At 42.5% G+C, this 144,179-nt stretch overlaps 1 protein-coding gene across 1 annotated transcript; it reads left to right on the top strand.

Moving 5' to 3' along the window:
* The first annotated feature begins 84,239 nt into the window (after window positions 1-84,239).
* RAD50 (RAD50 double strand break repair protein) lies at window positions 84,240-141,215 on the top strand. The gene is made up of 27 exons (XM_063120696.1): window positions 84,240-84,473; window positions 86,095-86,177; window positions 91,400-91,578; window positions 92,325-92,408; window positions 94,656-94,807; window positions 96,334-96,519; window positions 97,475-97,679; window positions 99,174-99,302; window positions 100,925-101,090; window positions 103,224-103,417; window positions 105,018-105,224; window positions 107,311-107,493; window positions 107,778-107,935; window positions 110,250-110,425; window positions 111,484-111,721; window positions 113,906-114,095; window positions 114,441-114,567; window positions 116,031-116,224; window positions 116,395-116,505; window positions 118,499-118,591; window positions 118,670-118,783; window positions 121,359-121,486; window positions 123,508-123,732; window positions 128,513-128,598; window positions 129,367-129,509; window positions 132,762-132,895; window positions 140,701-141,215. The coding sequence occupies exons 3-27, from the start codon at window positions 91,450-91,452 to the stop codon at window positions 140,885-140,887; spliced, it is 3,939 nt and encodes a 1,312-aa protein (XP_062976766.1). The 5' UTR covers window positions 84,240-84,473; window positions 86,095-86,177; window positions 91,400-91,449; the 3' UTR covers window positions 140,888-141,215.
* Window positions 141,216-144,179: the final 2,964 nt, after the last annotated feature.

The raw sequence follows: 144,179 nt of genomic DNA, 5'->3' as shown, positions 1-144,179 counted from the left end.
CATTCGATATTTCCTGCTGCATGCCCAATCACTTCTTTTAAAAAGCCACTACACCCCACTAGAGAGCCAGTGTGGTGTAGTGGCGAAAGTGTTGGACTGGGAGTCAGGAGATCTGGGTTCCAGGCCCCACTCAGAGAGGTCCGCCTGGCATCTACACTGTACTGCTTTCGTCACCAGCTGAAGACCTTTTTATTCTCTCAGTATTTTAACACTTAATTTTAACTTAATTTAAATTTTACTGTTTTAACTCTGTATTTTAATCTTATATCAATTTTGCTGCGTGGTTTTATCCTGGTTGTGCTTTTTATACTGTATTTTGTAATTGTGCTTTTAACATGTTGGTTGTTTTATTATGGTTTTAATTTTTGTGAACCGCCCAGAGAGCTTCAGCTATTGGACGGTATAAAAATGTAATAAATAAATAAATAAATAAATATGGAAACCCACTGAGTGACTTTGGGCCAGTCACAGACTCTCAACACAGCCCACTTCACAGGGTTGTTGTTGTTGTGAGGATAAAATGGAGGGGAGGAGGATTATGCATGCTGCCTTGGGTTCCTAGGAGGGAAAAAAAGGTGGGATATAAATGCAAATAATAATGATGATGATGATGATGCACACTTATTTCTGAGTTAAAATTGGAAACATGCCCCATTCTTATACCTAATCCTGATGTCTCCAGCTAAGACTGAGAAAGACTTCTGCTGAAACCCTGGAGAGCCTGCCACACAGTGTAGGCAGTACTGACTTAGATGGGCCAGTGGGTGAGAGGGGCCATAGCTCATTGTGATAGAGGGCATGCTTTGCATGCAGAAGGTCCCAGGTTCAATCCCCAGCTTTTCCAGGTAGGGCAAGAAAAGGAATTCTGCCTGAAGCCCTGGAGAGCAGCTGACAGTCAGTGTCAACAATACTGGTTTAGATGGACCAAGGGTCTCACTTCATTATAAGGCAGATTCCTATGTTATAATAATACCATGAAAATATATATAACATGCTTTGAAGGCTCCAATGCTGGTGAATCCACTCCAGGTTTCAGTCAGAACCAGACACAACTCCAAAGGAGCTTTCCAAGTGCTTAGATAGCTCCTTTAGAGTTCTGACTGAAACCCGGAGCGGATTTACCATTCCCCTGGCATTGGAGCCACCAGCTCCACTACTTCAAATTTGCTTATTATTCTTGTAAGGACAATGGCAACAACAAAGGGGCCTACTCTGACACCATTCCCACACACTCTGTGCCTCTTTACTTCCATCAGCTCTACTTTGCTGTGGGTCCTGGAGCAGGCTCTAAACCGTAAACATAAAATAGCACACTGGGTAAGTCATCTCTTTTCAGCAGTACTCAAAGCTAAGACTCTCTTATTAAGCTGCCTGTTATTTAAGGCCCAGGCATCCTCTTCATAGCAGAAACACTGGGCCAAAGGTTTAGAATGAGACTGAGAGTGCCCCCAAGGGAGCAAGACCTCACCAGAAGAGCCAACGCACGATCCAAATCCATTCTATCCATTTCTCTTCTAAGCCCCACCATCACCAAATATTGCAAGTTTTGCAACGCCACACAGACTTCAAAGTGTATATGCCCATTCACCGCAGAGCCACCAAACCACTTTACCAAAATGCCATGAAGTTGAACAGTGGAAAATGGAGATCATTTCTGGTGACAATAGGAATCTGGATTGATCCAATCTCCATTTCATCACTCACAGAAAGGAAAACAACCGCATTCCTTAAGGAGGGGGAATTTAAAAAGACATTACAAAAGGTTTCCTGAAGCATCTTCAATTAAAGAAACAAAAATAGGATACTGGATGGATGGGGCAGGGCAGGAATGCAATGTTTGATAGGGCTGGACATCATTTAATAAATATTTCCAAGACTCTACTTGACATGGCCCAGTACAAAACTCACACATGCAGCTTTCCATAATTAGTATTAAACACCACCCCTTCCACAATAAAAAGTTCCAAATATACGAGAACGTAGGACTATGGATTCCTCATTAACCATAGCTCTATGATGGTTTCCTTTTCAGTATCACGTGCTCACACGGTAGAGAATACGTAGATGAAAGCAAACAAACCTTTAGATTTCAAATGAATTTCATGTAGCAGTTTTCTTTTTCTTTTTTTTAATGATGTGATTGTTTCAGTAAACACTGGTCTCTCTCCTTTCTCTCTCTCTGCCCCTACAGGAACATGTAGAACACCTTTCAAAAACAGAACTTGAGAATACGAATTTATAACTACTGGATTTGTGATGCGTGAATTGTTGTAACCTGACTACATACAGGAGGGAACTGCAATTTTAAAGTGTATTTGGTAAAGCATTTATAGTAAAAGAAAGATCAGTCTTTATCCCCAGCCTTGGAAGTGGTAAGACTTTATTTCGAAGACTACGTCAACGTACCATTTGGCCAGATATAACTTTTAAGGTACTTGCACCCACCTATGCACAAAGTACTCCCATATAGCTCAAACAAGCTGTGTTTCCCTCTTTTCCACCTACAGGTATTTACAGGAAGCACACACAAAGGCATCTGTTCCCCCTAATTTGCCATCTGCTTGCCTGTATGCATGTGGGGGAAATGCCTGTGGATACTATAACTGTGAAAGAACTTCATGTGATGTATGATTTGCAGTTAGTGATCTCTGTGTGTGTTTGTTTGATTGTTATTGTCTTTGAATTCCATAGCACTTATACAACTTTAACAAAAACCCATTTTAAGAGAAACACTACTCTGAGGCCTTAGCTAGACCTAAGGTTTATCCCGGGATCATCCCAGGGTCATCCCTGTTCGTGTAAATGACACACAAGGGATCCTGGGAGCAGGCAGGGACAACCCAGGGACAATCCTGGGACAAACCTTAGGTCTAGCTAAGGCCTGCGAGGGAGAGAGAAGGGACTTAATGATGTTACAGGAAGTCAACCTATCAACACTATACGTAACCATCTCTGGCTGTAAATGGGAAGAATGGGTGCCTTGAATGAGATCCTTAGGAGAAGATAACAAGTCTGAACAAAACATAATCCATGCAGTTCCACAGCAGACTTGTAGCTCGAATTATGTAAGACTATACATACACTTATATTTCCAGGGAAAAGCATGAAAGCAGAAAGCATAATCCCTATTACTCTGTTCTGAGCATGGCAGGACATTGAAGGTATGTTCACAAATCCATCAGATTGCCAGGAGCACAAAACAGGAGAGGACCTTTTTAGTGAGAGTCTGCATCTATGGAACTCCCTCCCTAGAGAGATATGTTTGGCCCCCTTTTTATTTTGTTTTGGGCAGGCTTTATTGGCATTTTTATTTCAATCCACTTTTGTTAGGAAGTAGGATCGGTGTAATTATTGTTGTTCCTGCTCCAATTGTTCCTGCTCCTAAGGATCTCATTCAATAGTCTAAATAGTTTTTAGACTATTTTGTCATCTGCTTATATTGTGCTGGTGTACCTTATGCTGTCTTTCAATTTGTAGGGGGGAAACCCCGTTGTTATTTGAAGCTTTAGCAACTAGATACTGATGCTGCTGTTTTGTTGCATTTTTGTTTGTGAGCCATTTGGGGATGACTTTTAGTCTTGAAGAGCAGCATAAAAATCTCTTATATGAATTAATTCTGAAAGGACATAAAGCAGCATAAAATCTCAGGGCAGAATTAAGCACTTCCTCAATACCCCTGCATTAATGTGACCTCAGAAAGCAGGACTAGCACTATGTTTAAGATGGCAGTTTTGCTGGGCAGACAGCAGCGGTGGAGATTTGCAGTGGTGGCACATCCAAGAGCAGTGGCCATTTCTCCCCACACCACCCAGCACTGAGAGGAGTAGCAGCGAATGGGTTTCTAGAGTTCAGCAACTCCTCTTTTTTACATTTTGCACATTTTTTAACAATCTTTTGGTTGGCTTAATAAAGATATTACACTAATATGGATGTGGGACCCTTTTTTATGTGCACACCAAACTCTTTGCCCCTCCTTATTTTTATTTATTTCTTAAAATGTATTATTACTATTACTATTTAATTGGGAGTCTGGCACATTGAAAACTGAAAGGCTGCCCTCCAGCGCATCTTTATATGGATTCAAAAGAGTGCTTTTTACTTAGCTTCTTGGGCAAATTACTTTTCTTTTAGTCTCACGAGTTTGCCTTCTGGAAAATGAGTGTTTTGTAACCAGTCATGCCCATCATGGAACCCCTTTTATGAATGGGCAGCCACCCGCCATGGCAACCATAACATTCCCATAATACACACAATTCCAAATATGCCCATCGATCTTGAGGGACTGAACATGATTGTACCTAATCTATGCAACTAGTACCATGAACCGCCCAGAGAGCTCCGGCTATTGAGCGGTATAGAAATGTAATAAGTAAATAAATAAATAAATAAATAAATGTTTACGTCCAAGCTTCTATATTACTTTTCCAAATCCATGCCCTTTGATATTTGTTATGTTCACAAGTGTTCTTTTTGTCCCTTCTATACTCTCTGTTTTCTTTCACCCACTGTATATGGACCTTAAATCCGGTTATCCCCATCTGCCTAAACCTAATAATCATGGATCTCTATTCTGCTGTACAGTGGGAAGCAGAGAATATGCCTAAAAGGGGGAGGCAGATTCATGAGCTTCTACAGAAGTGGCTTTCTAGATGTTTTGGCCTACAACTCCCACGATACCTCACCCTTATGTGCTGGCTATTAAGACTGACATCAAGAATAGGCATGATTGGACACCGGCCAAAGGCCAACACACTAGCAGGGGCCCACTGACAAGAGATCCCTGGACTTGCTCCTCCTCTTCTCAACTGCTAGATTACTTGCCTTTTGCACTGGTCCAGACAATGGCGGTGAGAGAAGGAGGAGCAGGAGATGCCACGGCCTGCTTGCTCATTGGCTCTCTGCCTGTCAAGCAAGCAAGCTGCAGCAATGATGAGAAAGAGGAGGAAGAGCAATAGCAGGTTGGCACAGAAGGTAGGCTCACTGAAGGAGGGGGCCTTGGAGGGTGGGTGTCTTGCCCAAAGGCCCACAAAAACTTGGTGTTGCTGGCTAATGGGAATCGTAGGCCAAATCCGTTCTTATTCTCCTTGATCTAACTGCTGCCTTTGACACGGTTGATCATGATCTTCTCTTAGATTCCCTTCATGACCTTGGATTTTGTGGCTCTGTCTATAACTGGTTTGCCTCCTATCTAGCGGGTCGCTCTTTCAGCGTGTTGACTAATGGCAGCTCGTCTTCCTCCTTTCCCCTTTCAGTAGGGGTTCCGCAAGGCTCGGTGCTTGGCCTGTTGTTGTTTTCCTTATACATGTTGCCCTTGGGCAAGCTTATTCAATCTCATGGCCTCCAATATCATCTGTACGCCGATGATACACAACTATATCTGTCATCTCCGGAACTTTCTCCTGATGTTCACGATCGTATCTCGGCATGTCTTTCAGATATCTCAGCTTGGCTGCTTCATCGTCGCTTGAAGCTTAACATGGCAAAGACTGAATTGCTTGTTTTTCCTCCTAAACCTTCTCATCTCTCATTCTCTCTTACTGTCAATGATGTTACGCTTACTCCGGTCAAGGAAGCTCGTAGCCTTGGCTTTATCTTCGACTCCTCGCTCTCCTTTATTCCTCATATTGAGGCAGTAGCTAAATCTTGTCGATTTTTCCTGTATAATATTGCCAGGATTCGATCATTTTTGTCTGTCTCTTCTGCCAAGACGCTTGTTCATGCACTGGTTATTTCACGGTTGGACTACTGCAACCTTCTTCTCTCTGGCCTTCCTTCTTCTCACATCAGTCCGTTGGTTTCTGTTCACCACTCTGCCGCAAAGATCATCTTCTTGGCTCGCCGCTCCGACCATGTTACTTCGCTTCTGAAATCTCTTCATTGGCTTCCAATTCACTTCAGAATCCAATATAAACTTCTCCTGTTAACCTTCAAAGCTTTTCACGGTCTAGCTCCTTCCTATCTCTCCTCTCTCATCTCACACTATTGCCCCGCTCGTGCTCTTCGCTCCTCTGATGCCATGTTTCTCGCCTGCCCAAGGGCCTCTACTTCCCTTGCTCGACTTCGTCCATTTTCGTCTGCTGCCCCTTATGCCTGGAACGCTCTTCCAGAACATTTGAGAACTACAAGTTCAACCACAGCTTTTAAAGCTCAACTAAAAACTTTTCTTTTTCCTAAAGCTTTTAAAACTTGATGTTGTGCAGACTTCTACTGTTACTTTCTACTGTTAGTTTTTCCCTACCCTGTGCCTGCTTACCCTACCCTGTACCTGTTTGCATTCTCTTCCCCTCCTTATTGTTTTACTATGATATTATTAGATTGTAAGCCTATGCGGCAGAGTCTTGCTATTTACTGTTTTACTCTGTACAGCACCATGTACATTGATGGTGCTATATAAATAAATAAATAATAATAATAATAATAATAAATAACCAGGAGGGCCACAAGTTGCCCAACCCTGCGACAGGCAAATGATTTCCATCAGTTTAGTCAGTCCAATAACCAGGGCTGGTGCTACCATTAGGCCAACTAGGCAGCCACCTAGGGCACAGACCTCAGAGCAGTGCAGTACTGTTCTTTAAGGGTCACAATTTTCTACAAATTAGCTCTTTTAAGTAAAAACATAGTAAGTTCATGTTTTGTGCTTTTTATTTTTTCTACAAAACATCTGTCCTTAAAAATCGAAGTTGGCAATTTTATGTGTGTGTGTGTGTGTGTGTGTGCAAGTAGCTCGCCTTGCCTAGGGCACAAAATAGTCTGGCATTGGCCCTGCCAATAACGACCTGTGAAACAGGAGGATGAGAGACACAGGCTGGAGAAGAGGAGGCAGAGCCACTGCAGCCGCAGCCTGTGAATGTGAGTGTTGCAATTGACTTTCCTCTGCCTCTTCTGGTAGATCAGTTTCCCGCCAGTTAATGTTGGAAGGCTTGAGATCAGGCGTGTGTGTGTGTGTGTGTGTCCTCCGCTAGAATCCCAAGGCCCGCCTACGCATGAGTCAGCATAAAATGTATCCAGCAGCTCCAGCAACCAGAGGCTACCAAAAGAGTTATTTATATTCTATCCTCCCTCCTCTCCCCTCAGCCTAGTCAGCTCTAAGCTGTTTCCATTTCTTATAAATGGCCTTGCTACAAGGAAGCTATGAGGAAGGAGCTGGGCTCCAGGCTTCAAAGGAAATAAATTCAGCTCTGCCCAGCTGGTACCAGATAATACTGTTGACTGCTAGAGATACTCAGGCTGAAGTAAATATGCCATGGGATGGGCTGATAGTTTCCCAGAATCTAAACCAGGGGCTGATCTGCATAGGTTGATTTTAATAAGGTTCTGTTTGTTTGTTTGTTTGTTTGTTTGCTTTGAAAAGAAAAGCAAAAAGCAAAAGGAACTTTGCCAATTAACATTTTGATCAGGGCGGGGTGGGGGTGGGGGTGGGGGTGGGGGAGACGTTCACTGGGGAATTTCAATACGTATTCTATCAAAACAGAACAGCCCTGCTTTATTGACATGCAAAAGCCAGTGGCAAACTGGTGGAGTCCTTGCCAGGTGGTCTAGGCACCGGAAGTAAACACCGTTGTGAGGCATTTTCACCTTTTTTAGACCAGGTTCTTGAACCTGTAGTGGTAAGCCAACTCCAGATTTTCTTGGGTGAAAGAAATTTGGATCCATTCCAATCTGGCTTCAGGCCTGAATGGGACCAAAGCTGCCTTGACTTGCTCTGGTGGATGACTTGCACCAGGCAGGGCCGGCCCTACTATTAGGCAGAATGAAGTAGTTGCTTCAGGTAGCACACGGTGGGAAGCCGCAGCAAGGTGTTGCAGGAGAGATCTGTGTGCCACGTATCCTGCTATGTGTCCCCTAAGTTAGGCTGCTGCTTTCAGGTGCAGTGAAGGATAATGTCCCATCATCAGTATTGCAGACAGTTCAATCTGCCAGGCTTCTGATGACATCCCAGCCCTCTTGTTCTTCACCTCAGGCAGCCAAATGTGTTGTGCTGGCCCTAGCGCCAGGAAATAGACCGAGGGAGTGTGACCCTGTTCCTTGCCCTGGCCCTTTTAGGGCTTTGGTCATGGCCATCCCCAGTGGCTCCATTCTTCCCTAGAAGAAAGGGGTCCAAAAAGGCGGCACTGAGTCTCCTGGGGGACTGCTGCTTTGTCCCATGGTCTTTGGCCTGCAAAGTATCACAGAGTTCGATCTTGTTCCTGATACTCTAGTGTGACCAAATGAAAAGGAGGACAGGGCTCCTGTATCTTTAACAGTTGTATAGAAAAGGGAATTTCAGCAGGTGTCATTTGTATGCATGCAGCACCTGGTGAAATTCCCTCTTCATTACAACAGTTAAAGCTGCGGGAGCCCTGCCCTAGCTATACTAGCGTGACCAGATACAAAAGAGGGCAGGGCTCATTCTTTGGGCTAGAAACTTTAGTTAAGATTACTTACCAGGTGATTACTTACACCAGAGGGGAGTAGAGTTCACCAGTGCATTTCTCCTTGAGTTGTAGACATTCACTCCAGTCCAATGACTTTTTACATGATGCTGTCAGGGATGATGTTGTTGCATCCTGCACTGCAGTTCCTGCATGGAGCAGGAGTTGGGCTGGATGACCTCCAAGATCACTTCCGTGATTCTAAGAAATTTCCAATGTAAGAGTGCAACTCCATGTTCAGACTGTCCCATCCATTTCAATAGCAAGAGGAGTTCCACATGCACATTCCTTTGCGCACAGAGATCTACCTTTCTTTACCAAAATCAGTGGGGTGGCCAGTGTGTTCAAGGGCAGAAGAATGCATTTTGGAACTCGGGTAGGGTGAAGGATTACTTTTTCTACTCTTTGCATAAACTGCAGTGATAGCTTCTGTTTCCTTTTATTGTTGTGAAGAGGCCCCTTAGTATCTTTCAAAAGAATGTCAAGGTAGTCATGTTAGCCTGTGCCACCAGATACCTATTTTGGACTTGGGGTGGGGGTGTAGTCATACCAAATGTCTGTAGTATATCATGTGTTTTTTCTTGTGGCATTTTAAAGACTAATTTATTGAGCAAGGGAGGATCTGACAAACCACATGCTATAACAATAAATTAATTTGCCTTTTGGGTACCACAAGGCTCTGCAGTTTTTATCTTTATTGTGATTTATAGCCTATTATTCTAACAAAGTCTCAATGACGGTGAACAAGCTTTAAAAATAATAATATTATTTTAAAGAAATAATCTAGCAAAGGCTAGTTGTGATAGATGTGCAGTCCAATTCTATGCATGCATACCTGGAAAGAAGTCCAACTTTGTTCTATAATTGGACTTAATTCCAAATATAACTGCATAGAATTGCAACCTTGTGATTAACTAAGTCCATTTGAATTCAGTGGGACATTGAGCACAATCTTAAGCATGTTTACTCAGAAGGAGGTCCCACTCTGTTCATTGGGGCTTACTCTCAGTTGGATACTCATAGGACTGAACCAGCCTAAGTCATGACTTACTTTTGCTGAAGTGCTTATTGATTTTAAAACTAACACTGGATTAAACCATAATAAAATATATCTTCTTCTTTTTTTAAAAAAAAGGAAGTTAAATAATACGTTACTAAAATAATACCTTCATTATCCCTGACCATTAAATGTTTGCCAAGAGTCTTCTTCTGTTACCTCTCGATGATGGCCAAGTATTGTACTTGGTGAAGCTCGAGAGGAAAGAAAGTTTCTAGACTGGGGAATGAGAACACTCTGATGTGTTTTTAATGGTCAAGTTTGTATATCACTTCAAGCCAGGGGTAGGGAAGTCTGGCCCTGTTGTTGGACTGCAGCTCCTATCAGCCCTAGCCAACCAATGGTGAGAGATGATGGGAGTTGCAGTCCAACATCTGGAGCACCACACCTTCCCCATCCCTGCTTTAAGACAAATCTCTACCAGGCTCCTAAAATCATGATATTGGTTTAGAAATGGGAATAATGATATGGACTATTTTAACAATACGTAAGAACACAAACACACACATACAGCTTAAATTTTGTAGATGGTCTAATCGACCACCACTTTGAGAATATAGCTTCATCTTTGTTCCCTTAATCCACATTAACAGAAATTGAGTTGCCATTTCATGTGACCCATAGATGCTGAGTCTTGTTCTTGCCCTATTCAGTGATTAATCCAAGAAAAGGAGTTTTCTCCAACCATTCAAATGTGCAGTATGAAAACTGAACTCTAACCCTCCACAATCTGCTTTTTATCGTTCCTAACCTCTTGATTGTGGAAGGTTAGAGTTCAGATGTAGAAGGTTTGAAGGGAAATCCATATATCTTCACTGAGTTACCAGTTTATTCGGTGATTCTTAAACTGTGAGAAAGAGCCTGTGTACTGCTGCTGACTGATGTAATCAGACTACTGAGGGTTTATTTATTTATTCATTGTTCTGAGCCACCCTCCTTGAAAAGCCTCCCCCTCTGTGTATATCTATAGGGTAACTAACCAATTAAAATGTGTGATGAGTTAACAATCTTGTTAGTAAATAAAGAATATATTAAAATTTGGGGATGGTATGAGAAAATATGAGAAGTGATGCTGATGGATAAGACTTCTTTCCAACTAGACGGTATGGCCAACCCATGCTACAGCTATTTTATTTTATTTTTTATAATTTTTAAAATTATTTGTTCTGTCTTTAATCTGCCCAATTACAGATGTTCAGACTTCACTTTCTGATGTTCTCAGATTCCTTAAAATCAGTCTATTTAAAGGAGCCTAAAATCAGTATATCTAAAGGAACCATCCCAATACTGCAAAGAACCCAAAAGCAAAAATCACAAGGCTTACCATGTTGTATCTCTTTTAAAATATATACGTGTCTGCTGTGTCAAATAGAACCCAGCTAAATTAGGATTAATTGTTTGCTAGAGTGAAGTGGAAGTGTTTGTGAGAGAGGGGGTAATTTACACTTGCAAATATTTTGGCATGGAAGGATGCTTCCGAATGTTCCCCGGCACTGATGTGTACCGCAATTTCAGGAGCGCTGTTGCGGGAGCATGTGTGCCCCATTACGCCGCTTGCACATGTGGATTGGCAGAAGTGGGCGGTGCTGGACAGATGACAAGGTTACAGCGCAGAGATTTTTTTAAAACGACTCGTGAGGCATGCACATGAGCACAGATATGCAGCAACACATTTGGGGATATGTCAAATATGCACTCCTGCGCAGAGTTATGTTTGTATTAAAAACACACACACGCACACTTGGTGGTAAAACACGCTAGTACCCATTCAAAACATGTGGCAATGGTGGACAGGTCCACTCCCACACACTTCTGATACCCATGCACATGCCCATCACAACTGATTGGCTGTTCTCTGAGCCCGGAAGTCACAGAGAACAGCAATGACCTAACAAAGGGGGAGGGCCACACTGCAAACGTTATTTGGAATGGAAGTGAGAGAGCTGGAAAAACCATGACAAAAGCAGTCAGAGATATTCCGGGACAACTGAGAGGTGGAGCCAACATCACCGTGGGACCAGGTGAACGTCATGTGACATGTTAGTGATGACTGTGATACAATCATGCAATAAATGGCTGGTGTAGACTCTCCCAGAGAGAGAGAAAGGAGACTGAATTTATATAAGGGAAGAGCAGACAGTTAGAGCTTCATTCCACGTACCTGTTTCCTTCAAATTATCCCTACAGTGCTAAGCTGTTGACGTTGTTGTTGTTGCTACCGGGCGGCAAGATCCTTTGAATATCAGGAAGTGGGTTTAAGGGGGGGGAAATGTAAAAAAATCATTAAAAAATCAACGGATGACCCAATCTGATTCAAATTTGGTATGTTTAGAGCTCTCCTTAGTATCTATCACTGTGCCAATTTTGATGTCTTTATCTTTAAAGCTTACACATATGTAAGCATTTGTTTAAATTTTCTTCAAATCCTGCTCTTGCACCCCAGTCGCCACTTTTGCTTTTATAGCACAATTAAAGCAGGATGCATGGGAGTACTTCATAGTCAGAGCAGATTATAAACTGGAAAACTTCAGAGTACTACACAATAAAAGCAGATTATAAGATGGAAAACTTCGGAGTCCTTTGCATGCAATTCGCAGTGATTGCACAGTATAACGCTAGTGTGATAAAGCTCTTAGATAAGGAGCGATATATATAAGTATTTAATAGCAGTAAGTAAATATGATACTCATAGTTTAAGATGAGATTGGAATAGAGAATTGGAGTGCTCGATCTGGATGGTTGCTGTAGCATCTGTATCTGAAGCTTCTATGGATCTCAGGTTACGTCTTATTCAGCAAAAAAATATGTTTCAGGTCTATTAGACTCCACAACGCATTTTCAATAAGGCTTTGTCTAACTTTAACAATTGTTGTTTTTATGCTCTTCATGGTTTTAATTTTTGTAAACCGCCCAGAGAGCTTCGGCTATTGGGCGGTATAAAAATGTAATAAATAAAATAAAATAAATAATGCATTTAATGCTTGTTTAACTCTTATGTTTTGACAATGCCCTGTAGCGCTTTTTTGGGAGGAGGTTATAATAAGGATAAACTTTGTACTGAAACAATCTATAATATGGAACAATGTGCATCTCCTCCTAAATTACCTACAGGCTTCTTAGAAGTTAACGCATGGTCAGTGCAGATGGATCTTCAGAGCCCTTATGACAGCTAAAAGACTTATACTATCACAATGGAAGGACAAATCCACACCTCCCATAATGCAATGGATCAAGGACCTAACAACATTATCAACTTTTGAATGGGTGTTATATAGACACAATGTGCAAGTAGATAAATACATAGATATCTGGTCTGCTTTTCTTGAAACCTTGTATAACTCCCTGTTTGTTTTTTAATGAACAATATATATGATGGAAAATGACGATAATCTTATATACGTAATGTATGTTTTCCCCCCTTGTTTTCACAATGTATTTTCTGTACTCTTTTGTTGATATTCACAATAAGAAAACAAAATTAAAAGATAGATAAGGAGATGGGGGAAAAGGCCTTAGGGATTGATGAAGCTACATCCAATTAGTGGGAGGTAGAAGAGGTTGAGTAGGCAGGGTAAGACCAAGAACTGAATGATTGATGATATGATATAACATCTTTAGTATTAACTAAATTTTGTCTGTTTTTAAAATATAAAATTCCACGTCTTGTTCATCTTTCTGCGCTACCAATAATGTTCATATTTCCTGGGTGCTTCTCCTGTGTGGGTAAAAATAACTAATTGGACATACTGGGTGTCTCTTATAGAATATAGAGGCTGAAGCTTGTGGATCAGTGAGGACAGCTGACCCAAAGCGGAAGCAGACAGACCTGAGGGCAGGTTGCTCCACAGATGCCTGTGTGGTTGTAGATCAGGGGTGCAGAACCTCAGGCCCAGGGGCCAAATCCAGCTCTCTGGTGTTCCCCAGATGGCCACACTTCCTTCCCCTGCCTCCCCTTTCCTCTGACCACCAATCATATGCTGGTTTCCTAGCTTTTGTTCAGTTTTCTCCCAGTCTTAAAAGGCTGAAATGCTTCTTCTAAGGTTACTGGCAACAAGAGATTTAAGCTATAATACAGTGGTATTTTTGGTATTTTGTCCTTGCCCTCTTTTGCCTTCAGCCCTGCCCACCACTGGAATGCATCCCCTGACAGCTTCTCCAAAATGGAATTTGACCCATGAGTTTAAAGAGGTTCAACACCCCTGTTGTAGATGCTTAACTGTAGGTGTCCTTCTGGCTGCATTTGCTTGGATGATTCTCAGTGATTAACACCCGAGGATGCAGTCAGTCCTTGGAAAGGTCTGGCTGACATCATGTTTGCCTGACCCTTGCCCATTCTACCTGGTTTTATCTAACTGAGAGAAACTGGCCAAGATGGTCTAGAGGGAGGATGTCTTTCTCTAGAGGAGTGGTTCCCATTCCTTTGAAGGGTGTCATCTGGATGTGAGCCTGTATCTAACACTGCTTTGCAGTCGGCAGTGGCATCTGTGACCAGAAGCACCTTTTTTTAATCAGCTTAATCAGTGGATCACTCCAGGACATGGGTAAACTGGCCATTGTTTTACATACCTTGGTAACCTGTAGGCTAGTCTATTGTAATGAGCTCTATGGGCGGCTACCATGATTGTCCAGAAACTTAGGGGTCCTTCACACATGGCTTTTTATCCTGCTACAAGCTGAGGTTTCAGCCTCCCCTATCTTTGTGCGTTCAACACTGGTCTTGTTCACTAGTTCTGAATGTGGTAGCCCTCCTATTGGTGGGAGTCATCTGAAGGGAGCACTTATGTTGAAAGAGCCACTCTTGCTTGTAATTAATTTCCAACCACAAGTCAAAGTACTAGTTTTGCATATGCCTAATGCTGAAGCCCTGACCTGAATACTAGAAATTTTATTTAGCCATCCATCCAGTTTAAGAGATTTCTGCAGGCATTCCCAACATAACAATCTTCACAGCATGAGGACAAGAAAATTGTTTTTAAAATAGCGGCGGGTGGGACATATTTTGAGGAAGCTGAATTCTGTAGTTAATCCCACATTCTGTGTTTTTCTGGTAGAATTGGGGCACACCACCCGAGCTTTATCACACCAGCGTTATACTGTGCAATCACTGCGAATTGCATGCAAAGGACTCAGAAGTTTTCCACCTTATAATCTGCTTTGATTGTGAAATACTCCCATGCATCCTACCTTAATTGTGCAATAAAGCAAAGATTCACCATATCTAGCCCCTACATTTTGAGCGCATCTTCCTAGCCACTGCTGGGGCACAGGAGCAAGATTTTAAAGAAATGCTTACATCTGTGTAAGCTTTAAAGATAAAGAACCAAAATTGGCACAGTAATAGATATTAGGGAGAGCTTTAAGCATACCAAATTTGAATTGAATTGGGTCATCCGTTGATTTTTTATGATTTTTTTACATTTCCCCCCTTAAACTCACTTCCTGGTATGCAAAGGATGGCTGTTGCCCGGTAGCAAAAACAACAACAACCGCAAAAGCTTAGCGCTACGGGGATAATCCGAGGGAAGCAAGTACGTGGGATGAAGCTTTTAGACACAAATAAGAAGCTTCCTGAGAAATGTTAGGCATAAGCCATGTAACAGAAACTAAGCATGTTGTAGTCAGTATCTGTGTCCTTAAGAAGGAACTCCCATAAGGAGAATGAGCCTATTTTTGTATTTTCATTGTTCACCAAAAAATAACCCCTGATAAATTTTAACTCAGGACCACAATGTAATAAGCCTCATGAAACATTTTTAGAGTTCTTTGATTCATGATCCAAAATCTCAGGGGAAAGAAATCGCCACCACTACTCCCTGGTTACTGCCTTGCTGGAGGGTTTACTTATGTGTGTGCAGCAACAGTTAGGAGCTTTTAGGGCAGGGCCTGAAATATTTCCTGCCTAAAACAAACAAAGGCCATCCCAGTTCAACAGAATTCACAGCTAAAACCAGCCTCTTTCTGGAGTTTAAAAAGCATATTTTGAGAAAAGGAGAAATTATCTTAAATGTTGTCAAGCTAATGTAGAAGTTGCTTACAAAGGTCAATCGATGCCTCCTCATTTAATGGTATTACAGGGTCAAACCATATGTTATACTGCAACCTTTGTAACATTAGCCCAGCAGCTCCTTCTCAGTGGGCAAAATGATTTTGGGAGGGTGCTTAACTCTTTCCCTGCCTGTTGGTCTCCCCTCAGAATTCCTATTCACAGCACTGCAGGGAAACGTAAAATCATATCATATTGTGATGGGTTTGGGGTTAGCCTACATTACCTTTGGGGGTCCCTTTTAGCCCCGTGCTTTTGTCCTACTAGGCAAGGGGAGGGGGAACTCTTGATTTGAAAAGGAGGCAGAGAGCCGACTTACTCTCTAAAAGAAATCCTATGGCATTATGGGTTCCCTAGAAAACTATTGGGTAGTGTTCATACTGGAAATGCTCATCTTATGCTCTGCCTGTATATATGTGTAAATAAACCTCATATCACAGAACTGCCACAAGTCTCCAGTGACCACCATCTAAGGCAGGGGTAATAATAATAGCCTACAGAGAACAGGTGGCTTCCAAAGTCTGACAGGTGGCTCCCAGACTTCCAGCATTTGCCACCATCATGAAATTGGGGTGGAGGAAAAGGAAAAGTGCTGTAGGAACAGGCTCTATGGTTCCTGCCATAGAAGCCTCATTCCTAGAGTTTCCCTGAGGCAACCTAGGAAACAGTGCTAGAAGATATTTGCCTACTACCTAGGATACTCTGAGGACACTAGGGATGAAGCTTCTATGGCAGGAACCATAGAGCTTGATTCTAAAGCATTTTTCCTCTTTCTTTTTTTTTAATGCCCATCTGTTTGGAGTGGGGTTGGGGCAGGGGATTCAAGATCTTGATGTTGTGAAATGAAACATTATGTTGCTGCAAAAACAAGATCTATTGCAGCTGGGATGAGTGTGAGTGATATGTGTGTGTTTATGTATATGCGGATGCACACATGGGTAGCCCCCTACATCCCAGCAGACACCTGATGAGGCCTTTGGGGCAAAAAGCGTTGTGTACCCCCTGATCTAAGGTAACTGAACCCTGGGTAAACATTGGAACATCTGGAATTTCTCACCACTCAGAAATGAGACGCACACACATTACAGTGTACAAAAGGCCTATTAGGGCTAAACTTCTATTGGGACAAACTAGATGTTTGGCAGAGCAACACGGTGGGAGCAAGGCATGATGTATTGTGAAAAAACGGCAGGAAGGAAGTCCTTAAACTGTCCCCCTGCTTTAATTAAATCACCTCCCCAAGGTGGTTTCTCCCCCTCCCCCGTATCAAATAAATGTCTGGAGCTCAGGGAGCTGACTTGACGACACACTGGTGCTGCGAGCCCCCAAAACCCCATGCTTTTGCTTCTGTGGGGTGTTCCCATGGTTTTGCATCAATCAGAGCGGGAGCTGCTGCTGCGCTGCCACTCCTCCCTCTTCCCCACCTTGCGGGGCTTTCCGTGACAGCCAAGGGAATGGAGGAGAACGGGGGCATTCCAGTGGCCATTTGGCTTGCTGGCCCCCCTCCCCCCTGCCTGGCAGATGACAACCAATCAGATGTCACCATCCTCCCGGCCATACCTCCGCTGCAGCTCTGGAGCGGTGACAGCGGATGCACCTCGCTCCAGAGGAAAAACTTGCCACTTCGGAGGAAAGCCCGGGATGGCTCTGCAGTGGCTGCTGCGTCATATAAGTGCCACAACGCCACCATGGAGCCACCCCAGGGCTTTTCCCACGTATAGACAGCCCCCAGGTGGGAAGGAAATAACAGTTGGGGGTGTTGCAGGGGGAAAAGTCACTAGAACAGAGATGTTAACCTCTTTCAGCCATGGGCCAAATTCCATTTTGGAGACACTCTGTAGGGCTGCATTCCAGTGGTGGGCAGGGCTGAATGCAAAATGAATGGGCCAAAATGCCAAAAATACCAGTGTATTTTAGCTTAAAGCTTTTACTGCCCAAAACTAAGCCTTGGAAGAGGCATTTCAACAGTTTAGAATGGGAAAAGAACTGTGCAAAAGCTGGGAAGCCACCAAATTATTGGTAGTTGGGGTGAGAAAGAGGAATCCCAGAAAGCCAGATTGTACCTCCAGGAATTGCTGGCCCTGGGATTCTGTGCTCCTGCACTAGAAGGGTTAAGCACTGTCCTTCCTCCACTTAATCCTCCAAATAACCCTCCTTATCATCATTTCATAGCTCTATAGTGGTAAGGAGGGTCCCGAGTCCTAGGTCTGTACCAAACAAATAATTCAGCCCGATGACTTAATCTAGTGGCAAAATGTTCCACTGGGGCCTATTTTATCGGTTGCCAAAGAACATCGCAGTTGCTGTTTGCTTGTGGATGGAACTCATAATATTCTTGTAGCAGATGAAAAGTGGAGATCATGAAGCCAACCTCAGTTGTCTGGAACATGAAGATGCTGGTATGAGTAGTAAATAACCCTGTGACCTTGGCAATGCAATGAGATTCCACCAGCCACATTCCTGTGGCAACACAGGAACCAAACATGCGGAAGCAGTTCCTGCATAACAACACTCGTATGATACGAGCAGGGCCTTGTGCCAGTATTCTGACTTTCCCTCCTTCACAGTTTTTCTGTGGTAGGGAAAAGAAGAAGCGCTGGGAAAACAAATAGTTGACGACTGTTTCTACTCTCACCCACCCCGCTTGTCCTCCCTGAAAATTTCTGTGAATGAGGCAAAGTGATTGCACAATAAAAGTCTCCTCTTGAAGCACTCTAGGTCAGTGGTTTCCAATTAGCTAAGTACTGCAGACCCCTTGTTTTTCAAATGCCAAGCCATGGACCACCTACTTTTGAAAATTTTGTTATCTCTATGGTAGTTACCTATGCGAAGCAATTTTTTGGAGAAAATAAGGGGTAGCCCCTAATAAGCAAAGGATTTTAGATATACTAAAAAAAAGACCATAAAATTTGTGATATTTGTGATATTACCACACAAAAATGACAATGATTTAGTTAGGAATACAAAGACGAATTTAATTTTACTAACGTCTAGTTTACAACTGAACAAATTATGACATGTCTAGCAGCTACTAAACCTAAATGTGATGGGAGAAATCATGCGTCTTTTTGTCCCGAACAATCCCTTCCACATCCGGTTCAATATTTCCTACTTTTAATCTCAAATCTGGATCAACATCGCGCTGTTTTCTATGCTTGTTCTTCATATAACAAAATGTCGAAAATGTTTGTTCACAAAGATATGTGGAACAAAAGGGAACTAGATGTTTCAAAGATTTTTCACCTAACTTCTTATAATCAGGAAAAAACTTCACCCAGAATTGGTCCAGTCTATATTCTTTGAAAAAATGATTTCAATGAACCATCACAAGTCACATCATCAAGTGCATCTTGCTCTTCCACAGATAAGAGTTGTTAGTTGTACGTCACCACATTCAAAAGGATTCCTTATCCATGAGTTTTCAGGATTAGGTGCAGGGAAGTAATCTCTGAAGCTAGTTGCTAAATCACGCAGGTACTTTTGCGCATGACGTCACCGTCGAAGCAAACGGAGCGCGGGAGATGGCGTATTTTCTTTGATTGAAGTGCGGACCTTGCAGAGCTAATATGTGAATGGTGCTATGGACCCCCTGGGTGGGTTATGTGGACCCCCTGGGGTCCGCAGACCACCATTTGGGAACCACTGCTCTAGGTAATTTGATATGGTGGGTTCAAACAATCTAAACCAAAGTGAACCATGGCCTTTTGGTGTCTTGCAGCAATCAGGAGTGTTACTTGGCCTCAGCCTAAGGGAACCCCCTGTATCTATTTCACAGTGCCCTGGATCTATTCCATAGAGTCCTGAGTGCCCATTGATGCCAATGGAAGGGGTTTTTCCTCTGCTTAATTGCCAGATTGCAGCTGAGGAGGGGTTAACTCGCCCCTCCCCACATGCTGCAACACTCCCTCCACAAAACCTTCTGCTACTTGGCAATTATGCTTATAACATTAGCTTTTTCTGCTGGTTTGGGACAAAGCTATGTGCACAGCCTCTCAGAATTCTCCAACCTATTTGTAGGCAGACAAAGCGGGGGGAGGGGGGCAATTCCACCAAATTTCTCCAGGGGAAGGAGAATTTCTTCAACAATTTCTCACAGATTGCGTTCATTATCAGCAAAGGTTGTTGCTTCCTTTTTCTAAGAGTGTTTTTTTTTTTTTTTTGCTCTGTCCGTGCAAGAGGAAACAATATCAACTGTATTGCATCATTCCAGGGCTAAAGTGTGTGTGTGTGTGTGGGGGGGGGAATGCAGCCACCACTAGAAATAACAGTGAAGAAATTTTGGAGAAAATTCTCAATACTGCCTTTTATTCCTGGGAGGCGGGGGTAAGAAAGGAATAATCTCAGGGCTTTTCTGAGGAAAACGTATTGAGAATGTTTTTGCTTGACAATTCTAGTTGTCATTCTTCAGAGTTTGACACCTTGCCCAAGGTCCTCCAAATGTTTAATTCCTGAGGGGTAATTGTGGATGCATCTTGGGGTTGTCTATACAAGAGGAAAGCCCTGGGGTGGCTCCGCAGCGGCGCTGTGTCATTACGGAGCCATTCCAGGGCTTTTCCCCAAAGGTCAGATATAAAAAACATGGGAACTTAACCCAACTATTTTCTGTGGAGCAAGGCGACGTCAGTTCATCTGCGTCTATCGCCTTGCTCTGAAGTTGCAGCGGAGGTGTGGCTGGGCTGATGGCGACCCCTGATTGGTCACCATCAGCCTGGACGGGTGGAGGGGGCAGAGAGAAACTAAGGATTGGGCAAAGTCTCCTTTCCAAAGAAATACTTATCAAAGTAAAGAAGTTTACTCTCACAAGGAAAGGAGGGGGGGAATTCCTGCCTTCAGACAGATGACCCACATTTTTTAAAAGCAAATCGTTTTTACTTGCTTTCATTAGGGCCTCCTTACTACAAATGGGTGGGATTTTGTGCAAGTGAGTGAGTCACTCCCCCCAGCCCTGACGTCAAGTTCCTGCTCAGGACTTGATGCTGTGGAATGAAACACACGTCTCATGCTAGGGAATAGGAGAGTCATTAAAAGATTTGGGGAGAGTTTGGGGCTGTTTTCCCAAGTGCCTCTTTTCCAGCCCCCCATATGTGTGGCAGCTGCTCCCCCAAAAAACTCCCAGCTGAGCCACTTCCAGCTGTGGAAAGTTTCCGGACAGTGCAGTGTGGCTGGGCTGATGGCGACCGCTGATTGGTTGCCATCGGCCTGGACAAGGGGGAGGGGGCAGGCCAGCGAGCCAAATGGTCGCTGGAACACCACCGCGCATTTCCTCTGGTGTTGCTGCAAAGCCCACAGGAGCACAAGTGCGGGGGTTTGAGGAGCCATGGTGCCAACGTGTTGTCATAAAGACACCCCCAGGTCTCAAAAGCAGGTGATAATACCACTCCTTTCCTGCAAGTCCCGTGGCAGGTGTGAAGAAAGGCAGTGTTGTGTCCAGTCCCTGGGAAGAGGTGGGGCTAGTGCTGCGTCAAAAATCTGACCTCGTTTCCTTAAAGTTTTCTTCCTTCCGTGCCCCCCTTGAAAGAGGCTTCCATTTTTCTTCCTCATTCTCAGAGCATTTTGTAATTTATTTTGAATTTATTTTGAGCTTACCTAATCACTGTGAAGTGACTTACCCTGTCTCTCTTTCTGTGTGTTTTCTTTCCCCATTACCCTGCAGTCTCCCAGGCTGCCTGCACTTCCTGATCTGAAATACCGCATGAGGTTTTCCCATGGGCGGGAAACCAAGGAGGCTACAGGCTGTAAAAGAGATGATTGTACAATGAAAGACAGGACATTCACTCCTCAGCCACCCCCTCATTTAAGGAAAGCACAAGAACCCAGAACCAAACCCATGAGAATTTCTCCAAAATTTCTTGTGGGTTCCTGGTCGACCACTATGTGAACAGAATGCTGGACTAGATGGGCCCTTGGTCTGATCCAGCAGGGCTCTTTTTATCTTATAATTTCTTTTTGAAAGCTATTTCTTTTCTATCAAATTGAATGCGAACAGTCGAAAAATATGTGGGAGAAATTTTAGGCGCAGCACTAGTTTGAGATTATTTATTTTGGGATGGTTTGGATGAATCATTAATTGGCTGGCTTTGCGCATCCTGTGAAATTTAAATAAATCCTTATAACAATTTCTGTGAAGGTTTTATGTAGATATATTTCGTATGGTCATGAGCCCCAAACCTTTTATGTGCCTAGCAAGACCCCTAATAGCAATGTATAGAAATTACTATCTTTGCAGTGTAGTTTGCCTTTTTCTTGTGCTCTGGTTCTTAGAAGGCCATTGGCTCCTTTGTTTCCCATCCTGTACATGTCAGACATTCCCCTTGATATTCCCTCTGCAAATAAACAACCCAAGAGTCCTGCAAATAGCACCTTTCTAGTCCAAAGTAAACAATGTGAACACAACTCTTATCTGGCTTGCCTCCCCTTTCACCCATTGGACTCGTCCTGCTTCTTTGTGAAACTAAATGCCCGCTGCTCGACTTGCTGCTGTGCACCTTACAACGTTTTCTGTCTCTGGCTGCAACCTCGTGCACACTTACTCGGGAGTAAGCCCCATTGAATACAGCGGGACTTATTTCTGAGTAAACGCACACAGGCCTGTGCTGGCTCCGGGCCGCTCTCGCTCTCGCTCCCCTTTTCACAGTAGTAAGTCTGCTGACTTACAGAAACTGTGCAACTAGCAACCGCGAGCAGGTTCATATTTAGGTTAAAGGCAAAGCCAGAAACACAACTCGTTTCTGCTACGGAATAGAGGCGTCCCATCCCTCCCTAGGCAGGGTTCCTGCTATGCATGAGACCGAGGACGTTTAAGTTTCGGTTTCTTGCAAAGGGAGAGCTCTGTTAATGAAATCGAGGATAATTCCGGGAATTTGCTAACAACCGCAGCGGGTCAGTAGAGGGCACTCGAGCTGAGCAAGCGTCGAAAACTCCGCAAAAGAACAAACAACCCAAGGAGAGGGAATTTCCTGGGAGGCGAGGCGATAGAAAAGCCGGCGTTCTTTTGTTAGGTGAAAGAGTGTGGGAGAGAACAGTTCGATATTTTGGTGTGGAAGTGAACAGGGGATTGTTTTGAATCGCGTGTCAGACTGCATGACCGTCCGTGTCTGCCAAAAATTGCACAGGTTTATCTAGGGTTTAGCAGAAAGTTTTATTCGAATCATTTAGGACCTGAGAGGAATCGTAGTGTTCTATTCCACGGTGGGTGTTTAATTAGCTTAGCAATGCTAGGTAGATTGCCTTATGATCAATTACTTCTATTATTATCACTTGACTAAATCTTGCATACATTTGAGCTTAGGAGGATATCGCTTGCATTGCGTAGTCTGCTGGCCCCAGTGTTTACATTTCTTCTCTCTTTACTTGTCTCTCTTTTTGTGACATTTGTCTGCTTTAGTATTTGCATAAAGTTTCTTGAAGCCTCTTACAGCAGTTGACATGTTGAAAAATGATGCAGTATCAGTAAAGATTCACACACTGTAACGGAAATAATATCATAGCAGAGTTGCATGTAGAAACCATCATCAAAACCAAACAACCTGAAAAGCCTTGTTGTTGTTTCCTCCCCCCCCTCCAAGTCTTCACTTGCACTGAAGAGATAACAGAGATGGTGCCAGGCAGGCTTCTGTTGGGAGTGTGTTCCAAGAAAGCAACAACAGAAAAGGCCTTGTAGAAGGCTGTGACACAGACTGTGCAAGGTTGGCCTGGCTCAGGACACTTTTCTGCTTGAGGTGAAGGACAAAATGACATGTCCCTATCCCTACCCCTCTTACCACTTCCATGTACATACAGAATCCAACCAGGCAGGCCTTTGAATTTTACTCTGACACAGCAAGGTAGTCCCTGTGCTACACACAGTTCTGCCTAATGGTAGAACTGGCTGTAGTGCAGCAACTTGCAGAAGGGACTTGGATGAGGACCTTAATACCTGGGCTGCTGTTAATGTGGAAAGAGGTGGTCCTTGTGGTATCCTGGCTGTGAGCCATTTAGGACTTAAGAAATTAAAAGCATCACATTCAGTTGGACCCAGAAACAGATTGGGAGCCAGTGAAGCCATCTCAAGATGGGGGAGGGGCTGAATGAATGAACCATTTTTCAGTCCCGATTAGTGACTCAACTGCAATTTACTTCACGCCTTTTATTTATTTATTGCATTTTTATACTGCCCAATAGCCGAAGCTCTCTCTTTTCTGATGGGCACTAGTCCTTGTGACTTATGTCACAATAGAACTTAGGCCTTAGCTAGACCTAAGGTTTATCCCAGGATCGTCCCAGGGTCATCCCTGCCTGCTCCCGGGATCCCCTGTGTGTCATTTACATGAACAGGGATGACCCTGGGACGATCCCGGGATAAACCTTAGGTCTAGCTAAGGCCTTAGTCTTTAAGGTGCCACGGGACTTCTTTTAGGTTTGCTTACATGCTTTTGCTGTAATAGTCTTAACATAGCTACCCCTCTGGAAAGGTTGGGTTGTTCACTCCCTTATTTTGTTAAGAAAGTAGAAAGAGTCATACTGGATCAGACTGAGGGCCCATTTAGTCCAGCACTCCATTCACACAGTGGTCAACCAGGGTCCAACAAAGCAGGACATGGTGCAACAGCACCCTCCCAAATATGTTCCCCAGCAACTGGTGCATATAGGCATAGTGCCTCAGATACTGGAAGTAGTACATAGCAATCAGGGCTAGTATTCATTGATAGCCTTCTCCTCCAACCCCCTTTTAAAGCCATCCAAATTGGTGGCCATCACTATATCTTGTGGTAGTGAATTCCATAGTTTAACTATGTGCTGTGTGAAGTACTTCCTTTTATTTGTCCTGAATCTCCCACCTATCAGCTTCATGGGATGACCCTGGGTTCTAGTATTTTGAGAGAGGGAGAAAAATGTCTCCCTATCCACATTCCCCACACCATGCATAATTTTGTACACCTCTATCATGTCTCCTCTTAGCCTTATTTTTTCCAAGATGAACAATCCCAGCTGTTGTAATCTTTCCTCATAGGGGATATGCTCCAGCCCCTTGATCATTTTAGTTGCCCTTTCTGCACTTTTTCAAGCTCTATGATAGCCTTTTTTTGGTGTGGTGACCAAAAGCTGTATAGTATTCTAAGTGTGGTCGCACCATAGATTCGTATAAAGGCAGTATGATATTGCCAGTTTTATTCTCAATTCCTTTTTTAATAATGCCTAACATGGAGTTTGTCTTCTTTACAGTGGCCGTACACTGAGTTGACATTTTCATAGATCTGTCCACTACAACTCCAAAATCTCTTTCTTGTTCAGTCACCGCCAGCAAGGATCCCATCAAGTTATACTTGAAATATGTTTTGTTTGTTTTTTGCACCAGCGAGCATCACCTTACATTTGCTTACTTTGAACTGTATCTGCCATTTAGATGCCCACTCTCCCAGCTTGGAGAGATCTCTTTGAAGCGCCTCACTATCCTTTTTTGTTTTAACCAATTTAAATAATTTGGTGTCATCTGCAAACTTGGCCATATCACTGCTCACTCCTAATTCCAGATCATTAATGAACAAATTGAAAAGGATTAGTCCCAATACTAATCCCTGTGGGACCCCGCCATTTACTTCCCTCCATCAGGAGAATTGAGCATTTATTCCTACTCTCTGCTTTCTGTACTTTAATCAGTTACTGATCCATAAGAGGACCTCTCCTCTTATTCCATGATTGCTAAGTTTGTTCAGGAGACTTTGGTGAGGGAGTTTATCAAAAGCCTTTTGGAAGTAAACAGTGTCCACCGGAACACCCCTGTCTATATGTTTGTTGACACTCTCAAAGAATTTTAGAAGATTAGTGAGACAGGACTTGCCTTTGCAGAAGCGTGTTGGCTCTTTTTCAGCAGGACATGCCCTTCTATAATGAAAGTAGTGCTAATATTGGCAACTGTCTTTGACGATGCTGCCCTTGTTTTATATGTAGTTACATTAAAAAAATAAGATTCATATTTTTAATTTTTTTAAAAAAATCTGCCCAATTAATTGGGTGCACCTTTTAAACAAATTAGCACTATTTCAATTGCTTAAATGTTGCTTCTTAAATGTATCAATCAATTTGGAGTATGCATCTGTTCTACTAGGCATGCATGTTCTTCTAGATTGCCAGCATTTCAATTTCTACACCACATGGGGGTAGAAGAAGTGGGGGCGATCCCGGAATTACCTTCTTCCTGGATCGTCACCGTGTCCAAATGGCCAGCGTGACATCCGGGATGGGAGGAGGGACATTGCGTGAGTGGAGGCGGCCATTTCTTAAAAATCTGCAGGAGCCGAAGCGCACTCGTGCTCCAGCGAAACTTTAAGGTTGCTTCTTAAATGTATCAATCAATTTGGAGTATGCATCTGTTCTACTAGGCATGCATGTTCTAGATTGCCAGCATTTCAATTTCTACACCACATGGGGGTAGAAGAAGTGGGGGCAATCCCGGAATTAGAAGAAGCCCTGACCCTGCTCCCCACCCCACCCCTGATGGCCCTGGACTCCCCCCATTCCGGATTCTTCCCCCTGATGACCCCTGCTACTCGCAGGGAAGAGGGAAGAAGCGGGGACGGGCGCCCCCACCGCCCGCGGTCCTTGGGATTGTCCTGGGACTGCAGGTAAAACTGGGATAACTGGGGTTTCAGTTATCCCGGGGAAATGGAGGGATCATCCCTCCCTGATCCCGGGATCCCCTGTGCGTCATTTGGACGCACAGGGATAATCCAGGGATGATCCCTGGAAAAATCCTAGGTGTAGAAAGGGCCTTGTAGAATTTGTTTCTGTCTCAATATGCTGTCTCTAACTCTCTCTTGCCCTACCCCCTCCCATTTATGCCTTCTAGCTCCTTCTAGCTTCTGCAGACCGTGGCCATATGTCTAAACAGCCCTGCTGTGGTAGCGAATGTTTGGGTTGAGTCAACCCTGAGCACAGATCCACAGGGACAGGAAGGGGGGAGGGGAGGAGAAAGCAGCTGGAAGTTCCAGATCGAGTAAGTGGGGAAATCCATGGCTTTGGGAAAAGTCCTGCTTGAAAAGCACCTGCTTTTCCTTTCCTTGCTCTTTGCTCGATTTGCTGAATGAGAACTGAGCCAGCAAATAGCTTATGAGATCATCTTTAAAATATGATCCCAACATTAATCATTCTGAGACAAAACAAGGTAAAAAGAAAACAAACAAACAAACCCACACAGGCGTGCGAACATGCTCAGTTGGAAAGCTGACATCCGGAGATCAGAATATAGTTGTGCTGAATAGGCGCGCCACCTAGAGGAGGCTACAGGACTTTATACTTAGCGTAAGTTATTAGCTGTAAAGTTCATTCTCTTGGATTCATTCAGCAGTCCACTCGGCCCTTTCTCTATTTTGCAGTGTTACGCCTCATTCCACTTTCGCAAGGGTAAGCTCATGAGAGGAAGCATCACATCTGATCAGTCTGCATTATTATAACCATTATTATTATATAAGAACAGTGATCATGGACCTGGACTGTGTGGTGTTAGTTTCAATCTCACTTTAGCTCAGTCTTCTATGGAGAAGATGATCTCTTGGGAAAGCCCCTGAGATTACAAAACGACATGGGAACTGGAAACACAGCTGTCAGTATGTGAAGTAGTGACTACAGGGTGTCTCTCCTGACAGTGCAGTTTCTAAAAATGAAACATACCGTTTTAAGGGAAGGTTTCCAGAAGCCTGTGAGTCGGCGCCAAGCCCTGCTTTATGGAAGATGTACAATGAAGAGTATTTGTTTACATAACAATAGTTGGCCACTTTCTTTCTTAGTATGTTTACATTCTTCGTGGGTTCAAAAATAATAATGATAGCGCAATCACCCAATTAAATAAAATAATGTGAATTTTAATTAGTTAATCGAATCAGCCTAAATTGTTGCTTTTACACTGCTTGTACCTACTGTTGTTTTTATACTGTTTTTTATGTTTTTGATGGTTTTTAAATTTTGTATACTTTTAATGTTTACTATTTTTAATTGTTGTAAACCGCCCAGAGAGCGTCGGCTGTGGGGCGGTATATAAATGTAATAAAATAAATAAATAAATAAATAATTTGCATGTGGCTAAAGTAACAGTACTGAAGGGGGGGGAAACTTTTCATTGTTTGCTTTTTTAGATGCTTCATGGAAGTATTGCTGCAGGCCTCATCTTAGAAGGGGAAACTGCACTATCTTAATACATTTATATCTCACATTTCCTTCAAAGGTATAACCTTGTTATAACTTTGAAGGTTATGCTGTGGTATAACCCTAATTCACGTTTTATCCTCACAACAACCCTGTGAGGTAGATTAGGCAGCAATTGCCCCATGGTCACCCAGTGAGCTTTGAAGCTAGGTGAAGAGTTGGTCTTCTTGGTTCTAGTCCAACACTAGCTACTATAGCACACCAGCATTTCAGCTTTTACATACAGGAAGAAGATGGCTACCAGCAGTTTTTGGAAGTATTTGTATAAAGGATTTTAAAAAAGAAAAAAAAAGAGAGCTGCTACTTGAATAAAGAGGAAAAGTTTTCTCAATCAAACTATACTAATTGACTGAGGCTTCAATCCTATACCACAGCCTATAAGCCAGATGTTTTGGACTTCAAATCCCACCAGACCCAGCCAAAATGGACAATGGTCAGGAATGCTGGGAACTGTAATACAAAACATCTGGGAAGGCTGCTGTATCCACTTTAGTACTTGGGCATTTGCCCCATTGAATTGTTATGGGACTAACTTTTGAGTAGATATATATAGAATTGTGCTTTAAAAGTGGCAGCCCTATGAAGAAGAATGAACCCCTTTATCACCCCTTTAACAAGTAATGAATGTGTACATGGCACAGGATCTATTACAGATCATTTAAGGCAGAAAGCTCAATACTTTTCATTGGAAGCCATCCACCCATTCAGCTGGAAATCATCAGGTGTGAGGTACTGATACTGTATATGCATGTTTGACCAGGCCTTAATTCAACCCCAAGCTAATTTAATCTCACCACTCTTACCATCTTGTAGCTGATACTCTGAGAATGAGTAATGATTTCTGTATAATAGGAGCCTGGGATTGTACTGATTGAAGTCAGAAACCTGGTTTGCACATCATGCTAACCTATGGTTGTTTGTTGTCATGCGTCGTTTCAGGATGGCTTAGAGGGACATCAGAACATGGAGTGTTTTTTCTGTTGTGGGTTCCCCCCACCTCCCATACAACCTTTGCAAACAAGCCTCCCTGACAACTCATGGCTTATAATATGGTTGTTTAGGGTGACTTGGGCCAGATCTACACGTCGTTGCGAAGGAGCTTCCATGCGCTGTTTTTAAATATGTACCTAAATGAAGCGCCTCTTTCTTTACTGCCTCATGCGCCTTTTCTTTCGTTTCGTTTCATCGGAGTGGTTCACACTCTTCTAAATTTCTGTCCCTTCCGTCCCTTCCGTCCCAAGTGGGCGTTTCTTAGAGGCTGGCTTTGGTGGATGCTTGTGACATTCTCCCTTGCTCCCCCCCTTTTTTTAAAAAAATCCTCAAATCCCAGAATTCCCTGTTTGGGTCGTTGTGCTCGTTGTGGAGAAGATGGAGTCCATGGATAGTGGTAGGTTATGGATGTTTTTTCTCCCTTTGTCCCGAAGTTCCCTGTCCACGTGCGCATGTGAGACGAACGAACGGGGGTTTTGTATAGCAAGGTTTTTCTCCCTTTGGCCCCAAGTTGCCTGTATACGTGCGCATGTGAGACAATCGAACGCCTGTTATGAATATAAGAAGGTTTTTTTTCCCCTTTGGTCCGTAGGTGGATGCGCACGTGTGCATGTGTGATGAACGAAGTAGTGCTACGTATAGGAATTATGTGTCTCCCTTTGGCCCCGAGTTGCCGGTACACGTGCACATGTGAGACGAACTGCTATGTGTTTCAATTTAAACATTCCTGTTGGTTTAAACATTGTCTTTCAATTTTTAATACAGGTAATGGACGGCTTTGCAGCTTTGGGATTTCGGGGATCCTGCGGAGCCACAGATGGAACGCATAATTGCAATGTTGTTGCTGTATATTCCTTCACTCTCTTCGCGACTTTATGTTTTGTGTTACGTTGTTACATATTGAATAAAAACCTTTTGTATTGGCATCTGTACTTCCCTTTTCAACCAGTAGTCTCCAAAAAATGAAGTTTTGTTTAAAAAATAACTTTATTTAAATTAATAATGTACATAAATAAAAAATAGCACTTCATTAAAAAGAGAACATGCATTCATCACAGACATAAAAACATCAAAATTAAAGGGTAATCTAAGGAGGGGTGGGGTGGGTTTGTGTGTGGAGGGGAGAAACTTAACATTATTTACATTCCAAAATGCAGAATTGAAGTGAGCTTGACTAGGCAGCAAAAGCAGTTCTGCTTAGAAAAATTCTGTGCAAAAGTGCAGGTTTTGAAAAGGGGGGGGACTGATGAAAGTATCTGTTCTTACTTTAAGAACGTATGCCATGAGGCAGGGGGAAGAATACATTAAAAAGAGAACATGCGTTCATCAGCAGACATAAAAACATCGGCATTTTCTTCTAAAGAAAAGTTAATGAGAACACAGCTCCCCTCTCCTCGCTCGCGGGAAGGGTGAAAAGATGGATTTGTGGGTTGGCTATAGGCTTTAAAGCACAATCGACGTCGCTCTGTAAAGAGCAGATTAACCGTAACCGAACATGCACATATGCGCATCCCTATTAAGAGCTAAAAAAAATTACAAATGGGAAAGGCAACAGAGGAAAGGACTGAGGAAAATGGAATCCTCCCACCCCCCCTCTCCTCGCTCACGGGAAAGGTGAAGAGTAAAAATGGATGCTGCTTTTCACACCGGATTTGTGGGTTGGCTATAGGCTTTAAAGCACAATGTAAAGAGCAGATTAACCTAACATGCACATATGCGCATCCCTATTAAGAGCTAAAAAAAAAATACAAATGGGAAAGGCAACAGAGGAAAGGACTGAGGAAAATGGAACCGACCTCACCTGTCCTTGCATGCGGGAAAGGTGATGATTAAAGATGGATGCTGCTGTTCGCACCGAAATGGTATCGGAAATCGAAAGGCAACAAAATAAGGCGGAGCGGAGCGGGGCGGGGAGGAAAGAGCGAATAATTGTTACACACGTTGGAAGAAGGGACGCCTTAAATTCACTTCAGACGGACTAAATAACAGCGCCCCAAAACCAGGAAAATGCGCTTTGAAAGTAAGCCTGTGTGTCTCGATGAGCTTCGGGGCGCACTCCAGACGCACGCAAGCGCCTTCGCAACGACGTGTAGATCTGGCTCTGTTTTCAGGATGGCTTGTTGTGATGTCTGAATATGGCTGTCTAAATAGTGCCTGGGATTTCTTAGCGCAAAATCAAAGAATTACTTGACAGACATGTTTGCACCCCATTCTCTTGACTACAGTGGATTTGTTCATATAAAATGGGTGTTGCTGCTGCTTTGTTCTTCTTCTATTATTATTTATTTCCAATATTTATTTACCACCCCCTATCCGAAGATTTTGGAGCAGTAAACAAATAGAATAAAAGAATAAAAACAGCATTAAAAATTACATTTTTAAAAGGACAAGGTTCAGATAAAACTGTAGCAGGTTATTCAGGGAAAGTTTCCTGGAACAACGTTTTCAGGAGGCACTGAAAGCAATACAACTTTGGCCCCTGCCTGACCACCAAAGGCAGGGAATTGCATAGGAAGGGGACCATCACAGAAGGCTCTTTTCCTGGTGGACTCCTATCAGGCCACAGGTCCACATGGAACCACCAGGACATGACCTCACTGACCAGGCAGGTTGGTAAAGGAGAAGGCACTCTCTCAGGTATACTGATCCCAAGTTGTTTAGAGCTTTGTACACTAGTACTAGAACCTTAAACGTGGCCTGGTAGTAAATAGGCAGCCAGTGCAGTTCCCTCAGCAGAGGAGTTACATGCTGGAAAGGGGCAGCTCCTAACAACAGCCAAGCTGCTGCGTTCTGCACTAGCTCCAGCTTCTGGAGCAGCTTTAAGAGCAGCCCCACATAGAGCACATTGCAGTAATTCAGACTTGAGGTTACTAATGCCAAGATATTCCTGTCCAGGAGACCTTAGCTGGCAAATCTCATAAAAGGCACTCTGAGCTGCTGGAGTGGCCTCCAGCAAATTTTGTATACTTTTTAATGTTTACTGTTTTTAACTTTTGTAAACTGCCCAGAGAGCTTCGGCTATGGGGCAGTATATAAATGCAATTAAATAAATAAATAATGGATCTAAGAGTACCCCCAAACTATAAACCTGATCTTTCAGAGGGAGTGCTATTATGATTATGATTATTATTAATAACAATAATAATAACTCACCCCTATACCTAATAGGCATTCACGGCAATAATAAAAATATCATAAAGCAATAAATTCATACATCATAAAATCACAGGAGCAAAAAATATTCAACACAGTAAAATTAATTCCAATAATAGAAAATAACATTAAAATTAGAAAGTGCCATTAAAGGATCAATGGAACAGAAACATTCTCATCTGAAGCATAATAAAGTGAGGAGGGGGGCATATAACTTCCCTGGGGAAAGAGTTCTATAATCAGCATGCTGTTATAGAAAAAGCCCTGCCTTGAGTCCCCGTGGACCTAGCCTCTCCAGATGGTGGGACATATAGTAGGTTCTTTAATAATGATTGCAAATTATGGGCAGGTTCATATGGGAACTTGATGCATCACAAGGATCATGCATTCTTTTTGTCCCCTCTGTGACAAGAAGAAAGAAAGAAAAAAGAGAAAAAAGTCCAGAATCACTAATCTGTTATGGGGGAGATTCCTTCTAGACATTGAAGGCAAAATACAGAGATGTTTTACTGCTAGACTGCTGCTACTGCTAGACCCACCCTCTTATCCATGGGCTCATCTACACCAAGCAAGATATTCCACTATGAAAGTGGTATATAAAAGGCAGGAGCCACACTACTGCTTTATAGCGGTATTGAAGTGCACTGCAGGATTTACACTACTGCTTTATAGTGGTACTGAAGTGCACTGACAACTGTTGGGGCCCATGACACATCTACACCAAGCAGGACATAACACAATGAAAGTGGTATGAAAGCAGTATATGGTATGTGTCATGGGCTCCAACAGTTGTCAGTGTACTTTAATATCACTATAAAGCAGTAGTGTGGCTCCTGCCTTTTATATACTGCTTTCATAGTGGAATATCTTGCTTGGTGTAGATAAGCCCCAAGTAGTGATTTTATTATTATTTATTTATTTAGCACCAACAATGTACTTGGTGATGTACAGAATATACAAATAAAACAGCAATACCCTGCCTAGAGGCTTACAGTCTAAAATCACATTAAAACATATGAAGGGAGGAAGGGGTTACAGAAAACAGAAATAAAGGAATAATCATAGCAATGAGAACAGTAAATCAGGCTAAAATACCAAAAGCTATGGAAAACAGATGAGTTTTCAAACGCGTTTTAAAATCTAAGATGGAATTCGTTGTTTGTAGATTCTCTGAAAGAGCATTCCAAGCAAACAGGGCAGTCAAAGAGAATGGGCGAAGCCGGGCAAGAGAGAGCAACATAGCATTTGGGCAACATAGCATTTGGGCAGGAGAGCAACTAGCATTTGAAGAACGGAGGATACGAGGGGGATGGTAGAGTGAAATGAGAGAGGAGAGATAAGGCGCAAGACCATGGAACACTTTAAATGTCAACAAAAGAAGCTTATATTGAATTCTATAAGGAATTGGAAGCCAATGGAGAGATTTCAACAAAGGAAAAATATGTTCAAAGCGACGAGCCAAGAAAATAATCTTGGCTGCAGAATGGTGAAGAGAAACCAAAGAGGAAAGATGAACAGAAGGAAGACCAGTCAAGAGAAGATTACAAAAGTCCAAACGGGAGATAACCAAAGTGTGTACAAGAGTCTTAGCAGAAGACATAGATAAGAATGGACGGATCCTAGCAATGTTATATAGGAAAAAGTAGCAGGACTTGGCTACAGCCTTGACATGTGAGGAGAAGAATCCTCACATGTGAAGTGAAGAATCAAATATGAAGCCAAGACTATGAGCTTCTTCCAACAGATAAAGTGTGACATTATTAACAGTAAAAAAGAATGAAGAGCGAGGGGACGGTTTAGGAGAGAAGACAAGCAATACTGTTTTTGCCATGTTTAGTTTTAAGCGACACTGAAGCATCCAGGCTGAGATGTCAGACAAACAGGCTGAGATCCTAGCCTGAACGTCAGAAGAAGGTTCGGGAGAAGAGAGATACAATTGTGTATCATCTGCATACAGATGATATTGGAGGCCATGAGAATGAATAAGATTACCTAAAGATATCATGTATAAAGAGAACAACAAAGGGCCAAGTACTGAGTCCTGTGGCACCCCAACTTGAAGGGGAAAAGAAGAAGAGTGGCCATTAGCACACGCACTAAACGAGAGACCTGCAAGATAGGAGGCAAACCAGTCATAGACAGATTCGCGGAATCCAAGGTCACATAGGGTAGCCAATAGGAGGTCATGATCAACCATATCAAAGGCCACAGTAAGATCCAAAAGAATAAGAACTGAAAACAGGCCTTTAGATTTGGCAATAAGAAGATCATTGGTAATCTTAGTAAATGCTGTCTCAGTAGAATGCAGAGGACGGAAGCCAGACTGAAAAGGATCCAAGGCCGAAGAACTAGAAAGAAAATGAAGACATCGGGAATAAACCACTTGTTCCAAGACTTTTGACATGAATGGCAGCAAAGAAATAGGGTGATAATTAGCAAGAGAAAACATGTCGAGAGAGATTTTTTTTTAGAATGGGAGAGACTGAAGCATGCTTAAAGGCAGAAGGACATGTTCCAGAAGACAGAGAAGTGTTAATAATGTGGAGTAGGGAAGGAAGAACGGTAGACTTAAGATTGATAAAGACGCGAGAAGGAATGGGATCAAAAGGGCAGGTGGAGAGCTTCAAAGAATGCATTATACTAGTAAGTTCATTGGCAGCAATCAGAGGAAATGCAGAGGAAATTACCGGGGGAACTGAAAGTTGAGTAGTGAATGATGGGGAAGAGAGAGCAATAGCAAGCTCAGAGCTAATTGATTGGATTTTGGTGTTGAAGAAAGTAGCAAAATCCGGAGCAGACAAGGGAGGGAGGAAGGGAGGGTGGGCTGGGTTTCAGAAGAGCATCAAATGATGTAAAAAGCTGCCAAGGGCGCTTGGCTTGAGACTGAATTAGGAGAAAAAAATACTGTTGTTTAGCCAACAAAATAGCAGCAGAAAAGGATGAGAGAACACATTTATAATGAGCAAAATATGCCCAATCCTTGGACTTACGCCAAAGGCGTTTCGCTGTCTTGTGATAGGAAGCATGTTTGACACCCTCTGGATGATCAGAATCTATGAATGAAATTTGGTGTCATTAAGCAGTAAGGACTATAGTATTATGGAGCATATGTACTTAGGCACATCTGGAGCATTACAGACAAAAGGATGGACTATCTCATTTTCTCACAACTTGAAAAATAAAAATCTCATGAGTGAAAATGTAAGCATTCTCTTTTCACCACTTCTTTGGTAGAGGCCCTGCAGACGTACAGTCTACAGACTGCCAGTTTGCTACCCCTGAGTTAAGGCATCAGTATATGTGCATGAAACAGAGTTGTATGTGAATGGAGTGTGGGAGAGAGAGTGAATGGGGAATAGACACAGAAAAGGTATGGAAACACACACATCTATGAGAATGATTATTATTTTGGTCTCAACCCAATTCTATTTTTAATACTGGATTGCCATCTGCTGGTTTCAAGATATAGTTGGCCTCCCTGAATCACTGCCCTCTACTGTTGTTTAACGTTGTTACACTTTTGCAGTTGTGCAAAATAATTCAATGACTCTGTAACCCAGCCTTCTCAGCAGGCCCAGCAGGCTGAGGATGATAGGAATTGGAGCCCAACACATCTGCAGGGCACCAGGTTGGAGAAGACTGGCTAGTCTTTTGCTTGGCTTGGTAGGTGCTTGCTTAATGAGCATTTGTGGTTGGCTGATGCTCCTAGAACTTGGCATGCAGGGCACAGCCTCCTGCCTGCATGGAGACTAAAACCAGTGTAGTAAAGCCATCTGAAACTGCGGTCTTGCAGTTTCTTAATCTAGTAAAGAAAGATTTTTCTGAAGCTTGAGAATAGAAGACTGAGGGGAGACATGATAGCACTCTTCAAGTATTTGAAACGTCACACAGAGGAGGGCCAGGATCTCTTCTCGATCATCCCAGAGTGCAGGACACGGAATAATGGGCTCAAGTTACACGAAGCCAGATTCCGGCTGGACATCAGGAAAAACTTCCTGACTGTTAGAGCAGGACAGCAATGGAACCAATGACCCAGGGAGGTTGTGGGCTCTCCTACCCTAGAGACATTCAAGAGGCAGCTGGACAAACATCTGTCAGGTATGTTTTAAGGTGGATTCCTTCATTGAGCAGGGGGTTTGACTCGATGGCCTTCTAGGCCTTTCCCAACTGGACTATTCTATGATTCTACGATAAGCAGCTTTTGCAAACTGCAAAGGTATACTGTGTGTTTTTGGGGTACAGATGCCACTTCAAGACTAATCTAGCACTGCGCCTGCCTGCCCTTCCACTGTTTCAAATTGTACAGTTATAAATAAATAAGTGTCACGCAAACATCACAAGTCTTCAGTATTTTCTTCACAAAGAAACTATAAAAAAAACTCTCTACCAATTAGGAAATGGCGGGGGTGGGCTTTTAACAGCACAAAGCTGCCTGCCATCTTTGAGATAGCTTGTGCCTACACAACGGTTGTGTGTGTTTTTGGATTTCAGGTATGAAGCCTTGGCGCCACTCTGCAGGCAGATCTGGGGCTTCTGTTACATAACAGGATGCTGTAATACAGGGGTGTCAAACATCTTCCAGCTCAAGGGCTGAATTCAATTTTGGAAGAAGCTCTTGGTGGCCACATTCCAGTGGTGAGTGGGGCGGAGGGCAAAAGAGGGTGGGGCGAAAGGGAAAGGGGGCAGAGCAAAAATACCACACAGACACCCCCCCCACACACCAGCATATTGCAGCTTAAAGCTCTTACAGCCGTAGGAGGGGCATTTCAACCTCTTAAAATGGAAGAGGGGGGTGGGATGAAAAAGCCAGGAAATCATCCAACAATCAGCGGTCAGGGAACAGTGGGCGTGACTATCTGGGGTCCTTCGAGGGTGAGGTTAGGACCTCAGGTAGGTGGGATTTGGTCCACAGATCTAATGTTCAACACCCCGGCCGCATTAATGCAGCCTTTACAGAGCAAAATGTCCTGCATGTGGCATTCATTTGCGTCTTCCTCTTCCACTGGCAAAGGGTGAACCCTCTTTTTCCCACACTTCCCCAAGCCAATGCTCACCTGGGATGTGGGGATCTCTTCCAGAAGAGCATTCAAGAAAAGCAGATAGGCAGGAAAGGAAGATAAGGGAAAGTTGGTGATCAGGGGTATTGTTCACACCACTGCATGCCTCGGGGGGGAAAAACAGGGTTTGTTTATGGGGGCATGCAGAAAATCCACAACTCCTCGGTTGAATCACTATGGAAGCCTAGGTTCAAGCTTTCAAATTTCAAACTACCTGATAGAAATTAGGCTGGATCTATGTAGACAATGGAATGAATTGGTAGAATAGGAGGTGAGAGTTAGAGTGGTGTAGTGGTTAGAGTGTTGGACCAGGCCCTCATCTTGATGGCTTCGGGTCAGCAGCGTGGAGGGTAGTGTCAGAGTCCGGGGCGTGGGCAGCAAGGCCTCAGCGCAGGAACCCCAGAGCTACAGCAGCTGTGTAGCAAGAGAGACAGAGGGCAGATGCCATCGTTGCCCCGCTCCAAGCTAAAAAAGTCAGGGTATCAGGGTAAGTGCCCAACTTTTTTAGCATGGAGCTTTGGGGCTTTGCCCCTGGATCGCTTCAGAGTGGCGGCTGCGTCATGTAGATCACCTGCTGCCACTCCAAAGCTACCATGGGAAAACCCGCCCATCTAGAGGTACCCTAGGACTTGGGAGTCCAGGTTCTAGTCCCCTCTGGGTAACCTTGGGCCGGTCACTGACTCAGCCCAGCCTACCTCACAGGGTTCTTGTGGGGATAAAATGGAGGAAAGGAGGATCATGTAACTCACCTTGGATTCCTTGGATGAAAAGGTGAGATATAAATGTAACAAATAAATAATGCTAAGTAAATATTGCTACGCTCCTGGAGGGGTGAACTTGTGGGAGCTTCAGAATTTACTCAGGGTTTAGTTTCCTAGAAGGAGGGCACTGGAGAGACTTGTGGTGTTTCATTTAAGACGAGTTATTTACACTGTGTTCAAGATCAAAGCCGACAACAACTTGATTCGGTCTTCCCAAGGTTCATTTCTGCGATAAGCAAGGTTAATCCAATATATTGGCAGCACCATTTAGTGGTGGTATAATGTTCTATATCTTTTCTATAGAAACATATAGAAAACATATAGAATTTCCTGAGAAATGTTGTCTTCGATTCAAAGCACGGGTCTGCCCATGTAAAGGAGCTGCTGATCTTAAGAACCATCTTATTTTTAAATTCATGACTGTTCCTCCTCCCAGCTGCATGGGAAGAGTAGAAAGAAAAAGAGAGTGCTCAAGCCTAACACTTCAAGTGGGCTCCTTCTGCTTGTGCATGTAGCAGAAAACTAGGGTTTATCATTACATGTGAATGTAGCCTGTGTATATTCATTCCAATCCAGCTTTAGTCATGCTTTAAAAAGAGGATTTACATGTGACTAGTTGCACCAAAATGTGGAAGGCGTTGCAGTGCGGATAGTTGGCATCCACATTTTGACATGTGCATGCATCGGATTCATAGTCATGGTTTCTGATCCAGGAAGCACTACATATCTAGAAGCCTGCTTAAGCATTGGGATGTACCTAGCTGAATCAAGGCATTTGTCTCTTAGCCCTGGGCCTCCAGTCAGTCTGCTTCAACAGGTTTGGCTTCCAGCCCTTTTAGTAGGTTTGACGGAGCAGGATGTAATAAAATGAATAATTACCTTTTCACCCTCTATGAAAATGTGTGTGATTGTCCTACAGATACAAAATAAGTAGAAATCAAAATAAATGCTTTACGATTTAAGGTAGGGCATCTCCCCACCTCCACAAACAAACCATATTCCAGTCCATCATTGGAATAGACGGGAAATGTCCTTAAAAGGTCAATAATCTTTAGAGATATTACTCATGTCCTACCAAATGTTATTCATAGTTAATAATGTGGCTTGCTAGGGTATTATGTAAAAAAAGTAGATATTGATCTATTTTTTTAAAAAAAAATGAGCTAGAAGGGCAAAAGTTCAAACCGTTAGTGTGTTGCCATCTACATCCTGGAATATTTCTTTTAGGTAATCTTTGGGTAACTCATCATTATCTTATAGATAAGTAGAGGCTCTTTTTTTAAAGTGGTTTCCTTCTGCCACCCTTAAAATAGGATTTACTGTGTTACGCATACTCTAATTTAACATTTCCTGGGGAGTATTATTTATGTAAAATGTATCAAATCTTTTGTCCCATATATTTTATATAAACTGAAGGTGGCTTACATTAAAAAGTTAAAAATACAACTTTAAATATCATTTCATTCCCCAAATAATTTTGGAATTTGTAGCATGATTAAGAAGTGAAAATTATCAGAGTTCTGTAGGCCTCTTCACAGAACTATAATTCCTAGGTTTTTCAAATCAGAAGGAATGGCTATAAAACCAATTTAAAAAGTGTAAAGTGTTATTGAGAATCAGTGTGATGTAGTGGTTATTGTTGGACTACTACTGAGGAGACCTGAGTTCTCCTCCTTCTTCTACAATGAAGCTCACTTTGGGCCAATCAATGAGGCTCAGCCTAATCTACTTTACAAGAGTATTGTGAAGATAAATTAGAGAAGGAGAAGAATCATGTACACTGCCTTGGGCTTCTAGAAGGAAAAGTGGGATATAAACATAACAAATAAATAAATAAAATAAAATAAATTAACAAGTTATGCCAAAATATTCTCCAGTTGGCAAGAACTGCAGTCCCCAATATCTTCTTTATGGAGTACCAAGGCTGATGATACAAAATGTAGATTATGTGAAAAACTAAAGCACATGTGCAAACTAAAGCACATTCAGATATAAAATTAATCTAAAGCTAGAAGCACATTCTATGACTTTTCCCCTATCTTAATTTTGACAACCAACATTTTAAATTTGATTGTTTGATCAATTAATCCAAATATTTTGATAGGCCTTCATATAACTCTTACCCCTTCCCTCTCTATATTTGTATCAGTTAGAATCTAAACTGATGCTGTGGTTGGGCTCCTTAACTACAAAGCAGTCACAAGGTGGAGATCAGGATAGTCTCCAATTCTGATTGGATCAGCAGCCTTGGGTGAAGGGATGTTGAATCTCCCCCTGGCCCATGCAGTTTCTTTTCCCCCCTGGTTTGTCTCCGCGATTTCTAGCTCTGTTTCATTAGCGCATCAAGCTAATGGCCCCTTTGTCAGTAAGCTCTCCCTTCAAAGCACACGCCCCCAACAAAGGAAATAGTGAGAAGATGGCACTACACAGGGGCTGAAGGGCATTTTAATTCCATTTGGGGGAATTAATCCAGACTTTCCACGCTCGGAAAACACGAAAAAGGGAGGGGAAGAGATGGGGTATCTGCAGGACCTTAAGATCATCCACAGGGGCCCTTCTCCATGAGCTCCTGCCGAAGGAAGTGAGGCAGGTGGCTACTAGGAGGAGGGCTTTCTCTGCTGTGGCACCCTGGTTGTGGAACGAGCTCCCCAGAGAAGTTTGCTTGGCACCTACATTGTTTTCTTTCCATCGCCAGCTGAAGACCTTTTTATTTTCTCAGTATTTTAACACCTAATTTAACTTAAATTTTAACTTTGCTGTTTTAATCTCATATTTTAACCTATATCAATTTTTGCTGTGTGGTTTTATCCTGGTTGTGGTTTTTATATTGTATTTTGCATTTGTGTTTTTAAATTGTTGCTTGTTTTTATGCTCGTCATGGTTTTAATTTTTGTGAACCGGCCAGAGAGCTTCGGCTATTGGGCGGTATAAAAATGTAATAAATAAATAAATAAACATCATCTGAATACCGTGCTGCAAAACTGCAAACCAGGCATGACATTGGAAGCAATGTTTTTGGCTCCCTGGCCTTAATCAATGCAGAAATTCAGGATTTTAGTGTAGCTGTGACTGGGCAGCTGCAAGTCCACCCAGAAACAAAAGGTGGCTGCAAAGAGAGGTGCTTCTGATCTAACTTAGGGGGAAGTTGGTGTGATTTAAAAAATTATAAATAGTTTTTAAACAATTAAAAAGTTTGTGTAATTTGGAATATTAAAAAGAGTTTTAAAACAATTAAAAAGTTGTCGTGTCAGTGCCCATGTAGCCCATTGCTCCTGTGACTGAGTTGGAGGGGGGCTCATAGATGTAATGGCTAAAGTGTAGGAGAGTTGGGAGATCCAGGTTCTAGTCCCCACTTGGCCATGGAAACCCACTGAGTGCATCTCAGTCCAACCTATCACAGGGTTGTTGTTGTGAGAATAAAATGGAGAGCAGGGTTTCTTGGAGGAAAAAGGCAGGATATAAATGCAATAATAATAAATAAATAATTGGTGACCTAGTCCAACCCCCACTTGATGCAGATGATCCAAAACATCCCCCAACACAGGGCTGCCCAGCCTGTGCTTGAAGATCTCCTATTTTGCAGGACGCAGAGGTTGGGCCAAAGAAAAAGAGAGGGAGAGGCCTGGTTCTCATGATTACCGCAGCACACTGTGGCTTATTTAAGCTATGGTGGGTTGAGGCGCGTAGTTATTCTACATACTGCAACCCACTCTTACTGGGTGCAGACATCACCATAATCCAGAGGACTTGTCTGCCGTGGCATGAATATTCAGAATGGTCATAGATGGCCCTCAACCCGCTGTGGCTAAGAGGGCTGCAATAATAGTTTGGACAGAGGCTTACAGTGCAGCTCATTTCCAGTCGAAAATTTGGGACATACTAAACCGAAGGACACCGAATGGCCATTGAAATGCATTCGTTTATTCCGAATGGCCATAGGAAATCATTGGAGGAGTTTAGGGATCATCTATAAATCAAAATCCCTAAAGGAGTTAAACATTCAGTTTTCATAGAAAACCACACAGAATCAAAATACAAACTAACAGAGCGGTTTTAGGGAACAACTACTATAACCCCCCAACACTGTGGTTCTAGGGATCATCCCCAACTTCAAGAAGAAATCAGAATGCAATAAAAAGAGGGTAATGACAGTTTTATACACTGCTTTATAAGCACCAGTTCTCAAACACCCAAATATGAGAAAGGAATTTTGTCGCAACATGCCAAACATTATTTAGATGTTTCTATATGAGCCCCCTCCCGACGCCCATACCTTACAACAGGCCGGTTTCAAAATGGCCATAGGAAAACATCGGGCTGTCAGGCAGCCCCACAAAAAAGAGGGGGAGCCCCCAAAAAGTTCAGGGAGGTTGGTAATAAGGCTGTAAGCACCATAAGAGCCCCTGTTGAAGGCATGCTCCATTGGAATGGCCCCCACATTGCACACAGGCACCTTAGGTTCCATCAGAACGGCCATAGGAAAGCACTGGGCTGTCAGGCAGCCCCCCCAAAAAGGGGGAGCCCCATAATTGTTGTGGAGGTTTGAACTGAGACCCTAAGCATCCTAAGAGTTTTTGCTGGAGGCGTGCTCCATTGGAATGGTCCCCACATTGTGCATGGTCACGTTAGGTTCCTTCAGAATGGCTATAGGAAAGCATGGACTGCAATATATGTTATTTTATTATGATTAATAAGGACTAAGCTTTATTGTGATTAAGATGTCCACACATTTTTATCTGCTTAAAGTCATTGACTATTAAGTTCTGAAACTGGGTTCTCATTTTAAGGGCTTTTTTTAAAACAAAATATTTTGGTTTAGTTGTACTTTTTTCAAAAGTTATTGAATTCTGCCATTACTGTTTAAGTAGATAAAAACACCTGAGCTTCCTAATTATTACAGCCTCAGAACTACATGCCCCCCCTTTATGAAATCCTGCACAGTATTTTTTTAATGAGGACAGCCTTTGAACTTACCTAAAGGAATAGAATGGAGTGGAGTCAGTAGTAGGGTGACCATATGAAACGGAGGACAGGGCTCCTGTATCTTTAACAGTTGTATTGAAAAGGAAATTTTAGCAGGTGTCATTTGTATATATGGAGAACGTGGTGAAATTTCTTCTTCATCACAACAGTTAAAGCTGCAGGAGCCCTGCCCTCTTTTAAATCTGGTTACTCTAGTATATCTCCTGCAGCTTTAACTGTTGGGATGAAGAGGGAATTTCAGCAGCAGCTGAGTCTGGGTGTGGCTCAGCAACCTTTATTAGGAAAAGCCCAGCAGTCAGCATTTGGTAGCTGCTGGAAACAGCCTCTCCCCAACTTCTCCTGGTTTCTTCGCCCATCTTGAACCCAACTTGGACTCCTGCTTGACCCTGCTATTGGATTGTGTATGTATTGGGCTGCCTAACTCTGTTGGACTACTTCTGCTTTGGCTGACTCTATGGCCCTGTTCAGAAGATACCTTAAACCACAGGTTTAAGCACTGTGGTTAAAGCCATGGTTTAACATGTCTTCTGAACAGGGACATTATCTTGGCTTGCTTGCCTGTGTCTTGACCCTGTGCCTGTTATCTAGACCCCTCCTGCATTTGCCAGAGCTTCTGAAACTTGTCTTCTGGAATTTTGGCCTGTGTTATTACTTGTCCCTTCCATCAGCCCTATAATTAAGATTGCTACCAACACAAGACTGCTAAAATCAAATGTTAAAGAGAGAGCTACTGTGTGTCTCTTGCTGCAGCATGGTTTAGCGTGTTGTCTGAACCAGGCCTCTCTGTGTGTTCTCTCCTCACACACACCCAAAATCTGGGCTCCAGCAGGATCAGGAGAAAATTGCAATGCCCTAGGTCCTTCCTGGCTAAAAAGGATTCAGTAGCACCTTTTCCAGAGGGCTTCCTAAAACAATTCCTATCTGCCCCTGCTTATATTAGGGTGTCTAAAAACCCATTTTTTTCATGCAAAAATAATGCAGTAACCAGCAAACTGTTCTTTTGGTAAACATGGGGTGTGTGTGTGTATATCTTGTGTCACCCTAAAAACAGAGCTGCAGCACAATACTAAATATGTCTACTCAGAAGTAAGCCCCACTAAGATCAGTAGGGTTTACACCTTTCTAGTCTTGAGTCTGTCTACACGGCTTTCTAAACAAAGGAAGGTTATTAAAGCACAAAAATATAACTGTCTCACTGCCTCCTAGGGCGTTGGCATGGGTGAGCATTCTGTCTGCAAACTGATTGGTCTGGATTTGTTTCACCTGTGATGTTGAGAAGCCAAAGGTGCATTTAAAAATAAAAGTACAGTGGTACCAATATTTGGCTTCACACAGGCAGCTTGCGCAGGATTCTGGGCTTCCAATTCTTTGTCTACTCTCTGGTGACTGTAATCCGATATTACTTGCTGGTTTAGAGGCAGAACAGTGTTAATGTTTAAACTTAATTCAGGTCTCAGGTAAACACTTCCTGCAGTTGGAGGCTCTACTTTTGTAGTCCTTTCTCTATCTAAAGGCAGTTGATTAGGAAGCAAGAGCTCGTTAACAAAGGGACGTACTAAAACAAAGGACAGTACTTGCCCATAGGGAAACCATACTTGCCCATAGGGAAACCACACTTGCCCATAGGGAAACCTAGGACAGAATTCTCCATGGAGAAGCCATGCTTGCCCATAGGGATCCATTGAAAAACACTTGCCCATAGGGAAACGTAGGACAGAATTCTCCATAGAGAAGCCATGCTTGCACATAGGGAAACCTAGGACAGAATTCTCCATAGAGAAGCCATGCTTGCCCATAGGGATCCATTGAAAAGCACTTGCCCATAGGGAAACCTAGGACAGAATTCTGCATAGAGAAGCCATGCTTGCCCATAGGGATCCATTGAAAAGCACTTGCCCATAGGGAAACCTATCACAGAATTCTCCATAGAGAAGCCATGCTTGCCCATAGGGATCCATTGAAAAGCACTTGCCCATAGGGAAACCTATCACAGAATTCTGCATAGAGAAGCCATGCTTGCCCATAGGGATCCATTGAAAAGCACTTGCCCATAGGGAAACCTAGGACAGAATTCTGCATAGAGAAGCCATGCTTTCCCATAGGGAAACCTAGGACAGAATTCTCCATAGAGAAGCCATGCTTGCCCATAGGGATCCATTGAAAAGCACTTGCCCATAGGGAAACCTAGGACAGAATTCTGCATAGAGAAGCCATGCTTGCCCATAGGGATCCATTGAAAAGCACTTGCCCATAGGGAAACCTAGGACAGAATTCTGCATAGAGAAGCCATGCTTGCCCATAGGGATCCATTGAAAAGCACTTGCCCATAGGGAAACCTATCACAGAATTCTGCATAGAGAAGCCATGCTCGCCCATAGGGAAACCTAGGACAGAATTCTCCATAGAGAAGCCATGCTTGCCCATAGGGATCCATTGAAAAGCACTTGCCCATAGGGAAACCTATGACAGAATTCTCCATAGAGAAGCCATGCTTGCCCATAGGGATCCATTGAAAAGCACTTGCCCATAGGGAAACCTAGGACAGAATTCTCCATAGAGAAGCCATGCTTGCCCATAGGGATCCATTGAAAAGCACTTGCCCATAGGGAAACCTAGGACAGAATTCTCCATAGAGAAGCCATGCTTGCCCATAGGGATCCATTGAAAAGCACTTGCCCGTAGGGAAACCTATCACAGAATTCTGCATAGAGAAGCCATGCTTGCCCATAGGGATCCATTGAAAAGCACTTGCCCATAGGGAAACCTAGGACAGAATTCTGCATAGGGAAGCCATGCTTGCCCATAGGGATCCATTGAAAAGCACTTGCCCATAGGGAAACCTAGGACAGAATTCTGCATAGAGATGCCATGCTTGCCCATAGGGATCCATTGAAAAGCACTTGCCCATAGGGAAACCTAGGACAGAATTCTGCATAGAGAAGCCATGCTTGCCCATAGGGAAACCTAGGACAGAATTCTCCATAGAGAAGCCATGCTTGCCCATAGGGATCCATTGAAAAGCACTTGCCCATAGGGAAACCTAGGACAGAATTCTGCATAGAGAAGCCATGCTTGCCCATAGGGATCCATTGAAAAGCACTTGCCCATAGGGAAACCTAGGACAGAATTCTGCATAGAGAAGCCATGCTTGCCCATACGGATCCATTGAAAAGCACTTGCCCATAGGGAAACGTAGGACAGAATTCTCCATAGAGAAGCCATGCTTGTGCATAGGGAAACCTAGGACAGAATTCTGCATAGAGAAGCCATGCTTGCCCATAGGGATCCATTGAAAAGCACTTGCCCATAGGGAAACCTAGGACAGAATTCTGCATAGAGAAGCCATGCTTGCCCATAGGGATCCATTGAAGAGCACTTGCCCATAGGGAAACCTAGGACAGAATTCTCCATAGAGAAGCCATGCTTGCCCATAGGGATCCATTGAAAAGCACTTGCCCATAGGGAAACCTATCACAGAATTCTCCATAGAGAAGCCATGCTTGCCCATAGGGAAACCTAGGACAGGATTCTCCATAGAGAAGCCATGCTTGCCCATAGGGATCCATTGAAAAGCACTTGCCCATAGGGAAACCTAGGACAGAATTCTGCATAGAGAAGCCATGCTTGCCCATAGGGATCCATTGAAAAGCACTTGCCCATAGGGAAACCTAGGACAGAATTCTGCATAGAGAAGCCATGCTTGCCCATAGGGATCCATTGAAAAGCACTTGCCCATAGGGAAACGTAGGACAGAATTCTCCATAGAGAAGCCATGCTTGCGCATAGGGAAACCTAGGACAGAATTCTGCATAGAGAAGCCATGCTTGCCCATAGGGATCCATTGAAAAGCACTTGCCCATAGGGAAACCTAGGACAGAATTCTCCATAGAGAAGCCATGCTTGCCCATAGGGATCCATTGAAAAGCACTTGCCCATAGGGAAACCTAGGACAGAATTCTCCATAGAGAAGCCATGCTTGCCCATAGGGATCCATTGAAAAGCACTTGCCCATAGGGAAACCTATCACAGAATTCTGCATAGAGAAGCCATGCTTGCCCATAGGGATCCATTGAAAAGCACTTGCCCATAGGGAAACCTAGGACAGAATTCTGCATAGAGAAGCCATGCTTGCCCATAGGGATCCATTGAAAAGCACTTGCCCATAGGGAAACCTAGGACAGAATTCTGCATAGAGAAGCCATGCATGCCCATAGGGATCCATTGAAAAGCACGTGCCCATAGGGAAACCTAGGACAGAATTCTTCATAGAGAAGCCATGCTTGCCCATAGGGAAACCTAGGACAGAATTCTGCATAGAGAAGCCATGCTTGCCCATAGGGATCCATTGAAAAGCACTTGCCCATAGGGAAACCTAGGACAGAATTCTGCATAGAGAAGCCATGCTTGCCCATAGGGATCCATTGAAAAGCACTTGCCCATAGGGAAACCTAGGACAGAATTCTGCATAGAGAAGCCATGCTTGCCCATAGGGATCCATTGAAAAGCACTTGCCCATAGGAAAACCTAGGACAGAATTCTGCATAGAGAAGCCATGCTTGCCCATAGGGATCCATTGAAAAGCACTTGCCCATAGGGAAACCTAGGACAGAATTCTGCATAGAGAAGCCATGCTTGCCCATAGGGATCCATTGAAAAGCACTTGAACATAGGGAAACCTAGGACAGAATTCTCCATAGAGAAGCCATGCTTGCCCATAGGGATCCATTGAAAAGCACTTGCCCATAGGGAAACCTAGGACAGAATTCTGCATAGAGAAGCCATGCTTGCCCATAGGGATCCATTGAAAAGCACTTGCCCATAGGGAAACCTAGGACAGAATTCTGCATAGAGAAGCCATGCTTGCCCATTGGGATCCATTGAAAAGCACTTGCCCATAGGGAAACCTAGGACAGAATTCTCCATAGAGAAGCCATGCTTGCCCATAGGGATCCATTGAAAAGCACTTGCCCATAGGGAATCCTAGGACAGAATTCTCCATAGAGAAGCCATGCTTGCCCATAGGGAAACCTAGGACAGAATTCTGCATAGAGAAGCCATGCTTGCCCATAGGGAAACCTATGACAGAATTCTCCATAGAGAAGCCATGCTTGCCCATAGGGAAACCTAGGACAGAATTCTGCATAGAGAAGCCATGCTTGCCCATAGGGATCCATTGAAAAGCACTTGCCATAGGGAAACCTAGGACAGAATTCTGCATAGAGAAGCCATGCTTGCCCATAGGGATCCATTGAAAAGCACTTGCCCATAGGGAAACCTATCACAGAATTCTGCATAGAGAAACCATGCTTGCCCATAGGGATCCATTGAAAAGCACTTGCCCATAGGGAAACCTATCACAGTATTCTGCATAGAGAAGCCATGCTTGCCCATAGGGATCCATTGAAAAGCACTTGCCCATAGGGAAACCTAGGACAGAATTCTCCATAGAGAAGCCATGCTTGCCCATAGGGATCCATTGAAAAGCACTTGCCCATAGGGAAACCTAGGACAGAATTCTTCATAGAGAAGCCATGCTTGCCCATAGGGAAACCTAGGACAGAATTCTGCATAGAGAAGCCATGCTTGTCCATAGGGATCCATTGAAAAGCACTTGCCCATAGGGAAACCTAGGACAGAATTCTGCATAGAGAAGCCATGCTTGCCCATAGGGATCCATTGAAAAGCACTTGCCCATAGGGAAACCTAGGACAGAATTCTGCATAGAGAAGCCATGCTTGCCCATAGGGATCCATTGAAAAGCACTTGCCCATAGGAAAACCTAGGACAGAATTCTGCATAGAGAAGCCATGCTTGCCCATAGGGATCCATTGAAAAGCACTTGCCCATAGGGAAACCTAGGACAGAATTCTGCATAGAGAAGCCATGCTTGCCCATAGGGATCCATTGAAAAGCACTTGAACATAGGGAAACCTAGGACAGAATTCTGCATAGAGAAGCCATGCTTGCCCATAGGGATCCATTGAAAAGCACTTGCCCATAGGGAAACCTAGGACAGAATTCTGCATAGAGAAGCCATGCTTGCCCATAGGGATCCATTGAAAAGCACTTGCCCATAGGGAAACCTAGGACAGAATTCTGCATAGAGAAGCCATGCTTGCCCATTGGGATCCATTGAAAAGCACTTGCCCATAGGGAAACCTAGGACAGAATTCTCCATAGAGAAGCCATGCTTGCCCATAGGGATCCATTGAAAAGCACTTGCCCATAGGGAATCCTAGGACAGAATTCTCCATAGAGAAGCCATGCTTGCCCATAGGGAAACCTAGGACAGAATTCTGCATAGAGAAGCCATGCTTGCCCATAGGGAAACCTATGACAGAATTCTCCATAGAGAAGCCATGCTTGCCCATAGGGAAACCTAGGACAGAATTCTGCATAGAGAAGCCATGCTTGCCCATAGGGATCCATTGAAAAGCACTTGCCATAGGGAAACCTAGGACAGAATTCTGCATAGAGAAGCCATGCTTGCCCATAGGGATCCATTGAAAAGCACTTGCCCATAGGGAAACCTATCACAGAATTCTGCATAGAGAAACCATGCTTGCCCATAGGGATCCATTGAAAAGCACTTGCCCATAGGGAAACCTATCACAGTATTCTGCATAGAGAAGCCATGCTTGCCCATAGGGATCCATTGAAAAGCACTTGCCCATAGGGAAACCTAGGACAGAATTCTCCATAGAGAAGCCATGCTTGCCCATAGGGATCCATTGAAAAGCACTTGCCCATAGGGAAACCTAGGACAGAATTCTGCATAGGGAAGCCATGCTTGCCCATAGGGATCCATTGAAAAGCACTTGCCCATAGGGAAAACTAGGACAGAATTCTGCATAGAGAAGCCATGCTTGCCCATTGGGATCCATTGAAAAGCACTTGCCCATAAGGAAACCTAGGACAGAATTCTCCATAGAGAAGCCATGCTTGCCCATAGGGATCCATTGAAAAGCACTTGCCCATAGGGAATCCTAGGACAGAATTCTGCATAGAGAAGCCATGCTTGCCCATAGGGAAACCTAGGACAGAATTCTGCAAAGAGAAGCCATGCTTGCCCATAGGGATCCATTGAAAAGCACTTGCCCATAGGGAAACCTAGGACAGAATTCTGCATAGAGAAGCCATGCTTGCCCATAGAGATCCATTGAAAAGCACTTGCCCATAGGGAAACCTAGGACACAATTCTGCATAGAGAAGCCATGCTTGCCCATTGGGATCCATTGAAAAGCACTTGCCCATAGGGAAACCTAGGACAGAATTCTCCATAGAGAAGCCATGCTTGCCCATAGGGATCCATTGAAAAGCACTTGCCCATAGGGAATCCTAGGACAGAATTCTCCATAGAGAAGCCATGCTTGCCCATAGGGAAACCTAGGACAGAATTCTGCATAGAGAAGCCATGCTTGCCCATAGGGAAACCTATGACAGAATTCTCCATAGAGAAGCCATGCTTGCCCATAGGGAAACCTAGGACAGAATTCTCCATAGAGAAGCCATGCTTGCCCATAGGGATCCATTGAAAAGCACTTGCCCATAGGGAAACCTAGGACAGAATTCTCCATAGAGAAGCCATGCTTGACCATACGGATCCATTGAAAAGCACTTGCCCATAGGGAAACCTATCACAGAATTCTGCATAGAGAAGCCATGCTTGCCCATAGGGATCCATTGAAAAGCACTTGCCCATAGGGAAACCTATCACAGTATTCTGCATAGAGAAGCCATGCTTGCCCATAGGGATCCATTGAAAAGCACTTGCCCATAGGGAAACCTAGGACAGAATTCTCCATAGAGAAGCCATGCTTGCCCATAGGGATCCATTGAAAAGGACTTGCCCATAGGGAAACCTATCACAGAATTCTCCATAGAGAAGCCATGCTTGCCCATAGGGATCCATTGAAAAGCACTTGCCCATAGGGAAACCTAGGACAGAATTCTGCATAGAGAAGCCATGCTTGCCCATAGGGATCCATTGAAACTTGCCCATAGGGAAACGTAGGACAGAATTCTCCATAGAGAAGCCATGCTTGCGCATAGGGAAACCTAGGACAGAATTCTGCATAGAGAAGCCATGCTTGCCCATAGGGATCCATAGAAAAGCACTTGCCCATAGGGAAACCTAGGACAGAATTCTCCATAGAGAAGCCATGCTTGCCCATAGGGAAACCTAGGACAGAATTCTCCATAGAGAAGCCATGCTTGCCCATAGGGATCCATTGAAAAGCACTTGCCCATAGGGAAACCTAGGACAGAATTCTGCATAGGGAAGCCATGCTTGCCCATAGGGATCCATTGAAAAGCACTTGCCCGTAGGGAAACCTAGGACAGAATTCTGCATAGAGAAGCCATGCTTGCCCATAGGGATCCATTGAAAAGCACTTGCCCATAGGGAAACCTAGGACAGAATTCTGCATAGAGAAGCCATGCTTGCCCATAGGGATCCATTGAAAAGCACTTGCCCATAGGGAATCCTAGGACAGAATTCTGCATAGAGAAGCCATGCTTGCCCATAGGGAAACCTATGACAGAATTCTCCATAGAGAAGCCATGCTTGCCCATAGGGAAACCTAGGACAGAATTCTCCATAGAGAAGCCATGCTTGCCCATAGGGATCCATTGAAAAGCACTTGCCCATAGGGAAACCTAGGACAGAATTCTCCATAGAGAAGCCATGCTTGACCATACGGATCCATTGAAAAGCACTTGCCCATAGGGAAACCTATCACAGAATTCTGCATAGAGAAGCCATGCTTGCCCATAGGGATCCATTGAAAAGCACTTGCCCATAGGGAAACCTATCACAGTATTCTGCATAGAGAAGCCATGCTTGCCCATAGGGATCCATTGAAAAGCACTTGCCCATAGGGAAACCTAGGACAGAATTCTCCATAGAGAAGCCATGCTTGCCCATAGGGATCCATTGAAAAGGACTTGCCCATAGGGAAACCTATCACAGAATTCTCCATAGAGAAGCCATGCTTGCCCATAGGGATCCATTGAAAAGCACTTGCCCATAGGGAAACCTAGGACAGAATTCTGCATAGAGAAGCCATGCTTGCCCATAGGGATCCATTGAAACTTGCCCATAGGGAAACGTAGGACAGAATTCTCCATAGAGAAGCCATGCTTGCGCATAGGGAAACCTAGGACAGAATTCTGCATAGAGAAGCCATGCTTGCCCATAGGGATCCATAGAAAAGCACTTGCCCATAGGGAAACCTAGGACAGAATTCTCCATAGAGAAGCCATGCTTGCCCATAGGGAAACCTAGGACAGAATTCTCCATAGAGAAGCCATGCTTGCCCATAGGGATCCATTGAAAAGCACTTGCCCATAGGGAAACCTAGGACAGAATTCTGCATAGGGAAGCCATGCTTGCCCATAGGGATCCATTGAAAAGCACTTGCCCGTAGGGAAACCTAGGACAGAATTCTGCATAGAGAAGCCATGCTTGCCCATAGGGATCCATTGAAAAGCACTTGCCCATAGGGAAACCTAGGACAGAATTCTGCATAGAGAAGCCATGCTTGCCCATAGGGATCCATTGAAAAGCACTTGCCCATAGGGAATCCTAGGACAGAATTCTCCATAGAGAAGCCATGCTTGCCCATAGGGAAACCTAGGACAGAATTCTGCATAGAGAAGCCATGCTTGCCCATAGGGAAACCTAGGACAGAATTCTGCATAGAGAAGCCATGCTTGCCCATAGGGATCCATTGAAAAGCACTTGCCCATAGGGAAACCTAGGACAGAATTCTGCATAGAGAAGCCATGCTTGCCCATAGAGATCCATTGAAAAGCACTTGCCCATAGGGAAACCTAGGACAGAATTCTGCATAGAGAAGCCATGCTTGCCCATTGGGATCCATTGAAAAGCACTTGCCCATAGGGAAACCTAGTACAGAATTCTCCATAGAGAAGCCATGCTTGCCCATAGGGATCCATTGAAAAGCACTTGCCCATAGGGAATCCTAGGACAGAATTCTCCATAGAGAAGCCATGCTTGCCCATAGGGAAACCTAGGACAGAATTCTCCATAGAGAAGCCATGCTTGCCCATAGGGATCCATTGAAAAGCACTTGCCCATAGGGAAACCTATCACAGAATTCTGCATAGAGAAGCCATGCTTGCCCATAGGGATCCATTGAAAAGCACTTGCCCATAGGGCAACCTAGGACAGAATTCTGCATAGAGAAGCCATGCTTGCCCATAGGGATCCATTGAAAAGCACTTGCCCATAGGGAAACCTAGGACAGAATTCTGCATAGAGAAGCCATGCTTGCCCATAGGGATCCATTGAAAAGCACTTGCCCATAGGGAAACCTAGGACAGAATTCTCCATAGAGAAGCCATGCTTGCCCATTGGGAAACCTAGGACAGAATTCTGCATAGAGAAGCCATGCTTGCCCATAGGGATCCATTGAAAAGCACTTGCCCATAGGGAACCTAGGACAGAATTCTGCATAGAGAAGCCATGCTTGCCCATAGGGATCCATTGAAAAGCACTTGCCCATAGGGAAACCTAGGACAGAATTCTGCATAGAGAAGCCATGCTTGCCCATAGGGATCCATTGAAAAGCACTTGCCCATAGGGAAACCTAGGACAGAATTCTGCATAGAGAAGCCATGCTTGCCCATTGGGATCCATTGAAAAGCACTTGCCCATAGGGAAACCTAGGACAGAATTCTCCATAGAGAAGCCATGCTTGCCCATAGGGATCCATTGAAAAGCACTTGCCCATAGGGAATCCTAGGACAGAATTCTCCATAGAGAAGCCATGCTTGCCCATAGGGAAACCTATGACAGAATTCTCCATAGAGAAGCCATGCTTGCCCATAGGGAAACCTAGGACAGAATTCTGCATAGAGAAGCCATGCTTGTCCATAGGGATCCATTGAAAAGTACTTGCCCATAGGGAAACCTAGGACAGAATTCTGCATGGAGACGCCATGCTTGCCCATAGGGAAACCTAGGACAGAATTCTCCATAGAGAAGCCATGCTTGCCCATAGGGATCCATTGAAAAGCACTTGCCCATAGGTAAACCTAGGACAGAATTCTGCATAGAGAAGCCATGCTTGCCCATAGGGATCCATTGAAAAGCACTTGCCCATAGGGAAACCTAGGACAGAATTCTGCATAGAGAAGCCATGCTTGCCCATAGGGATCCATTGAAAAGCACTTGCCCATAGGGAATCCTAGGACAGAATTCTCCATAGAGAAGCCATGCTTGCCCATAGGGAAACCTAGGACAGAATTCTCCATAGAGAAGCCATGCTTGCCCATAGGGAAACCTAGGACAGAATTCTGCATAGAGAAGCCATGCTTGCCCATAGGGATCCATTGAAAAGTACTTGCCCATAGGGAAACCTAGGACAGAATTCTCCATAGAGAAGCCATGCTTGCCCATAGGGAAACCTAGGACAGAATTCTGCATAGAGAAGCCATGCTTGCCCATAGGGATCCATTGAAAAGCACTTGCCCATAGGGAAACCTAGGATAGAATTCTGCATAGAGAAGCCATGCTTGCCCATAGGGATCCATTGAAAAGCACTTGCCCATAGGGAAACCTATCACAGAATTCTGCATAGAGAAGCCATGCTTGCCCATAGGGATCCATTGAAAAGCACTTGCCCATAGGGAAACCTATCACAGTATTCTGCATAGAGAAGCCATGCTTGCCCATAGGGATCCATTGAAAAGCACTTGCCCATAGGGAAACCTAGGACAGAATTCTCCATAGAGAAGCCATGCTTGCCCATAGGGATCCATTGAAAAGCACTTGCCCATAGGGAAACCTATCACAGAATTCTCCATAGAGAAGCCATGCTTGCCCATAGGGATCCATTGAAAAGCACTTGCCCATAGGGAAACCTAGGACAGAATTCTGCATAGAGAAGCCATGCTTGCCCATAGGGATCCATTGAAACTTGCCCATAGGGAAACCTAGGACAGAATTCTCCATAGAGAAGCCATGCTTGCGAATAGGGAAACCTAGGACAGAATTCTGCATAGAGAAGCCATGCTTGCCCATAGGGATCCATTGAAAAGCACTTGCCCATAGGGAAACCTAGGACAGAATTCTCCATAGAGAAGCCATGCTTGCCCATAGGGATCCATTGAAAAGCACTTGCCCATAGGGAAACCTAGGACAGAATTCTCCATAGAGAAGTCATGCTTGCCCATAGGGATCCATTGAAAAGCACTTGCCCATAGGGAAACCTACCACAGAATTCTGCATAGAGAAGCCATGCTTGCCCATAGGGATCCATTGAAAAGCACTTGCCCATAGGGAAACCTAGGACAGAATTCTCCATAGAGAAGCCATGCTTGCCCATAGGGATCCATTGAAAAGCACTTGCCCATAGGGAAACCTAGGACAGAATTCTCCATAGAGAAGCCATGCTTGCCCATAGGGAAACCTAGGACAGAATTCTGCATAGAGAAGCCATGCTTGCCCATAGGGATCCATTGAAAAGCACTTGCCCATAGGGAACCTAGGACAGAATTCTGCATAGAGAAGCCATGCTTGCCCATAGGGATCCATTGAAAAGCACTTGCCCATAGGGAAACCTAGGACAGAATTCTGCATAGAGAAGCCATGCTTGCCCATAGGGATCCATTGAAAAGCACTTGCCCATAGGGAAACCTAGCACAGAATTCTGCATAGAGAAGCCATGCTTGCCCATAGGGATCCATTGAAAAGTACTTGCCCATAGGGAAACCTAGGACAGAATTCTCCATAGAGAAGCCATGCTTGCCCATAGGGATCCATTGAAAAGCACTTGCCCATAGGGAATCCTAGGACAGAATTCTCCATAGAGAAGCCATGCTTGCCCATAGGGAAACCTATGACAGAATTCTCCATAGAGAAGCCATGCTTGCCCATAGGGAAACCTAGGACAGAATTCTGCATAGAGAAGCCATGCTTGCCCATAGGGAAATCTAGGACAGAATTCTCTATAGAGAAGCCATGCTTGCCCATAGGGATCCATTGAAAAGCACTTGCCCATAGGGAAACCTAGGACAGAATTCTACATAGAGAAGCCATGCTTGCCCATAGGGAAATCTAGGACAGAATTCTCCATAGAGAAGCCATGCTTGCCCATAGGGATCCATTGAAAAGCACTTGCCCATAGGGAAACCTATCACAGAATTCTGCATAGAGAAGCCATGCTTGCCCATAGGGATCCATTGAAAAGCACTTGCCCATAGGGCAACCTAGGACAGAATTCTGCATAGAGAAGCCATGCTTGCCCATAGGGATCCATTGAAAAGCACTTGCCCATAGGGAAAGCTAGGACAGAATTCTGCATAGAGAAGCCATGCTTGCCCATAGGGATCCATTGAAAAGCACTTGCCCATAGGGAAACCTAGGACAGAATTCTCCATAGAGAAGCCATGCTTGCCCATAGGGAAACCTAGGACAGAATTCTGCATAGAGAAGCCATGCTTGCCCATAGGGAACCTAGGACAGAATTCTGCATAGAGAAGCCATGCTTGCCCATAGGGATCCATTGAAAAGCACTTGCCCATAGGGAAACCTAGGACAGAATTCTGCATAGAGAAGCCATGCTTGCCCATTGGGATCCATTGAAAAGCACTTGCCCATAGGGAAACCTAGGACAGAATTCTCCATAGAGAAGCCATGCTTGCCCATAGGGATCCATTGAAAAGCACTTGCCCATAGGGAATCCTAGGACAGAATTCTCCATAGAGAAGCCATGCTTGCCCATAGGGAAACCTATGACAGAATTCTCCATAGAGAAGCCTTGCTTGCCCATAGGGAAACCTAGGACAGAATTCTGCTTAGAGAAGCCATGCTTGTCCATAGGGATCCATTGAAAAGTACTTGCCCGTAGGGAAACCTTGGACAGAATTCTGCATAGAGAAGCCATGCTTGCCCATAGGGAAATCTAGGACAGAATTCTCCATAGAGAAGCCATGCTTGCCCTTAGGGATCCATTGAAAAGCACTTGCCCATAGGTAAACCTAGGACAGAATTCTGCATAGAGAAGCCATGCTTGCCCATAGGGATCCATTGAAAAGCACTTGCCCATAGGGAAACCTAGGACAGAATTCTGCATAGAGAAGCCATGCTTGCCCATAGGGATCCATTGAAAAGCACTTGCCCATAGGGAATCCTAGGACAGAATTCTCCATAGAGAAGCCATGCTTGCCCATAGGGAAACCTAGGACAGAATTCTGCATAGAGAAGCCATGCTTGCCCATAGGGATCCATTGAAAAGCACTTTCCCATAGGGAAACATAGGACAGAATTTGCATTGGATCCCTATGGGCAAGTATGGTTTCTCTATGTAGAATTCTGACCCATTGTTTTCTATGGGCAAGTGGTTTGCATTGGATCCCTATGGGCAAGTATGGTTTGTCTATGGGCAAGTACTGTCCTTTGTTAACAAACACAAACTGGTGTGATGGAGCTTTTAGAGCATACACTCATGCACACACCATGTAGGGGGAAGAGGGGAGGGAATCCCAAAAAGCAAGACACCTTTCCCTTTGCTGAAACCCTTTCCTATAGACTGCAACTAATGTGTGTTGCAGTGCCTGGTCTCAGTGGCCTGGTTCAGACAAAACGCTAAACCATGCTGCTTAACCACAAAATGGTTAATGGAATGCATTAAGGTCAATGCATTCCATCAACCATTTTGTGATTAAGCAGCATGGTTTAGCATGTTGTCTGAGCCAGGCCAGTGAAGAGGAAGGAAAACGTGTGTCTGTGTGTGTGGCCTGACTAGAAGAGGCGAGACACCCAACAATGGCACTTTGCTCTGGCAAGCAAGAAGCCTAGTGCTTTCAGCAGGAGCCTTTCCTCTGGGAAGAGAGTCTCAGTTGCCCTGGGGAGTGGGGGGGGGGGTAAGGCACACTGTCTTCTTTTAATTGGATTTTAAAATTTCATATTGGTTTTAACATGTTAATGTTTTAATTTATTTTAGGATTGTATATTTATTCTATTTTATATGTATGGTTTTATCTGTACGCCGCCCTGAGATCCTTGTGATATAGGGTGGGATGTAAATGTTTTAATAAATAAATAAAATGCCTCTGGGAAGAAGGGGAGTCTGGACTCTCCCAGATATGAAGGTACTTACACAGTGCCATGGAGAAGTGCAGTGCCATGGGTCCTAAGCCCTGGAAAAGATGCTCCTTGATATGGGAGAAAGACTGGGCCGCCTTTCCATCCCATCTAACCAAAGGGAATAATTGCTGTAGTTGCCAGAAACCTGCTTTTAACAAAAGATGGCCTTACATGCTAATGGCTGCCTTAAAATACAGATGTGCAGACTGACCAGGTGTGTCACTAACGATCACTCTGGCTATCCAGCATTCATATTCTGCTCAGGTTTAAAATAAAACCACACACTTTTGCCTTTGGAGAATACATTTTTAAGAGGTCTGTTAGGGACTGAATTGCTTGGTCCAGCTTCGCTGATTCTTCTCAGCCCTGTTCCCTGGGCTTTTCTCCCAAGGGGGGATGGAGACGTCTTGGCTTTTGGGCTGCCTCAAAAGGGAGCCGCTACTTCTCACTTGCAAAAGAGCTGCTTTGGAACAAGAGAGTTCCTTAAGCCCTGAAATAAGAGTAGGGTGACCATATGAAAAGGAGGACTGGGCCCCTGTATCTTTAACAGTTGTATTGCAAAGGAAATCTTAGCAGGTGTCATTTGTATATATGGAGAATCTGGTGACATTTCCTCTTCATCACACCAGTGAAAGCTGCAGGAGCCCTGACCACTTTTAAATCTGGTCACTCTAGTATAGCTCCTGCAGCTTTAACTGTGGTGATGAAGAGGGAATTTCACCAGGTTCTCCATATATACAAAGGGCACCTGCTGAAATTCCCTTTTCTATGCAACTGTTAAAGATGCAGGAGCCCTGTCCTCCTTTTCATATGGGCACCCTAAATAAGAGGCATTTGCCATGAATAAGAAACCCCAGTGCTGAGGAGAGAGAGAAAAATCCCCTCAGAAGGAATTTTATTGTTTTACTCTGTACAGCACCATGTACATTGATGGTGCTATACAAATAAATAATAATAATAATAATAATAATAATAATAATAATAATAATAAAATGCAATTAATAACAGCTGGCTTCAGTCTCACAATTGCTGGGAGCCAGAGGAAGGCGAGGTGGACCTGAGTGAGGGTTTAGGGAATATGGCCTGAGGTAAAAAAAAGAAAGGGAAAAAAGTATTAAGAGGCTTGTAGGGTGGATTTGATTTAAATCATGATTTAAATCACTACTCAGAAAGACTTTGAGGTGACCCCCCCCCCCCAAAAAAGGTGCACTCTTCCTTGCTAAATTTTACACAACTCAGAGTTACCAAAGACTCATTCTTGCTGGTATAAGCTTAATATTTACAACCAGATGAAGGTTTCAGTTTTAGAATAGCAACTTTTCAGAATAGTTTTACAGTTATATAAAAAAATAGTATCTAATAGTTTCTAATAGTATCATATTTGGTGATACTATTAGAAACACATCATAGATAGATAATTATGAAATTATTGTGAGGTAAACTGTCTCCAGTTTAATAGGTTAATCATTCATATTTGGCCACTTTTCTGCTGTACTTTATTGGAAGGTGAAAAATAATCTTACAGAAACCTCTGGAAGAGCATAACATTGTGAATGGATTCATGGAATTCATTTACCAAAAAATTAAAAATGCCTCATGCTACATAGTTAAAAACTAATCCTTATTTCATGATGAATAACCTTTGAACTATAATGTATCTTAAATAGAAAACTATCTTTAGATAGATTTTTCCTCAAAAAACATATCAAAAGCATCAAATTTAAATTTAAAAAATCCATATTTTTTTTGGATTTTTTTTTAAAATCATGGATTTTTAATCAGTGATTTAATCAGCAATTTTAAAAAATCACTGTTGCTGCTTGTAGTCCTTCAGAGTTGCCACCAAGCAATCTTGAAAATCCTAAAGTAAATATTAGGGTCCCCTCAGGTCTGGAGTTCTTGCTGTCTCCTGCACCCCACACTTTCAGTCCTTAATCTCTCTCAGGGACCCCCACACACACCACACCCCCAAACTTCCATGTCCCCTTTTAAGACAAATCGCCCAGTCAAAATCACGCACTCAAGAGTAAAGTTTTTTTTTAAAAAAAAAATTTTTTTGGTGATTTTAAATTTTGTATATTTGTTTTTAATGTTCATTGTTTATAACTTTTGTAAACCGCCCAGAGAGCTTTGGCTATGGGGAAGTATCTAAATGTCATAAAATAATGAAGTTAACGGAAAAGGAGCACAAGTCCTGGTTTTCCTCAATCTACAGCTTTCAGCTATAGAAGGGGCCCAATCCTCCCCCTTTCCCAAACACAGAGGTAAAGGGGTTTAAGGACTGGGGCATTGCTTCAGTAGGAAAAGCACCTAATTTGTGTGAGAAAGGGGGGATCTACACTATTGCTTTTAAAGCGTTTTAAAGCGCTTTGAAAACGTTTTGAAACCTGTATATGCAGTGTGTCCTGGGCCCCAACAGTTGTCAAAACTGTTAAAAAGCGCTTCCAAATCAGCTTTGAAAGAACCAGTTCCCCATTATCTATATTATATATTAATGCCACTTTGTAGCATTACAGACTACACAAAGGCTCGAGGCTGAAAATTTCTACTCAGGAGCAAAAGCCTGCTCATGAGGAGAAGGAACCAGTCCTTTTAAAGTTTCTTTTCCCCTTCTTTTTTTAATAGCTGCTTTCAGTGCTGCAAAGCATCGAATGGGCGGAGACTGAAGGGGTCTACTCAAGAGAAGGAAGGACCAGCTGTGAATGCCAACGAGCCAGACTCCGTTAAGCTGCAGCAACAGAGCCAGCATGCGCATAATCTCTCCGTCTCCCTCAGGACCTCAGTTAGGTGGAGAGTTTGCGCAGGGGAGAGACTTAAACGAAGAACCAGCCATGCCATGCCAGCAGCACAAAGGCCCAACTGGCCATGTGGGGCCAGAGTCTCACCTGGAAGTGGCTCATTTAAAAAAACCAGAGCTGCCTCGTGGGGGCATAGCCGGGCATAGCCGCCTCATGGGGGCATAGCCGCTTCGTGGGGGCATAGCCGGGCATAGCCGCCTCGTAGGGGCGTAGCCGCCTTGTAGGGGCATAGCCAGGCATAGCCGCCTCGTAGGAGCATAGCTGCCTCATGGCATAGCCGGGCATAGCCGCCTCGTAGGGGCATAGCCGCCTCATGGGGGCATAGCCGGGCATAGCAGCCTTGTGGGGGGGGGGCACAGCTGCCACGTTGCCACGAGGGAGGACAGCCGAGTACAGCCGCCACGAGGGGCACAGCTGAGCACAGCCACCATGAGGGGGCACAGTCACCATGAGGGGGCATAGCCGGGCACAGCCACCACGAGGGGGCATAGCCGGGCACAGCCACCACATGGCATAGCGCCTTCTTGCTTGGCCTGCCTGCTTACCGGGACTGTTTCAACCTGCAGCTGGCCACTAAGGGTTTGCTGTTGGGGACTCTGTGGTGGCTGGATTGGCCCAGAGCCTCACCTGGAAGAGGCTCATAAAAGAGCTAGCCCTGCTGTGTCCTTCCTTCCTGGGAGCAGCACAAAGGCCCAACTGGCAGCGTGAGACACCCAGCCCTCTGCCTCAGCTGCGTTTTACCTGCTAGCAAGAGTGCCTTCTCGCTTGGCCTGCCTGCTGACCTGGACGGCTTCAATCTGCAGCTTGGCTGGTAAAGGTTTGCCTCTGGGGACTGTGTGGTGGGGGGATTGGGCCAGAGCCTCACCTGGAAGAGGCTCATTTAAAAAAACACCACCAGCCCTGCTACTCGGGGGCAAGCTGTCATTTGGGGGCAAGCCTCAACACACGGGCAACATTTACGATCATCAGAGGGAGGCCCTGCTTCTCGTTCCAAGAAGAACAGACTATTGTCATGAAGATCCTCGACGGCAGGGCCTTCTCTGTAGCAGCTCCCACCCTCAGGAAAAACCCTCCCTCGTGCAGTTTGGGAGGCGGAAATAGCTTCGGCTATTAGACGGTATAAAAATGTAATAAATAAATAAATAAATAAATAATAAATAAACTTCCTTCAAAAGCCTCCTGAAGACGTACCTGTTTAGACAAGCTTTCCCTGGACTATAACTTGCATTGGTTTTATATGACATTTTAAAATTGTTATTCTTGATTTTGTGTATTATGATTTGAGCTGCCCAGAGAGCCTTGGCTGTTGGGCAGTATAAATATATAATAAAGGAATAAAATAGGGTTCTGCTCTCTTGGCTAGTCTGCTGTAGTTATGGCCGGGGTGGTCAGAGAGTTACTTGGCCAGTGGCTTTGCTCCCCTTCTCCTCCTGGTTGTCCTGAACAGCAAATGAGCCAACAAGCCCTATTGAAATGCAGCTGCTGTTTGAGGGACATCTGAAAACTAAAGGTGTCTCTTTGGATATTGCAATTAGTAAGTTTTAGTTTGCATTAGTCTTAAGTGTTTTATTTGTTCTTGTGTGTAATTGTACGTTTTCACTTCTCTTCTCAGCTTGTCTGTCTGCTTGATCTACTTGCATCAAAGAAAGCTAAGTGCCTGGGATTTCATTTTATAATGTTTCTTGTGTTTTGCATTGTTGTGGGTTGCATTTTATTTTCTGATGCATTTGGGGTTGGAATTGTTGTGGGTTGCATTTTATTTTCTGATGCATTTGGGGTTGGAATTGTTGTGGGTTGCATTTTATTTTGTAATGAAAATTGTGTTTTGAATGGTTATTATTGTGAGAGTTGGGTTGTGTAACTTTTTTAGCGTTTATCACGCAATCCTACATGTGTTTAATCAGAAGTAAATCCCAATGACCCTGTTCAGGAGGCACCTTAAAGTACGGTGGTTCAGGCTTTTTTGTTAACAAAAAAGTCTGAACCACTGTGGTTTAAGGAGCCTTCTGAACAGGGCCAATAGGGTCTTCAACTGTGAAATGGGAGGGCACCAGGTTGGGGAAGGGTGGTTTAGAGGAAGAATGATTGGTACTGATAGGGTTAAACTTAAACCCCTTACCAAGATTCCTTCCTTGCTTCCTAAATGTGCTTTCACATTTTATATTGTATTTTATTTGATGATGCGTTCTGTGGTTTGAATTGTTGTGTATTTCATTTTATTTAATGATACATTTTGTGGTTTGAATTGTTGTGAATTGCCCACAGAGCTCAATTGTAAGAGTTGGTTAGTGCCAACTTTGCCCTTTCCCCTTGCAGGGAATGAGGAGCAGGACTTCCTTTTGCTTCTAGTACAGAACTTTAAGGAGGCTTCATGCAATCATACTCTGTTTTAATTCCATGTATTTTAAATATTTATTATGTGTTTTCATGTGTTTTATTGGTCTGTTGACTGTAATAAAAAGAATTGAATTGATAGTGCCATTTTTAGGATTTATTACACAATCCTATGTGTGTTTAATTGGAAGTAAATCCCAATGTGTTTAACTGCGAAATGGAAGGGCACCAGGGCAAGGGTGGTTTAGAGCAGTGATGGTGTGGTTGGGATTGCTTCCTCGCTTCCTCGCTTGCAGACTTCGAGGACCAGGCCCGCTCCCATCACGTCTGACAAGGTAAGACATTGTGGGTACTCTTACTTCTTTACTAGCAATTGTTTCATTACCTAGTCATGTTTTATTAGGTTGTGTGGGGTGGCACAGTTTTTGGGATTGTTTCAGGCAGCAAAACACCTTGGGCCAGACCTGGACTTAGAACTGTGTTAGATACATCCCTTTATGGGATGTCCCAGGTTAGCCATGGTGCCCTTCCAAGGACCCTCCTTCATGGAGAACATTATGGTCTAAGTGCTGGAACTTAGCGGACTTCTTTGCCACCTCTTCACGAGGACCACTGACTTGGGACTGTGTTACACACAGGCAGCGTTCCCTTCATGGGAATGTCTCAGGTTAATTGAAGATGCCCTAGCAGGCATGGCCAGCATTCATGCATTTTGTGGTTTTAATTGTTGTGAATTGCCCAAAGTGCTTCACTGCAAAGAGTTGGTTTGTGCCCTTTTTTAGGGTTTATCACACAATCCTATGTGTGTTTAATTAGAAGCAAATCCCAATGTGTTTAACTGTGAAATGGGAGGGCACCAGGTTGGGGAAGGGTGGTTTAGAGGAGCAATGGCTGGTAGTGATATGGTTAAACTCCCCTTACCAAGATTCCTTCCTGGCTTCCTAATTACAATATAAAATGTAAAAGCACATTTTATTTCATAAAGCATTTTGTGGTTTTCATTGCATTTTTTGTTATGGATTTTGTGGTTTTAACTGTGTATTGCGTGTTATTTGAACATGCATTTTGGAGGTTCAATTGTTGTGTGGTTTTGATTGTTGTGAGTTCCTCAAAGGGCGTCATTGGCAGAGACAGGGCTGGACATCGCAAGATTGGTTCCTAATTGCAATATAAAATGTAAACTCAAGATTCCTTCCTTGCTTCCTATTTGCAATATAATATGTAAAAGCGCATTTTATTACATATTTTGTGGTTTTAATTGTTGTGTGTTGTGTTTTTATGCATTTTGGTGGTTTAATTGTGTGTTGTGTTTGATTTTAATATGCAATTTGAGGGGTTAATTATTGTGTATTATGTTTGATTTTACTATGCAATTTGGGGATTTAATTGTTATGTATTGTGTTTGATTTTACTATTCAAATTGGAGGGTTAATTGTTGTGTGTTGCAATTTATTGTGTTTTATTTCATTTCTTAAATTTTTATACTGTCCCATAGCTGGGGCTCTCTGGGAAGTTCACAAAAAAATAATTCCAGGCTCATAGAATCATAGAATAGTAGAGTTGGAAGGGGCCTATAAGGCCATCAAGTCCAACCCCCTGCTCAGTGCAGGAATCCATATAATAATAATAATTTTATTTCTTAACCGCCTCTCCCTCTGGATTGAGGCGGGGAACAACATAGAACAATACAGATAGTGGGATAATTGTGAACAGTGGGGTCAAAATAAATTTAACTGCAAAAAGCTGCAACTGCATTATCAGTAAACAAGGTAAATGATAACACCATCACCCTGACACCAGGATACAATCAGACAGCTGGTGTTAATTGTACAGCACCATGTACATTGATGGTGCTATATAAATAAATAAATAATAATAATAATAATTTGCCTTAATGGCCAGAGGTGTCGATGTATTCGACATAATTATGCATGGGGGGTTAATTGTTGTGAATTTCCCAAAGAGCCTGGTTGTAAGAGTTTGTGCCCACAGGCTTTTTGCAAGGTAAGTGTTCATAGGAATGACGCATCTCATCAGGATCATTAACATCAGTTGAAGACTTCTGACAAGGTGAGTGCAAGACTGTACATGTATTAGAGTAGAATTATAAAAACTCAGCTTAGCTTAGTCCTATGTACATCTTTTCTCAGACACTGTTAGTTCTGTTGCTTCTTTACTAGCAATTGTTTAAATATCTAGTCATGTTTTATTGGGTTGTGTGGGGTGGCACAGTTTTTGGGATTGCTTCAGGCAGCAAAATACCTTTGGCCAGACCTGGACATCGGATTGTGTTATACACAGGTAATGTCCCCTTTATGGGGATGTGTCAGGTTAGCAATGGTCGCTTGCAAGCATGGCTGGCCCTCCATGGAGAACGTTATGACTTAGCAGTCTACTTGCCACCTCTTTATGGGTTGGCTGACTAAGTGCTGTGTTACACACAGGTAGCGTTCCCTTTATGGGGATGTGTCAGGTTAGCAATGGTCGCTTGCAAGTATGGCTGGCCCTCCATGGAGAACGTTATGCTCTAAGTGTAAGGACTTAGCAGTCTACTTGCCACCTCTTCATGGGTTGGCTGACTAAGTGCTGTGTTATACACAGGTAATGTCCCCTTTATGGGGATGTGTCAGGTTAGCAATGGTCGCTTGCAAGCATGGCTGGCCCTCCATGGAGAACGTTATGCGCTAAGTGTAAGGACTTAGCAGTCTACTTGCCACCTCTTCATGGGTTGGCTGACTAAGTGCTGTGTTACACACAGGTAGCATTCCCTTTATGGGGATGTGTCAGGTTAGCAATGGTCGCTTGCAAGCATGGCTGGCCCTCCATGGAGAACGTTATGCGCTAAGTGTAAGGACTTAGCAGTCTACTTGCCACCTCTTCATGGGTTGGCTGACTAAGTGCTGTGTTACACACAGGTAGCGTTCCCTTTATGGGGATGTGTCAGGTTAGCAATGGTCGCTTGCAAGCATGGCTGGCCCTCCATGGAGAACGTTATGCGCTAAGTGTAAGGACTTAGCAGTCTACTTGCCACCTCTTCATGGGTTGGCTGACTAAGTGCTGTGTTACACACAGGTAGCATTCCCTTTATGGGGATGTGTCAGGTTAGCAATGGTCGCTTGCAAGCATGGCTGGCCCTCCATGGAGAACGTTATGCGCTAAGTGTAAGGACTTAGCAGTCTACTTGCCACCTCTTCATGGGTTGGCTGACTAAGTGCTGTGTTATACACAGGTAATGTCCCCTTTATGGGGATGTGTCAGGTTAGCAATGGTCGCTTGCAAGCATGGCTGGCCCTCCATGGAGAACGTTATGCGCTAAGTGTAAGGACTTAGCAGTCTACTTGCCACCTCTTCATGGGTTGGCTGACTAAGTGCTGTGTTACACACAGGTAGCATTCCCTTTATGGGGATGTGTCAGGTTAGCAATGGTCGCTTGCAAGCATGGCTGGCCCTCCATGGAGAACGTTATGCGCTAAGTGTAAGGACTTAGCAGTCTACTTGCCACCTCTTCATGGGTTGGCTGACTAAGTGCTGTGTTACACACAGGTAGCGTTCCCTTTATGGGGATGTGTCAGGTTAGCAATGGTCGCTTGCAAGCAAGGCTGGCCCTACTCCATGGAGAACATTATGCGCTAAGTGCAAGGATTAGCAGAATGTTTGCCTCTTCTTCATGGGTTGTCTGACTAAGTGCTGTGTTACACACAGGTAGCGTTCCCTTTATGGGGACGTCACAGGTTAGCAATGGTCACTTGCAAGCAAGGCTGGCCTTCCTCCATGGAGAACGTTATGCGCTAAGTGCAAGGATTAGTAGACTGTTTGCCTCCTTTTCATGGGTTGGCTGACTAGTGCTGTGTTACACACAGGCAGTGTCGCCTTTATGGGGACGTCACAGGTTAGCAATGGTCTTCGTGGATTATGGAGGTTTTAATTGTTGTGTATTGCATTTACTGTACACATTTAACATTAGTCATTAGGCAGATTTAAAATATAAATTAATGAGAGGATATTAAAGCAAAAGAAATGTTTTCATTATGAATTTTATTTTATTTTTCTCCTGAGATTAATGTAACAATCTAATAAAGGCATCTGAAACCTGAGTTGGTGTATTTATTTTGTCCGTGTGCATTTATTTTGCCTGTGTATATGTAATAAAAGCATTCTGTTGCAAAAGTGTCATTTTTCTTTTACTCTAAAAAGTTTATTAAGTTTCTCTGAAAGTGCCATTTTTCATGCTATAATGTATCATCTTATGTTGAAATGTTTTTCATCCTTCCAAAATTTGTTTATGTGCATTTGGCTATCTGCATTTTATTTTACAAAATATTTTGTGGTTTTAATTGTTGTGAACTGCCCAAAGAAATTAGTTGTAAGAGTTGGTTTGTGTCATTTTTTTTAGGGTTTATCGCAAGGCCCGATTTGTGTTTATTCAGAGGTAAATCCCAAAGCATTTAACTGTGGAATGCGAGGACTCCAAATTGGTGAAGTTTGGATTAGAATTTGAGTGGTTGTCTGTGATAGGGTTACACACCCCTTACCAGGACTGCGCTTTTACATTTTATATTGCAAAACATTTTATGGTTTTAATTCTTGTGCATTGCATTTTATTTTGCAATGTGTTTTGAGGGTTTTAATGGTTGTGAATTGCCCGAAGAGCATTGTTGTAAGAGTTAGTTTGTGTCATTTTTTAAGGGTTTATTGCAAAGTGGACAGAAGTAAATCGCAATGTGTTTAACTGTGAAATGGTGGGTGAGGGGCCAGCTTGGTTAAAGGTGTTTTAGAGGGACTGTTGGCAGTGATTGGGTTAAATACACCTTACCAAGTTTCCTAATTGCACGTTTTCATTGTTGTGTATTGATTTTTATTATTTTATTATAAAACTTAAATATCACCATAATACAGAAATCTTAAAAGCAAGGAATAAGTAATAAATTGCTATATATATTTAAAAGAAAGAGTCCGACACTATAAATACCCAGTAGGAATTTAACATTAATTATTAGGCAGGTTTAAAATAAGATAAATTAATGGGAGGATAGGTATCAAATAGAAAGGAAGACTGTTTTTTATTATTATGTACTTTAATTTTTCTCTCCTGAGAAACCATAACCTAATAAAAGCATCTGAAACCTGTGTTGGTACTTTTATTTTGTTTGTGTGTATATAATAAAACACCGGCATTCTGTTGCAAAAGCGTCTCCTTCCTTTGCTTTCTTAATAGTCTAAAATGTTGAGTATGTTTCTCTGTAAGTGCTATTTCCCATACTGTATTGTACCGTCGTCTTAGGTTTAAACCCTTTTGCATCCTTCCAACAGTTGGCAAATGCTATTTCCCATACTGTATTGTACCGTCGTCCTTAGTTTAAACCTTTTGCGCCCTTCCAAAATTTGGCTATCTGCATTTTATCTCAAAATGCATTTTGTGCCTTTAATGGTTGTCAGTAGACCAAAGAGTAAAGAGTTTGTGCCCACTTTGTGATAAATCCTAACAGTGTTCAGTTCCCAATCAGGCTTTGTGCAAGGTAAGTATGCATAGGAATGACACATCCCATTACTTCTGTCAAGGTAAGTGTATAATTTGTACATGTGTGAGAGCAGAATGATAAAAACTCAGCTTAGTCCTATGTACATATTTTCTCAGAGACATTGTTAGTTCGCTTACTGCTTTACTGGTAATAGTTTCACTACCAGGAGGGGATCTACACAGTCGTCGGGGCACCCTGAAGGCGCTGGCGTGCGCCTCCAGGGTGCCCCGAAACTCCTAGTGTAGATACCTGTCCTGAAGAGGCGGAGGCGGCGGCGGCGAAAAGTTCCGAGGGCTGCTGTCGGATGCGAGGGTGCCTAGAGCGTCCTTACCGCTGTCGCTCACCTCCCCGTCGGCCTCCTGCTGCCAGCGAAAGAGCCACCCGGGTTGGAGAGCTTCTTCCGCCGAGCTCTCCAACCCGGGTGGCTCTTTCGCCGGCAGCAGGAGGCCGGCGGGGAGGTGAGCGACGGCGGCAAGGACGCTCTAGGCATCCTCGCATCCGACAGCAGCCCTGGGAACTTTTCGCTGCTGCCGCCTCCTCCTCTTCTGGACAGGTATCTACAGGTATCTACACTAGGAGTTTCGGGGCGCCCTGGAGGCGCACGCCAGCACCTTCAGGGCGCCCCAATGACTCTGTGTAGATCAACTCCAGGTCATGTTTTATTAGGTTGTGTGGGGTGGCACAGTTTTGGGGATTGCTTCAGGCAGCAAAATACCTTGGGCCAGACCTGGCTTTAGAACTGGGTTACAGCCTACATCCCCCTACATGGGGATATGTCAGGTTAGCAATCTTGACTTGCAATCCTGAAGAAAGTTATGCTTGAAGTTCTCAGATATAGAGACCTAAGAGCTTGGTTGTAAGAGTTTGTTTGTGCTGACTTTGTGATAAAGCTTAACAGTGTTCAGTTCCCAATCAGGCTTTCTGCAAGGTAATTGTGCATAGGAATGACGCGTCCAAACAGGATCATTACCATCAGTTGAAGACTTTGAGGACCAGGCCCGCTCCCATCTCTTCTGACAAGGTAAGTGTATAATTTCTACATGTGTGAAAGCAGAATCATAAAAACTCAACTTATCAGAGACATTGTTCTGTTGCTTCTTTACTCGTAATAGTTATATTGCCTAGTCACGTTTTATTGGGTTGTGCGGGGTGGTGCAATTTTTTGTATTGGTTCAGGCAGCAAAACACCTTGGGCCAGACCTGGACTTAGAACTGTGTTACACACAGCTTGCAACCCCTTTATGGGATATCTCAGGTTAGCTATGGTGATCTTCCAAGGACCCTCCTTCACGGAGAACATTATGGTCTAAGTGCTGGAACTTAGCGGACTTCTTTGCCTCCTCTTCACGAGGACCACTGATTGGGACTGTGTTACACACAGGCAGCGTCCCTTTCATGGGGAAGTCTCAGGGTAGTGAAGATGCCCTAGCAGGCATGGCCAGCATTCATGCATTTTGTGGTTTTAATTGTTGTGAATTGCCCAAAGTGCTTCACTGCAAAGAGTTGGTTTGTGCCCTTTTTTAGGGTTTATCACACAATCCTATGTGTGTTTAATTAGAAGCAAATGCTAATGTGTTTGACTGTGAAATGGGAGGGCACCAGGTTGGGGAAGGGTGATTTAGAGGAAGAACGGTTGGCAGTGATAGGGTTAAACTCCCCTTACCAAGATTCCTTCCTAGCTTCCATGCTTGCAGATTTTGAGGACCAGGCCTGCTCCCATCACATCTTGGAAGGTAAGACATTGTTGGTTTTCCTGCTGCATTACTGGTAATTGTTGCATTACCTAGTCACTTTGGGGGGGGGGGGGTTGTGTGGGGTGGCACAGTTTTAGGGATTGCTTCACGCAGCAAAATACCTTGGGCCAGACCTGGACTTAGGACTGTGTTGCACACAGGTACACGTCCCCTTTATGGGGATATCCCAGGTCAGTGAAGGTGCCCTAGGAAGCAGAGCCAGCCCCTCTTTCATGCGTTTTGAGGGTTTTAGTTGTTGTGTACTACATTTTATTTCATGGCTGACTGTGGGGAGTACTAAGAGTGGTATTCTTGTGTGAAATTACATGTGAGCACACTTGTGATCTTGATCACGCTTGATTCCTCTACTGAGGATGTGCCTAAATTCCTAAATTCTTAGCATATGTCCAGGATTCCTATTGGAAATCCCACGAGCCCTTAAAGGACTGGATTTCCTGATAACGCACATCCCTAGCCAAGAAGCGTTCATCTAAGAGAGGATGTACGGCTGGGTCCAGGTGTTCAGAAATTCCTGTTTGAGAGAAGGGTGGGTCACTCTTGGGTCGACCTGTGCCAGGAGAAGGACAGAGGACCTGCAACCCTGTGGACTCCCTTGGACCTCTCATGCCATCCTTCTGGGAAGGCTGCCTTGAGTTGGGATGTGAAGTCATTATTGTGATGGTCCTGCTCCTGCCAAGAATTTTGAAGGTGCTGGTAGGGGATGATGGATCTGTCCTATGGCAGTCTTACTACGGAGTGTTTCAGGGCTTTATTTGACCCTCAAGCTTTTCAGCATCTACATGAAACCACCAGGAGACGTTTACCAGGGGTGCGGGCTGAGGCGTCACAAATGGCACCTAGCTTCGCCTCTCCTTCTCAGCTAACAGAGGTGGGGCAGTTGGAGCCCTGAACCAGCGTACGGGCAGGAGAATGGACTGGATGAGGGCCAATAAACTGAGATTCAATCCAGCCAACACAGAAATACTGTTTGCAGGTGGTTCATCATTCCGGCTTAGTGACATTGACCCTGTTCTGGCGGGGAGTTTCAGACTTCCCAATCAGTGACGTCTGTAGTTTGGGGATGGTCATGGATCCATCGTTGCCCGTAGAGGCACAGGCTCCCTTCGTGGCTCAGAGTAGCTTCTCACTAGCTTAGGCCAGGGAGGAACAGCTGCAGTTGTTTTGGCCTAAAACTCCCATGATCCCCTTACATCGGCGATGCTGGCTGGAGCTGATGGGGATTGTAGTCCAAAACAACTGAGGTCACAATTTTTTTAATTTCCATTTGTATTTTAGTTGTGTTTTATTTTACTTTAGTTCATTTTTTTCTTTTTATTTACTGGACCCAATCCCAAAGTTCTTCAAGCATTTAAAATAATAAGAAATTAAAACATAATAAAACTAGCCAAGATTCAAACAACAGAAATAAATATACTAAACTAAAACCAGCAGGAGAGAAAATCACTAAAATCGCTGAGTGTCTAATAATATTTAAAATAACTAAGAAGAAGTAAAAACATCCCTTTAAAAGGTGGTGCTCTGAACCACTGAGGGAGCCTGCGCCTCTGCGGACGATGACGGATCCATCATCGTCCCCAACTTGCAGACCTCACCCTTTAGGAAGTCTGAAACCCCCTTCCAGAACAGGGTGACTGACACTTAACCGGATAGATGAGCCACCCACAAACAGTGTTTCTGTCTTGTCTCGATTGAATCTCAGTTTATTGGGCCCTCATCCAGCCCACTCCTCTGCCCATGCGCTGGTTCAGAGCTTCAACTGCCTCACCTCTGTTTAGCTGAGAAGGAGAGGTAGAGCTACGTGTCATTGGTGATGCCTCAGCCCGCACCCCTGGTTAACGTGTCCCGGCAGTTTCATGTAGATGTTGGAAAGCATGGGGGTCAACTACAGCCCTGAGGCACCCTGTAGCAAGACCACCATAGGACAGACCCATTATCCCCTGCCACCACCTTCTCTAAGGGGCATTCTAGGCAGGAGCGGAACTGTTGCAATACACAACTTCACATCCCAACCCAAGACAGCCTTCCCAGAAGGATAGCATAAGAGGTCCAAGGGAGTCCACAGGGTTGCAGGTCCTTCTCCCGGCAAAGGACACAAGCAGGCTTGCACATCCCTCACCTGGCTCAGGTCGACCTAATTGTTTCATGACCTAGTCATGTTTTATTGGGGATTGCTAAAGTAATTTGGGTATTGCTTCGGGCAGCAAAATACCTTTGGCCAGACCTGGACTTAGAACTGTGTTACACACAGCCAGGGTTCCCTTCATGGGAATGTCTCAGGTTAATTGAAGATGCCCTAGCAGGCATGGCCAGCATTCATGCATTTTGTGGTTTTAATTGTTGTGAATTGCCCAAAGTGCTTCACTGCAAAGAGTTGGTTTGTGCCCTTTTTTAGGGTTTATCACACAATCCTATGTGTGTTTAATTAGAAGCAAATGCTAATGTGTTTGACTGTGAAATGGGAGGGCACCAGGTTGGGGAAGGGTGATTTAGAGGAAGAACGGTTGGCAGTGATAGGGTTAAACTCCCCTTACCAAGATTCCTTCCTAGCTTCCATGCTTGCAGATTTTGAGGACCAGGCCTGCTCCCATCACATCTTGGAAGGTAAGACATTGTTGGTTTTCCTGCTGCATTACTGGTAATTGTTGCATTACCTAGTCACTTTGGGGGGGGGGGGTTGTGTGGGGTGGCACAGTTTTAGGGATTGCTTCACGCAGCAAAATACCTTGGGCCAGACCTGGACTTAGGACTGTGTTGCACACAGGTACGCGTCCCCTTTATGGGGATATCCCAGGTCAGTGAAGGTGCCCTAGGAAGCAGAGCCAGCCCCTCTTTCATGCGTTTTGAGGGTTTTAGTTGTTGTGTACTACATTTTATTTCATGGCTGACTGTGGGGAGTACTAAGAGTGGTATTCTTGTGTGAAATTACATGTGAGCACACTTGTGATCTTGATCACGCTTGATTCCTCTACTGAGGATGTGCCTAAATTCCTAAATTCTTAGCATATGTCCAGGATTCCTATTGGAAATCCCACGAGCCCTTAAAGGACTGGATTTCCTGATAACGCACATCCCTAGCCAAGAAGCGTTCATCTAAGAGAGGATGTACGGCTGGGTCCAGGTGTTCAGAAATTCCTGTTTGAGAGAAGGGTGGGTCACTCTTGGGTCGACCTGTGCCAGGAGAAGGACAGAGGACCTGCAACCCTGTGGACTCCCTTGGACCTCTCATGCCATCCTTCTGGGAAGGCTGCCTTGAGTTGGGATGTGAAGTCATTATTGTGATGGTCCTGCTCCTGCCAAGAATTTTGAAGGTGCTGGTAGGGGATGATGGATCTGTCCTATGGCAGTCTTACTACGGAGTGTTTCAGGGCTTTATTTGACCCTCAAGCTTTTCAGCATCTACATGAAACCACCAGGAGACGTTTACCAGGGGTGCGGGCTGAGGCGTCACAAATGGCACCTAGCTTCGCCTCTCCTTCTCAGCTAACAGAGGTGGGGCAGTTGGAGCCCTGAACCAGCGTACGGGCAGGAGAATGGACTGGATGAGGGCCAATAAACTGAGATTCAATCCAGCCAACACAGAAATACTGTTTGCAGGTGGTTCATCATTCCGGCTTAGTGACATTGACCCTGTTCTGGCGGGGAGTTTCAGACTTCCCAATCAGTGACGTCTGTAGTTTGGGGATGGTCATGGATCCATCGTTGCCCGTAGAGGCACAGGCTCCCTTCGTGGCTCAGAGTAGCTTCTCACTAGCTTAGGCCAGGGAGGAACAGCTGCAGTTGTTTTGGCCTAAAACTCCCATGATCCCCTTACATCGGCGATGCTGGCTGGAGCTGATGGGGATTGTAGTCCAAAACAACTGAGGTCACAATTTTTTTTAATTTCCATTTGTATTTTAGTTGTGTTTTATTTTACTTTAGTTCATTTTTTTCTTTTTATTTACTGGACCCAATCCCAAAGTTCTTCAAGCATTTAAAATAATAAGAAATTAAAACATAATAAAACTAGCCAAGATTCAAACAACAGAAATAAATATACTAAACTAAAACCAGCAGGAGAGAAAATCACTAAAATCGCTGAGTGTCTAATAATATTTAAAATAACTAAGAAGAAGTAAAAACATCCCTTTAAAAGGTGGTGCTCTGAACCACTGAGGGAGCCTGCGCCTCTGCGGACGATGACGGATCCATCATCGTCCCCAACTTGCAGACCTCACCCTTTAGGAAGTCTGAAACCCCCTTCCAGAACAGGGTGACTGACACTTAACCGGATAGATGAGCCACCCACAAACAGTGTTTCTGTCTTGTCTCGATTGAATCTCAGTTTATTGGGCCCTCATCCAGCCCACTCCTCTGCCCATGCGCTGGTTCAGAGCTTCAACTGCCTCACCTCTGTTTAGCTGAGAAGGAGAGGTAGAGCTACGTGTCATTGGTGATGCCTCAGCCCGCACCCCTGGTTAACGTGTCCCGGCAGTTTCATGTAGATGTTGGAAAGCATGGGGGTCAACTACAGCCCTGAGGCACCCTGTAGCAAGACCACCATAGGACAGACCCATTATCCCCTGCCACCACCTTCTCTAAGGGGCATTCTAGGCAGGAGCGGAACTGTTGCAATACACAACTTCACATCCCAACCCAAGACAGCCTTCCCAGAAGGATAGCATAAGAGGTCCAAGGGAGTCCACAGGGTTGCAGGTCCTTCTCCCGGCAAAGGACACAAGCAGGCTTGCACATCCCTCACCTGGCTCAGGTCGACCTAATTGTTTCATGACCTAGTCATGTTTTATTGGGGATTGCTAAAGTAATTTGGGTATTGCTTCGGGCAGCAAAATACCTTTGGCCAGACCTGGACTTAGAACTGTGTTACACACAGCCAGGGTTCCCTTCATGGGAATGTCTCAGGTTAATTGAAGATGCCCTAGCAGGCATGGCCAGCATTCATGCATTTTGTGGTTTTAATTGTTGTGAATTGCCCAAAGTGCTTCACTGCAAAGAGTTGGTTTGTGCCCTTTTTTAGGGTTTATCACACAATCCTATGTGTGTTTAATTAGAAGCAAATGCTAATGTGTTTGACTGTGAAATGGGAGGGCACCAGGTTGGGGAAGGGTGATTTAGAGGAAGAACGGTTGGCAGTGATAGGGTTAAACTCCCCTTACCAAGATTCCTTCCTAGCTTCCATGCTTGCAGATTTTGAGGACCAGGCCTGCTCCCATCACATCTTGGAAGGTAAGACATTGTTGGTTTTCCTGCTGCATTACTGGTAATTGTTGCATTACCTAGTCACTTTGGGGGGGGGGGGGTTGTGTGGGGTGGCACAGTTTTAGGGATTGCTTCACGCAGCAAAATACCTTGGGCCAGACCTGGACTTAGGACTGTGTTGCACACAGGTACGCGTCCCCTTTATGGGGATATCCCAGGTCAGTGAAGGTGCCCTAGGAAGCAGAGCCAGCCCCTCTTTCATGCGTTTTGAGGGTTTTAGTTGTTGTGTACTACATTTTATTTCATGGCTGACTGTGGGGAGTACTAAGAGTGGTATTCTTGTGTGAAATTACATGTGAGCACACTTGTGATCTTGATCACGCTTGATTCCTCTACTGAGGATGTGCCTAAATTCCTAAATTCTTAGCATATGTCCAGGATTCCTATTGGAAATCCCACGAGCCCTTAAAGGACTGGATTTCCTGATAACGCACATCCCTAGCCAAGAAGCGTTCATCTAAGAGAGGATGTACGGCTGGGTCCAGGTGTTCAGAAATTCCTGTTTGAGAGAAGGGTGGGTCACTCTTGGGTCGACCTGTGCCAGGAGAAGGACAGAGGACCTGCAACCCTGTGGACTCCCTTGGACCTCTCATGCCATCCTTCTGGGAAGGCTGCCTTGAGTTGGGATGTGAAGTCATTATTGTGATGGTCCTGCTCCTGCCAAGAATTTTGAAGGTGCTGGTAGGGGATGATGGATCTGTCCTATGGCAGTCTTACTACGGAGTGTTTCAGGGCTTTATTTGACCCTCAAGCTTTTCAGCATCTACATGAAACCACCAGGAGACGTTTACCAGGGGTGCAGGCTGAGGCGTCACAAATGGCACCTAGCTTCGCCTCTCCTTCTCAGCTAACAGAGGTGGGGCAGTTGGAGCCCTGAACCAGCGTACGGGCAGGAGAATGGACTGGATGAGGGCCAATAAACTGAGATTCAATCCAGCCAACACAGAAATACTGTTTGCAGGTGGTTCATCATTCCGGCTTAGTGACATTGACCCTGTTCTGGCGGGGAGTTTCAGACTTCCCAATCAGTGACGTCTGTAGTTTGGGGATGGTCATGGATCCATCGTTGCCCGTAGAGGCACAGGCTCCCTTCGTGGCTCAGAGTAGCTTCTCACTAGCTTAGGCCAGGGAGGAACAGCTGCAGTTGTTTTGGCCTAAAACTCCCATGATCCCCTTACATCGGCGATGCTGGCTGGAGCTGATGGGGATTGTAGTCCAAAACAACTGAGGTCACAATTTTTTTTAATTTCCATTTGTATTTTAGTTGTGTTTTATTTTACTTTAGTTCATTTTTTTCTTTTTATTTACTGGACCCAATCCCAAAGTTCTTCAAGCATTTAAAATAATAAGAAATTAAAACATAATAAAACTAGCCAAGATTCAAACAACAGAAATAAATATACTAAACTAAAACCAGCAGGAGAGAAAATCACTAAAATCGCTGAGTGTCTAATAATATTTAAAATAACTAAGAAGAAGTAAAAACATCCCTTTAAAAGGTGGTGCTCTGAACCACTGAGGGAGCCTGCGCCTCTGCGGACGATGACGGATCCATCATCGTCCCCAACTTGCAGACCTCACCCTTTAGGAAGTCTGAAACCCCCTTCCAGAACAGGGTGACTGACACTTAACCGGATAGATGAGCCACCCACAAACAGTGTTTCTGTCTTGTCTCGATTGAATCTCAGTTTATTGGGCCCTCATCCAGCCCACTCCTCTGCCCATGCGCTGGTTCAGAGCTTCAACTGCCTCACCTCTGTTTAGCTGAGAAGGAGAGGTAGAGCTACGTGTCATTGGTGATGCCTCAGCCCGCACCCCTGGTTAACGTGTCCCGGCAGTTTCATGTAGATGTTGGAAAGCATGGGGGTCAACTACAGCCCTGAGGCACCCTGTAGCAAGACCACCATAGGACAGACCCATTATCCCCTGCCACCACCTTCTCTAAGGGGCATTCTAGGCAGGAGCGGAACTGTTGCAATACACAACTTCACATCCCAACCCAAGACAGCCTTCCCAGAAGGATAGCATAAGAGGTCCAAGGGAGTCCACAGGGTTGCAGGTCCTTCTCCCGGCAAAGGACACAAGCAGGCTTGCACATCCCTCACCTGGCTCAGGTCGACCTAATTGTTTCATGACCTAGTCATGTTTTATTGGGGATTGCTAAAGTAATTTGGGTATTGCTTCGGGCAGCAAAATACCTTTGGCCAGACCTGGACTTAGAACTGTGTTACACACAGCCAGGGTTCCCTTCATGGGATGTCTCAGGCCAGTGAAGGTGCCCTAGGAAGCAGAGCCAGCTCTTCCTTCATGGAGAAGGCCATGCTTGAAGTTCAGGGACTTAGCAGCCTGGCCTGCCTCTTCATGGGGATGGCTGATTTCAGAACTGACAGGCATGATCACAAACTTGTAATTTGGAGTTAACAGAACACAGGCTTCTAATATTGAAGGCTGAGTTCAGAATGTATTTAAATAGTTCTCACAGAAAAGAGACATTTGCACTGAGATTGTTTACTTCACAGTATAAAAATGCTGCTGTAACTGTACTCTGGGCCTTCCCTCTCCTATTGGGGTTCAGCCCACCGCTGTGCAAACTCTCTTTTGCTGTGGGAAATAATTCTATTGCTAGTGTCTCACTGGTCTCTTTGTCTGTGCGTTGGAGATCCACGACAATACCTGGGGAGCCTCGTCTGGGATTTGACAGCACTCGTCAGAAGCACACAGGCAGAAGCTCTCTGGGGACTGCCATTCCAGCACGTACCCAAGGTAAGAGACCTTTTGAAATCCCTATTGGCTTAGCCTTCTGTTTCAGGTGACACCGTGGGTCTGATTCACACTGGACTCCCAACCCAAGACTTCTGTGAGACCCAGCAAAACAGACTTAGAAAAGTGGGCCTGGTCCATTGGAGGGGCAGATGAGGTTTAACATGGCTGGGCCCAGTGCAAAAGACAGGTCAGTAAAACAGGTACCTGAGGAAGCAAGTGAACAGAGCTGTCGTTGACACCCACGGTGTATATGTACAAAAGTTATGGGCCAGAACCTGCCAATTCGAAAACACTTAAATTGTTCAGATTCTCTTTAAGATAGCTAGGAAGAAGTTGAATGGTTTGTGGCTTAGTTTGCAAAGAGACAGGAAGAAGAAGAAGAGTTTAAATCTGGCACCTAGCAAAAGGTTTTGTGGAGCCTAGAGACAAGAACCGAGAAAGAAAGGGGAGGGAGATTTCTCCTGGCAAAGAAAGAAAGAATTTTTAGGCTGTTGTATATTTAAGCTACCTGCATTTTTTTTAATGTATCACTAGTATTGAATTGTAGGAGTAGAAATTTCAGACTCTGAAGAGTTAAATTGCATTTAGAGTTCAAGCAATTAAGAATCTCATTTTTTAAGAAGCCCACAAAACAAGAACAATGCAGAATCCATGGTAGATTCAAGGGCAGAGGCGATGGATGAGAACATGGTGTGAGCAAAAAGCAAAATCACCCTAGAATATTGCCACTATTGTGGTGAAATTGGTCGCTAGAAAATGAGTGTCCTAATAAGCCTGGCCAGCTTATGCAGACACCTCATAAAGCTAGCTGATCTACACTAACGTTTCAAGATTTCCTTACAGCTACAATGTCTGCTAAAAAAACTATAACTGTTGTAGGCATGTTTCTTAACTAACCGCCTCACTATCCAGACCAACATGCTTCCTCTTTAAGCAGAAAGCTATTCTGTAAATGAAGGTTTACTCACCACATGAAGCATTTCTTGATGCCCTAAATATGTTGTGACCTTGCTGCAAAGCATGGTGTGTGTGTTCTCCTGATTCCGCTTCATGAAATCCAAACTTCCAGCCTGATCACCTGGGGGTCTTGGAATTTGATGAAATCCTTTTTTTGCAATTAAGAAAAGGGATTATCAAGGATATCAGGGCACACCATGTTTCCAGGAAAGGGCAAGCTCATACCTTCTGTGTAGTCTGAGCTATATGCAGTTGATAACGCCATGATTAACAGCGTAATTACTCTAGTTGGGCAGAGCAGTTGGGTGTGTGGCCGGCCTCTGGCACTTACGAACAAGAGATTAGTCCTTATGGGAACCCTCATGGGTAAACCAATGACTCCCCCCCACCCCCTACTAAATTTCAGGCCACCGAACTCCAGCTAACAGATGATCAAGTATTAAGACTATGGCCGTGCATTAATGAGGTAGTTTTAGGTTGTCATTCACAGATTAAAGACACCCAGATGAGCCCTGCCACGACCACCGGCATCACGGTTCTTCAGTGGACAAGAGTGCCCTGGCGTCCAGGTGGAAAGGTCCCTACCAGATCTTCCCAGATCCACACATCACCCTGCAAGAGGGCCGTTGACCCAGATTTTGCCAGTCAAGTGTAGACAGCAACCGAGGCGGTGCTCTCAAGGACAACGCAGGCGATTTCTCCTCGACACGGCCAACAGCAGGTGTCTACTGCTTCTCCCAAGACCCAGCGGATCATGCCCGGAGACCACCTAACTTTACTCTACAAATATTTAAGGGCCATAATAATGCCCAGCCACTCTCCAGAAACCAAAAAGGTTTCATCCTACTGGTAGAGTTGGCAAAAGTCCAGCCAGCTGCATGAAGACAGACTTCGCCAGGCAGCCAACGATGACTGAGACGGCCGCTCTGTTCCAGTACGGCGGTCTTGTTCTCTTTGAACTATGCTTTACGGGAAATAAAGAAGGGAATAGTACAACTAAGTATAGCAGTAGCAGAAATAGTTAACCTTACTAAACTGTTGGATGTGTGCTTTTATTGTTTTAAACTTTAGCTGTTCCTATGCTTTTGTTTTTAAAATTTGTATATCGATTCTTAATGTTCAGTCTTTTTAATCTAATCTTTTTAATCTTTGTAAACTGCCCAGAGAGCTTTGGCTATGGGGCGGTATATAAATGTAATAAATAATAATAATAATAATAATTAAAAATGCCAGCCCATCATGAACAAGGCATACCTGTAATTGGTGTGCCTGCCTATCTCGGGCAAAAGAAGGGTAGAAGGCATACCAGTTTGAACAAAACATCACCAAAGAAAATGAACAAACTTTGGTACAGAGATATATAGACTTTGCAGCTGAGAATCTAGTGACTGAATTTGCTTCCATCCCCTTTTCTCCTCCTCCCTCCCCACCCCCTTTCCTTTTGTGTCATGTTTTTTAGATTGTAAGCCTGTGGGCAGGGATGTTTTTTAGATTGTAAGCCTGTGGGCAGGGACTGTCTTAAGAAACATTTTTGTAAGCTGCCTTGAGAGCCTTTTTGGCTAAAGGGCAGGATAAAAGTGCTTAATAAATAAATAAGGAAATAAAGGATGGAATATAATCCATCCCAGTCTGAAACCCCTCTATGCTGCCAGTTCAATGGCCCATATCAGAATGCCACACATACTCAGTGACAACCCGTAGGAGATTAGGCAAACAGCAAAAGTTATTGTGGATTACTTGGAGGGAATCTACACGTAGTACTGAAGGCGCTCGCGTGCGCCTCCAGTGCGCCGTCAAAACGATGGTGTAGACGGCAAAAGAAGAGACGGAGGAAGAGGTGGAGGAGGAGGAGGCTGGGGAACCGGCCGCATCCTTGCCGCTGCCGCCGCCGGAAGCCGAGCTCTCCAACCTGGGTGGCACTTACCCCGGCAGCAGGAGGCGGCAGCGGCAAGGACGCAGCCGGTTCCCCAGCCGCCTCTTCCTCCATCTCTTCTTTCGCCATCTACACCATCGTTTTCACGGCGCACACAAGCGCCTTCAGTACGATGTGTAGATTTGGCCTTGATTGGCACTAATTATGGGAAAGCTTTAAGAGATAGAACGCTGCACAAGATTTTGGGTTTCCGAGTTCTTTGTCTACTCTCCTTTGACCATAATGTGATTGCACTTGCTGGTTTAAAGATAAAACAATGTTAATTTTTTAGACTTCATTCAAGTTTCAGGTAGACACTTCCTGCAATTGGAGGCTTCAAGCTAGAGATGGTTAGCAAATACAAAGACCTCTTTATTAGTAGCACTGTTCTTCCTCCTTTACTGCCGTGTTTCAAAAGCAGTTACACACTGACAGATAATGGTAAAATCAGTAAACCCAGTGTAGCAAAATGCCGTAAGGATTACAACCAAATAATAGAGAGATCTCCCTCTTCTGTTATATGGTATTCCAGAAGGTGCAGAGCATATTCCTCTACCAGTATGTTTTTCCAAAGGTGAGAAATGGTTAATCTATCCAGCGTTAAATGTCCACAGACTCTATTGGCTATGTGGACCATGGGCATATAAGATCCTGCCATAGAACTATTGCCTGGTCTCAGTTCACACACCAGTTTAACAGCAGACATTATTTACAACCATAAGGTCAAAAGGGCTATTAATAATCCTTTGGAAACGGGATACACTAGATCCCATGAATTCATGAAGATCTTGCTTCCAGTAAACCTCTGACACAGCAGAGGCCAATTGAAACTGCCACAATTGATGCCATTTCTGCCCTTTAAGCTGAAACAAGAGATTTCACAAGTCACACTACAAAACTGCATGACCCTTGATATCTTACTTGCAGCACGAAGAAGAGTCTGTGTCGTGATTAACACTTCTTGCTGCACATACATAAGCCAGAACTATGGAATAGAAATTTATTAGATAATGCATTTTAGCTAGTTCCCATGGAAAAAAGACACACACACTGAGGTTGTTTACTCAGCAATACAAAACGCCTGCCATAGCTATTCTCTGGGCCTTTCCTCTCGGGGTTCAGCCCGCATAGGTGCTCTGTTTTGCTGCCGAAAATAAAGCTGTTGCTAATGTCTCACTGATCTCTTTGTCATTTTCTTGGAAAGCCACAACAATATGTATTATTGTGAAGCTGGTAACAAGTGTGAACTAGAAAGAGGGACATACTAAACCAAAGGACACTGAATGGCCGTTGAAATGCATTGGTTTATTCCGAATGGCCATAGGAAATTATTGGAGGTGTTTAGGGATCATCTACAAATCAAAATCCCTAAAGGAGTTAAACATTTCGTTTTCATAGAAAACCACGCAGAATCAAAATGCAAACTAACAGTGGTTTTACGGAACAACTACTATGACCCCCAACACTGTGATTCTAGGGATCACCCCCAAATTCAAGAAGAAATCAGAATGCAATAAAAAGAGGGTAATAGTTTTATACGCTGCTTTATAAGCACCAGTTCTAAAACACCCAAATATGAGAAAGGAATTTTGTCGCAACATGCCAAACATTGTTTAAATGTTTCTATATGCCCCGCCACAGCGCCCACACCTTACAACAGGCTGGTTTCAAAATGGCCATAGGAAAACATTGGGCTGTCAGGCAGCCCCAGAAAAAAGGGGAGCCCCAAAATTCTCGTGGAGGTTTGTAATAAGGCCCTAAGCATCCTAAGAGTTTTTGCTGGAGGCGTGCACCATTGGAATGGTCCGCACTTTGCGCATGGCCCATTAGGTTCCTTCAGAATGACCACAGGAAGCACTTTACCATACAAAACACCCCTTAGATTGCAGCAAAGGCCAATCTCTTTACATTCCCACCTCTGATACTTTGGAAGGTGGTCTATAGCGCTAATGGAAAAGTTAATAAAACAAGTTAGGAACAATAGAAGATTGTAAAGCCAGCTTCTGTGAAATATGATATACATCATCAATATGCAAACAATAATAAAGACTTCCTATTACACCTGAGCTGCTTTGGAGAGACCTCCTGGGATAATATAATACAAAGATTGTATTTACTATATATTGTCTTCAGATGGAATTGTTCATGAAATTGTAATTACTCTCTATATTTAATGAAATTTTGATAGACATATTTATGCATTAACCACTGTTTAATGAACATGTTGTGGTTGTTTTTTGTATGTTGCTGACTGAAAACTTCAATTTAAAATATTTATAAAAAAGATAATAAAAATTCCTGCCTCTAGCTCCCTTCCAACCAAAATTCAGCACCCCTCCAAAGTTACATAAAGAAACCGTGTCCTTTACCAACTTGTATTCACTGCACTTTTAAAGTGCACAATCCTATGCATGTTTTTAGACAAAAGTACTACAACTCCCAGCATTCTCCTGGCAGCTATGCTTGTTTAGATGTGCTGGGACTTGTAGGTCACTTTTTCTGTCTAAACATGCATAGGATTGCGCCCTAAAAGCTTTTAAAAAGAGGGACGGAGACTTTCGCACGAAGTAAGACCTGAATTAGAGAAAACGCCTGTGTTTGATGGCAACTTTTACTTTTGGGGTGCGCTAAAATCTTGGATTTCTCTATAAATTTATATAGCTTATCTCTATATAGTTGGGAGTGAGGAGACCAGGAAGTTGAAGCCTGTGTGTCAGGCTACATATGAAGTCTGTGAGTACCATGAACTGTACTCCCCCTGGATGCAATCTTCCCCAGTCGACGCGGGGCGACTTTCTTTTCTCAAAGGCAGGGTAACACGTGAGGTGACTGGAGATCTTAGAGATAGACATATGGATTCGAAGTGATGAAGAGAGGTAGCCGTATTAGTCTGTTGCAGCAAAACGAATAACAACAATTGTTGTTGTATTATAATAATATCGTAATATAATAGTATTATAATAGTTATAACTGAAAGTCGCCATCGGCCATGGTTTTCTTTTTAATGAGTTCAGAGTGACGTCGCTCTATACCTTCCTATCTCTACGTTGAGAACATCTCTATCCACTTGTATTGGGAAGCCAACGCGCAAAGCTAGTTCCATTTTAGAAGGGAAGTGCCCGTATGAGATAGGATTCTATACTTTTTCGTATCTCTATGTTGGGGTGACGGGAGGGGTCGTGCCGGTGACGTCGACGTGGCGCCTGATTAGCGGAGGGGCTTCGGCAGTGGCGCGAAAGCTTTGCCGGCTCAGCGGTCGGGGCGCGAGGTGGTCGGGCTCGCTTTCCTGAGACCTTGTTGCCAGCCAGTGCGGAATCTGCCGTGTGTGTGCGCGCCTATTTGCCTCATTTTTTTTGCCTCGTAAAGCCCTTGCACTTCAGCCACGCCTCTCCTGCGGCCGCCTGGTCCTCTCAGTCCCCTCAAAAGACAGGTAATTCCCCTCCCTTACATGACGCCCCCTCCTCTCAGAGCAGCCCCACAAATGCACAAGCCCCTTTTCCCACCCACCCAGCTCCGTGCAGTTTTCAGGGAGCCCCTGAAACGAAGGAGACGAGCCACCCACACTTCCTCTAGGGCGCCGATATTGAGGGCCAAAACTACTTCTTTCAGTAGACTAGAACAGAGTTTATTAAATTAGTCCAAAGAGAACAAGGTAAAATACGTTGCATAAGTAAACATGTTGCATAAACTGCTAAACATGCCACGTAGCAGTAGTAAAGTATGAGCTGGCTCTCTATTTGTTTTATCTCATCTGGAAACAACAGAGTGTTAGACAAAGGTTCTTTTGCCCAGGGGCGAGATCTAATTAGCCCCAAAGCACGACTCTCTACTTTCACAACGACAGAGGGTTCAAAAAGCGCTTTATTGATTTAAATCAAGATCTGAGCTCTAAAAGGCGAGTGGTCAGACAGAAAACGAAAGTTAAGTACCCTTATATAGTTAGTATCTGGGCTTTGCCCAGTGACAGTGTTAGCCAATCAGAACATAAAGTTTAGCATAACAGTTATCTTGCTCTGTATTCCTTTCCTCTTACAACAACCAACACTGTTCCTTTGTTCCACATCAACAATGACCTTCCAGGCCGGAGCTAGAAGTAACTGTTTTTGTTAAATAAAGGGGGAAACAAGCTGACTTATCGCTTGCTGTAAAAATGGCTGCAATTCTACTTCCTTTCTAAAATGGCTTCACTTTGGCTAACATAGCTTTCTTTTTCTAACAAGAGCAACAGCTATTTATGTCTTATTGTTGACACTTGTTTACATTTTCATTAGCCCCTGAAACGAAGGACACGAGCCACCCACACTTCCTCTAGGGCGCTGATATTGAGGGCCAAAACTACTTCTTTAAGTAGACTAGAACAGAGTTTATTAAATTAGTCCAAAGAGAACAAGGTGAAACACATTTAAAATTCTACATAAAATTATAAAAAGTGCCGCATAAAATTATACCTAGGACAGCGTTTAATATTTGGGCTTTACTAATCAAGACCAAGAATTAAAAGTATTCTAGAAGCAATGCAATTTAAATTGAGAAGGTACCAGTGTGTGTTTTATGTCCTCAGAGCTCAGAATCTCCACTACAGTTAACAGTGATGGATTCCCAGTTTCTTTTTCTAAGGACTTTACTGCAAAGGAAGCTACACACAATTACATAGTGATTAGTTCCTTGTAACAAAGGGCTTAATTTTTCTTCCACAAATAAACATTTTATTTTATTTAATAAAGGGTTTAGATAGGCTCTCTAATATAGCCAAAATTCAGCCAGGCAAATCCTCCAGTGCTGCTGGCCCACAAATGCATAATCTGGCTTTATCTGATATGCTCAGGATTCTTGTCAGTTGAACCTTTGATTCTATCTGTTCAAAATGGAGTTGGGTAAAACCCTTCTTGTGTTCCATTTTCATAGAGAATGACAAGTATTTTTCATGTTGATGCTGACATTTTGCAGTTGCTAACCAGCATACAGTACATAAAGAGGAATAGGCAGCTATGTCCATTTGACCTCCCACATCTAGAACTCTTTGTTTGAAACTGTTTCTGGTTGATTTGCAGGTGAATGCAGTGGCTGTGCTGAGAATCCATACTGCAGTACTGCAAGCCATACTGCAAACTTTTGAAACCGGGATCATCCCAAGGTTAGTGCTGTCCGTTCCTCAAGGCACATCTTAGGGAGTCTGTCTTCACCCATTTGATTTATTCTGCACCAATAATTAGTCATCCTGACATGTATTAAGCCTCTTCACTCAACTTGGCTTTTAAATAAGCAGGAGTAGATTTTAGGATTCCTAAAACCAAATGCAGAAAACAGCTTTGAACCCGTTCAGTTGTAGTAATATCTGAAAATCCCAAATTTCTGCACTAAAAATTAACATTCCTTTAAGCATGTGTCTAACAGCTACGTCTTTTCATTTTTACTCTAGAGTAGGCTCAGGGGTCCTGATCTGGATTGGGATCCTAGAGTAGTGGGGACTTTTAAGATTCATATTGGAACCCCTACACCTACTCTACAGTTATCTGCTAGACAGGTTTAAAGTGATGTCTGTTTTGGTTCCTACAATGAGACATATCAGGGCTTGATCCTTCCTTGAAGTCACAGCTGGTGCAAGGGAACCCGGCCTCCCCAGATCGTTGGCAGGCATGGTGCTGTGGTTATTGAATCACTGGTGGTGGATAGAGGGGAAGCCTTATCATTTATCATCGCCTTATCACTTACAGTGGGAGGACTCAGGACGATTTACTTACTGTAAATGACCACTTGCCTGGTGGGTGGGTATTGGAAGAGCTGTTATCAGGTCAGGAATCCATCTTTAAACCCCTTCAGTGTAAGAAGGGGGCAGCTTTTATTTATTTTCAGTGGGTTGGATTCAGACTTAGCCATACATAGAGAGCTTCGGCTGTTGGGCGGTATAAAAATGTAATAAATAAATAAATAAATATGTAAAGTAGACTCATTGAAATAATTTCTTATTTCAGTGTGTCTACCCTTCTTTCTACCCATGTCTTTGGCCAGTATCCAGCACAGTCTGCACCAGCTGAACCCACAGCTACCGCAACAGGAAGTTAGCAGTTTCAAAGCAATCAGGAATGTGCCAAAATTATTGTTTCTGGAAAGATACAGATCAGCAAAGCTTGCATAAGGTTGCTCAGCTGATCTGTTCCATTCCAAAACCTAGTGTTTTGGCTCATTTCTGGAATTGCTTTAGAAACCACTAGCTGCCTGTTGCACTAGTGATGTGTCCCACTGATGCAACAGAATGAGCGGAAGTGTTGTAACAGTATTGGATACTGCCCTTTCTTCTCATCAGTGATGTGGTGTGGAAATTTTTCAGTGCTTAATTTTTCTGTGGAAATCTTTCCATTTCATAAGTTTATCAGTAATAATGAATCTATGTAAATTGCAAATGCAATAGTAGGCAAACTTGGCTGTTTCAAATTTGTAATTCATGTTTTTCAAGTGATCATCCCTAGCAAGTATGTGAGAGAGTCGTTGAAAAACATATGTCTCAGTGCGAAATGGGACTAATTAGTAGTGACAATGAAATTGAAGGTGCCCCAGCAAACTCAGTGGAAGAGAGTTGAACTCCCTTGAAATAGATGAATGGTTGTCAAATGTCATGTTTTAAAGCTTTGATGTTTACAAAGAACGAGCAAAATAAGCATACTAAATTAGATCACTTTCTGGACTGTGTGTAGGCTGCAAAGTATTTCTGTCATCCCAGTTCTTTTGAACTTATTGTATGTGCTGGTCTATAACCGAAATAAACAAACAAACAATTGTATGGAATACTGGGCACTGTGAACAGATTTCCTTCTTAGTGAGCAAGTGGGAAGAGTAGAGCCTGTACATGTCTGATGTACCTCTGTAGGTAAAAGGGCTAGTGTTGTCTTTTCAAATGAAAACTGAACATTTAAGGAGGCACTATAGCTGCTCCTGGAACAGTGGGGGAAGTGGTGCTGGGGGCTGCAGAGGGAAGGGGAATTGGAACTTGGCTGAGGGGATACTCCAGCCAGCAGAATAAAGTGCTGGATCCAACCCTATGATTGTTATGACTTCATATTCATAAAACATGATCAATGTACATAGCACTTTTTGTTTGCTAATGGCATACATGGGCCACCAGAATGTTGTCTTTGTTTTGTGTTGAACAACAATACATTTTCATAGAATCATAGAATAGCAGAGTTGGAAGGGGCCTACAAGGCCATCGAGTCCAACCCCCTGCTCAATGCAGGAATCCACCCTAAAGCATCCCCGACAGATGCTTGTCCAGCTGCCTCTTGAAGGCCTCTAGTGTGGGAGAGCCCACAACCTCCCTAGGTAACTGATTCCATTGTCGCACTGCTCTAACAATCAGGAAGTTTTTCCTGATGTCCAGCTGGAATCTGGCTTCCTTTAACTTGAGTCCATTATTCCGTGTCCTGCACTCTGGGAGGATCGAGAAGAGATCCTGGCCCTCCTCTGTGTGACAACCTTTTAAGTATTTGAAGAGTGCTATCATGTTTCCCCTCAATCTTCTCTTCTCCAGGCTAAACATGCCCAGTTCTTTCAGTCTCTCTTCATAGAGACTGATAGGGCTTTGTTTCCAGACCCCTGATCATCCTGGTTGCCCTCCTCTGAACACGCTCCAGCTTGTCTGCGTCCTTCTTGAATTGTGGAGCCCAGAACTGGACGCAATACTCTAGATGAGGCCTAACCAGGGTTGAATAGAGAGGAACCAGTACCTCACATGATTTGGAAGCTATACTTCTATTAATGCAGCCCAAAATAGCATTTGCCTTTCTTACAGCCATATCACACTGTTGGCTCATATTCAGCTTGCAGTCTACAACAATTCCAAGATCCTTCTCGTTTGTAGTATTGCTGAGCCAAGTATCCCCCATCTTGTAACTGTGCCTTTGGTTTCTATTTCCTAAATGTAGAACTTGGCATTTATCCCTATTAAATTTCATCCTGTTGTTTTCAGCCCAGCACTCTAGCCTATCAAGATCACTTTGAAGTTTGTTTCTGTCTTCCAGGGTATTAGCTATCCCACCCAATTTTGTGTCATCTGCAAATTTGATCAGCGTTCCCTGCACCTCCTCGTCCAAATCATTAATAAAAATGTTGAAGAGCACTGGGCCCAGGACTGAGCCCTGCGGTACCCCACTCGTTGCCTCTCCCCAGTTTGAGAAGGTTCCATTGATAAGTACTCTTTGAGTCCGATTCTGTAGCCAACTGTGAATCCACCTAATAGTTGTTCCATCTAGCCCACTTTTAGCTAGTTTGTTAATCAGAATGTCATGTGGTACTTTGTCAAAAGCTTTGCTGAAGTCAAGATATATGACGTCCACAGCGTTCCCACGGTCCACAAGCAAGGTTACCTTATCAAAAAATGAGATCAAATTTGTCTGACAGGACTTGTTCTTGACAAATCCATGTTGGCTTCTAGTGATCACCGCATTGATTTCAAGGTGTTTACAGATTGACTTCTTTATAATCTGCTCCAGAATTTCCCCAGGGATGGATGTCAGACTGACTGGTCTGTAGTTCCCAGGTTCTTCTTTTTTGCCCTTTTTGAAGATAGGGACAACGTTAGCCTTCCTCCAGTCGTCCGGCACCTCACCCGTCTTCCATGATTTTGCAAAGATAATAGACAAAGGTTCTGAGAGTTCTTCCGCTAGCTCCTTCATTACTCTAGGATGCAGTTCATCGGGCCCTGGAGATTTGAACTCATTCAAGGAAATTAGGTGTTCTTTGAACATTTCTTAATCAATCTCAAACTGTAATCCTGCCCCCTCAACTTCTGCTTCACTTTTTCCAGGGGGGTCATAGACCCACTTTTGGGAGAAGACTGAGGCAAAGTAGGAATTGAGCATTTCAGTCTTTTCTTTGTCATCTGTTATCAATTTGCCATCCTCATTAAGCAGTTGAACCACCATTTCTTTCCTCTGTCTTTTACTACTCACATATCTGAAGAAAGCCTTTTTATTGCTTTTAGCATCCCTCGCTAATCTCAGCTCATTCTGAGCTTTAGCCTTCCTGACGCCATTTCGGCACTTCTGCGCCACTTGTCTGTACTCTTTTTTTGTAGCCTGGCCTTCCTTCCACTTCCTATATGTGTCCCTTTTTGTTTTCAGGTCATCTCTAAGCTTTTTGTGGAGCCACATTGGTTTCCTCTGTTGTCTTCTATCTTTTCTCCTTGTTGGAATTGTTTGTAACTGTGCCTTTAAAATTTCCTTTTTTAAATCCTCCCACCCATCCTGCACTCCTTTTCTCATTAGGCTCATTTGCCATGGGACCTTACTTATCATAGTTCTGAGTTTATTAAAATCAGCTTTCCTAAAATCCAGAGCACGTGTATGGCTACACTCAACTTTTGTCTCCTTCATAATCAAGAATTCAAGTATGACGTGGTCACTTTCCCCCAGAGTTCCCGTAACTGCCACTTTATCCACTAAGTCATCCCTATTGGTCAATATCAAGTCAAGGATTGCAAATCCTCTAGTTCCTTCCTCCACTTTCTGTAGGAGAAAGTTATCACCCACACATGTCAGGAATTTCTTGGAAGGGCCGCTTTTGGCAGTATTGGTCTCCCAACAGATATCAGGGTAATTGAAGTCCCCCATCACTACTACATCACACTTCCTTGAAACACTGGCAATTTGTTTCTCAAAAGTTTCATCCTCGTCTTCTCCTTGATTGGGTGGTCGGTAGTAGACTCCGATTATCATGTTCTTTTTATTCCTTGCCCCATTTATTTTAATCCAGATGCTCTTGATGGGGCTCCCAGTCTGATCCGCCTGTATTTCTGTGCAGGGATAGGTATTTTTAACATATAGTGCAACTCCACCTCCCTTTCTATTTCTTCTGTTCTTTTTGAACAAGTTATATCCTTCAATTGCTATATTCCAGTCATGGGAGACATCCCACCAAGTTTCAGTTATACCTATCAAGTAGCAATTTTGAGACTAGTAACTCTTACCCATTTGTGCCAACACTATAATTCAGCCTGGTAAATTGCTTGCTAGATGCTTACAAGGCCATAAAACCATTTGATAGTTAGGTTCATTATGTATCAATGTTTCATTCAGGTTTCTTTCTTTCTATCTTGTGATCATGATCTAAAAGTGCATGTATGTTAGAATCTGGGCGTAGCTAACTTAGATATGGCTGATTGAAATGTCATCTATGGTCTATGCTGCTGTGTGCCATAAAATCTCTACTTTGCATACTGACCTGAGGATGAGAATCAGCTGATTTATATACATAAAACAAAAACAAAAGTTTTTGCCAGTCAATTTTTTGCCTTGACTAGGAAGAGAGTGAAATGCGGGAAAGTAACATTTTTTATTTTTCAATTAAATGGTTATTTTGCAGGATATTTAAAATACAACCTAGTGCTTACAGAAAGAGGAATATTCTTCAAAATGTCTAAGATTGATAAAATGAGTATCCTTGGTGTGAGGAGCTTTGGTGTAGAAGACAAAGACAAGCAAGTGATCACTTTCTTTAATCCTTTAACTCTCTTGGTTGGTCCAAATGGCGCTGGAAAAACGGTAAGATTCAAGTGGATTTAATTTCACTTTAGATGAAATTAATTTTCATGCCCTCTGAATTGCATGGGGATGTGGCTAATAACAAAATTCAATTTTCAAAATGTTACGGCCCAGTGAGGATACAATTCTTCAACAAAGTGTGCATGGGTATGCAGATCTATTTGCCCAGTCATTAGTTGAGGATGTGAGCCTTTGTGCAGTGAACACAACTATCTTGCTGAATTATAATGGTTCTTGGATTGGATTTGTAATGCTTGTCAATACATATCTATGCATTATAATGTGTTTAAAATAATAGACTATGGTTATGACTGGAAAATGTTGAGGAAGATGCTGGTTATGACTATGGGAGATCTTGATAGTGCATGAATGTGCATTTAAGAAGCCAAGTTTGCACAATTACTTTACTTGCCTCCCCTGCATGTTTAACAGCTCGAATGAGTGACCAGCTCATATCAAAAGTGTAACACCTAGCAGAAGGAATTTGCAGAACTATGCAAATTAGCCTCCATGATTGGAATATCTGGATCCCTGCTAATGGAGGCTGCTCTACATAATTCCATGAGATGACCTCTTCCAACATTAATGTTCCCATAAATAAACATGTTGCATAAACTGCTAAACATGCCACATAGCAGGAAAAAGTAAAGTATGAGCTGGCTCTCTATTTGTTTTATCTCATCTGGAAACAACAGAGCAACAGCTATTTATGTCTTATTGTTGACACTTGTTTACATTTTCATTAGACAATCATAGAATGCCTCAAGTATATTTGCACTGGGGATTTCCCGCCTGGCACCAAAGGAAATTCATTTGTCCATGATCCAAAAGTAAGTATTAAGGTTGCTAGTGTGTTTAACAACTACTACTAACTACCAGCAAGTAGAATAGCATGATTGTGGCAGATCAGGAATACTTGAATGTATTAATAAAGGAAAAAGAAAAGTGACAGCTGGCATGTTTTATGCATGCCTCAAGATGTAGACTTTTTCCATAACAGAAAAATATTGAAGTATAAAAGTAGAAAAACAGGATAAAAGATATATCCAGAATAACTGGTTCATAAACATCCAGTTGAGAAAGTGACCTGGTTCGTACACAACACTAAATCCCTAGTTTCTTGTCCTACCTAGGGACTTATTTTCTCAATCCCTGGGTTATTTGTTTCCTTCCGCCTTCACCCGCTTCCTTGCTGTAACCCAAATGCCTCTGCAGTGCTGTAGTACGGGTATGTAGAGCACCAGGCTTTTTTATGCCTCTGCAGTCTGGTGAAATAACCCATTAACAACCCACAGTTCTGGGCTGATATGTAACAGCAATTCATAGTTTAAACAACCCAGAATTCAAAATCCAAAGATAAACCATAGGTTCTCTTTCTGGGTTGTTTGTGGTAAGAAACCATGGTTTGCTACCGGAGCTGCATTTGCACATCACAACAACCCAGAATTTAACAACAAATTGGTAAATGAACCATGGGTGAGCGTTATGTGCAAACCAGATCAGTCTTGTTTGTAGAAATAATATTTGTTCCATTATATCTTATTTATTATGAATTCTTGATTTGTTTGCAAAATCTTGTTTGTTTTGCAATTAAATAATACAAGCCACATGAAGTGCTATTCTTCTGAATGTATATAAAATGTACTTCCATTAAATGTTCGATTTTATCCAGAGAGGCATAATGACTTTTCGACACAAGCTGAAGGAAGACCTTTTTATTTTCCCAGGCCTTTTAGATGCTTTTTCAGAAGTGTCTTTGTTTTATGGACTTTTCTATTACGTGGTTTCAACATCTATTGCTGCTGTCAGTGTTCTGCTGTTTAATACAATTGGTTGTTTTAATTGCTAGCTGCTCTATGGCCTCATCAGAATTGAAGAGCAGTGTATAAATACATCTAAGTAAATAAATAAAATATGTTTATTATCAGTGTGTGTCCTTATTCTACCTCAGGTTGACAGTCTTGGATTTGGATTATTCCCACCTTAGGCCTGCCCTCTTCTATGACCATGTGTAACAGGGGTGATGAACCTCTTTCAGCCTAAGGACGGAATGCTATTTCAGAGAAGCTCTGAGGCCATATTCCAGTGGTGGGCAAAGACAAAAGGAGAGGGGCCAAAATTACCAGAATATTTTATCTTAAAGCTGTTACTGCCAGTAACTAAGCCTTAGGAAAGGCATTTCAGCCTTTTAGAATGGGGAAAAGCAGCACAAAAACCCACCAAATGATCAGTGGTTGGAAGGAAAGGGGTGTAGTCATCTGGAGCCAGATTGCAAAATGTTATGGCCCAGGCATGAGGTTCTGCACCCCTGACGTATAGGTTTCCATGTGGGTCAGATCATTAAAGAAAAAGAAGACACTTTAGCTTTCATAGTGGCAGAGGAATTCCCAAAAGTGCATGTTTTCCTGAATGCTTAAAAAATAGAAAATGTTTTAGTTGTGGTTGTTACAGTCACAGAGGTGTAAGCTCTTCTTAGTCCAGGTATCATCTCTCTGCATTTCTCACCCGTTTCTAAACACTTTTTTTCGCTATTCCTCAGAAAATATTAGGCCAACCCTACCCCTACCCCCACCTCACAGGAAAAAAATGTGAAACTAGCAAATTGTGTGAAGCATGCAAATTGAGCATTTTAATGTATATGTCTTAGCTCCCCAAACCCAAAGCAACATCCTCTTAAACAGGTTATGATAAAATCCAATAAAATTCCATAAACAAATAAAATCAAACAAGAATGAGGAACAACTCACAAACCCCTATGAAATGACTTTAAAATAATAATAATAATAATAATAATAATAATAATAATAATAATAATAATAATACAGGATTTCCTGTGCTGTATAAGAGACAATAAGAAAAGTGGAAAGTGAACGTTCTTGGATAGGGAGTTCTATAGCCAGGATTTGATTTAAAAATAAATAGATCTACATGCTCATCTCCTCTTGTTTTCAGATCTGCATTCTTCATTGAAATGAATGGGACACTCTTTATGCATATACTAGAGAGCAAGTGATGATGGCGATAGTGTTAGAATTAGTTGAGATTATTTTACAAAGGTTTTTTTGTTGTTGCTAAAGGTTGCCAATGAAACCGATGTCAGAGCTCAAATTCGACTTCAGTTTCGCGATGTTAATGGAGAGCTTGTAGCTGTCCAACGATCCATGCTGTGCACTCAGAAAGGAAAGAAAACAGAATTTAAAAGTCTTGAAGGAGTCATTACCAGAACAAAGTGAGTGAGTGGGTAGATATGAGAACTTTCTGTTACTTATGTTTTTTTGCTTATGCCTACTCAACATTTCTAACACCTATCTGCTGTTAACCAGGTACAACTAAATAAAATAAAACATTGACACTTTATTTGTTTGGAATATTTATGAAATGTAATGGCTGAGATCCAAATGATATTTCTCTAGTGCATCCAGTTATTTCTTGTTCTTTTTGTTAACTACCTAGTTGATTACCTAATTCGGGTGGGCAGACTTCAGGCTTGTTGGATCTACTTTGTTTTTTTATTAGAACACCAAGGTCCATCAACCAGAGCCTGATGCAAAAGTCATATTTAAAATTAAAGAACAGGGTGCCTCTGAACATACTCTGGGTCTAGGAATTTGTTTAAATATCAGAACTGAACTGAGCCCCCAGACCTGTCACACAAAAGGCCACCTAATTTAGGTGGGAAAAATAGTTTTGTTGCTGCTAAATAATTGGGAGTCATAAGTTCTTGCTGATTTACTGGAAATCATGCAGAGATCTACCAGTAGACTGAACTGCTTTCTGCCCTCCCCTGTAGATATCATACACTTCGCTTTTGTAATATTGCATTTAAGGAAGAATATGATGTATTAACCTGGGGACCTGATCCACTCAGGGCCCAGTCAAAACAGATTATGAGGGTACCCAGATGAAACAAACCACTTGTGCAATGAATAGCATACAGTTTAATGAATGCACAGCTGGAATATGGATGAGGGATATGAACAACAAATGCAAAAGAAAGCTTATACATGCTCCTCAATTGGTAGACCATAATCTCCTCAACTGTTGTTGTATCAGTTCTCAGTATATAACAGGGTGTCACTACAAAGGCCTTAAATCTCTGGGCAGGCAAGTGCTCTTCCTCCTCCCAAAGTGAGAACAACAGGCAAGCCAGCCTGCTAGATTTTATAGGTGTTTCTCCTAAGTTCCAGGTTTCATGAAAAATGCAGGCTAGGAAACAAATCATTCCCTCAAAAGAAGGGGGCTCAGCTTCTCAGAGTGAGGAGAGCATTAGCTCCAGTTTCTCACGAGACAGTGAAAGGCATCTTTATCTAAGGAATGAGTAAGCAGCAGGAAGAGCCATGCAGCTGTGAAATTGTTCACTCTCTGCCACCTGTTACCATCTATGCTGTCAGTAAATATGAAATCTACTTCTAGCATATCCACAGTAAAATGCCCAATATACAGAAGTCGCTGTGCACTACAGATGCTATATAGGATGCTGTGTATGTTCACACTTGACTCCTCACCGTTCTTACGACCAATCCCAATACAGATGTATTGAAAAAAGCTAGAAGAAAATACTATAAAATGTCACATTCTTATAAAAGGTATAGAAGGGTTTCTATATCAAGAGTGATTTTCTTATAAATGAGCCCTTCATTATGGAAAAGAAATGGTGGGCCTATGGTCTGACCTTGTTAAAATTGCTTTTCATGAGAGTTTTTGGGGTTGTACTAACATTGTCAAACTCATGTTTTCCTGTCTACATTCATACAGACATGGAGAGAAGGTCAGCCTGAGCTCCAAATGTGCAGAAATTGACCGAGAGATGATTGGTGCCCTTGGTGTTTCCAAGTCTGTGATTAATAATGTCATTTTCTGCCATCAAGAAGAATCCAATTGGCCCCTAAGTGAAGGAAAGGCTCTGAAACAAAAATTTGATGAGATATTTTCAGCAACAAGGTTAACTTTTATCTATAGCTTCTTTAATAGAATTAAAAGATTGATTCCTTTTCATCATAGCATTTATTTATTTCATTATTTACAAATCATAGAGCATTAATATGCATAATTTCCTAAACACAGTATGAAAAAATAAATCACAAGTATTCACATCAAAGGAAAAAATGGAAGGTTAAATATCATCCTGAAGGTTATTTTTCCAATATGCTACAACCAGAACCCAATTTCTCATAAATCCTTTGGTATTACACCCCTTTGATTTCTTAAATAATAAGTAATCTTAAACATAACATCAAGGTGCCATGTCTTTAAATACCATTCTGAAATAGAAGGAGCGTTACTTTTTTCCTCCAGTTTCTGGCTCTGTGTTATCTTAGCTTCTGTCAATGAATTTATTACTAACTTTGTCAGATTCTGGAACTATATTCTTCAAATAACATAACATAACCACTTTAGAATCCATTGGTAATAATCTAATAACTTCTCTCCAAAATTGCTTAATAAATGGACATTCCCCCCAAATATGAAACCAGTTAGCATGTGATACAGAGCATTATCAACACACATCATATCCCATATTATAGATTAAAGATACTCTATGGAGGTTAAGATACCAACTTTATAAAAACTTTCCTTTAGTTCAGTTGAAGTCAATCTAGATGGAACATTTTTCCAAATCCACACCCGTTTACTCTGTGGAAGGGGTTAAACTATATCTCTCTCATTTCCCCTTAAAATGGTAATTTCCTTTTGTATATTTAACAACATGTGATAGATTTTACTAATAAGACCCCAAGTTACTACTAATAAGACCCCAAGTTACACCTTTTGATTCCTCTAATTTGAACAGATCATAGCATTTTAAAAATGCTCATTAGTAAAAAAAAAAAAAAATCTGGTGAAGGCATTCATGCCATTTAGATTTAAAACATACGGATGGCTTTCTTTTTAAAAGGTACATTAAAGCTTTGGAAACACTCCGTCAGGTACGTATGAAACAAGGACAGCGGATTAAAGTGTGTCAGGGGGAGCTGAAGTACTTGAAACAGAATAAAGAAAAAGCACATGAGATTCAGAATCAACTTACTAATAGAGAAACCCAGTTGGCTGCCTCCAAGGAAAATGTCAAATCTATTGAGGACCACCTTGAACCTCTAAAGGTAATTCATTGTCTCTGGTTGCATAGCTAAGGTTTGATGCAGCAGTAGTTGTCTCTGCAAGGAACCTAAATGCATTTACAAGGGAAATTCCCTGACCCTGGAGTGATGAATATCTTAATCTGTACCCTTGTGCATACAGATATTTTTAGAACCAGTATAACAGGAAAGAGGGCCCTGCCCCACTGTTTCTAGATAGAAAGTAACATATGACCTTACATAATATCAGGATGGCTTTAAAAGCGGGTTGGATAAATTCCTAGAGGAGAGAGCTATCAATGGCTACTAGCCCTGATGGTTGTGTGCTACCTCCAGTATTCAAGGCAGTAAGACTGTGTGTACCAGTTTCTGGGGAACATGGGTGGGAGGGTGCTGTTGCACCATGTCCTGCTTGTTGGTCCCTGGCCGATAGCTGGTTGGCCACTGTGTGAACAGAGTGCTGGACTAGATGGACCCATGGTCTGATCCAGCACGGTGCTTCTTATGTTCTTATCTGTGGCTGAGATCTCTCTGAATGTGCTGTCAATACTACTGATTTCCTTGAGGTGAGAATAGTAGATTCAAGAAAATTCTTGAACAGACAAACCTGGTATTGCACTGCGTTATAGGCTATTTCCTACCTGTGGAAAACAGGGAGTGTATGAGCCCAAGCCTTACCTCTCCTCTCATACTAAATAATTTTTATGGCAAATAGTCTGTTTAATTAAAAGGATTTTTTTCTGATTGAATTATGTTCACAACTGAGACAGTTCTGGTCATGTACAATTAGAAAATGGAATCAGCAGAGAGCATTGTTATCTGTTTTATCTTGATGCACTGCTATTTTGACCTACCTTTTTGCAGCATACATATAAGCAGGTTTTCCTATGCATGCTTGTTTGGGTGGAAGTCCCAGTGTATTTCATGGACCTTACTAACTTGGGAATATGCATGTTATTGCAGCTTTAGCGTGTAATATTCATACTCAAGCTGTTCAACTTCAGGGGTTCGGTTTGGAATATTTGTTTTAAAGATTGCATCCCTCTTCTGTGTGAGGTTTGGATACTGCAGGCCAGCTAGAAGAGAGCCGGTTGACTTTGCCCTGCTTGCGTAAGCGGCCAGTGCGTCAGTTGTGGTGATGCAATGTTAGTTTGAAACATAGTGGATATAATTTATTTTGTTAAGCACTTGCCTGGACAAGGAATTGCATGCAGGCAAATGCATGGAATTCCATGCAGGTTAATGAGCAGGCTGACAGAGGAGGGGCACGATGCTCCATTCTTCCTCTGTGTCCAGCACAGAAACTGAGTGGGCTGCCAGAGAAGGGAAGCCTCCTTCTTGTCCAGCATAGAAATTCAGTGGGAGCCGTACTGCAAGAGCGGCAGAGTTCTCCATCTCTCCAGTAGGCTAGTAAAAAACCTTGCAAGCTAGTAACTTTTGTGAGCATATTTAAAGGCTGTATTATAATTGCCATGATTCTTACACAGTCCATTTATTTTTATATTATTTCCTTCTCAGGGTCGTCTGACAGAAATAGAACAGACTCTTGTAAAAGTAATGAGACTTGACAATGAAATTAAAGCTATGGAAAGTCGGAAGAAACAGATGGAGAAGGATAACCAAGATTTGCAACAAAAGATGGAGAAGGTTTGCTTGAGAATACATTGTTGCTTTCTTGTCTCCTCTGAAGCACATTATGAATTCCATAATAAAATTTATGTTGGTTGCGTAGTAAAGGATAGTGGGGGGTTTTTTCTCACAGCAGCTTTTTATGTTTGTTCAATCATAATGTGAGCCACATTGTTTTAGGAATATTTTGTATTTTCATATGTCCAATTTTCTAGTGAACAGCTTCACATCCAATGTTCTCCATTTCAATGTTCAGGTCAAAAGTAAACATTTAGTGAAACCTACCCTCAAATGTTGCCTTTTTTGTTCTTATGCTGTTTGTTGATGCTTTTGTTTTTTCCTTATCTGCTGCTGCTTTGGTGCTATATTTATTTCTTGTATTTTACTGACAATCTCAGCCAGTCAGGCGTTGTCTAGTGCAGGGGTGGGCTGAAAGTGGAGCTCCAGATGTTTTGGACTTCATCTCTCAGCATTCTTAATGATTTGCCATGCTGGCAGGGCCTTCTGGGAGTTGAAGTCCAAAACATCAGGAGATCTACCTTCTGGATGCCGCTGTCATAGTGAACAGCATATCATGACACTACATAAGCAGTCAGACTTGGTTACATGACAGTGTCAGTAAGGGCAAACAGGCAGTTAAGAGTGAGGGCAATACTTCCTTGTATTGCAAACAATAAAAATAAAAACCAAGTTCTTATGCTGCAATTATCCAAAATCACCAAAAGAAAAGAGAGGTTTTTATGCTGCTGAAAATGGTAACAAGAGTGTCCTAGCCTTTGAGTCAGCCCTATTAGTAATGTATTTTCTTTCTTTCATCACTGTCATTGGAGGCCCAAGTGGCTTTTACCATCTTGGGCTGGTTTGCCAGTTACAGTCTATCCTGGACAGGGGTAGCTTTGCCATAGTGGTACAGGCACTAGTAACCTTAAGACTGGATTAATCCAGTGCACTATGTGGGGCTGCCCATAAGGTTGCTCCGGAAGCTGCAGCTAGTGCAGAATGCAGCATCTTGGGTGTTGTCAAAAACTAGCACTTTTCAGCATGCAATTCCTTTGCTGAGGGACTGCCTATTTGCTACAGGGTCAGGTTTAAGGTTCTAACCTAGTGTACAAAGCTCTGTGCAGCTTGGGCCCAGGATACCCAACAAAGCGCCTTCTTCTTTATCAACCTGCGTGTTCACTGAGGTCATCAGATGGTATGCTTCTGGTAGTTCCGCATGGACCTATAGAGTCCACCTGGAGAAAAGCCTTCAATGTATTGACCCCCTTTCTATGGAATGCCCTTCCTCTGATTGTCAGGCTGGTGCCAACATTGTGTTGTTTTCATCTTTATTTCAGGAAGCCTTCCTTGACTAACTAGCCATGCTTTTTACTGCTATTAATATTGTGTTTTATTCTTCTATCTTTATCTTTTATTTCACTGCTCCAGAATATATTTAGATGTGGAATGGTATATAAATGTTGTAAATAAATAATGTAATTGTAAATTTATTTATTTATTTATTACATTTTTATACCGTCATATAGTTGAGGCTCTCTGGGCGGTTCACAAATAAATAAATAAATCATGTCTACTTTGGCCCTACAAGACTGCTACAATGAAGTATGATAAACACTATTTTTTCTGCACTTTAATATTAGGTTTTTCAAGGAACTGATGGGCAGCTTAAAGAAAGGTATCAAAACCATCAGAAAACTGTGAGAGAAAAGGAGAGGAGATTAACAGAGTGTCAAAGAGAGTTGGAGAGAGCAAATAAAGAATGCCAAAGATTCAACACAGAAAAATCAGAACTGTTGGTTGAACAAGGTACTGTCGTCAATTTGTTTTAAATATTTAATGGTATCAGTACAAACACTCCAGATGTAAAAGACATACAAAACAGCACTAGACCAGTTAAATACAAAATTTATAATAATTAGAGGTACAATTATGCCAATTGATTTTACAAACATATCAATTATAAGCAGTTGGCCAATATTTCAAAACAATTATATCAGTTATGCTGCTCATTCACAGCTATTATCTGTTATGCTAGTCAGTCTATGGAACCTCGGTGCGTTTCTGTTTTGACTGTAAAGTCTTCATCAGATACTTCTGTAACATGTTTAGTAACAATTTACAGTAACTGATAATGTTGAAAAATAATAATTCCACTTCCTGAGTGGAAAAATTCTTTCAGTAGTATATTGGTCAATAAAAGCAAAATAGTCTCCTTTATTTGGCTGACTGGTTATAATTGCTATGGTTGTTTTGTAAAATCAGTTGGCATAATTGTACTTCTAGTTACTATACATTTTGTATTTAACTGATTTAGAGATGTTTTGTAGGTCTTTTATACCAGGAGTGTTTGTATTGATCCTGTTATTGAGGACCTTGTCCTTTCTGTTTTGTATAGTTAAATTTTTAATATAAATTTGAAAAAAAAACGTATATGAGAAATTAATATACTTTCCTTCAGTTGCATATCAAAATCTGTTCACATCCTAGATTTCTGTGGGTCATTACTTTGATCATACCAATTATACTCATTTAATCAAGAATATTATCACATCATCCAGTTATCTAACAATTAGAGCAGGGATGGCCAGCTGATAGTCTATGGGCTGGATACTGCCTCCAGCATCACTTTATCTGGCTTCACCAAATTTTTACTGAGATTTGGTAAAAACACATTTTCACACTTTAGCTTGTAGTGGGGGGGGGGGGAATGGGAAGTTATCAAGTTGGAAGAGAGAACATCCATAATTATATGTTTCTTTGGATTTTCTATGTAATATCAATGTAAGCCTCAATTTTAAGGATTCTTAAAACAACAACAACAACCCACCAACGACTAGTTAGCCAGCCACATTCTTTAAAATGCTTAATTCTAAGCATTGATATCAGGCCTTGATATTTTTGACTGGTAACTAGCTGACCAAATATTTCTCTAAAATAAAGTATAACAGGTAAGATTAGGAATTGGAACACAAAATAAATTGACCCATACTGCAGTTTTGAGGACTTTGAAAGCAAGGTTGCAAACAAGTATAGAACTTACTAAATCACAAAAATACTAACATGCCTGCCCGCACACAGCGGATTATTTTTTTTTAATCTTTAAATAATCTTTAAGCAAAGATGGACAAAGTCCAGCTGATATTTGTGCAACTCGTGAGTCTGAGGGAGCCCCACACATTTTTCCCTGCCCCCAAGCTGTCAGCTGGGCTGTAGGGAAAAGACCAGTGATCCTGGTCAAAATTGCTGGTGTGGGAGGAAGCTTTGGCCTTCCCCTTCTTCACTGACTCCAAAGCAGCTGGGATTGCTGCTGCTAATGGTGGTTGGGAAGTAGCAATCCAGATCTGGGATAGGAGGAGACTTTAGCCTTCTCCTTCCACAGGGACCATCAGCCCTGTGTGTGCAAATGTGTGCATGGTCCCTGACCCACCACCCAGCACCGCATGGGGCCCTCAGGGCCAAAAAGGTTGCCCAGCCCTGACTTAAAGCAAAACTATACATTTACATATATAAATATATATATATATATATATATATATATATATATATATATATTCTGTTAAACTCAGAAATACTTATTTCTGAATAAGCATACTTTGAATCAGACTGAAAGGAAGGAGGAACCAAAACGGAGGGGGAAATATTTAGCATTCATACCTAGAATTATTTTATTATTCTCAATATTTATAGGCCTCCTTTCAGGGCTGTCTCTTTTGTAGCAGTTTATAATATATTAAGACACAAAATTCAATCCATGTTATAAATCATGCACTATAAATTCAGCCCACGTGACCAGGTAAATAGTAATTGTTCTATTTCAGATTAGGTTGAACTTCTTATAGCTTCTTACTTCTAGTAAATAAGAGTTGTATATCATTAACTTTTTAGCACTGAAAATGAATGTTTATGTATTCAAATCTCATTGTTTCTGTTTCTGTGAAGGTCGCCTCCAGTTGCAAGCAGATCGTCAGGAACAGCATATTAGAACCAGGGATTCATTAATTCAGTCTTTGGCAGCTCAATTGGAACTGGAGGGATTTGAAAGAGCACCTTTTAATGAAAGGCAAATTAACAGTTTCCACAGGCTTGTGAAAGAGAGACAGGACAGAGACATGGAAACTGCTAATCAGTTGATGGTAAATATTAATGTTGCTATATTTTCTAAATGTTCAGTTAAAGTAAAATAGAAAAAGATGATCCCATTCTAAATATGTAGAGACATTAGGGTGCAAACACAAGCACATTTACTTCAGATAAATTCACTTTTGAGTGAATTTTAGATTGGAGCATTGGTATGAATTAAGCCTTTGCATGAGTTTTCTTTCTGGCTGTAATTGGTAAAAAGTAGGATTGATTGTGAGGTGTGGGTTTAAAATAAGTAATATAGATTGCCTTATGTTTGACAGAGGTAATGAGGAGTAGTTACTAATGGGATGAAATTCAGATTTTATTGTATTTTTTCCCATCTGCCCAGTATATTTCTGAAAAGGTGAAAAATTCTTGGTATCACTTTTAAATAATATAACCAAAGGAAATGTTCTACACGCACTAGTTATGCCTTCTGCACGCATAAATATGTACCTGGGTAGGAATGAAAATCTCTCCCATGCTGATCCAGTAATCTACCTGTGCATGAAATTGAAATGGTGAATTTATACCACTTGAGATTACAGGTGGGGAATTTTTTAGTGTTCTCTCTCTCTCTCTCTCTCTCTCTCTCTCTCTCTCTCTCTTCCCGCCCCTCCCCGCCCCTGTGAGACACATACACATACAGACGTAAGCATCAAAAAGCAAACTGGTATATGAGGAAGAGATTCTTGTCTAGTTCTCTCACTGCTTTTAGTTTTTACAGGGATTCCCCCCTTTTATATATAGAATGTTTTTAAAAAATGTTCCTCTCCTACAGTTGAAGTGGTACAGTCCATTCTACTACTTTACTTCTTTCCTACCGCATCTTTGCATGCTTAAACCAAATATAAAATGTTTAAAAGGAGAAGCGCTACATGGAATTGTGCCTTGTCCTATTGATAAAACCTCCATAAACCTAAAAGTTCCACATCTCAGTGAGAAGAATTGTAAACCAACCTACTTGACATATTGTTTTCTATGTGCAGAGGAAGACTGAAACACAAAAACCCTTGTATGTAGTCTGAAATAATAACAGTTCAGGAAGACGGTATCCTGTGTATTTCTGAATATGTAGTTCGCCCATTGCTAATCACTCTCCCCGCAAACCAAGGCCACTTCAAGATTACGAAAGGGGAACTATGACAATCTAACAACATCTCACTCCATTTGTTTACTGGCTTTTGTGCTGGCTTGCTGGCTGTTATTGTTATTTATTTATTTAAGACATTTCTATACTGCCCAATGGCTGAAGCTCTCTGGGTGGCTTGCAAAAATTTGTGAAGCAGACTTCATATTCCAGATTTCAAAGAGGAGAGGCAAAATACTTTTTTGCCTAGGCCTTTAGAAAGAGATTTTTTATCTCTAATGGCTGTTTGTAAAATTGGTAGTGACACGTATTTCTGCACAGGACTGGGGGTGGAAGTGTTATGAGTATTTTTCTTTCAAGCTTATTGGATAAAGGACTTGCAACAGAATATAACGGAGTGTATTTAGTTCATCCAAAGCACAATTAACTGCAACTAGGTCGTGTTGATTCTGTGGGACTAACAATTAAAGTATGCTTTGGCTCAGAATCCTTTGTGTAAGTAAATTTCATGACTCTTACAGAGAGAATTTGGTGAGAAGGAAACAATGAAGCAGAAGCAACTAGATGAAATAAGAGATAAAAAAACTGGACTTGAAAGAACCATTGACCTAAAATCAGACATTCAAAATAAGAAGCAGCTTGAAGTAAAGAACCTGAAACATGAGTTACGTCAGCTTGAAGGGTCCTCAGATAGACTCTTGGAACTCGATCAGGAACTTGCCAAAGCGGTAAGGTTTAATGTTTTGTAAATCAAGTTGTGTGTGTAACGATTAACTTATTTGAAAGTGCCTTGATCAATCAACAACATTCCTTTTGTTCTTCCAAGTATCTCATCTATATTATTGGAAGTTCAAGCCCTATACAGATAGGCTAACTGTGTGGAGCCTATGCACACTGAGGCAGTGGGGTTGTGCCTGTCTGAGATCTGTAGAAGCCACATAGCATTTGTGACCTACATAGGATCTCTGTACATAATTATGACATGAGATTGCTGTGATTATTTGTGATCAGGCTCACATATGATGCTCTACATGTAGAGCCTTCTCCCAACTCTGGAACCTGGGCTGGTATGATCCCCCTCATCATGCATAAGCTCTGCATATTTAGAACCATGTGTTATAAGGCTGTTGTTATATATTAAGGAAGACTGAACAAAAGGTGGGAAAAGAAGATATCCACCCTTATACTTTTCTCTATTGCTAGATTAAGTGTATTCATAAACTAGTCCTCCAAAAATCATAAAATGCGTGCTTTGAAGTGTGTGTGTGTATCTGTCTATCTATATTGGACATATATTTGCTGTTTTAAATTTGTATTTTAAATTTGTATTTCTGCACTGCTGCTGATTTTATCCTGGTTGTGCTTTTATATTGTATTTTATATCGTGCTTTTATACTGTTTGTTTTATACTTTGAATGGTTTTAATTTTGTGAACCGCCCAGAGAGCTTCGGCTATTAGGCAGTCTAAAAATGCAATAATAATATTGAAAACATAAACATTAGTAAGAAAAGTGTACGTTTTCCTGTATGGGCAGTCAGCCATCAAAATCACTCTTAGATGCAAATACAAGATCAATTCGTTTAGCAGCCTCCGATTGTCCATTAGGTCTGTTCAGACAACATGCTAAGCCATGATTAGGCCGCTAAACCTTTTGCAGCAAATGGTTAGTGAGCATGTTTCAACAGTAGTTAAGTAGCCACCATGGTAGGAACAGTTCACACAGCACACTAAGTTGTGGTTTTTCATGACACGCTAAACTATAATGTTTAGTTCAAAACGCTTAATCGTCGTGGTTTAGCATGTTGTCTGAATAGGGCCCATTATGATGAAAGAACCCACTTGTTTATGATTTAATGGCTTTAAAACTTGTTTGCTTCTACATTTTACTACGTTTTTTCAAGTACCCTATTTCAAGCTTAAATATGCTGTTACAAGATTGGCTTCTTGTGCTGCTGTAGGGATATCATTTTTGCAGTTTCACAAACGTGCATTACAATTGAGTGTATATAGTGGTAGCGTACCATTCATTTTTATCGTCTTTGCCCATAGAAAAACTTTGATAGTAATTCCACATACATATTTGGGGATACTAAAATAATGCAGGAGGTGGAAGCATGCAACATTTAGCCTGTTGTCAACAGTGGTTTCAAGTATGAACCTCAATTCTGACATGGGTAATCTATACCATCCCACCCCAGTCCTATCCTCAAGAAGCATGTACATATTTTGAATCTCTTTGTGCTGTATGATACTTTGGGAGGCAATGGAAAATTCTGTCTTTCCCTTTTATTACCTTGTGTTGACACTGTATGGAGACTGCAATATGAACGATGTGACACCAGTGGAGAATTGGACTCCTCTGATTTTTTTCCTCATTTCTGATACGTACTAAGGTGGTAAACTTGTGTCTGGGCTGTATTGCTGCAGACTGAATGTGGGGGTTCACATGAGCTCCCCCATACATGGAAAAACAGCATTTCAGGGAGAAAAGTTCTAACCTAGCTCTCTCCCTGAATTGCTGCTTTTTCATGTGCAGGGAACTTTTTCATTGGGAGGAGCATCCAGCCATGTAAGCCACTACCTGCAGTCTGAAATAGTACAACTTAGACTTACATTTACCGTATCAGTGAGAAATAGAACTAATGGTTAAGAAAGGACTACTTCAGCAGCTACAAAAAGTATCTTGCATCAGTTGCTGGCACTGTTGTTCATTCCGTGTATGACATACCAGTTTTGATAGCCTTTTACATTTATTAGAGTACGTGTTCCTAACAGTTAAAAAAAATCCGACTTGCTTTTATTTCTCTGTTTAGAAACATGAATTAGATGAAGCTGAGAAGAATTGTAATGTTGAAGCACTAGATAAGGAAATACAAGGACTGCAAAGAGAGAAAGCAGATTTGGATGGCTTTCTTCGGAAACTGGATAAAGAAATGGAGCAGTTGAACTTGAATACTACAATAATAACCCAAATGGACATGCTGAAGAAAGATAAAGTAGTGTATTTTCTCTAACACTATAAATATGCTAGAATATATAGAATATGTCAAGTGTTGCATTGTTTGGCACTATGTGAATGAGTCAGAGATTCCATTTGGCTCAAAGCAAACTGTGGTTTGCCTCAAGGCAGGAAGGAATCATAGCATGCAAGGGAAGAAACGAGTGCACTAGCCTGAATTTTGGCATTATGTCAGAATACTTGCTTATTAAGTGTTCTGAAACTAATTTTGTAACTGCCAAACAAAACCAAAACCTATTTGTAGGTATCTTTTTTTTAAAGGCAGACAAAGAAGAACAAATCAGAAAAATAAAATCCAGGCACAGTGAAGAGTTAAGCTCTTTGATGGGATATTTTCCGAACAAAAAACAGCTTGAAGATTGGCTTCACTCTAAAAATAAAGAAATTAATCAGACAAGAGACAAACATGCTAAACTCAAGTAAGTTTCGTTCAACTGAAATGTGCATAATTTTTTCTGCAATAGAGGGGTGATTTGTATTCATTAAATGTCTTTTTCTGTTTTCAGTTTTCAGTTTTTCAGGACATAATCTGCTAAGTATTGCCACTAAGGAACCTGTGCTTGTTGCAATAACTGCTATTTTAATGAATAATTATGCATGGTGGTTGGCATCCAAAAAATATTTCTTTTAAACATTTTTATCTTTCTTTTTCATTACAAATATATCCAACACTTGTAAACAAGCATGCAAAAAATAAAATATCAAAAGTTATCCAGCTGCATTCAGAACCCTGTTTTAAAAGGCCATACCTGAAAATCTTAAGTCACAGCTGCTTGCTGAAAGACAAGGAGTAATGGGAACAGGCTACCTTCTTTAGGCAGAGGCTGCAAGGCAGGTGAGCATCCAAGATGCGCACAAAAAGGGAGAGAAGTCTTAGGATGCTATGGAAAGGTTTATTATAGAAAAGCCCAACACATTTCAGCCTCTTGTTTTTTAAGCCGCCTTCAGTGAGTTGTTATGTCTGCAGAAATTATTAACGACAAATTATTCAAATTTGGAAATGACTAGAGCATGGATGACTGTGTCCAAAAATCTATAGTACGTCCTCTTACTATGCGGCAGGGTCTCGCTATTTACTGTTTTACTCTGTACAGCACCATGTACATTGATGGTGCTATATAAATAAATAAATAAATAAATAATAACTGTATTCTTCACAGTATTCACAGGAATTAGGAATATTACTCATTCCGCACTGTAGTGTGCTAGTGGCAATAATGCTCTGATGAAAGTGGTAGCTGGGTTGGGGTGGGAATATGGAGCAGGGCCTGTGCATCTGATCTCAGAGGTCAGGCAGGCTTACATGAATGGGAGCAGTTCTTAAGATACCCTGGCATCTGGCTGTTTCACGCTTTAGCAGTCAGAACCGGACTTTGAGGGAGGAAATGGCAGAGACAAAAAAACAAAATCAGGAGATAGGTTGGAAGGAAGTGGAGGAGACAGACTTGGGAGAGAGGGTGGTATGACTGAGATGGAAACATGCTAGAGAGAAAGAGATTCTGCTTTGGTTTGCTATTTGGGTAGCTGCATGATAAGGGAGGGAAGGGGTTGTGTGCATTGAAATTTACCAGTCATCTAGATGTTGGAAGTCTTTGACCCTTACTTATGCAATTAGGAATGTGCAGTTCTTGGAATTTTTCTTGTATAATTTTGTCTTGATCCATGTGTAATTTGATTCACTGGCAAGTAATGCATTATTTTAAACTAAGGGTGCAAAACCTCAGGACTGGTGCTCCGTTCTCGCCCTCACGAGGTCTGAATACAGCCCTTGTGGGTTTCTCAGAAGGCCCCTTTATCATTTGTAAATGAACCTAGTAAGCTTTTCAAATAACTATAAATAATAATATTTGTCAGTGACAAGGATCTCTCACTCTCTCTCTCCTGGCCTGAATATGACACATTGGTCAGGAGGACTGAACAGTTATTTTTCCAGGTTGAGGAAGGCTCTGTGATGGTGGCCCTGTTGTGATGTCATGTTCCTGTTGAGATCATACTGTAGGCTCGTGCACTGCCTCCCCTCCCTTATTACATACTGATTCTTTCCTCTCCAAAGTCCAAAGCATAATTTAAAATGTGTTTGCGAACCATAGTTTGGAAGCTAGCACTAATCATCGCTACCTGATTCAGACATCACGGAAACGTATGGTTAAAGCAACATGGAAATTAAGGAACATATTGGGTGAGCTAAGGTAGAAGAGCAATTGCATAAATCCAAGGTAGATTCCCAGTTCTCCAAATTATGGTTTATATGATTTTATCTGAACGAAGCCAGTTTGAGAATCTTGCCTTAAACCCTTGCACACATGCTCAGAATGCTCTAAGTAATAACAACAAAAATGACTGCTTTTAACTGATGTATATCATCTGGCAAGCAAATGCCTCCGTCCAGCATACAGGCTGACAGGCTTATGGTTACAACTCTTTAGGGCACATTTCTGTGGGATGTAGAAAGCATGGATCTCTCTGTGCCAGCTACAGTGGGGAGCGGACAAGGAACGCTGTTTCCTGGCTCCCACCTTAGAGCCCTGTCTATGCACTCAGAGCCAGGATACCAAACAATCCTATTTTCCTTCAATCGCTGTCTAGAGAACATAGGATTGCTCCATTATTTACTTTGAATGAAAAAGGCAGCATTTTCAAAGAAGCAAAAAATTCAGCCACTTAGTTAAAGTCAAAATTGCTCATGCACTTTTTTAAATCTCATTTCTGATTATAACAATACTTGCATTTCAGCAAAGAACTTGTTTCAGCAGAGCAAAACAAAAATCATATTAGTACTGAACTCAAGAAAAAAGAGGAGCAATTATCCAGTTATGAAGAAAAGCTTTTTGATGTTTGTGGAAGCCAGGATTTTGAAAGTGATCTCTACAAACTTCAGGATGAAATTGAAAAAACATCCAAGAAGCGAGGCGAGTTCATACAACTCTCTTTTCACTCCCCTATAGTTTGTTCTGTAAAGTTGTTTTTCACTATTAAATTATGTTGGATGTTGATGAGTGTATTGCCCTATTTTGTAACTTATTTACACTTTCCTTTTCTGTAATTATAATAATAAAGGCAGCTATTTTTTAAGATGAAAAGGGTTAGTGTGAAATAAGAATTATTTCTCAAGTCTTCCCTGTACAAATTTTAAATGCTTCAGACTTCCACTTGCTTTATGCTTTTTGTTTTGTTTTGTTTTACATTGAAACATCTGCCACACATACTTTTACTTCAATTGATCAGTGATGTGCACTGTGATGCATCCCTGTTCCTAGCTCCAGGACAAAATGGTCCAACCCCAAGTTCGGGTATTTTTTATATGCCAGCACAAAGACCGAGGGTCTCAGCATAGCAGTTTGTAAGATCACCCTGCCCCAAAAGTTTTGTGAGGTGCCTACACTAATATCATTAGGCAGAGTTGTACCTCTGCTGTTTTGCAATTGGATTTATTGGGCCTGCTCAGATGACACTTCAGGCTCTGTGGTTAATGAAACTGTGGTTCTCTGGGGTTAGCACTAACCACAAGCCATGCTGTCACACACAACACCTTAAGCCACAGTTACAGCTGCTAACCCTACTGCAGACGGTCTGTCAAAGGTTAGAAAGTGACCAGGGTTTAGCAAAATGCATCACACACAGCACCTTTAACCCTGCTGCTTAACCAAAAGCCTTAACCAGCAGGGTTTAAGGTGTCTTCTGAACAGGCTCATTGAATTGGCATTTTAAATTGGTTGGATTTGTTGAATTGGTATTTTAGCTGCTGTTTGCTGCTTGCTTTTGTTTATATCTGTTTTTGAATATTTCCTTTATGTTTTTATTTTCGCTTTGCCGTCATATTCTTTGTTGACTTTGATTCTAAGCTGCTTTGGAGGCTTTTTAGTGGGAAAGGAACATAAGTATTAAAAATACAAGCTTAATCTCTCCCTTATTGCCTTTATTGATGAATAACGAATGTAATTTTAATAATTTTTTCTCATTAAAACAGCCATGCTTGCTGGAGCCACGGCAGTTTATTCGCAATTCATCACACAATTAACAGATGAAAAAGAATCATGTTGTCCAGTTTGTCAGAGGGTCTTCCAATCAGAGGTAGAACTGCAGGAAGTAATAGATGATCTTCAGGCCAAGCTGCGACGTGCTCCAGACACACTAAAGGCAACAGAGTCTGAGCTAAAACGGAGAGAGAAAAAACGTGATGAAATGATGTCCCTTAAACCTGTCAGGTGAGGCAAAAATTGTAGAAGTGAACAGAGTTTTCAAAGAATACAGCTATTTTAAAATCACCTCTTGGACGGGCTCTCTATCTTTAGGAAGGAGCTTTTACATACCTTTATTTATAATATTTATATGTTGCATAAGATTTATGCAGCATCCATGGCCTCCAGAGTGGCTTCCAAAATAAGATAATACAACAATTTGGATCCTAGGTTGCCCTTCTATGAAGAGAAGGCATTCCAATCAAATGGAGGCTCCAGCTGGCAGAAGGGGGAGGGGAGAGGTCTGTTTGTTGTCGAAGGGGGAGAGGAGGGCTTTTGTTGTTGCTGTTATTGTTCATGCGCCCTCCCCTCCACATGCCACATTCCATGCTGCTCTGAAGGGTCCCCAGTCATACTGAGCAGATTTTTGAACAGCACACGGTGAAAGGGAAACTAGGCGTATCCGATGACTGGATTTCCACTCACAGGAAGTTTGGGTCCAAGCCAGTAACATCCAAAAGAAACAATCACAGTATAAAACAAAATTAGACAAAATTATAGCACCAAAACAGAATGTTTAAGAATTGTAGGTAGAGAGCATTAAAATATAATCTGAACTGGACAGTTTTCACAGTCCTCCTAATGCTGGGGTGCAGAACCTCTTTCAGCCCAAGCAGCAAATTCCATTCTGGAGAGGCTCTTGAGGGCTGCATTCCAGTGGTGGGAGGCAATAAAGGCAAAAGGGGGAGGGCCAAAATACAAGGAATAATGACACATTTTCACTTACAGCTCTTACTGCCAGTAACTAAAGTCTCAGGAGAGGCATTTCAACCTTTTAGAATGGGGGAAACTGCACAAGAGCTGGAAAATCACCAAACGATTGGTGGCTGGGGGGAAGGAGATAGGGTCAGGGGAAGGGACATAGACTTCTGGAGAACCCCAGAGGAATGGATGGGATCCCAGAAGACTGGATTTGGCCCCCGGCCCTGAGGTTCTGTACCCCTGTCCTAAAGGCTGAAAGCAAGGGGGAACAAAGTGTTCCAGAGCCTCTGCATCATCACTGAAAAAGCTCTGTCCCATGAACTTAACAATTTCCACCGAAGGTGGTGGTAGGATGCACAGTTGCTGCAATGATCTTAGCAAGCAAACAAGATCATGTGGAAGCAGTGGCTCTTTAAATATTTTGGGCCACACACAAACCCCACCCACCCCATATAAGTCTTTAAATGTTATAACAAGCACTCTGAATTGGGCTTGGAAATAAACCGGGAGGCAGTGCAGATTTCAAAAATATTAAAACAGTAAGTTCTAAATAGTGTGGCAAAGATAGCCCCACATAAAGTGTGCTGCAATAATCCAACCTAGACTTAAACAAAACATGTGCAACAGTGGTCAGATCTGCCTTTCCTAGAAGGAGCCACAGCTACTGTATTGTGCAAAAGCTCGCCTGCCAACAGTGGCATGACTGAGCTGAGACGTACTCCCAGGCTGCAAACTTGGTCTTCCAAAATGAGTGCTACCCTATCAGAACAGGCAATACAGCCATTCCCAGTTTGGCTTTCCTACTCAGCAAAATCACTTCTGTCATATCTGGATTAAAACTAAGCTTAGAGCTTGTCCACATTCAGCCCATTGCAGCCTTCAGAAACAGATTCAGGGTCTCCATTGTTTCTCTGGAATCTGAAGGGAAGCCGAGGGAGAGTGCATGAAGAGATAGTCAGGTTTTGGAAGGGGTAGAGCCAAGAGGCTGTAAATCCTTCCAAGACCATTTCTCACCTTGCATTTTGCATATGCACACTTAAATAAATACATGCTAGAATGTGTGAATTTTGCAAACTAGGAATGGCTGTCCCAGCATTTAATTTTGTTTTGGTTATAAAGGTTGGAGTAGGTCACATCTGCGCAGCACTAGGAATATATGTTCAGTTAAATATGTGCAATCCATTACTATTTTTTGTCATTTCATGGTGGTGATGGAGATATTTTTTATTCACAGGGGCAGCAATATTTAGTGACATTTGGTAATATACATGAGTTTTTAAATATAATTTACAAATTAAGTTTAATCAAACTTAAGTGAAGAATATTTTGTGTAAAATTATTCTGTACATTCCACTTCTGAATCCAAGCAGAGCTGTCTATTCTAATGAGCTGAATCTGCTGCTGTTATAGAAAGAATTTATCATTATAAATTTTATATTTCTTGCTCAGGCAAATGGTAACTGAACTCCAAGAAAAGGACATACCTGACTTAAGGAACAAACTACAAACTCTCAACAGAGAGATTCAACGCCTTAAAGGTGATATAGAAGAACAGGAAACACTCTTGGGTACTATCATGCCTGAGGAAGAAAGTGCCAAAGCATGTCTGCAAGATATTACACTTATGGAAAGGTATCAGGTAAGTGTACTGAACAGGTTAGGCTGCATATTAAAGCCCCCCTTCGCATTACTAATTATTAATTAATTAATTAATTAAATTTCTATACCACCCCATAGCCGAAGCTCTCTGAGCGGTTTACATGTGAGGAGGCAAAGAGTGTTGAAAAGGGCTATGCATAGGCTGCATGTTCCCCCATAGCACATGCACTCAGTGCACCAAGCTATTATGGGAAAAAGAGGGTTCCATTATGCCCTATGGGGATCATTATGTATGTGGGTATTTGCACCTACAATGGACTCATTGGAGTCCAAAACGTGATATCGAGCAATACAGGAATATCTGCATTTTCCTGCTGTTTTCCAGACTGATCTAAGAGATGTTGAGCGAAAAATTGCACAGCAGGATACTAAGTTACAGGGAGTGGATTTAGGTCGAACTCTTCTACAAGTGAGCCAGGAAAAGCAAGAGAGAAAACATCAGTGGGATACAGGTAACCAGATATGAAAAAGTGCTAAACTACTTCCATAACTGAGGCTCTGAAATCTATTTCTGTATTTCCTACATGGGTACACACTGGCCTTGTTCACACATAATGCTAACCTTAGGTATGGGTTGTTGAATTCTGCATTGTTGTGATGTCTGAACATAGCCATGCTTTATTGTTGGGTTGTTAATTTTGGGTTGTTTAAACCATGGGTTGTCGTTATGTGGGAACCCAGCACCTTAGATTCATGGGTTGTTTCACCATGCTACACAGTCCATGGGCAAGAGCAGTCAAAACCCCCAGCTTCTCTACATGCCAGTACTGCAGTGGCATAAAGGCATTTGGGATACAGGGAGAGAGTGGGCGGAGGAGGGAAAAACAACCAAGGATTGAGAAAACAGACAAGCCCTGGGTAGGACAACAAATTATAGGTTAAATAAACCATGGGTTAGCATTATGTGCAAACCAGGCCATTGACTATGGCTCAGTTCACACAACACTTTTCTCTACTCAGTGGGAAAACTCCACTCGGAGTTTGTAGGGGGTACTCACCACACAACATGTTCCAACTTCACTATTGTGTGGGTGTGGCCTCCTGTGGAGTGGAGTAAAAGTCAGTGCAGCGTTTGACAATTCCTCCACCCTCTCTCCCCTAGTCCTCCCAATGGTATCCCACCAGCCATTGCTGCAAAAAAACAATCCCAGCGGCTCTCCTAAAGTGGCACTCCCTCCTTTCGCCACTCTTGCCAGGGAACTCTATGGCCACTCCACTCAACAGGAAACTCCACGGAGCCCTCCAGACAACATGGAACACAACGATTGTGCAGGAATTCTCCTCTGCACAGCGTGGAGATTCAGGGTGGCGTGTTTTTTAAAAAAAACACACCATGGGGTGGGGTTTTCCCTCCAGACAACACTTTTCTCAATGGTGGTGTAACAACTCCACAGTGGAGTTGTTCCAACACTGTTGAGAAAAAGTGTTGTGTGAACTGAGCCTATGAAGCCACATTATTATTTATTACTTTTGTATAGCGCCCTATACCCAAAGCTCTCTGGGTGGTTTACATAGGATAAAAACACTTTAAAACAATATACAAACAAATTAAATAACAAAAACAAACCCAGAGTAGCTCTGGGTTTGTTTTAGGTCTGGAGATCTATTTCCCCCCAAAGATTTTTGCTAACACCAGTGTGGCAAATGTTAAATGTTTGCAGGTCTACGGTCTTTAGTTCCGGTCTCCTGTGATAAATCATAATAGTATCAGTACCAGATCGTATTACTTCTAGAAATACACATCTACCAGGTATATTTGTGCTCATGTGATACCTTGTTTTTCATTTTGAGCAAAGTAAAATTATATCTTCCATTGCTGATAGCACTGCAGATAAGTTTTCATCTTGTTAAGATGAAAATTGTATTTTGACTCTCTAGCTTACTGTAATGTGCATCTCCTTAATTATATGTGCAGTTACTGGCAAAATTGAATTGAAGCAAACTCTTAAACAAGACCAGCAAAATCAAGTCCAGTATCTAAAGAGTACTGTGAATGAGCTTAAAGCAGAGAAACTTCAGATTTCCAGTTGCATGCAGCGTCGACAGCAGCTGGAAGAGCAAACTGTGGAGTTGACTACTGAGGTGCAGTCCTTGAACAGAGAGATCAAGGTAAGATGAGTATCTTATATTGATGGGTTGTTCTCCCCTGCCCCAAGTGTATTTCAGTTTTGTTGAGCTTCAAATTCTACCAAATCATAAAAAAGACTAATGTGCCTGCATAGAGACGGCAAAGACAAACTTCAAAATCATAATGGACACAAAGGTGGTTTCTTTTTCAGGAAGCAAAGGAGCAGATATTTCCTTTGGAGACAACTTTAGAAAAACTGCAACAAGAGAAAGAAGAGTTAATTAACAAAAAGAACACAAGTTATAAAGCGACACAAGAGAAGGTGAAGACTACCTATCCTCAGTTGGTTTGATAAAATACTGCTTCTTATAAGCAAGGGTGTATATAATTCCTGGTTAGAGCTCTATCTTGTCATGAATTTTGGTGGCTACAAACAATTTGAAGACACTCAAAATTAGGCAGAATTGTCCCCGTCCCCCTTTGGTGATGGGAGATAAGAGTTAATGGAGGAGGAGAGGAGAAGGGTGGAGAGGAGAAGACGGAGGCATTGCAATACTTGGAAGCTTTATTTTTTTATTCCCTTTTCAATAAGCCGTAGCACAGAATTCACCTTTTTCACAGCTGTTGCACTTTGGGTTGATATCTTCATAGCCTTAAGAACTTCTTCCTGGTTAGTTACCATCAGTTCTGATCCCATCAGTGTATGGGCAAATCCGTATGTTATGCTAAGCCACCCTGAGAATAAGCCTTGGTGGGTTGCTCGTTACTCCCAATGGACCATCCCAGTGGACTCAGCAGCTTGCCATGATTTGTTTCCCCTTCAGCGTTCAGGCCACTGCTGGTACTTATCCCAGGTGCCATTGCGGCAGAAATCCTTGTTTTCTTGTTTTCTGTGTCAGATCCATTGTTGCAATTGGTCCGCTGGAGTTCCTGGCTCAGAAGGGAAATTTCACCCCCCCACCCCCCAGCATTAGATTGTCAAATGTATATAATTTTCTGTGCCCTGAGGAATGTGGTAATGCCTTTGCAAAGTTTTTTTTTTAAAAAAAAAGGCTGCTTCACATACTACTAAAATAATTATACCTGCCCAAAAAGCTCCTTTTGCAGCCCCCAACTGGTTTCTCTCTCTTGCTTCCCTCCGCTGGTCTTTGCTGTTAGCTGTCAAATATACACATGACCAGTAAAGATATGCAATTTTCAGTAATGGGGATTGGTAATGGGGATTGGTAAAGATACACAAATTTCAAGAAAGAGCAGAGACTGAGGTAGATTTGCAAACTTCAATGCAAATTTCAAGGCAGAGGAGAGAGTGAGGTTTATCAGTAAACAAACGCAAATTTCAAGACTGACAAGTGAGGTGAATCTCTAAATATACTCAAAATTTCAAGGCATAGCAGTGAGCGGGTTCAGTAAATATACACGCATTTCAGGGCAGCGTAGTAAAGCAGAGGGGGAAATTATGCAAATTTCGTAGTGGCAGACTTTCAAATGTGCACACTTTTGCAAGATCCCAAAATTATTATTAATAATAATAATAAGATGGAGAATGTGTTTGGAACACTTTGGGGTGTCCTTTCTTCTTGATTTTTAGGGGCACGAGGTGAAGGGCACTGACAAGGGATGCGGAAGGATGGCGGTGACACTCGTGAGATTGAGGGAAGGACAGAGGTTTCCACTCAACAAGCCACCCTGAACAACTCAACAACAAGCCATGAGTTCTCAGGGTGGCGCTCAGTTTCAGATATCACAAGCTACTTACTGATGGTGACAAACCACCATGTCATACTGCGTTGTGCAAAGCAGGTCTATAACTGGTGTTAGGATGTCCGTCCGTCCGTCCCCAACATCCATCATGTTCTATTTACTTACACTGAACTGAATTTGCCATTTTAATGCCTATTCATGCCGTTTAGAGAGAGCTTTTGGAGCTCTTTGCAATCCTTTTTTGGTTTTAACATCTTAAATAATGTAGTTTTGTCAGCAAATCTGGACACTTTACTGTTCACCCCTAATTCTCCATCCTTTATGAACAAATTTAAAAACATTGGTTCTAATACGGATCCTTGGGGATCCACTATTTATATTCCTCCACTGTAAGAACTGCCCATTTAATTTTTTTTAATTAGGGCAATTTAGGATGAATTTTATAAAGCTCACATTTTTTAAAAAAAAAGTTCTGATCTGATTTTTATAAGATGTGCTTGGGATGTGTAATATTTAAAATGCACTTTGCTTGAACAATTTGTTTCTGTTTTTGAATTAATATATGTGCATTTCTTATAAGCAAACACATTTCCTTATCAATTTTCTTACAGATAAACGACATAAAGGAAAAAGTTAAAAACATCCATAACTTTGTAAAAGAGATTGGCAATTACATTCAAGAAGGGAAAGAAGAATACAAACAGGTAATTACAAAACATTGTGTGTACCTTTTAAAGTGATACTAATGTTTTAAAATTAAAATGTTTCTTTTCCTTTTATAGCAAAAGGAGTCCGAACTTGATGAAGTCAAGGTTCAGCTAGCAGAATGTGAGAAAAAGAAAGAGAAGATAAATAAAGAAATGGGAACAATTAGGCAAGATATTGATACTCAGAAGGTAGATTTGTCTTATTCAAATGTTATTACCAATATTAGGTTGATATCCACAAATGCTAGACAATAGCTTCTGTATGATTCCACATCAGTGACAACAATATTAAGGGCCAAAGGAGTGACCCCCATTAATAAAATAATGCCCTACAAGTGTATTTACTTATAGGATATAACAAAGAACAGTCCAGCTTCTCCAGGTTGGTGTGAGGAAGGCATCCCACAATGGGTTATCTACCCCTATCACCCAGGAAAAGCAGGGACTCATGTGACTGAGTTTTAAGCCCACTATGGGTCTGACGCTCCTAGCCAGTTCATCCCTGCTTTTCGCCCAGGACAGATCTAGGTCTCATCTCCTCCTATATCAAGCCTATACTTATCTCTATTTCTAAGATTTCTTAAACTCCGTACCTTTTCCCCCCTCACAACCAGCCTTTATTTTCACCACCCCACCACCTCACACCCACCCAGCCGAAAGAGGCTCTTCACATTCCCTCCAATCCCCTTCTAAGCGAGAGTTCTGCAGAAAATCAGAAAGGAAGAAGCGACTGTAGTCCTAGTAGCCCCCATTTGGCTGCGATGCCCCTGGTTCTCCAAGATCCTAGCCCCAGCAGTGCAAGGTCCATGGTTCCTGCCCCAGATCTCAGATTTCTTGTCTCAGGGACCAATACTCCACCCAGACCCAAATTGGCTCAAACTAGTCACCTGGGTGCTGAAAGGTCCATCTACTTAACTCTGGGTTATTCTGAGGAGGTCATATGTACCCTGCTGGCATCACACAAGGACTGCACCACCAGAATCTTAGAAACAACCTGGAAGTCCTTCTGCAGGTGGAGTGAAAGGGAGAAACTTAATCCACAGGCAACAGGTGTCAAGGAACTCCTAGCCTTTCTCCAAGAAGGCCTCCAGAGGGGTTTGAAACAGGGTACCCTGTGCAGACAAATGTCAGCCCTGTTATCAGTCCTTTCCAAGCCTGGTAGGCAGCCACTAAGTTCACACCCTCACGTCAAAAGATTTCTCTGTGGAACAACACTCAAGAGTCCTACCATAAGACTCCTTTCTGGAGCCTACAAGTTGTAGTTTCTGCATTGACTAAACCTCCCTTTGAACGATTGGATCTATCCCGCTATGAATTCTGTCACAAAAAAGTTCCTTTCCTTTTGGCCGTTATGTCTGCTCGCAGAATCTCAAAGTTCTCTGCCACCTCAATCAGAAAAGCCTCATCACCTTCCATAGGGATTTCGTTGTCCTTTGAGCAGACCTGAACTTTATCCCTAAGCCACGCTATACCATAGGTCACAGGAGCTTATTCTGCCATCTTTCTGCCCTAACCCTTTTCATCCACAGAAGAAGGCCTAGCACAAGCTGGATGTCCGCAGAGCCATTAAAGTTTACCTAAGAAGGACAGAGGCACTTTGAAAATCTGACTCACTGTCTCTTTCCTTTCGCCCTGTTGCTATGGGCAAGAAGGTTACCAGATCTACCCTAGCTAAATGGCTAAAAGCACGTATTTTTTCAGCCTATGAGGCTTCCTGCCTCCCCAAGACATTAGGAGTCACAGCTCACTCCGCTAGAGCAGCAGTCGCAGCAGCCGCCTTAAGTACTAACGCCCCTCTGGCAGAAATCTGCAAAGTGGCCACCTGGACAAGTCCTAATTCCTTTATAGGACATTACAAAATAGAAACATATGCCTCAGCGGAATCCTCCTTTGGCAGGAGAGTCCTCCAGCAAGGAGTAACAGTACAATAGGATCAGGATCAGGTTTTTCCCACCCAAATAAGGGTTTTTAGCTTTAGCATGTCCCATTCTGGGATGCCTTCCTTACACCAACCTGGAGAATGGAACATTGGTACTACTGAGAAGGTTCCTTCTGGGTTGGTGTGCTGAAGGCATCCCAACCATGCCCTACAACAACACCGAGTCTATTTGTATAGGTAATCAGGTCACTTGTCTTTGCAGATGGCTGGCCAGACCTTTTTCTAAGGATCCTCAAAGTTTGTATTTTCAGATTGATTTCTAGGTATCTGTTCCCCTGTGGTTCTTCCTTACCTATGATACAAAGAAATATTTTCTTCCTCAATTTCTGAGCTTTAGCCATGGACAGAACTGGCTAGGAGGAGGGCTTAAAACTCAAGTCACATGAGTCCCTGCTTTTCCTGGGTGATAGGGGGAGATAACCCATTGTGGGATGCCTTCCTTACACCAACCCAGAAGGAACCTTCTCGGTAAGTGCCAATGTTCCGATCTATATCGTTCCTCCGTGTCAAAGGCCAGGGCAGGTGATTAAAAGTATTGGTTTTTATGGTATGGATTTTAAAACTGATTTTTATACTGTTTATATAATAGTATCCAGACTTCATTCTTATTGGACATCAGATGACATGGTTCACCTTAAACTTCACTTAAAATGACTTTGCTGTCTAAAAGTAACAATTAATGTACAGCATTGACTATAGACAAAATACTGCTAGGTTTTGTGTAGTAAAGACATGGTTTATTGATAACTAAAACCCATGCATGTCAAACAGTACTGGTACAAAATAATGCAGCATAACTCACTAATATATTTTATTTGAATTTAGATTCAGGAGCGGTGGTTAGAAGACAATCTCACTTTAAGAAAAAGAAATGAAGACCTAAAAGAGGTTGAAGATAGCATAAAGCAACATTTGATGGAGATGGGGCAAATGGAAGTCCCGCAACTCAAAAAGTATCTTCTGATCTTCCCTTTTAAAGAAAATATGTTTCTTAAGGGCTGCCGTGATGGAGCTTTTCTTTTTCTTTTACTTCAGAGGGTAGGACCCAAGCTAGCAGGTTCAGATTACAAGAAAGGGGATTTCGACTCAATATTGGGATGAGCTGTTTGACAGTAGGATAGACTGCCTCAGAAGGTGATGGATATTCTTTTGTTAGGTGGCCATCTAGCCTCTATTTTAAAATCCCTATCAGGGATGCTGTAGCAGTGGATTTCCTGCATTGGGTTGGACTAGATGACTTTTGAGTTTCCTTCCAACTGTATAGTAATCATGGCTGAGGAATCTTAACTGTGGCTTATAATGTAATGAATTGACAATCCATGCATTGTTATTGGCTGACGAACTAAAATCAGAAACCTGGTTTGAAGGGGGTTTAAAAACGATGGTTTGTGCGCATCTCTGAATTGATACACTGTCATTATGGCCATTGCTGTTCCTCTGAAGTCCAGGGCACCTATTTATTTATTTATTACATTTTTATACCGCCCAATAGCCAAAGCTCTCTGGCCGGTTCACAAAAAGTATTTGCCTCTCCCAAAGTGCTTGGTTTCAGAGATGAGAATAATCTTGAAACTGCAAAATGTCTGTATATGCATTTCTTGTTATTTTATTGCCTTGAACGTCATGAATATGCATTACACACATCGTTGAAAAGAATACAGTTTTTTATTTTTACTTTGCATTTCCTTTAACAATGCTTTCCTGTTGTGGAGGGACTTTTGCTTCCTCAGTGCTGAGGGTTGGAGAGATGCCTTTTGGCTTCACTAGCATCTTAGATAATCATTTGTTTAAATCGAAATAATGTCAATACTATTTGCTTTCATAACACAGTTATTTCAGCAATATTTTTTCAGTTCATAATCATGTTGTGGCCTATACCTTAGCTCATAGGTTCTCTCAAAATGCATTAACGGTACATAGGGAACCCCAGGTTTCCGGTTTAGTTAATATATCCAGCTCTCTGACACAACTGGATTCCATCTTTAAAGTAAGATTAAATTCTTCACTCTAGACATAACACAGAGGGTTTTTTATTTCCAGAAACCACTTTCTCAGACAAGATTTGTCTTTTGTTTCTTTCCTATAACATAACAATACTAACTGCAAAGTTTACGCATGCATAGGTTCAAACATTCAACATCATTTGAAGTCAAGGCTTCAAAGTAGAGCATAACAAGTGTTGGTTCAAGCTTACTGAGATGGTTTGCATGCAACACATTGGGGGTAGATCATCCAAAAGGAGTGCTCCCAGTGATGCATTTTTAAAGTCATCTTTATGTGCTCTTTAGAGGCTATAAAATATGTTTAGCTTGTTTTTACTTAATGTATGTCCTATTTATATATTTAATAGGTTTATATACCACTTACCATATTTTAAAAATATTTTAAGTGGTTATTAAGCTATATTCCTAAGGATACATTTCTAATCTTAATCTTGTGAGTATGTGTTTTCAAAGTATATCTCTCTGTTTGTAATCCACCCTCCAAGAGAACATTAATTATTAGGTGGATTAGAAATGTAATAAATAAATAAAAGTATTTACAATCTGAGAAGATCCTTAGCGTTACCTTTTCTGATAATATTTCTGTTTCTATGATCTTTAGGTTTAGGTTACTATAAATCTAATATGGGCACTGACATTCTGGTGCCCCATATGCAAAATTTGGCGCATTGTTTGGGTTCTTTTCTTATCAGTAAACAGTACCAATGACCCAATCATTCATTACTAATTGTGTGGCACTTTTGTTTCCCATCTGAGAGGCCATAAGGATAAGACAGGTTTAATTACTCTTATACCAAGAGGCCAGGCTGTGTTGTATTAGCTATTGGAATTCCATATTCAAATCCAGAATTCTTTGGGAGGAATTTAGTTATTAAATTTTACAGTGGGAGCAGGATCGTGCAAATATGGAAGATTTGTCAGTGTGTACTTTATAAAATGTAACAAAGCTCTATATTGATTTTACTTGCCAGGGACAAGCAGCACTTAGAGGAGAAAATAGAAAGTTTGAAAAGAAACCACAGTTTGGCACTTGGTCGACAGCGTGGATTTGAGGAAGAGATTCTTAGGTATAAGAAAGAACTGAGAGATCCACAGTTTAAAGATGCTGAAGAGCAATACAGAGAAATGATGATAGTTATGAGAACAACGGAGCTGGCAAACAAGGATCTTGACATTTACTACAAAGCACTGGATCAGTGAGTAATATAATATGGTAACAATCTTTCCATTGCAAAGTAACCTCAATAAAGCTCTTTCACAAATCAATAATATATTTATGAGAAAATATTTGGGGGAGCAAAATGAAGAACAATGGGATAAAAAACATTTTTATCCTATCAGTCACTGAGGCATCATACTTCTTTTGCAGCTTTTCAAAACTTAGGACTTTTATGCTGCTCCATTCTTGAATAGTTCTTGGTAAAAGCAGTGAACTGGTCCAAATGAAATAGGTGGAAAATGGACTGCTAAATCTGGGTTACCTATGTCCAGTTGTTGAGCAAAGACCCTACATTGGGTAAACTTGCCCTATCACCCAGAAAAGCAGGGATCGTGTGTCAGATCTCCTAATGTTCCTGTGTGTAGAAATCCTGCATTTGGGACTGTTTCCATCACCTAGGTCTCTGTGGCTTTGTTTATTTTTCAACTACTGCATATGGTTCAGTTGGGACCACTGCCCAGGGACCAGTTATTCATCTGTACACAGGATGGCTTCGCTTAGCCACAAGGCTGTTGAAAGCTCCATCTACACCAACCCAGGTTGTCCCGCTACAGTCATAAGCATTCTGGTAGCACCCCACAAAGAATCCACCTCATGAATTTATGAGACCACTTGGAAAGCCTCCTTCAGATGATGTAGACAAAAAAAATCCACGTAGAATCAGCTGGCATCAAGGAACTCGTACTATTTCTCCAAGCCAGCATTGACATGGGTCTAAAACCAGGCACCTTGCACAGGCAAACATCACCCATATCTTTAGTTCCCTCAGAATCAAGACGCCCATCGCTGAGTTCACATGCTGAGTTCAGAAGGTTTCTATGCAGAATCTCATTGATAAACCCTCTCACGGTACACAGATTTCCATCTTGGAAACTACACGTGGTTCTATCAACATTAACTAAAGCCCCTTTTGAACCACTCAAATACTTCCCACTCTGAATTTTGTCCCAAAAGGTCCTGTTCTTAGTAGCCATCACTTTTGTGTGCAGAATATAAAAATAATAGCCTTTTCAGTAAGTAAAGGGCTCACCAGCTTCCTAAAGGACACAGGCACTCTCAGAATGAACCCAATGTTCATTCCAAAGGTTAATACCTTGTTCCATAGCTCACAGGAACTGATCTTACCCTCTTTCTGACCTGACTCCTCTTACCTACAGGAAAAGGACTAGCACAAGCTGGATGTCCGCAGGCCATACAAAGCCCTTCACATAACCTGACTCTCTATTCGTATGTTTTCATTCTATAGCCATGGGTAAAAAAGTAACTAGATCCACTCTAGCAAAGTGGTTGAAAGCATGCATTTTTTCAGCATATGAGACTTCATACCTTCCAAAACCTCTCAACGTTACAGCACACTCACCTAGGTAACAGCCGCCTCAGCTACCTTAAGGACAGATGCGCCCTTGTCAGAGAGAAGCTAGGTGCCTTGATCTAAGCCTAGCATTTTTCACATATATAGTTGTCCTTCCTTTTAAATAAGCCTAGAAATAGTGTATCTAAAACTATAACAAGTTTGTTTCCTTTAGGCTTCAGTATATGTTCTGTATGTTAACCATTGTTTTTTTTATCTGAAACACTGTCCTTTACACCTATGAATGAATAAGCCCATTTGGGAATGTGTGAAACCCCTAGTGTGCCTCCTTATGACGGAGTAACAACAGCAAAAAGTTCGTTTTTGCTGCAACAAACTAACATGATGACCCCTCTGGAAATTCTTGTCAAGGAAGAAATTCCTTCCCTAAAATCCTCCCACATGACCTTGCCTACTATTTTCAGATTTATAAAGTATGTTCCCGGATTAGCCAGAGGAATGTGGCAAAACGGAGTGGTAGCAGTAGCCTTACCTGAGTAAAAACTGGCAACATTTTATTCATTTCTTCAAAACTGGAGAGTCTGTTAGGTCACAGGGGATCACAAATACATTTATAAAGATGTTCAAGATAAAGTGTTGACATGCAGCAGACTTCCATTTTGTCAAGCAGAAATGCAGTTATGATTTTGCAGCCTTCAGTTTTCCCTTTAAGTGTCAAGAATTTATTTGTATATTATGGGAAGTTAGTCTTACATATGAAAAAAGAAAAGTTTGAAATCGTTTATGGGCAAAATATCACTCAGGAAAAACTATCTTCCAGTTATCACCCTTGCACTCCAGCAAAAAGTAAGTGAAAAACAAAACAAACCAAAAAAGCCCTGACTCTGCTCCCCCCCCCCCTTGATGTTCCTCCTCCAGCCCGGCTCCTCCCGTCTGCTGACCCCCGATACTCGTGGGGAGGAGGGAAGAAGCCTGGATGGATGCACACACCATCCACGGTCCTTGGGATTGTCCTGGGACCACGGGTAAAACCGGGATAACCGAGGTCTTGATTATCCCAGGAAACTGGAGGGATTGTCCCTGCTTGCTCCCAGGATCCCCTGTGGACGCACAGGGATGATCCATGGATGATCCCGGGGGGGAAAAGGCAGATGTAGAAAGTTACAGCCTCTGATGCTGCAGTTACAGCCTCTGATGCTGTGAACCATGAGAGGATGGAAGCTCACTAAAGGGGAGCTCTCTATTTTCCCTTCTCTGAAAAGTCTTCCTGAGTGTTTGGTAACCTTTCTGAACAGTAGTGGATGTGGCACAGGGAGATGCTGTGGAAAGGAGGAATTGCTCAGAAGAATTGGACAAGAGGCACATTTGTAGAGGCATTTGGTAATTTAAAGATTTTACCTGGCTGCTGTAACATGTAAACCTGTGAATTATGTTCTTAAGCTACTTAAGATCTAACAATGATAATCATTTCACACATTTGAAATGGAATGTGGTAAGTGTTATGAAGGGTGGAAATGTAATATGAGCTTTTCCTTGTTCTTCTACTTTAAAAAAACCCACAATGCATCTTTTATTGCCATTGGGTTTCCCCCTCAAACATGATAAGAGGCAAATTTGCTTGTCTTTTTGCAGTTTTATCTGATGCAGCTAAAAATGCAACTCAGCTCAACAGCAAAAATAACAGTGACTCAACATTAAACATGTTTGATGTTATCAAACGGAGAGCTGCTGTAAGAACCTTTACTATAATGGAAGTTATGACTAAAGATAACTAATAAGAATAAGGAAAGCAATATTTCTTGGTATAGCGAAGGATAAAGGTGTTCCATGCTATGTTAGCGCTTTGTATTATCTCTCTTCCATCTTCACATCTAGTATTATTGTCGCAAAACATGTGGCATGTAGACAAATGTTCAAGCCTGATGTTTTCTGGTATTCAAAGGACAAAATAACATTATGCATACTCAGCCTGATCCAGCTGTTTTAAAGCACAATGGAGCTGCCCTATGCATCATTGACCAGTGAATTAGTGTCTTGATTGGTATCACTATTTGGCCATGAGTTAATCTTCATTATTGATGTTTTTGTTTTGTATAAGTTTAGTTTGACATGGATATATATACATACAAGATTTTCTTGCACGAAGATGCGAGGGAGACTGGAGCAGGCATGCACCATCAGAGCCTGCTTCAGTTGGACACACACACACACACAGGGCTAACTGCCATCTTCATCTTGTGGGGAAGAAGGAGCTGTTGGTTTGCCCCTCCATTGGGAGATGAGAGGACGGAGCAGGGCCTTCCCACCAGCCTAAACAGTCTCCTTAATTTCTTTTTATTTTCTCCCTCTTCCCTCCCCATACACTTTTCCTTGTGTGTCATGTCTTTTTTTAGAATGTATGCCTGAGGGTACATTCTTTATTGATACATTGTAAGCCGCTCCGAGAGCCTTTTGGCTGAGGTGCGGGATAAGAATACTCTAAATAAATAAATAATAAATAAAGTTGGCTGACAGAACCCAGCATCTTTGCAAGCAGTTAACCATAATTCCCAGTTCACATATCATAGGCTTCTGTGTTTGAGTGATGAGCTTTGGCTTCTTAGATCGCTTGAATGAAGAGAGGAACAAATATACTGCTTTATTAAGCCAGGAATTTCAGTTTAGTGTTACATTTAAACTGGGGTGTAAGGATAGGGTTTGCATGTGTATTACCTATTGAATGAATGCTTTTGATGGTTTTTATATCCCAAGTATGATCTCATGGTTGTAAAACCTTTATGTATTTGTAAGAATTGAAAAGGCTTAAATCTGAAACTCAGCATCTTCAGAAAAATAGGTTTTTAAAAATTGGTAGGATTTTTTATTTATTTTACAATTCATATATAGTCCCTTTTATTTTTAAAAAAATATTTTATATTTGCTGATTTAATTACTTTGTTACTTTCCAGGTAAATTTTCCAACCTTTTAATTGTGGAAAGTAGTTTTTTCTAATGCATAGGACTTCTAATTTTTGTCTTCCTGTCCCTTATCTTTGGCCCTTCCTGAACACTTCTCTACCTTAGGTCACAATCCAGCACACTTAGGTCAGTTAAAACCAGTGGCCTTCAGCACACCAAACTGTTGTATTGTGGACTTAACTATTGGCAAAGGGCTCGTGAGATTTAAATCTTTTATTCATAATGGCTCAAGGTAGCATACAGAATTCAAAATATAGAATCATAGGATTTGATCCTACAAACAAGAAAGGCCTTTTGCCAGAAAAGAAGCAAAAGTTAGGATTGCATGGTTTAAATTCAGTGCTATAACACTTCTGGCATCCATAACTCAAATATTGTAGTGCGATCTTACATTGTTAGAGCACAGAGACAGTAAAGTCTGGTAGAAGGAGTTCAATTTCATGAAGTAAGTTGTAAAGTCTGAGGTTTCCGTTTCCTTCTCTCTTAGAGCAATAATGATGTTTCACAGCATGAAAATGGAAGAAATCAACAAGATAATTCGTGACCTTTGGCGAAGTACCTACAGGGGGCAAGGTACCAAATATATAGAAATATTTATTCATCTATCTAAGAAAACGTCATCACTAATGTCACTAAGTTTTTTGGTGGGTGTGGGATTCTGATACAGTCCTCTGTTAAGATAAAACCAGTTTTAAAATTATGACCAGGGAGGGAAGTCACCTTGTAATAAGCAATACGGCATTACCAGCTTGAGTCATCTTGATTTATCCTGATAAACATATTCTTTACCATATGGTCACCTTTGTCATGGTGCATCTTGATAATTCCTTTGCTCTTCACGTGTCTTGTAACCAGGCCTCTGTGCTAGAATGCAGCATTCTGAGAATTATAATTTTCTTCCCAGCTCCTTTTCTTTTTCTTTTTTTTAAAAAAGGCAAGATCTTTGGTATTTAGGTCCCTGAAGAGAGAATACTGAGAAGAGCCAATACTTTGTGGATTCTTAGAGAGGGCGTAGTGGAGGCTAAGCAGTTTTACTGGGGTTATGCCTTGCATTGCTCTTTGCCTATCCCCTTGGCTAAAAGAAGCAAAGTACATTACGTATACAGCTTTTCTTGGTGTGGAATTTCTTTTCCTTTTCTCTTTTTAGCAGAGTATACCTAGTCTTGCATACCTGAGAGCTCGTAAGGAGAATGGTTGTCTTACGGGCTAATCTTATAAGAATGTTTGCATATAGTGCATCATACCTCCATACAGAAGCATAGACTACGGATTGTATTCAGATTGCTTCAAGGCCAACACATCTATTGCTTGTATTTTGAAACTGTATTTTCTCCCCTGTAGATATTGAATACATAGAAATTCGGTCTGATGCAGATGAGAATGTTTCTGCTTCTGACAAGAGGAGAAGTTACAATTATAGAGTAGTAATGATAAAAGGAGACACTGCTTTAGATATGAGGGGCAGATGCAGTGCTGGCCAAAAGGTATGTAAGAGGACACTTGTAGCAGTTCATTTGTATTAGGTCAATGGACAGTTGTAAATAAGGAAAAATGTGTGGAACTGTAAGTTAATGAAGCAGAATGGAAAAGAACAGAGGAACTATTTACATGGCCTTCTACCATATAAATGGCTACCTTATGACAAGCTATGTAACGGACCCGTTCCCATGAACGTTCAAAACAAACTTGAATAAGTGGACACATTCATACAATCATATCTTCATTTAATATGAACACGCCTCATGCTGCTGCTTTGCATGAACCAGAAACTATTGTTTCCCATTTCTTCCAAGCTGGAACAATATGGTTAATGGCTTTGGAACAAGTCAGGATATAAAGCCATTTTCAAACCACAACTTTGTATCCTGGTTTATTCCAAAGCCTGTTAATCATAGTTTTCCAGTTCTGATGTAACAGGAAACTATAGTTAGCTGAGGAGTTCTTGGCCCGCTTGCTCCACATGTGAAGGAAACCGTAGAGCAGCTGTGTATAGGGGCATGAAGCTTGTTGTAGCTCAGCTTATTAAGCCAAGATACAGTCATCTGAACATAGTCACCCTGTTTTGGGTCTGAAAATTGTGAAGGGAAGCAGTTCTATGAACCATCTATCAGTTTCGATATTAGTGGAAGTGAGGGTTTCTTGTTCACTATGATAGTAACTCCAAGAGGCAGGATATTGATTCCATTTTACTCAGGGAAAGTTGAAGTTAAGAGAGAGTACTTTGCCCATTTGTCCCTCTTCTTGCCGTACAGTGTGATTCTTAGGCCTCATACAATAAGATAAGATGCTCTTTTGTATAAATTTCTGTTTAGAACTCACCATGCTATGTAGTATAATCTTCACTCCTTAGTCAGTTGCAAAGTGTTATATTGAATTCCACTTGATGATGCAAACACATCACATGTGGGATAGGGCGATGGAAAGGATGGGATTAGGGGTCAGGATTATGTGAGAGAAAGAGAAACCCGGGCAGGAGAGTAATTTGCTGTTGTCTGTTTGTGACATTCTCTCACAGTTTGTTGATGGGAGAGAAATATGTTGTATGTGTATAGGTATAGGCTGTAAACCACAAGTAAATTGTGTTTTTTAATCTCAGCTAAGAATTTGATACTATTTAAATTCACACTCTAAAATACATTGATTTGTTTTAGTTGTTTTCAAATAACAATAATAATAATAATATTTCTTACCCACCTCTCCATTTTGATTGAGGCGAGGAACAACAATAAATATAAAATACATAAAACTGAATTAAAACATAATATACATTGTTAAAGCATCCTAAAAAGATCTTAAAAGCATACTAAAGGCATCCTAAAATCCCACTGGATAGGCCTGCCGAAAGAGATCAGTCTTTATAGCTTTCTTGAATGCTAAAAGACTATTAAGTTGACGAGTCTCCTCTGGCAGGCCATTCCACAGTCTGGGAGCAGCAGAAGAGAAGGTCCTCTGGGTAATACCTGTCAGCCTAACTTTGATTGACTGAAGTAGATTCTTCCCAGAGGACCTGAGTGTGTGGGGAGGATTGTACAGGAGAAGGCGATCCTGCAGGTAGCCTGGACCCAAACCATGTAGGGTTTTAAAGGTGATAACCAACACTTTATACTTCACCCGGAAACTAATTGGCAGCCAGTGAAGAGATTTTAAAACTGCTGTAATGTGGTCACCCCTAGGTGTACCGGTGACCAGCCTGGCTGCCATATTTTGAACTAGCTGAAGTTTCCGGACTAGGCACAAAGGTAGCCCTATGTAGAACACATTGCAGAAGTCGAGCCTCGAAGTTACCAGCGCATGCGCTACTGTCTTTAGGTCTTCCAACTCTAGGAAGGGGCACAGCTGGCGTATCAGCTGAAGCTGATAGTTGGCATTCCTGGCCATTGCATCTATCTGGGCTGTCATTTGGAGTGATGGATCCAGAAGCACCCCAAGCTGCGAACACAGTCTTTCCAGGGAGTGTAACCCCATCCAGAACTGGTTGACACACCTACAAACCCAGGTTGAGACCTTTGACAGCAAGCACCTCTGTCTTGTCTGGATTCAGCTTCAGTTTGTTTTTCCACAACCAGCCCATTACCGCTTCTAAGCATTCATTCAGAGGAGACACATTGGCTAAGAAGATACGGCATATATACCCACTATAGTTGGATAGTACTTGCTATAGGGTAAACTACAAATTCTGTAACCTTCTCATATGTTTCCACTCACCCTTGAATTAAAATAATAACCAGACTAATGAGTCATAATTGTTGAATCCTGGTTTTGGTAGATGATGATATGGAAGTGTTCAAATAGCGCACACCATGTTATCTTGTCAACAATCGCAGCCTTCAAAAAAATGTCTAACCCTTAAAATAGAAGAGAATCTATTGGAAAGCCTGTGAGAGAAGTAGTAGTTGCATTCATTCTCACCTAAGAAGTATGCAAGATGTGCTGTTCCTGTAATTTATTCTTCAAGTGGGGCTAGGATGTCCAGTTGATTAAAATATATTAAGTAAAACTACAAGGTGGTAAATAAAATCTAGCAATGGAAAGTCAACAACAGGCAGTAGCATTCTCTTAAGGGCTACATCACATGTTGCAAATATTAGTGGGACACACCCAGGCTTCCACAATCTTGCTCGTCATAGTGAATGTCCTGTCGCCCTCTTGTGAGTCCCAAGCCTTTCTCCAAGCGTTGGAGTTGCAGAAGTGTGCAGAGGATCATCAAGTAAGCAACCCCTGCCTCCTCCCAGTGCCAAGATGGGAGGAAGGCAAGGATGATTGTTTGGCAACTCTGTTGTTGGATCAAACCAGCTTCCTTTCCCACCTCATGAGGACCTCCTTTGACTACTGTGTTGCCAAGGCATCTGGAGCATCTTAGCCAGACAAAGTAAACCATTGAGGCCCGACTGCATTTTACAGCTCCAAACTTCCAACTGTGGAGGGGAGCAGAGAATTGTCCCTGACCTTGTAAAGATGCATAGCATTAGCTCAATGAAAAGGGTAGGGGGGCAGGTTGGCTTCACATAGAAAATCCACATAGAAAACTAGCATGTGAGCAGGAAAGCTACGCTAGAAGCCTTCTTCCTAACTTGCTAACTTTCTATGTGGAAGGAATTTTTTATATGGGGAAGCATTCACGTTCACCCCCATCTTCATTTTGAAGTGGTGCAGCCAAGAACTACTGCTGCATCAAAGTGCTTTTAGAAATGTTTGTGTTTTGATTTATTTACTGAACTGTGACCTCTTGGTTTTAGGTTCTCGCTTCCCTCATTATCCGTCTTGCCCTAGCAGAATCCTTTTGTCTCAACTGTGGCATTCTTGCATTGGATGAGCCCACCACCAATCTTGACCGAGAGAATATTGAATCGCTTGCACATGCCTTGGTGGAGTAAGTATCTGCAGATTTCATGGAAAAGCCTGGGGGACATTTCTTATGTAGGCCCTAAATCTACATTAGTGCTAAGCAACCCCATGTCTATAGGTCAGTCCTGAGAAAGCCCTTTCCAATGCACCTCATCTGTTTTATTTGCATGTGTAAAATTTCAACAGATGTTTTGTCAGAGTCTTCACTTTGTTATACACACTTTATTCACACCAACTTGCGGATCAAGGGTGAGATACCACCAAATACCATGTACCCAAAAGTCTGTTGTTATATTACTTAGTCAAGCCACGACTAATCCCTCCATCTGGAACTGCCAATGCTGGTCGTCTACAGTCTTTTTTTTCTTTTTCTGTTTTTTAAGAGATGATGGCTTAGATCAGACTGAATTATCTCAGTCATAAACATGGTTTCTTCTTCGTGGTCTCTGTGACTCAAATATATGGGATATACACCTGTGCAGAACAGATATTCATAACATTCTAGAGCTATACCGAGTTTTAGCTACGAGTCTCGCCCACATTCTCTGTGCATGCTCCAGGAATGGCTCCTGCCTGCCTCTCAGTTCCTTTTGGAACATTCTCTCACCTCATGGCAAAATCTTCAAAAATTCTACTGTCTACTGCAGGGACACTGAACAGAGTTATCTTTTCTTTTTTTCTCTTCCTTTCCAATTTTCTCTGCGGTTTTCTTCTTCATTATTTCATTGCCCCTTTGGAGAGCATGGTCTCAAAGTCCTTCTTTAAAAATTGCACCGGCTACAGTGGGAAGATACCAATGCCTGGTGAATACTCCAACTGCCTTCTCTGCCTCAGAGAGGCACACGGGTGGACTCCTGTACCCACTGCTATTTTTTTATGAAGCAGGCCAGGAAAAACAGAACAACATGCCTCTGTGCCCTATTATGGGAGCAAGCCCTCAAGGCAACATTCTGAATCAGCTGCACTGAACTAGCCTCTACATACTGCCTCAGTCTCCATTTGCAAGAAACCAGCTCCGACTCTTTCTCAATCCTTGCAGCACTGACAGCTTTGACCATTCCCTCGGACCAACAGCTCAAAACCAGCCCTTTGGTAACAATGGTCAAGACCGAGCAGGTCAAACAGACCAAGTCCCGAAACAAACACCCTGCTTCTCCCTGGGCTCCAGGACCAAAAAACAAAAAAAAAGACTGTTCGTAGAATAGAGTCCTACATCAAACCCAGGCCTGCATTGGCTCCAATTCAGCCGCCCTTGGTGCAGACCATGTCTCAAATTACCATGCAATCGCTGATGATGATCCTAGAAGAAACTACAACTTCCTCAAGACTGTAAGTCCCTGGATAATATCTAGTGCCTGGATGATATCCAGTGCCTGGGTTTGATATCAGAAGGTGAATCTAGGGAATGCTTCTTGCTGGAACCATACTATCATCTATTCTCCAAGAAAGTATAAATCCCCTTAGTATCGACAGACGTCCCTGGCTTCCTTGGCCTCTGGAAGATTTTCTTTGTCAATATTTTCTTTGCCCCCACTTCTACAGGTCTCCCTCTCATTATTATGAGCACGTTCACCACCAGAAGACATCGTTTTGAATATAGGGATAGAGACTACCTGGCAACATTCTCATTCCCCTCACTGTCTTAAATTATCTAAGGCAACTTCTAACCAAGCAACACCTTGCATGGTATCTAAACCACCTGACACTGAGTTACTGGAGCCTACCACACTAACAAGCTCACAGGTTTGCCACTCACTATCAGCCCTCCTCTTCTGACAAACTTCTTTCAGGTTGTAATCTTGGAAAAAACTCCCAGAGTCGCTACACAGTCACAGTATAATTCACCCAGCCATCACTGACCCCTTCATCTAAAGATTAAAGTGTCTCCAGTTCCAGTTATGGACCTGGTCTTAAAAGGGGTACATCCAGCCTTAGCTTCACCAGTTACCATCTTGATGCTTCCAGTCAAACAACCCTAGGTGAAACCTACTCTCACACATCCATGTCTAGGAAATCTCAGAATCTATATAGGGTTGCTCCTTTCTCTTCAATCACCTAGATAACACTACCACCTGGATATCAGGGGTCATGCCATTGCGGCTTCCGGCAGAGCAGTCCTTTCTTTAATTTTGCCTGGACATTTCCCTCCTCCAGTATGTCTCCTGCTTTTCAGTCACCCCTATGTGTGAGTCACAGAGACCACAAAGAACAGGTTGCTTACCTGTAACTGATTCTACGAGAGGCTATCTGTGAACTCACACAACCCACTCTTCTCCCTGCTTCGATGCTTCACCTTTATTCCTCCAATGTGGCTGACTTGGAACTGAGAGGCAGACAGGAGCCATGTCTGGAGCATGTGGAGAGGAGATAGGTGGGGCTCCCACCAACACTCTTGTTTAGCTCTAGTATATTCTGAATTACTGTTCTGCACAGGCAAATAATCCATATGTGTGAGTTCACAGATAACCACTTGAAGAACCACAGTTACAGGTAAGCAACCTGTCCTTATTAGCTAAAGAACAAACTTGCTCTTCTCCTTTTTCTTGTGTGCCATAAAGAAAGACCTCCAAGAATTGTTAATCCTAAAAACCACAGTTTGCCATTACATCCAGAATGGGAAATTGTGGTTTAATCTCTGACTACAAACTAGGATCTGATTCTGGTTTGTTGTTCGAGATTAAACCCCAGTTTCTTCATGTGGTTGTACAGGAACTCTTGACATTATTGTTTTTTTGAGAGGGGGGTGTATGCTTGATCATTTGGAGTCTTACTGAATGTATTCCCTAAATCTTCCCTCAAATTTTGTATGGGGAACCTGCAACTCTCAATTGGAAAAAGACTTGTCTCCCTGCTCTCAAAACACACCGTAGTGCATTTCTAGTTGCCCTAAAGAGGGATAAAATACCAATTAAAGAGCACCCAGAATGGGCTACTATGCTTGGGAAGCAGTAGTTCTTCTTCGTGGTCTCTGTGCATCACACATATGAGCTCTGCACCTGCGCGAAGCCCCGCTTCGGGAATCTTCTATAGCTAAGAGGCATTTTGGGTGGGAACCCCTCCCCCTCTACTGCGCATATGCAGAGGGGTTCCCGCCCAGATTCCCCAGTTCTTCTTTGACCGTCACCGCGACAGCCTCGTCGAGAACGCTTCCGTTTACCAAACAAACAAAAAATAGCTAAGACTTACCTTCGTTACCTCTTCTCTTTCTTCTTTCCTTTTACTCCTACCTTCCTAAAATATATAGATAGATAGATAGATATTCTCCAACTTTACCTCAGAAATCTCTTCTTTCTTTAACTTAGTCCGCATGGGCCCCAAGGCCCCGTTTAAAAAGTGTGCCCGTTGTGGCACGAAGCTGCCTCCTTCCAACGGACACAACTTTTGCGTGATCTGTTTAGGAGAAGGCCACAAGGTAGACGCTTGTCCCCATTGCCAAGCTTTCTCCAACCTTACCAGACGCCACAGAGCGGATAAATTACGGGCTGAGCTGTGGGAAAGGGCACTCAGAGCAGTAGATAAATCTACTATGGCGCAAGAAGAGCCTTTCGTGCCTCCAGCTCCTTTCCAGCCGACAACAATTCGAGCTGACAGACCCTGACAGGACGCCCCTGCTACACCAGGGCGATCCTTAGCTACTTCGGTAGCCAAGAAGTTATCAAAGAAGGCAAGAACGCCAAAAAACGCCGACAAGGGAAAGCACAAGAAAAAATCTAAAGTGCCTCACAAACACGACACCAATAAAGGAGCTTCGACGTCGATACCGACGCCCGTAACGGCACCATCATCGACAGCCCAAATGGGATCTGTATTAACCGCCCAAACGGCTTCGACGATCGACCCCATAACGACAACATTGTTATCAGAGGTGGAAATTAGGGACGCTTCTTCCGTCCGCAGCAGGGACCTGCTACCGACGGTCCAAGTGACTGCTTCACCGTCGACTAACTTACCTGCCTCAGACCATCAGAGGCTAGAATATCGAGGTCAAACATCGAGTCACCGTCGATCCCCAGAATCGGTTCGTTCCTTCAATACTCGATATCATGAATCCGAGTCATACTATTATCGAAGGCAACATCGCTCCAGATCCCCTGCGAGAGATTGGGAAAGGGAATCACAGTGGTCACTTCCCCCAAGACATACATATCATTACGCAGACTGGCGCGAGCTAGAAGATCGATATCAAAGATCGCCCGCTTGACGCCGACCATCGGAAACAATATCAGCACCCGAACCAATTTTTGACGTACAAACACGCCAAATAATTAAACCAGTGGAAGAGAGTGCAACATCATTAAGGCCCGAAGGAACAACGACCCATCAGGCTCAGCAGATGGAAATCCAAACCATACAAATCCCTTCCTCCCCACAATCGGTGGAGGATGATTGCTCCGATTCCATATAGGTTACCTCAGCAGCACCATCGCAACCGTCGCCCAACTCGATAGTCGAGGCACAGGGATCCGTCTCCCCATCAGAAGGACTGGGACATTTCGTGGACCTTATTCAAAGGATGGCGCAGTCCTTGGGAATCGAGACGAAGCAGGCACTAGAAAAGTTGGAAGACCCGGTGTTTGAGGCTATCTATACAGATGCCACAACCCCAGTAGCTATCCCATTTCTACCAACATTATCAAAGACTGTCAAAGAGCACTGGAAAGATCCCACAGCACTCCAACCTTCCTCAAAGCGTCTCAACAACATGTATAGAGTTTTTGAAAAAGACGCGGAATTTTTATTCACACACCCTCAACCCAACTCAATAATAGTTGAGTCAGCACAAGGTCGATCGCAAAGGGTGCACACAGCACCGGTCGATAAGGAAGGACGGTGATTAGACTTGATGGGACGCAGATTTTATTCTACAGCATCCCTCAGTTTAAAGATAGCTAATTACCAAGCAACAATGTCGAGATACCAGCTCTTCTTATGGGAAAAGATGATGTTGTTATGTGATAATCTAGGAGATGACCAAAGAGAGCTGGCTAGGGTATTCCATGCTGAGGCTACACGCATGGCAACACAACAGATTGCGACAGCCAAGCACCAATCAGATTGTGGAGCGAAAACTATGGTAGCTTCAGTGGCCCTACGCAGACATGCCTGGCTCAGATCAGCAGGCCTCTCCCAGGAAGCCAGGACCTGTATAGAAAGCCTCCTGTTAGATGGCATAGGCCTCTTCAACTCAACAACGGACCAGGCAGTGGATACGGTCCAAAGGGCAAGAATGACAGCCAGAAAGATGGGAATCGGAGTAATGCAACAGCAATACTTCAAACCCAAAAGGTGGTACGGAATGGGATCCGGCGCACCACACTATCAACCTGACAAACAACAACCCAGACAACCACCACCATTTCAGCAGGGAAGGAGACAATTTCCACCTTCTAAATCGAAGTTCCAACGCCAAAGACCGGATTACCAACAGAACCGGCGCCTTTGACTTGACCAGCTTTCACGACACGAGCACCCCCTTTGGCAACCGCCTCTCCACATCAATCGAGGCCTGGTCTCAAATAACATCAGACAAATGGGTGCTCTCGATAATCGAAGGAGGTTACAGAATAGAGTTCGACTCCCTACCGCCAATGGGGCTCTTAAAAAGAACAACGCCATCCGCACCTCTACAAGAGGAAGTCTACTCGCTCTTAAAAAAGGGAGCCGAAGACCATTCCTCCATTCCGAAGACCAATGGAGGAATACGTCCAATATTAGACCTAAAGGATGTAAACGCCTACATTACACCAAGGAAGTTTCGGATGGTCTCCCTCCCCACTATACTACCATTGCTCACAAAATACTCTTGGTTTGCCTCCGTCGATCTAAAGGATGCTTATTTTCACATAGCCATTCATCATGACAGCCAACGTTACCTCCGCTTCATCATCGGCAATCAAGCCTTCCAATATCAAGTGTTGCCTTTCGGTCTTTCAACAGCACCCAGGGTCTTCACGAAGTGTATTGCAGCAGTCTGCGCCCATCTCAGATATCAGGGCATTCAGATCCATCTGTATATAGACGACTGGATGTTGGTAGCGGATTCAGAACAAACCCTTCAACATCATATCCACTGTGTTCAGAATCTCATGCGTCAACTAGGTCTCCTAATAAACACAGAGAAGTCAATTCTCTCTCCAACCAAAACTATAAAATACATAGGAGCAATCCTAAATTCAAACACTACCAGAGCATATCTACCTGCAGACAGATCGACTGTCATAAGGACCCTGACAGTCCGAGTAATGAAACAACACACCATAACGGCCTATACAGTACAAAGACTGCTAAGACTAATGGCATCAACCACCATGGTGGTACCTTTAGCAAGACTAAAGATGAGGACCTTACAACTGTGGTTCAACAAACTGTTCAACCCTCTACAAAATGCCAAACGTACCATTCAATTCCTACCAAAAGTGGTTTCTGCCTTTCATGTCAATCAAGACATTGTATTACCAGCTTTTTTTCCCTCTCCTTCAACGACCTTGGAAAAGACCTTACATTCATTAGACGTAAGAAGGGCCTTGGCATTCTATAAAGAGCGCACTGCTCCTTTTCGCCAATCACAACATCTATTCGTCTGTCATGGGGAAAACAGGAAGGGCCAACCTGTATCATCACAGAGGCTCTCCTCATGGCTGGTCCAGTGTATTACTCTGGCCTACCAGCTGCAGAAATTGGAACCCCCAACATCAATTAAGGGGCATTCCACCAGAGCTGTCTCCACATCATCTGCCTTCCATCGTGGCACCACCGTCCCAGAGATATGCAAGGCAGCAACATGGGCTCGACCAATGACGTTTGTGTCACACTACAAACTGGACGTCAGGTCGCGATCCGACTGCTCCTTTGGCAGGGCAGTATTGTCATCCGTATTCACCTAAGGACACCAACCCTCCTCCAGTGAGTAAAAGCTTGCTAATCGCCCATATGTGTGATGCACAGAGACCACGAAGAAGAAGGACAAGTTGCTTACCTGTAACTGGTTCTTCAAGTGGTCATCTGTGCAGTCACACAACCCACCCACCATACTCCCCTCTTGGTGTCCATCAAGAAAAAACTATATGATAATGCTTTATCATATAGTTTTTTCAAATACACCTACAGGTGTTTATATTCCTCAGACAAGGCCTTCAGGTCTCAGAAGAACTGGGGAATCTGCATATGCGCAGTAGAGGGGGAGGGGTTTCCGCCCAAAATGCCTCTTAGCTATAGAAGATTCCCGAACCGGGGCTTCGCGCAGGCGCAGAGCCCATATGTGTGACTGCACAGATGACCATTCGAAGAACCACAGTTACAGGTAAGCAACCTGTCCTTTTAATGTAAGGAAGGGAAGCACTGGCCCACAGCATCCAGCCATATACTGTACCACTGTAGTTGCTACTAGAATCCTCTCAGTATTTTATTTCCTGTTCATTTGCAATTCTCAAATAGGGTAATCCAGAATGTAAGCAGAGTCAAAGGACAAAAATTTGTGGTAAAAGGTCAAATCATGAATTATGTCTCTCCCCACTGATCAACAACAATAGCTGCTCTAAGCCTTGCTGCTTGCATCACCTTGGCTTTCCCCCCTTTTCTCCTTTCCTCATCACCTCCCCCACTTCTCTTGTCCCTACTAGTTATGGAAGGGGGTGAGTGATTGGGAGGTGGGTATTGTGGAGGGTTTGTTTTGTATCATATAAACAAAAACATCACAATACACTTTAATTTGAAAAATGGGTAGAATAACAGTCTATTTCATTCTAGAGTTTCATTTGCTGTATGCTTGCAATTTGTCAATCTGGAATACATGTTCTTTTGGTTATATGTTTAAAATGTTGTTTTTCACAGGATAATCAAAAGTAGAGCCCAGCAACGTAATTTTCAACTGCTTGTGATAACACACGATGAAGATTTTGTGGAACTTCTGAGTCGGTCTGAATATGTGGAGAAATTCTATAGAATTAAGAAGAATATTGACCAGTGTTCCGAGATTGTGAAATGTAATGTCACATCTTTGGGATCATATGTTCATTAGAATTAGTAAATGATTTTGCATTAAAAGATTGGTCAGAAAAATGGAGTGAAAATGAAGACTGATCTGTGGATAAAGTTAGCATGGGTTGATCCATACTGAATCTTTCTTAGAGTACACTCATTGAAATCGATGGACTTAAGTTAGTTGTGACTACCAAGATCATGACTAACTTGAGCTTGTTGATTTAAATGGGTTTGAAGTTTGGATCCAACCTTATATTATTTTGATATGGGAGAGTGTTGTGTGTTTTTTACTGAATGTATGCATCTTGACTAGTACAGAACAGTTACTATTAAAAGAGGCAAAATAAAAACTATGCAAACAGAAATATAGTAGTCTAACAATTATTGCCTTCATGCCCTAAAATGAAGGCACAGGACAAGATTAAGTGTTTAAGGCCACATCTGTATTAATAAAGTTGAGGAAATTCAACAATATAATGCTAAACTAAACCTATTTGGGCCCTCCTCCCTCTATGTGTAATCAGGAGGCCCAACAGCCATTTGTCTTCTAACACTAGGAGTTGACTTTGAAATATCCAGCTTCCCAATCCAAAATTCTTCATCGTGCATCACCACCAAATTCCTAAGAACAAATAAACCCATTTATTCATTCTCCAGTTGAAGTCTGGTTCATTCACAGATATCAAAGGTGAGCACCACCTCCTTGATGGGTCTGGTGAGAGAGCCGTGGGCACAGCCTGCTGATTTGAAATGTAGTGCTGAAAAGATGTGGGAAATGGATGGGGGCAAACTGCTCAGAGGGGTGGGCCTGAGCTCTCCTTTCTGGTCACCCAGGAGCTGCGATATGGAATTGCCACTGTTTTTTTCTCCTCATTCTTTTCTCTCACCACTTAGCATTTATAGTTCCCGCTTCCCTATTCTGTTCCCAGCCTCCACACAATTCCTCATTCTTCCGTCTTCCAGCAACTCCCCATAAAAACAAATGTTCTGCAAGTTCACAGGCTGCTCATCATTGGCGGAAGTACTGAAATTCTTCTCCACCCCTACTTATTTTAGGGTGTTTCTCCCCCTTCCATTCAAGCAAACATGATGTGTCAAGCTATTTCTATGGCAAACCTAGTTGGGGAAAGGAGTCTTGTGGTATGGTACCTTAAAAACAGTTACAATGCAATTGTATGTATGTTTACTCAGAAGGAAGTCCACTGAGTACAATAGGACTTTCTTTGAAGTAAATATGCATAGGATTGCAGCCTATGCAGAAAGGAAGATGAAAAGGAGGGGGGTGTATGGATGAAGGTGTTGCAAAAAATAGGGTAGCAGAGTGCTGTGAGATGTTTAAAGGCTATAATATGTGAAGTAATAAGAATAGTCCCCCTATGCATGAATTGAGTGCCTTTCCGGGGGCCAGAAGTGGCAAAGCAACATCTTCCAGTCCTGTGGTCTCCGTCCAGTGCTGTTGTGCTTGCTGGTGAGGGGAGTGAGTATTTACTCAGAATTAAATCCCACAATGTTTAACGGGGGTTACCCTCTAGTAAGTTTGTATGTTTGCAGCCTAAGAGCATGGGTTATTATGTTTATTCGTTGTTTATTCGTTCAGTCGCTTCCGACTCTTCGTGACTACATGGACCAGCCCATGCGAGAGTTTTCTGTCAGCCATCGCCACCCCTAGCTCCCCAAGGTCGAGTCCGTCACCTCCAGAATATATCCCTATATATATTGCCAATGTGTCATGTTCAGTTTGCAATTAATCAGTAAATGTTTAAGGTGTCATGTAGCACTTTAAACATTTGTCCCTTGGTGAACCCAGTGTGGAAGACAGGAAACAAGATGTTTTCTTCCATGTACATTGATGGTGCTATATAAACAATAATAATAATAATAATAATAATAATAATAATAATAATAATAATAGTGATAGATTGGAGGATATATCTTAAATATCTGCCCATAAACCCTTTTACTTGAAAAAATGGGGATTTTAATGTCCTCCTTTGAAAATGTGGTGAGGTTCCAGCACCAACTTCTTTCAGTGCCATGATGTACAGTTTGCAATTTATCTGTAAATGTTTATGGTGCCATACAGCTCTTTGCTGGTCCCAGGCGCTCCATCCTCCTCATCTGCATTTGGTCCTGAAAGACCAAGGCAACGTGCAGGAGCATGGAGGGTAAGTTGTAAGCAAGCACGATTTGTGATGTTGCACATTTCTGTCCTGAAAACAAGCAAGTAGTGAATTAGCTTGCCTTCTAAAGCGCTTAAATTATAATAATTTCTGATTATGCATATTTATTTTATTATTTATTCGGTTTATATCCCACCTATATGCAGAATACTCTATGTAAATTAGCTTATGCAAGTTGGTGTCTTAGGGACCTGTGCCCCTAGTCTTTTAGGTACCTAGCACCGCCCCTGCATTTTGATGGTTTTAAATTATAAATAAATACTAACAAAAGTGAATCCAGGAGCACCATAACCTACAGACCTGTGACTTCAGCAGGAGTGCAACCCCTCTTTAGTATGGGTAAACAACCAATTCCCAGACCATGAGAACCATCCACCCATAATGTCTGTCTTGCCAGTATTCAGTTTCAGTTTCATCGAGCCCATAACAGTATCCTGGCACCAGTTCAGAATGTGCGCAGTGTTACAGAGATACAGAGCTAACTGTCATCAGCATAATGATGACACCTTGCTCCAAATCTTCTAATGACTGTTCCAACAGCTTCATATAAAAGTTAAAAGGCATTGAAGACAGAATAATTTCCTGTAGCGCCCCCACCCACCAGTTCAATTACTACATTGGGTTGAGGCAGTCACCCAGTGTCATTTTCTGGAATCAATCCTATAAGTAAGATTTGAACCACCATAAAACAGGGTCCCCAACTTATGGGGCTGGTCCAAGGGGATACTGTGATCAATGGTATAGAATGTTTACTCAGAATGTTTACTCGGAACAGGCCAGATGAGGAGAAGAGGGGATAGATTCCTTACAGCTATTCCCTCTTCTGGTTCCTACCCCAACCGGATAGTTCCTGGCGGCCATATCAGCTTGCTCTCGGGTCTGGTGGTGCTGCTGCTGAATGCCAGGTCAGTCCAGAATAAAATCTCCCTCATCCATGATTTGATTGTGGATGAGGGGGCTGACCTGGTATGCATCACTGAGACCTGGGTGGGTGAACTGGGGGGGGTGTTGCTCTCACCCAGCTCTGCCCTCCTGGGTACTCGGTGCAGCACCAGCACAGACTCGAGGGAGGGGGAGTTGCCGTGGTCTATAGGAATACAATCTCCCTCTCTAGGCTTCCTGTTCATTCGAGTGCTGGTCTGGAGTGTT

The sequence above is a fragment of the Elgaria multicarinata genome, chromosome 3, assembly GCF_023053635.1.
Source record: "Elgaria multicarinata webbii isolate HBS135686 ecotype San Diego chromosome 3, rElgMul1.1.pri, whole genome shotgun sequence".
In the NCBI taxonomy this organism is placed as follows: domain Eukaryota; kingdom Metazoa; phylum Chordata; class Lepidosauria; order Squamata; family Anguidae; genus Elgaria; species Elgaria multicarinata.
Note: the sequence above shows the minus strand (reverse complement) of the source record. Positions and strands in the feature narration are given on the sequence as shown.

Excerpts from the sequence above, each read along its gene's own strand:
- RAD50 (XM_063120696.1), top strand. The coding sequence starts at position 91,450 with ATGTCTAAGATTGATAAAATGAGTATCCTTGGTGTGAGGAGCTTTGGT. Across the intron at positions 103,418-105,017 it reads AAACTGCTAATCAGTTGATG|AGAGAATTTGGTGAGAAGGA; the intron begins GTAAATATTAAT and ends TGACTCTTACAG. Across the intron at positions 116,506-118,498 it reads ATAAAGCGACACAAGAGAAG|ATAAACGACATAAAGGAAAA; the intron begins GTGAAGACTACC and ends ATTTTCTTACAG.